At 37.0% G+C, this 121,896-nt stretch overlaps 2 protein-coding genes and 1 pseudogene across 3 annotated transcripts; 1 reads left to right on the forward strand and 2 right to left on the reverse strand.

Moving 5' to 3' along the window:
* Nucleotides 1-9,322: 9,322 nt before the first annotated feature.
* On the reverse strand, nt 9,323-32,830 carry slc35a5 (solute carrier family 35 member A5). 2 transcript variants are annotated; one of them, XM_039745163.1, is made up of 8 exons: nt 32,676-32,830; nt 30,097-30,184; nt 28,102-28,261; nt 26,840-26,938; nt 24,969-25,099; nt 17,075-17,142; nt 13,624-14,395; nt 9,323-10,569 (listed from the first exon to the last, which is right to left on the reverse strand). In XM_039745163.1, the coding sequence occupies exons 3-8, from the start codon at nt 28,229-28,231 to the stop codon at nt 10,507-10,509; spliced, it is 1,263 nt and encodes a 420-aa protein (XP_039601097.1). In that variant the 5' UTR covers nt 28,232-28,261; nt 30,097-30,184; nt 32,676-32,830; the 3' UTR covers nt 9,323-10,506. The 2 variants fall into 2 exon arrangements, with proteins under 2 accessions (XP_039601097.1, XP_039601096.1); XM_039745162.1 differs by having other exon boundaries at nt 24,969-25,102.
* Nucleotides 29,713-29,879, reverse strand: LOC120524723 (annotated as a pseudogene).
* A 16,382-nt stretch (nt 32,831-49,212) lies between the features above and the next one.
* Nucleotides 49,213-104,573, forward strand: atg3 (autophagy related 3). Its single transcript, XM_039745164.1, has 12 exons — nt 49,213-49,449; nt 61,994-62,035; nt 71,479-71,528; nt 71,760-71,830; nt 83,382-83,489; nt 88,622-88,671; nt 91,938-92,016; nt 92,631-92,665; nt 94,456-94,611; nt 94,993-95,120; nt 100,983-101,051; nt 102,774-104,573. The coding sequence occupies exons 1-12, from the start codon at nt 49,378-49,380 to the stop codon at nt 102,853-102,855; spliced, it is 942 nt and encodes a 313-aa protein (XP_039601098.1). The 5' UTR covers nt 49,213-49,377; the 3' UTR covers nt 102,856-104,573.
* Nucleotides 104,574-121,896: the final 17,323 nt, after the last annotated feature.

The raw sequence follows: 121,896 nt of genomic DNA on the forward strand, positions 1-121,896 counted from the left end.
GGATTCTGAATAAACGCACGATGCTTCACTCCCACCGGAGATGGATGAGGCTTCTTCAGGTGCTGTTGTCCTAGAGGTATGATGGTAAAGATGGCTCCCTCGGACGACCCAGAGTGTTTCCTAGAAAGTCTTCATGATTATGACTTACTGAAGCATCAGATCCTCCTCCATACAGCTATGTGCCCCTTGGTCAATGGACATCAGTTTCGGCTGTGGCTGATTGCCCCAGATCACCTCATCATAGGTCCAGGTCTTAGTAGACCTGATTCATTGCTGGTTTTGTGAAGCCACCTTCGAGCATATTATGGAAAATCTCGCTATTGATGCAGTCTTGTAAGGGATAAACAAAAGACCTTTGTGATGAAATGCTCCAGAACAATGTCCACTCACTGCTAGACCTGACCCGCAATCTTCAGGTTGTCCAAGCCACCTGGAAACAGGGGGACTATCCTAATGCACTTTAAAACACTGCTGAAAACACATTACTTTAACATGACCTTCTCATAACTTCACTTTAACTTAATACTGATACTCTGTATGTTCAATTCATCACAATAACTATTCATAGTGGCTCTAAAATCCGTACTGACCCCTACTCTCTCTTCTGTTTCTTTTTCCGGTTTCTTTGTGGTGGCGGCCTGCGCCACCACCACCTACTCAAAGCATCATGATGCTCCAACATTGATGGACTGAAAGCCAGAAGTCTACGTGACCATCATCATCAAGTCCTTCCATGAAAACCCTAAATACAAAGAGGACTGTTTCATTTATGTTAGGTAGATTGCCCAGAGGGGACTGGGCGGTCTCGTGGTCTGGAACCCCTACAGATTTTATTTTTTTTCTCCAGCTTTTGGAGTTTTTTTTTGTTTTTTCTGTCCACCCTGGCCATCGGACCTTACTTATTCTATGTTAATTAATGTTGACTTATGTTTATTTTTTATTGTGTCTTCTATTTTTCTATTCATTTTGTAAAGCACTTTGAGCTACATTTTTTTGTATGAATATGTGCTATATAAATAAATGTTGATTGATTGATTGATTGAATTTGGCAGTGACTTCTACCCAAACCAATGCATCCCTGGCTGATGTCCAATCACTAAAGTTATGGGTCAGAGCCTCCACCTCATCCTTGCCTTTCCTCAGAACAACGTCTTCTGCCACTCCCTGCCTTAGTTTCTCCTGCTCAGACCCAGGCTTCTAGAGTCACTGATGCCACTGCTGGAGGCACATGGAGTGACGCTGCAGGTAGAAGGCACTATCATAGGAACTCCTCAGCTGAGATCTAATGCAGCTGCTTTTGCTGTGATCAACTGGGGTATCAGGCTTGTTAGTGCCACCTCCCACCTGCACTGTCCATGGACTTTGGTCTGGTCCAGGTATGCATGTCACAGTCAAGGGTGTTGAAGAAAGACAATTTTAAGGTCTTTATTAAAATGCCCAGACATGAAATCCTGGCCCTGTTGGACTCTGGTAGAGTCCTCTGCATTGTCTTTAGTGACTTGCTCCGGCCAATTCCCCACACAAAGATGGACCGGGTGAATATTTGTCCACGGAGATGTTAAAGAATATGAGATTATCTTACGCCCTCTGAAATTTAAGGGAGGGACTTTAAAGTTTGGACTGCCATATCAGATACATCAACCTGGCCTCTTTTAGTAATAAAGAGGAATGTCCTCTTCCCACATATCCTAGCCACCTGCAGAGTGCTTCTTTCTGTAGTAGTGGGGCTCACCGCTGACAAGTTCGGTCAAGAAATTAGCTTAGGGATTGAACCTGATTTGTCCATTGAGGTAGGGGATGACCCCTCACCTGAGAGTCTGGGACAATTGGAGAGCTCTTCATATCAGGCGATCACACCTTCATCCTCCACAAGCCAGAGAGTAGCTATGGGCCATGGAGAAACAATGGCTAGAGAAGAGCAGGGTGCTACTTTGGGCCCCGGGAAAGTGAGGACTGACACCCCAAAAGAGTTTGCACACCTACAATGGAAGACAGCAGCCTAGACTTTGCATTTAAACAAGCACAAGTTGCAAACAATGCTCACTATAAGGAATGGAAGGGCCCAAATTTCAAAACACCACACTTTTTGATTAAGAATGGTTTCATATATTGGGGTAAATTCTGATTGCATAGTTAAAGGGCTGATTGAACAGTTGGTGGTCCCAAGTGGGCATAGAGAGACAGTTTTAAAAATTGCTCACACCCATGTCATGGGGGGGTCACCTCGACACAGAGAAGACAAGACTTCATATTTTGAAATACTATTATTGGCTGAATATGGGCCAAGATGTAGAGCAGTTTTGTAGAGCCTGCCCTGACTGTCAAATTATTCCCGCTCATTGACCCTCTAGGGCTCTCCTCTCACCAATGCCTATTTTGGCTGCCCCTTTCAAGAGGTTGGGGTTAGATATTGTTGGCCCACTTCCCAAGAGTAAGAATAGTTATCAGTACATGCTCGTGTTGGTTGATTGTGCAAACAAGGTACCCCAAGGTGGCCGCTCTCCGGAGGCCAATGCCCAAGCTGTTGCTTTATCAGAAGTATTCACGCATATTGGCATTCCTCACATGATTTTAACTGACCAGGGTATGCCCTTCACTTCTCACATCATTAAACAATTGTGTGAGAACCTTGCAATTAAACAGCTTAGCACCACTGTTTATAACTTGCAGACGAATGGCCTGAGTGATTTAAAAGGACTTTAAAACAGATAATTCGGTGGGTTAGGGTTTGGGTTGACAGCCCAACCTCCTGGGACACTATGTTGCCCTTGCTCCCGTTTGCTGTTTGGGAGTTGTCTACCCAATGCCACATATTGATGACTTTTTGGAGATACTCCGGCAAGCCTCGTATGTTTCCATGCTGACTCTTACAAAGGGGTACTGGCAGGTGCCCCTAGAGGAGGCTGCATTCACCACTCTGGCTAGGTTGTTCAAATTCACCAGGCTTCATGGCTCATTGATTTCCACCTTGGAGGAGTGGTTTTTTGGTTGCAACATTTCCATGAAGACCACTTCTGATAAGAAGAACAGAAGATTGATGTACTGATGTACCAGGGTCCCATTGATTTCTGACAGTACTTGGCCAGCAGCAGTGCTGAGGCTTTTCCAGTTTCAAAGGGGAGTAATCTCGATGTATTTCTTATTTGATGCATTCTGTTTCTATGGCATACTACTGCATGTCTGGTCGTTATCCTTGCCTGTTTATACTTCTGCAAAAGAGCATGGACAGCATATTTTGCAACATATGACTAAAGTAAAATTTTGGTTGGGAGAGGCCCTGAGGATGCAGAATGACCACCTTGTATCTTGTCCCCATTCCCACTTTTTCCATGGTGTAAAATATACAGATTACTTTGCAGCATCTACTGCAACCTCATCTATTTTAGTATGGCTGTCTCTTATCCAGAAATATTTCCTCTATATAGCTGTTTTCTGTGTCAGTTAATCACTTTGTTTTAACCTACACATTATATCATTGATCATAGGCACGTGTTTTGTATATCAGCTTAATCAAACAATGGGCTATATGATTTCACATTTTTTTAACATAAAAATAGTCTATTACAATGTTTGTTTATTTCAAGGACATTCAAATATCTTTTTGTATTGCTTCACTTTTTGCAAAAAGAATGCCTGGAACTACTACTTGATACACTAATAGAGGAGAATTTTGCATAACACAATCTATATGTGCTTGTGTATTTAACTTAATGGCTCCTAATGGTATACAGTGTTGTAAACTGCACCATACCATATTTTTTAGGTCTGCTTAATCCTGTAAATTGTGTTCTATTTGTTTTAGTTTTTTTGGGGTACAGTTGATATATTTAGTAATCATGGCACCAGTGACTGGCTGCATGCTACATGTTGTTTAGGACATCGAAGTACAAATTTCACTGTTCTCTGTACATGTGATGAGAGGGATACTATAGAATTATACATTATGTTGTTTTTAACAAATATTTTTAAGCAGTATAATTAGAAACACCTATGAAGATTTAAAATTTCACAAAAGGAGATCTCTAGAATTTTAAAATTGTACAATTTAAGCTTTGGACTGGCCTAGTCAACTCCTAAAACCAGTAGAGATGCTGTAACAGGACTTGAAGAGAGTAGTTCATTTCCACAAACCTGCCAGATGTTCCAAATAAAAGCAGTTTTGCAGTAAAAGGTGAGCTAAAATTTCTCCAAGTTGATGTGAAAAACTGATACTGAATACAGAAAGTGTTTTGTTGTAGTCACTGCAACAATTTTTTTTTGCAGTGAAAGCAGTTAAATTTAAGTAGCAAATAACATGCATTTATATAGCATAATTTAATACAAAACAAAGAATTTGATTAAAAAATAAATAACAATGGAATGAAAATAAGCATAACTTAAATTATTATTAAATATACAAAGTTTTAAGTATCTAAGTTATAATTGTAAATTTCAGAGTATGGTACTATGGTGCGAGGATGTTGGGGAAAAATATACTTCTAGTGGTTGCAAGGCCAAAAGACTGTCCAGGCTTTCCTTTGGGAAATTTGTAGGACATATGCATCATAAGTACTTTTTCACATACTGACAGTTGGTATTGGTTAATGTTTTTTATTAGATAAGTTTATTTCAGAAATAGGTGTAAAAATGTTTTATTTGTTCACTTAAGTGCCCCTTATGCAATAATCTGATTTTGTGTATAAGACCTACAAATATTTAGTGTCAAACATTTGCCGTAACAGAGGAAATCAGGAAGGTGCAAATACTTTTCATGCTAATATAGCACTTAAAAAATGTGATGATCAAGATAACACTAGGACAAAAATAGCATATAAAAATGTAAACATGGAATAAATACAGTGGTGTGAAAAACTATTTGCCCCCTTCCTGATTTCTTATTCTTTTGCATGTTTGTCACACAAAATGTTTCTGATCTTCTGATCCCAAAGCTTTAGAAATGGCTTTATAACCTTTACCAGACTGATAGATCTCAATTACTTCTGTTCTCATTTGTTCCTGAATTTCTTTGGATCTTGGCATGATGTCTAGCTTTTGAGGTGCTTTTGGTCTACTTCTCTGTGTCAGGCAGCTCCTATTTAACTGATTACTTGATTGAAACAGGTGTGGCAGTAATCAGGCCTGGGGGTGGCTACGGAAATTGAACTCAGGTGTGATACACCACAGTTAGGTTATTTTTAACAAGGGGCAATTACTTTTCACACAGGGCCATGTAGGTTTAGATTTTTTCTCCTAAATAATAAAACCATCATTTAAAAACTGCATTTTGTGTTTACTTGTGTTATATTTGACTAATGGTTAAATGTGTTTGATGATCAGAAACATTTTGTGTGACAAACATGCAAAAGAATAAGAAATCAGGAAGGTGGCAAATAGTTTTTCACACCACTGTATATTGTGCTACATGGTCACAGTCTTGGGTAAATTTACTCATTTCACACTGCTGACTGATCATTCCATGACAACATCTTACATTATCATGGAATAGGTAAGTATACCCAACGATTGCCTACTGTTGGAAACAAAAAGGTGGTAAAGATGGAGTGGGCTAAGCAATAAAAACACCAGAACCACTGAATGAGGAGAAAGATTGTCAAATCACATAAATCCAATGTAACTTCCAAGATAAGACAAAAATTAATTGATATATGGGGACTATCCTAATGCTTGGTGGTACCGGAGAGGGTGTGTGTAGTGATATAACAGAGCATATTTAAAATTCAGAGCAAGAATAAATGTCTTGCAAGACAGACTTGGAAAATACAAAGGCGAACTTCTATTAATACCAGAAAGCACAAAATTAAGTTCAAGTCTATTGTCATATGTACAGAGCACAGTGAAATCACTGCATGTCTAATGTATGGCAAGTCAAATTAAACAGACACTTTTTTTTTTTTTTTTTAACACTAGAGATATATTTAAGATATGTTAAAAATACAAATATCTGAAAATGGGTCTATTTGAGTTTAAGTTATCTCAAATACATTTTGAGGGAGTCTTAAAATAGTCTGGTGGCATTTTGAGATATCTGAAATCCAACTCAAGATATCTCAAAATGACTTTTTCTAAAATGCCTATGTTTTCAATGTGACTAGCTTGAGATGGTCTACTTTGAGATATCCTAAAATGCATCTTATAGATCTCAAAATGGTCAGAATATTATTTTAAGATATCTAGAAAAATGATCAAGATATCTTAAAATCTATACAGATACCGTCAGATTGACTTGTGCTTCAGATAACTTTTTCAGATACCTCAAGTTCATTTTATGATATCTTAAGGGGATTCTCTGCTTCATTTCAAGACATCTCAAAAATATTTTAAAATGTCCTTAGAAAAGACATTAACTTATTTCTAGATATGTGAATATTACTTTCAGATATTTACAACGTAATTAAACATATTTCAAAAACAGCTTTGTGTGCATTTTCAGATTATCAGAAATGTGTTTTAAGATATCTTTAAAACAGACAGGAAGTCCCATTAAAATAATAGAGAATTTTACAAGAAGTGATTTGGAAACATTTCAAAAATAATTTCAGATACCTTAAAATATGAGTTTTAGATACTGTATATGAAAATGTATCTGAGCTATTTGAAATGTATTTGAGATGCATATATCAAAATGTGTTACAGGTATCTGATAAAGTAAAGGGACATTGCGGCACTTCCTGTGTGATTTTGGGCTATACAAAAATAAACTGTATTGTATTGTATATTCAAGAGAGCTGGATATGTGTTTCACATATCTTAAAAGGTGAACTGTATTTTAAGATATCTAAAATTCACTTTGAGATGTAATGGTAATTCAACTTGCCATACTAACCAACATGCATCATGTTGCCACATTCCAGCATCATGAGCTCTGTACCTGACACTGACAGAATTTGTTCATTAACAGAGGATTATGAATAAGCAATTCTAATCCAAGCCTGCATTATTAACTAAAATTCATTATTCAACAATCAAGTTTTTTCCTTCTGGTGTTATGTAAGCCGACACTATCCAGGGAGCCAGAACCAGGCTACTGATATGTGCCCATTTCAAGAAAGAATAATACAGGGTGGACAGTGTTTACATACTTGTGCATATTGATGAATATAGAACACATAAAGGACTTAACTACTGTATCCATTGTTCTTTTTTGTTTCATTTTTATACCCGTTTTTTTGTTTTGCCTCATTTAAACACTCCATATGACATCCAGTTTTCTAGCTTTTTGATACATCTATAAGTGCAATGTTATATACTAAAGTTTCCTAGTTGCATTTAACATTATTGTTAATGAATAATGAAATTAAATGCTTGCACAATATCAGCAGTCCAGTACACACCTATGATGCCATTTTGCTAAATACATTGCATCCGGAAAGTATTCACAGCGCATCACTTTTTCCACATTTTGTTATGTTACAGCCTTATTCCAAAATGGATTAAATTCATTTTTTTCCTCAAAATTCTACACACAACACCCCATAATGACAATGTGAAAAAAGTTTACTTGAGATTTTTGCAAATTTTATTAAAAATAAAAAAACTGAGAAATCACATGTACATAAGTATTCACAGCCTTTGCTCAATACTTTGTCGATGCACCTTTGGCAGCAATTACAGCCTTAAGTCTTTGTGAATATGATGCCACAAGCTTGGCACACCTATCCTTTGGCAGTTTCGCCCATTCCTCTTTGCAGCACCTCTCAAGCTCCATCAGGTTGGATGGGAAGCGTCGGTGCACAGCCATTTTAAGATCTCTCCAGAGGTGTTCAATCGGATTCAAATCTTGGCTCTGGCTGGGCCACTCAAGGACATTCACAGAGTTGTCCTGAAGCCACTCCTTTGATATCTTGGCTGTGTGCTTAGGGTCGTTCTCATGCTGAAAAATGAACCGTCGCCCCAGTCTGAGGTCAAGAGTGCTCTGGAACAGGTTTTCATCCAGGATGTCTCTGTACATTGCTGCAGTCATCTTTCCCTTTATTCTGACTAGTCTCTCAGTTCCTGCCACTGAAAAACATCCCCACAGCATGATGCTGCCACCACCATTCTTCACTGGAGGGATGGTATTGGCCTGGTGATGAGCGGTGCCATATTTCCTCCAAACGTGACGCCTGGCATTCACACACAAGAGTTTAATCTTTGTCTCATTAGACCAGAGAATTTTGTTTCTCGTGGTCTGAGAGTCCTTCAGGTGCCTTATGGCAAACTCCAGGCGGGCTGCCATGTGCCTTTTACTAAGGAGTGGCTTCAGTCTGGCCACTCTACCATACAGGCCTGATTGGTGGATTGTTCCAGAGATGGTTGTCCTTCTGGAAGGTTCTCATCTCTCCACAGAGGACCTCTGACAGAGTGACCATCGGGTTCTTGGTCACCTCCCTGACTAAGGCCCTTCTCCCCCGATCGCTCAGTTTAGATGGCCAGCCAGCTCTAGGAAGAATCCTGGTGGTTTTGAACTTCTTCCACTTACGGATGATGGCGGCCACTGTGCTCATTGAGACATTCAAAGCAGCAGAAATTTTCAGTAGCGTTCCCCAGATTTGTGCCTCGAGACAATCCTGTCTCGGAGGTCTACAGACAATTCCTTTGAGTTCATGCTTGGTTTGTGCTCTGACATGAACTGTCAACTTTGGGACCTTATATAGACAGGTGTGTGCCTTTCCAAATCATGTCCAATCAACTGAATTTACCACATGTGGACTCCAATTAAGCTGCAGAAACATCTCAAGGATGATCAGGGGAAACAGGATGCACCTGAGGTCAATTTTGAGCTTCATGGCAAAGGCTGTGCATACTTATGTGCATGTGCTTTCTCAATTTTTTTATTTTTAATAAATTTGCAAAAATCTCAAGTAAACTTTTTTCACGTTGTTTTTATGGGGTGTTGTGTGTAGAATTCTGAGGAAAAAAATGAATTTAATTCATTTTGGAATAAGGCTGTAACATAACAAAATGTGGAAAAAGTGATGCGCTGTGAATACTTTCCGGATGCACCGTATAATGCTAATGTAACTGTTTAAAGCAAGTATTTAAAAAACAGCATGCAGATGACAATTGTTTTTCAAATATAGTTTAACCAGCTTTCTGATGCAACAATGACCACAACTAGTGTGGACACAAAATACAAAACAGGATATAAATGAGCTGTGAAATTTCACAGAAGGCTCAAGAATCAAATATAATGGAACAAATATAATGGAAACTGAGTAGAAAGCCTGGTTTCAGGTGGTAATGAAAAATCAACAAAAATGTATATTATGAATTGCTTTAGTTACTATTCTGAAGGAAAAACGCTTTTATAAAAACCTGTAGACAAAATGACAAAAAAAAAGAATGCTGATACAACTATTTACTTAAGTCTCATCATGTTATTTAAAACACGGCTCTAGGAATTCCCTAAAAAGACTTCAAATATAACAGAAACAAACAAAAGAAAAACAGTCTGATATGACAAATAGCTTGATTAAATAAAATATATTTTCCAGAAAACTTAATGGACATTATGTTTATATTGTGCTGCAAATCTTGTACACTTTTCAAGAAGAAGAAACAATTTTGAACTTCCAATAGTTTATCCAGTCAGGAATCACATACTGCAGTTAAAACAAACATGATCTTGTAATACAGAATGTCAGTGGAAAATGTGTAAACTGTTTTACAAATATTACAGTATTTGCCAAATGTATTTGATTCCAAATTAAAGTTATAGCATAGCTGCTACAGTATGCATCTGAAGTCTATAAAATAAGTTATCTTCTTTCTTACTCTAAATTGTGCTTTATTTATGGAGTCTAAACAGATAGCTTAAAACAAGTTTACATATCCAGTAATTGGCCCAAAATAATCTATCGTAACTTGATAGTGGATTAACGAAAATGCAAGATAAGGCAACTTTGGTCAATAATCTCTGCACTATAATTTCCGATTTAAAAGATTACTTTTCTTTCAGAATCATAATGAATGATGGTGATGGGTGCTTCCAAAGCAGTGAGAAAACTGAAGGGTTTACCTTGTCAGTAACATCCTTCTATATGTGCCTAACACTTTACCATGGTAAATTCTATACAGAAAAATATGTAATACCTTGGAAGTAACCATATAATAATGTGCACCAAGTTTGACAGACTATGAAGCAAGTATTTTGTGCTTTTTTGGTTGTAGTGCTTGAACACATAGGTATAAATATTAACCAACGATTAAATTAAAAAATACCTTTGGAAATAATTTAAGCAATAGAGAGTGGAAAAAATTGCTTTTTTCCCCCCAATGTTATACACAACAGGCAAAATATACAAAAGCCTTTTATATACATTTCCTCTGAAAAGTTTCCAGTTTGATTTAACCAGCCATTGGTCTTTACCTGAGTGAGCCAAGGTGTCCTAAACATAATGCCAACATGGCAATCTTTGAATATCAAGTTACCCAAAAACATTATTTTTTTTGTTTTGCTTGGACTGTTAATTGTATTTCTGGTTCACAGAAATCAGTGTTCATATAACAATAGAAAAATTTATTATGCTAAATGGAGTCTTCATCAGTGTCAGTGTCTGTCTTGGTCAGCAGTTCCAGGTCCTCTCCATCCTACAAAAACAAGGATAAAAAAACAAAACCTTTCAAACAGTTTTGACAAACAAAAACAAAACTGGACAACAAACATTTTCATTCCTAAAAACTTTCGGGTATATCTTATGGATATTAGTCTGCTGATTGCAAAAATTGCCTTTATATTCTCATATCACATACAGTTTTACTGTAATCGCCTATTTTTGTGATTTCCTTTCATATTATAAATATGATGACTACAACTGGAACACCTACTGTATGGTGGTCTTATAAGTAATGGCACTTCTACTAGGAATGTATATCACGTATACCAAGTACTGTGGGACAGAGTCCAAAGAGTCTCATTACATTAAAATGAACTCACCGCTCCAAAAGCAGAAAAGGGAAGCACATAAAACACGTGTCAACCCAACAAAGTAATTTTTCCATCCTCTTCATATAACACTTAAGACTGATGAAAAAATTTGTGAAAGCAATGGAAAAGGGAAGGATTTCGATATTTGAGCCATGTGCATCAGTTATTTGTGGAAGCAATGTTTAACAAAGGCATTTTTGTTGGTCCCCAAGTCAGTTACAAGTGATTTGCGTATCTGCCAGTGGGGCGAGAGGAAATCGCGATAGTTATTGAAGAGTGTTGTTTAGAATTTTCTTGTCAACTGCACAGCACCAAACTGTGTCCAGCTGGTTAACAACATGCTTCAACCATGCGAAACCATAAAGTGAAACATGTCGCAAAAGATTCATGTTTTGCATTCTTACTTGGATGACTTCTCTGCTAATCCTGGTGCACTTATTTTTAGGTCATCTGAAATAATGCATTTTGTCAGCATCATTAAAACAAGCTAAATTCAATAAAAGTTAATTTGATTTGTTTCACCAAATCCCTTTGTGATAACAGTTAATCTGAAATTAAACTTGTATTCATCTTGAAGCTGTCTATAAAAGATTTTTCAGGAAGCAAAACTTTTTTGTCCAGTGGAACAAAAGGTAATCAGTTTTCAGAGCATCTTCTTGTTATTGCTCCAAATTCTGCCATTTTTACACATTAACACATGAGTCAATTTGATATTGTCAGTTAGCCTAACCTGCTTATCTTTGATGTGGGATTTAAACCCAGGATACAGGAACGGGTAAGGCAGGCAGTAAGCTAATCACTATACCACAAAATTATATTTATTATATATTTTTAGGAGGTGAATTTATAATATCTAAAATTATACTACTCAACAAGCATTATAGTGTCAGAAAGGCTAAATTCTACTTACAAAGAACTTCTAAAACAAGTCATTAGTTAGAAATTAGTGACTGCTGTACATTAGGAAAACTTAAATCACAAAAGTCTGATTAATGAAGATTAATGAGCTATGTTGTGCGGAATGACTTTTTATTCTTATGTTTATATAAATGGTTAGAAATCACATATAACACCATGAGTTTGCTAAAGAGTTTAAAAATGCCCATGAAATGTGTAATTAACATGTTTAAATAATAATTGTCTTTGAAGCAGCTACAACACCATTTGACCTTAACATATCATATGCCATGTCAAACCAAAGTATTGTGACACAACACTGTGGTAGTTATTTAATTAATTATGTTATGAATCCAGATTTATCTGCTCTCTCCCTGGATGTGAACCATGTGCTCCTAGCTGAATGAACTGGTGTAAACAATGTAAAACTGGCCTATTCAAAAGGTTTCCACCAGAAACACAGTGGAAAAAAAAAAAACCAAAAATGCACATGTTGCAAGTCTTTAGAAATTCCTACATTAACTCTTCTTTTTTTCTTTTTTGTGGCATTACCTTGGCTGCAAATGCTGGTCGTGGCAACAACTTCATATTAAACAATTCTGTAATCAATTGTGTGCCGTGTCTTAGCTGTATTCCATTTTCATCACGTCAGTGCAAACATGGGTTTTCGCAAATGAATCTAATTGTTACTCCAATGGGAGCTGCACTTCTTTTCATACAAATGGTTGCCACTACACTCACATGCTTTGATCCTGCAGATTCATGGCTGTTATGAGGACGACGATCAGCCATTGACACTAAAGCAAAAAATTAATTAGGAACATACAAAATGTTTGGAATTTTCTTTAAACTCAAGCAAACTAAGCACTGATTGCTTTGCAGGACTACATTATAACTTTTTTGTACAATGTATAGCTTGTTATTAACCTGTGGTTGATATTCTTCAATTTCTGAATTTCTGTGTTTATAATTATAAACTATTTCAAGTCCAACATTGTATACTACAGTACACCTATGCAGTTGGCGCAGTAGTAGCACCACTGCCTCACAGTACGAAGACCATGGGCTCACATCCCGGGTACTCTCTGGAGTTTGCAAAGTGCTTTGAGTAGTGAGTAAAGTGCTATTATAAATGTAAATGATTATTATTTATAAACATTTAAATATTTACTGTTTTGTCACCAAATAAACAAAACAAACTTGATCCAAACACAACATACCATCACCTGCTTGTTTACAAAAAAGACACTGCTAATCTCACAGTTAATGTTAACAGTTAACATTTTTTTTTATTTTGAAATCTTTAATAAACCTGGCTCATATTTTACACTCGGATCAGATTTAATTTATTTAGTTTATAATAGATTATACTAAATGTATTTTATTCTTGATAATATATTAATAGAAATGTTGTAAAAAGCAAAATATGAATTATGCATATCTATGTGTTAATGTAGTGTAATGTAGTCTAAACTTAGCCTACTATTGAATACTTATGGAAAATGACATTATTCAAGTACACTGCACTAAAAAACATGTTAAAAAGAATTACATCTACAGAAACTTCCGACTTTTGCTTGAAACTTTTTCAAATATCTAAATTATTTGGGGAAAGAAAATCAAATTCAACATTGCCCTCTGCTGGGCACTTGCTAGACTTTTCCAAAATCCTTTAAAAAAAAATCACATTTTGTTTTACCTAATTTACTACTCATTACTATTCCATATTACATATAAATAATTTGTACCTTTTCCATGTATATAAAATGAAAATGAAGCACATATCTAACACTACAAACCCTTAACATACTTATACTTACCCCCCTGGATCGTTCATATATTTCACCATTGATGACCTTTAGCTTCTCTTGTTGTAATACAGAGTCTGGGTCTTCTGCCTTGCTTACACTGTATATAAAAATTGCCAGCAACACAATTGGAGCCTGTAAAAAGAAGTCTATGGAGGGCTTAAAGTCAAAGACGAAAAGAGATGCTGCAGTAATGAGGACAGTTGTTATCTGTCCTGTAAGAACATGGAACATATTATCCCTGAACTTCAAGATGAAGGCCACAGAAAGTCCCATTGCAGCTGTTACAAAAATGAGGCATAATGAAAATGCATTATGCCCATAGAAGAAACCACATTGCTGTATTTGCAGTCTGGAGTTTAAATGAAGTGCCAAGGTCAGGGCATTAAAAAGTACTCCAAAAATATAAAGCTTGCTGTTCTGAATAAAGATGCTCTCCAAAAGCTGATCACCTTCCTTCAAAATCTTCTCATTGTAGATGTTGGCTAAAGAAGAGATAAAGCACTGCAACAATATAAGAAAATGCCCCAGTCCTAAATTTCCCACTTTTACAGCAGCCTCATTCCAAGAGACACTTGAAAACAATTTAAAATTAAAGCCTTTGTCATTCAAGGCAGCATTTTCTTGAGGTGTAAAAGCAAGACAACTGTTGGAGGGTAGAATAATGGAAATATTCTGAGCAGGATGGACAAAATTGTGTTGGCCTCCTCCAGTTCTAGTTAAAGCCACAATGGAGAGAAAAAGGATGAATAGCGCTGCCCACTGCACCCGAGATAAGCGCCTCCTGCAATGACAGTAACTTAGGTTACAAGGCTGTTTAATATCATACCATGTATACAAGGTCCTACATTATCTCTATCAGGAGTGTCTTAACAATATTCATAAAATATGTACTGTTTTCCCTTACATAAGATCAAAATATTGTGTCTATAATGGCTATATTTCTCTGGTAATGCTATCTATACCCTATAGATTCACAAAGAATTGAATATCTTCATTAAGACTCCCTAACCCTACATCTATAACCATCACCTTGTTTTTTTTTTGCATTTACCTTGAGTCCTCTGCTTCCAAACTAGCACTGCACTTCTTCTCTTTCAATTGCATTTCACTTCTTAGTCCCCAGTGCAGGATCATCATTATATAAAAATTCTTGCCAATCCTTCAATCACTTCTCTGGTTAGTCTATACATCACTACCATGAAAAGTAATAGACTAAGAGCACAGATCCCAAGTGTAGCCCAACGTTCACCTCAGATCTTCTACTATACCATTCATGATTCCTTATACACTGGCATTTAAGCATAAACAACCTATTCCTTAACAGCTAACTTTCTAAATGTTCACCTCATTACCAACAACTTCCTCAACCTCTCATGACACACTGTTAAACAATTTCTCTAGACCTACAAATACATAATACAACTTACTTCTCTTGGCCTGATGCTTTACTTGCATTCACCTGACAGTAAAGACAACATCCGATATTTTCTTCCCACGCATAAAACCAATTTACATTTTGTTAATTTCACCTTTTCACCAGTTCTTTTGTCTAGCTCTTTCTCAACCACCTTCATTATTTACTCATGTAGCACAGGTCTGCCTACTATTCAGTTCCATGACCTTCTGCTACCTTCATTGTTGAGCCTGATGCTTTAGTTGTGTTTATTTTTTTGTAGTGCTTATGTGATCACTGCTTTCAAAAGCTTAAAGGTTGATTCTTCTATTTTCTCACAATGAACATCATTACCACATTTGTTCTCCTTATTCAGCAACTTCTTCAGGTATTTCTGCCAGATATCCTTAATATATTTTTATAAATAACAGTGTTTACAACAGAACTTTTTGAATAATTCACAACTTCCATTTGCCACCTGCTTTGACATACTGAACAAATCCCTCTTTTATTTCTCATTTTGCGGCTCACTAACAAACTCCAAACTCTTATTTCTTGTGCTCACGCAATTCATTTTCTGCCATATCACTTTGATTTCTGATAGATTCTGCATTTGAACTACTGTGGATGTCAGATTAATTGACATCCTGAGGAAGACCGAGATGCCTGTGTCACGCTGGATAATATAGCCAGAGACAACAGTTAGGTAGGATGTGACTAAAGTGAGTAGAATTTGGGATAGTGTTCTTTTATCTTAATAAGTAAAGGGGAAAATGTTTTGGATCCGAGTGTTCCTTTCTCAGTGTTCAAAAATAAGAGTTCTATTGTAGTTTGGTAGTCCATACATTACGTTTATGCATTTTTCACCTACAGTGAAACTTACATACTCAGAAGCAGCTCTATAAAGCATACTGTATTAATTCATTAAATTTTTTAAGACATCCTGAATAACGTTTCTCACATTGCATATAAAATAATATTAATACTAATTATATTTAATTTAAAACCATACAAATGGTACCAGTTGCTGCCTTTATGAAACCAAAAATGAAAATACATTGCAAACTTTTTTGCTGCAAACTTGTATCATAAATACATTTGGGAATGCCCTTTCAGGATTCACTTGTATGTGAGAATGCATATATCAAGTGAATGACATCTCAGTGATTGTTGCTTATATGTACAAATACATGGAATTTAAAGTTCACAAGACACGTTTCCACACTATTAAAAACAGAACAATGCAACTGCCTTCCTCAAACACATGTATACTCACAACTTTACAAATATCCACTGACAAATGTCTTTATAAAAATATTTTGAAAATGCATTTAAGCCTTCTATAATTAAAAGTATGTATGCATCTACCATGGGGAAAGATATAAATATTTTACAAGCCTTGTCTGTGACTTCACTTGCAGCACAAGTGTGAGTGGGACTGTTCCATTGTAAATATGTAAATACTTAAAAGAACATGATGTCAGAAATTTGTTTGAAAGGACATTTCCAATCTTCTCTGTAAACATCTTACAATTACAGCCACACATGCCCCACATAAACATTTGGGTCTGTCCAAAAATTACAACTCAACAAACATACATCTTCATCCCTATGTGGCCTATTACAATATATTATCATTACGCAATGAGATAAAGCTGTTCACACTCAGTCCATAATGCATTGCATTGAAGACTCCCTTTTAGATATGGTTTGGTTATAGTGGATTTGCAAGAATCTTCATGCATTCATATTATGCCCCACTCCTCTTCACACATCACTTTTTATGTGAAAACAAGCAAGAATAGATCCATCACAAAAGCGATGTCCCTCTTAACACTTCTTTCAGCCTAATGTTTTTAGCAGTTAAAGAAACATTTTATTTAAGCTAACAGTATTATTACTGATTACAAGTAAACTGAAGAATTTGGCCAAAAAACACTTATATTAACAATATATCAACCAATAACCCATAAAGATATTTTTGAGCTTCCAATGTAAATAAATTAGACTTTCCAATGATGCACTTTTGTTTGTATTTATTCAAGAAAAATAAGTCATTGTACTTACTTTAGAACAACTCGGAAGAGGACTGCTGTTGTAATGATGACAAAATTCGAAAACAACACAGCCATAGCCTGTTAAAAATTAACATATGCATTAATTGCTATAAAATATGATACATGTCAAATTTCTAACTCATAGTTATGTCAAGTCAAGTTGGGGAGCATGCACTAGTACAGTGCGTTGCCACACCCACTACACAACGAAACAACTTGGGATCACGGTTTGCAACCCCCTAGGCAGACATGCGGTCCAATCCCACCCTCGGGAAATGACCCTCTATCTGCTGCAGCCAGGCGTTACGTGGGCAACCCCTTGGCTTGTCCAGCCACTTGGTTCCCCAACAATGAGGATCTAACAAGCTGGATCACCCTCTGGGAAATGTGCCACATGGCCGTAAGTGCCGTAACTGATGCTCCTTCACAATGCAGGTAATGTGACTCATTCGGGACTCCATGAGCAACCGCTCATTTGACACAAAGTCAAACCAACGGTACCCAAGGATTTTCCAGAGAGACACAGTACCAAAGGAATTCAGTCTTCGTCTCAATTCACTGGATAGCAACCATATAGCAAGACAGGAAGCACCAGGACTCTTTAAGAGCTTGTTCCTTTTGCATAGATATCGGGAGCGTCACACACCCCTTTCCAGCAACCTCACGAACCCCCATGCTCTCTCAATCTGTGTACTGACTTCATAGGTAGAGTCACCAGAGACATGAATGTCACTTTCAAGGTAAGTGAAATGAACAAATCAACAAAACTATAAATAAATTATTCAAAAACAAAAATCACAGGATATATTCTGAACAACATCACATTGATTAGTTCAGATAGCTTTGTGCTTTTGCCATGAGCGGCTTCCCAACCATGATGAAAGGAAGAAAGATTTCCAAAGAACAGAGCTCTGCAACCAACAGGCTAGCCACAAAGCAGCTCCAGATCCACAATATTAAAGTTAATCCCAACCACTAGAATTGACTTCACAGATGGTATGTGTGCCTAGGTTTATATATAATTGAAGAAAATGAAGTTAGCAGACAATGGTATTTTCTGTTTGAAATTCAGCAAAAGTACATATGCTTGCATTTATAAGATTATAAAAATATAACAGCAGAAGTGCCAGAAAAGGTCTCACTTTCTAGTTTTAAGGAAAATTGGAGTAACCAAATAAATCTGCCAACCATACCACTGCTGCTTCTGCTCCTTCAAACAAAAAAATCTTTTTACAATAACTATTAAAGCTCCTCTTTATACAATAATTAACTTCATACACAAACCATAGGTAAATCAAGTTATTCATTGTTATCCATCCGTTTTATTTCATATTCTAAATAATTATGGGAGCTAAACAGGAGTATAGTGATAAGCACTGTTTTCTCACAACTCCAGAAGAATGGTTTCAAATGCTAGTTTTCTTTCTACGGATATTTCATGCTCACATGACACCTCACTCCACTCTCACATTAAAAAGATCTGTGTTTAAGTTAGCTGGCAACTTGAAACTGGCCAGGTGCGAGGCAAGAATGGATTATTGGAGAGAATATGTCTTATGATGAAGTATCAGTACAGGATGCGGCCAGGATTGCCATTAGATTTTGCAAAGGTTACACAGAGGATGGATAAAGTAATTACGACACTCAAAAGGCAAATGACATACATTCTGCTTTAAATGAGACATCACTTAATTCTTTCCTCATAAAGCACATAAAAAAATGACAGAATTACTACTGGAATATCAAGGATGTTTGCAACAGAGCTCCCATATTTAGACATTTCTGGTTATTTTTAAATTTGGATTACAAACAGTATATTTAAATTGCACAATGCAATTATAGCTTCAGAAGCCATTCATTTCAATCATCCATGCATCCATTAATTTACCACTACAGGGATATTTATTTTAAACATAACTTTCCTTAAAAAAAAAAAAAAAAAGATCCTTTTTTGCAATGGTCAGATGCCATATTGGCCAACAATTCTAAATTCATTATTTCCTGTCTGCACCATAAAAGATCAAAGAATAAAGTTGCTGAATTATATGACAATAAATAATCATGTGATGAACCTGCATATTTTAATTTACTGTACACCATTATCATAGGTTAAAAAATAATTAAAGGTAACTGGAGTGAATTCCAATGAGAAAGATATTTATTTAAATGCAAGTAAACTTGCATTTTGTAAAGTGTTGCACTAACCATAGCTTCACAGCACAGCAAAGTGCACCTTCAGACAGCAAGTACTTGTTATTGTGCATATTACAGTTTCCTCTTAACAGGAGTAACAGTAGTGTGCGATGTCCAAGACTACATTAGTCTAGAACAGAGGTACCCACATTGTTTCGGCTTGCAAGCTACTTTTAAAATGACCAAGTCAAAATTACCTACCTACATTAAAAATGCTATATATATATAAAAAAAAGGAGGAAACCCAGCATCTGGTGATGTCCATGAGTTCAAGACTTCAGGCTGTCATTGCCAGCAAAGGGTTTTCAATCAAGTATTAGAAATGAACATTTTATTTCTAGTTATTTAATTTGTCCAATTACTTTTGAGCCCCTGAAATGAAGGGATTGTGTTAAAAAAATGCTTTAGTTGCTTCACATTTTTGTGCAATCATTTTGTTCACCCCACTAAATTAAAGCTGAAAGTCTGCACTTCAACTGCATCTGAGTTGTTTCATTTAAAATTCATTGTGGTAATGTACAGAACCAAAATTAGAAAAAAGTTGTCTCTGTCCAGATATTTATGGACCTAACTGTACCTTCTAGGGACTCCCTCGTACTGCTGGGAGACTTCAATATTCACATGGGCAATGACAGCGAGACCTGGAAGGGCGTGATTGGGAGGAATGACCTCCCCTATCTGAACCTGAGCGGTGTTTTGTTATTGGACTTCTGTGCTTGTCACGGATTGCCCATAACGAACACCATGTTCAAGCATAGGAGTGTTCATATGTGCACTTGACACAAGGACACCCTAGGCCTCAGTTCGATAATCGACTTTGTGGTCGTGTCATCGGACTTGCGGCCACATGTCTTGGACACTCAGGTGAAAAGAGGGGCGGAGCTGTCAATTGATCACCACCATGTGTTGAGTTGGCTTCGATAGTGGGGAAGGATGCTGGTCAGGCCCGGTAGGCCCAAATGTGTTGTGAGGGTCTGCTGGGAATGTCTAGCAGAGTCTCCTGTCAGAAGCAGCTTCAGTTCCCACCTCTGACAGAACTTCGACCATGTCCTGAGGGAGGTGGGGGACATTGAGTCCGAATGGACCATGTTCCGTGTCTCTATTGTTGAGGCGGCTGACCAGAGCTGTGGTCATAAAGTGGTCGGTGCCTGACGTGGCAGCAATTCCAGAACCTGTTGGTGGACACTGGCAGTGAGGGATGCCGTCAAGCTGAAGAAGGAGTCCTACCAGACCTTGTCCTGTGGGACTCTGGAGGCAGCTAATAGGTACCGACAGGCCAAGCGGAATGCGGCTTCGGTGGTTGCTGAGTGTGAAGCGGCTGGGATGGGAATCAGCACCTCCAAATCCGAGACCATGGTCCTCAGCTGGAAAAGGGTGAAGTGCCCTCTCAGAGCTGGAGGCGAGATCCTGCCTCAAGTGTAGGAGTTCAAGTATCTCGGGGAAGAATGGCGCGTGAGATTGACAGGCGGATTGGTGTGGCGTCCGCAGTGATGCGGGCTCTGCATCTGTTTGTCGTGATGAAAAAGGAGCTAAACCGTAAGGCAAAGCTCTCAATTTACCAGTTGATCTACGTTCCTACTCTCACCGATGGTCATGAGCTATGGGTAGTGACCGAAAGAACGAGATCGTGAATACAAGCGGCTGAAATTAGTTTCCTCCGCAGGGTGTCTGGGCTTTCCCTTAAAGATAGGGTGAGAAGCTCAGTCATCTGGGAGGGGCTCAGAGTAGAGCCGCTGCTTCTCCGCATCGAGAGGAGTCAGATGAGATGGCTCTGGCATCTGATCAGGATGCCTCGTGGATGCCTCCCTGGTGAGGTGTTCCGGACACATCCAACCGGGAGGAGGCCCTGGGGAAGACCCAGGACACGCTGGAGGGACTATGTCTCCAGGCTGGCCTGGGAACTCCTTGGGATTCTTCCAGAAGAGCTAGAAGAAGTGGCTGGGGAGAGGGAAGTCTGGGCATCTCTGCTCAAGCTGCTGCCCCCGCGACCCGACCTCGGATAAGTGGAAGAGGATGGATATACATATACATTTACGCCATTACATTTACTTGAGTAACTTTTAAAAAAAATTATACTTCTAAGAGTAGTTTTACTGCACCATAGTTTTTACTTTTACTTCAGTACATTTGTGAAGAAGAAACGCTACTCTTACTCCGCTACATTGGGCAACACTCGAATCGTTACTTTTTTCCATTAGATAAAGTCTGACAGACAATTTTCAATCTGCTCTGTGTGGCATATGCTGTCAAGTTGCGCACACGCCTTCCATTGTGTCTCCAGCTCTGACGCGAGGTTTTGGATGTTCCCCAAATCAAGGCGCTGCAGCTTTGAGGACAGATGTTGCAGTTTTCGTTTGAAAGCTTTTACTGAGCTAATCATATTGACCATGGTTTTCTCTTTTCCTTACAGCTGTAAATTAAGCTCATTCAACATGTTGGTCAGATCAGAAAAAAATGGCAAGTCAGGTGGCCATTGATCGTTATTAAGTAGTTTGCATTTTACTTGTTTAATGACAAGGAGAAACTCCTTTTTCTCCGGCCAGGGGTCTTGAAATCTCACAGGAATCTCTCCCTAGCCATCTGCCTCAACAAAGGCATCTTTTATCATCTCTCCATCTTGGAAGGACTTCTTATGCTTAATGATCGAGTAACTCATCCGGAACAATGCTTCGGTGTGTCTGCCATTGCTTTTGAATTCAGCAAAGTGAAAAATGACGGCTGTCAGATTAACTGCAATTTTAGTTCCTTCTCCTTTCTCTTTCTCAGATCGCTTTTCGGAAGGAAGTCAGTTTTGTAGTTTTTATGAACAGTTCGAAAGTGCCTTTCCACATTTTCCTTCTTTGGAATAGGAATGATAGATTGACAGATCAGACAAACGTACTTCGATTGTGATATTGTGAGAAAAAAAAAATCCTCTTCCAATTCCACATCCAGCCCATAAGCAACAATTTTTTTTTAATCCCTTCTTTAGTCAATATAAATTGGAAGGATAACTAGATAACTTAGATAGCCGGAGTTTTGCAGTAGCTTGCGTGTTTGATCGTGTGTGCGGGATGACCAATGTGTTAAAAGAAAAGACATCTCACACTGGCCGCCCTGTATGTCAATCAAGTGGCAAATGCCATAGGGAGGATATATGATAGACTAACATTTAAAAATTTTTTTTTTAATGCAATGCGATCTACCTGCACTACCTTTCCGATCTACCGGTCGATCGCGATCAACGTATTTGGCACCCCTGGTCTAGAAGGAGAAGCATTTGGTGCAAAGCTTATGCTAGCGAGTGGGACATTAAAACAAGGAGAAATTATTCATTGCCTTCATATCTGAACCACTCATACATTTTCCTAGCCTGCTTCTTCAGAGCAGGGTCACAAAGCTGCTGGAGCCTATAATACCATATTTGTGAAAAATCAAGAATTCACAACATAACAAAATTTGTAAAAATAGTGGAAACGTTACTCTTTGACTAACTGATAAAATATAGATCTCACATGTTAGAACAAACAATGCAAAACAATTTTTTCATATGCATTACCTACCTTAAAGAAAGAAGTCCAAACAACATATAAATACTACAAGTATATAAATAAAAATAATGAAATCAATGGATATATACAACCAGCAGCTGAATGGAGCTACTCAAATGGCCATATTTCAGTATTATTTTGGAAAGTAATAAAGGGAAAAAATGGCATTTATACAGTTGGACAATACCACAATGGTGCAATATTTAAACTGACAGAAAGGCATAAAATCCATTGTCATTATAACTTCTCACACTATACACATGGGTATGATGAAAATCACTAATAATTAGCTAGATTATGGTGTATATACTATAGTTTGGATATAAAACAAAGCAACATCGACATTGTTAGATTCAGCATATATTTTGCCAAGTATGCTATGAAGAGCTTAGACAACCAAGATGCAACTGGGTCTTATAAAAATGGCTACCAAAGGTTACTTTATGTTAGGAACACACCCCCACTGTAACATAGCTAAAAAGGGGATAATGATAATCATGCTAGCATATGTAGAAATTGGCAGAAGGGAAGTATTAACATTATGGGATGAGAAAAAAACATTTCTGCAAACATGATAATCTTCTTCTTTTTTGTATTTGCATGCACATTATCTTATGATTCTGTGTGTCACCTGTAAATTTTTTCTCTCTTTCTCTTTAATGCATACTACCTCTTAACTGTCCTTCATTTACACTTTCTGACCACTGCAGTACACAACAGGATGTTTAAATGTGTAAATCAGTGAAAAACACCCAGCAAAAAAATAGTAATAGTAAAATAATAATAAAGTGTTAAAAAGAAAAAGACAATTGTGAAGGTCACACATTCGAGTTTTATAGTCCACAGGCTGATAATTACTAAAAGAAAATAATGGAAAAAGAATCTGACACACTCGAAGATGCCACTCAATATCTCAAAGCACTGCCAAACTTCCACAAATCAACAACAAAAAAAAAATTACATATCAGTATATAAGAAAAAAGCTTGATAAAAAAATGTTTGTGACGGTTAAACTATGCAAATACAGTAAAACTGCTGCACTGTAAGATGTCTTTGCACTCACAAATGTCAACAACACTTAAAATACAATACACAGTAAATGGTGTCACATATGTGCGCATGGGAAGCAGCTAAAGGGCTTGAATGTGGGTAATTCCATGCCAGATGAGAGGAGGGCAGTGTGCATTAACCCTTTCTCTTTTTCTCCTGCAGATTAGTCATGGAAAATCCCACCTGGCCCAGACGACATTACCTCCGGTTCTGGCATCAATGACCTCATTTCCTCTTACTAACTATAAAGCCGCCATTTTGTCACCAGTTCCATTCTGAACTTGGTTAAAATTTGTTTTCTTTGCCTGAACAGGAGCAAACCACAATATACGGGGTGGCTATCTCAAACCTTTTTTGTTTTTCTCATCCCTTTTGTTCTGACTATGGCTAGACAGAAAATCCACATGCAACAGTGCCTCCAATGTTATCGCCCATCAGACTGAGTTTCTGAAGCCCACCAAAATAGGTTTGTTTCAAATTTATTTTATTTAAGATTTCTACAGGCTGTGTTTTAGCAAACCTTCAATGATTAAGGGATTTTTTTGTAGCCTTCCCCAGATCTGTGGCTCAACACAATTCTGTCTCTAAGCTCTGTAGACAATTCCTTCAATCTCATGAATTGATGAATTGGATATTTCTCTGATACAGACTGTCAACTGTGGAATCTTATGTGGACCGGTGTTTGCCTTTCCTAATTATTTCCAATTAACCACAGGTGGATTCTAAACAATTTGTTGAGACCCCTCAATGATGATCGATATAATAGGATGCATAACAGTCAAATATCAAGTGTCACAGCAAAGGGTCTGAATACTTGTGTCTGTATGATATTTCAATATTTTAATTTTAATAAATTTGCAAAAAATTCTAAAATCCGGTTTTTGCTTTGTCATTCTGGAGTCTTCGGTTTTGATTGATGTTGGGGGTTCATTTAAATGATTTTAGCACAAGGCTGAATATAAAGTGGCAAGATGAGAAAAAAGAGAAGGTATATGAATACTTTCTGAATCCACTTTACATTATTTTAATATGCTACATTTGGCCAAAAGTTTAATGTATAAATATTTTAACCATTTCTGTTTCTAAACTTTCAGCTATTTTTATATTAGAAAAAAGAAAAGGGACACTTACCGGCTGGAGGTAGGTGATTACATAAAAGATGATTAAATTATCCAAGAAGTACAGGAATGCAGGAACAGACCATTTCATAAAATGTATCACATCTTTCCAGGAAGAGAAGCATAAATCTCTATAGGAGCGTTCTTCTGAAATAAAGATATATCAAAAATTAACAGACTTTTTAATCAAAAGAAATATCTATATCTATCTATCTATATCTATATCTATATATATATATATATATATATACATACATACTGTATATATACAGTATATAAAATTCTTTTTGCGTTTGAAATGGAAATTGCATATGACCACAGAACATATGATAATGCACTTGCGTTTGAAATGGAAATTACATATGCCCACAAGAGTCAGGTTACACAGAGAAAGTGCGACAGAAGCAGAGAGAGAAGGCTCGCTGATCAACGTATACAACAATCACAATTGAGGGCCTCACAAACACCCAAACAACGTGCTGAACAGAATCAAATTCGACGTATGCAGTATTCATAGGCTACCACGTCACACAGGCATCAGGGTCTGTATATCGAGGGATTCAATTATAACATTGAAAAAGATTATTGCCTACATCTAAAAGTTACAATAGGAGAAATGGACATCATGTGTGAGTACTGCCAAGCAAAGAAGTTTAAATTTGAATAATGTGTGATGTGTTGTTCAGACGGGAGGGTGAAATTAACACCTTTAAACCATCCACCTGAACTGCTGTTGTCTCTTACTTCTGGCGCAAATCCACATTCAACTCATTTTCTACAGAACAATAAGAAATACAATTCGTGTTTTCAGATGACATTGTTTGGCACCACGGCTGCTACCGAGAAGTCTGGCTTTATGCCGACATTTAAAATATGGGGGCAAATCTATCACAGAATTGAATCATTAATGCCATTGCCTGATGAGAGCCACAAATTCCTCCAGATACTGCATTTTATTTTTTTCCCTTGTGCTCAGTGAGCGAAGCCACTGGGTAATCTGTTAGTAAATTCTCCAAAAAAAAAAAAAACCCACACACACACGCCCCAGCAACTATGAAATCTTGATGTCAGGTTATTTAGTACATAAGTATCAAAACCAACAAGCAGGTACAATATTCATTTTCTCATCCAGTTTTTGGACCAGAATGAATATTGTCACTTTTTGAGGGTAGGAAAATATATATAATTTTTATTATTGTTTTAAAGCAGTACTATCTTAACCTAATACACACACATTTGAGTTGGCAAAAAACATACATAGACACACACACATACATACATACAGGTACCCCAGCAGATGTTGAATAAATATTTTGAAGTTGTGGTCTCAAAGCAACAAATTATTTGAGATAATGCAACATTATAACTGATCAAAACCTTCATTATATCTTTGTGTAAAAAAATAAACAAAAGCTCTACTGATCATCTAATTTACAGTATTTAGGCATAATTTGTTAATATGTAGTGAGCTACAGAAAAGTAAATTAACTGATTGTATTTGAAGATGACATACAAAAAAAAGTTCTGTTAAATGCAAGACATTAACTATTGATATGAGATGTATTTAACATCTGCAAAAACCCTGAACATACTGTAGCTCTTTATCTAGAGATACAGTAATTTAAAAAAATATGGTTCTCCACCACATCCAGATTCAGCACTACATGCTAGCTGCAATGCCTTGCCTAGTCTTGAGGGTGTGTTAACAGTTACCACATGTATTCACAAACTGGTTCCATGGTTAGTCTATTCCAGGTGGGAGTACCCAGAGTATTTAAGCAATTGTATAAATAATATAATTATTTACTTAATTAAAATATACCAGTCACATTCTTTCTAATAAGTAACAGCTCAGGTAGTGCCAATTAATTTATTTAAAATTACCTTGTACTATCACTCTCACTGACATCAACAAGCAAAATAACAGTTTGAGGCCTTCTGCACATATGTTCACAGTTGCAGGTATGTAGTCATACCTATCTTCTACAGTAGGAGGAGGGAAAAATGAGAATTTTATTTGTAACAGGTCAAGAGTTTAAATAAAAAATTTGATGTTAATTATCAATATATTTTAAACATCGGTTTATATTTAACAAAATAATTCACTGGGCCAGAAATTTTTCACTATTTAATTTCCAGTAAACACTTTCAAACATTACCCAAGATATTACAGATTACACAATCAAAACATATAACCACAGGTAAATATTAACCATTCATTGGTGTTAAATAAGAACAAAAAAGCGTAGGTTACACAGATAATAAAATATATGCGAAAAAAATTACAAATGTGAAAATGCAATTCATATTATTGGAATAATGCTTCTTTCTATACAGCCCCAAAAGCATGGAAAAAAATCAGGTCCAGAATAGATATTTAATTATCTGTTTAATGTATCTGCTTTGTCTTGTTTAGTTCTTTAATCATAATGTCATATTTACTTCACGTTAGTTTTAGCAACTTTATTTCATCCCACCAAAGAACCAAAAACATATATATAATGAAATGTTCCTTTTAAAATCAACCTATGACATTTTTTAGTTGCCGATTTCAGGTGCAGGTTACCAAAGTTATACATTATGCTCACTCCTAAAGTGGCCGAATGAAAGGGGTTTAGCAAAACCCATTAAAAGAAAAAAAATGCTCATAAGCAACATCTCTCCCTTGTAAATTTGCTCATTAGCATCAAACAGACATTGATTTCAAAATTACCCAAAACCATTTCAGCACATAAAATTTCATACCTGTTTATTTACATTCTAGTAATGTACCTTTTCAAAGAGGAATTATTAAAATCGGTTTATTTGTTTTAGATTTATGTTTTCAAAAACACTAAATTGAACCAAATTTATATACATTTACAGGTTACATAACAGTCCTTCAAATGGAATATTTAAGTCGGAGGCAATTAGATATGTTCTAGTAATGTGAACCAAGTTAAGTCTTTTGTTTTATAAGATGTTTGGGTGAGTATTTGGACACAACATAAACAATACCTGACACTTTTCTATTAAAGGCTATATCTTTTCACACTAAAACAAGCAAAACTTAAAATAAACTTTGCTTATTCATGTGCTTGTTTAAAGCAGATAATAACTGATAGCATGCTGGAAAGAATTCACTGGTTTCCAGTACCACAACATACCTGAATTTTCAGAAAATTTGACCAAAAGGATTCGGCTGCTGCCCAGTGTCACAAATCCACAACCCAGCACTAGTGTACACATGGTAGACCGTGAACAATGCCAAGTGCGTCGACAACAGTAAATGGCCATGGCTGAATGTTTTGCCAGGAAACTTGTCACCTGTAACAAAAGCATATTAAATTCATAAAATAATCAAAATATTTTCTAAAGGAAGAAATATACCTTTAAGACAGCAGCTAAATTCTTATAAAATGAAGACAGGCTACTCCATTTAAGTTTACCCAAACCATTTAGCATTGATCTTCTTCTTCTTCTGATCGTCACTTCATTCTTTTTCTAATGCTCATTACCAACAGGTGATATGGGTAGAGTTAACACAGTCACACTTAAAAAGGGAAGTGTAGACTTTGCAGATTTTATTTAATTTTAAAAATAAAAACAATATTGGTGTTTTTATTTTAATGTCTCTTAAATACCGAATCAAATATTCGATATCTTGTCCAAACATAAATACAAGTGGTTGTCAAAACCTTCTACTGTGCCAGGTTTGGAAAAGGCCAAAGAATAGCCATATCGTACTAGAATATGTAAAAGAAAAGTTTCTGTTATTTTTGTTTTATATGGTCCCATTTCTTGTTTAACAACCAAGTCAACACAGATGCTAAAAATAATTAAATCAAGTATGTTATCAATGAATTTCTAATGCTAGAGGTTATTAAACCATTTATTATGCAGTGTTGCCTAGTCAATGTGCACCAGGACCAGTCCTCTTCATTTGCCAAACCCACGGTATCGATTAAGAAGTTTCATCATAGCAAGACATTTCTCAAAGATGACCCGAAGTATGATCTTTAACTTTAACGGTTACAAAAAAAAAACCTTGCCACCTTGGGGTTAACTGTAATGAAGAACCAAAGAAGTCTATAGGACACTATAGGAATTAGTCTGGGGTTAGATAAATCCATTCTTCATGAACAACTAATATGTGCTAGGTCCATGCAAGCGGAGTGCCCAGAAGGTTGACTCCTGAAATGAAGCATCATTTCATCCATTGTTCCAAGGAAAGTCTTGAGCTAATAATTTCAGACTTGGAAAAATTCAAAAAGCATTTCAGAAATGGGGATGAATCTCATGTGCATCATTAAGACTCAGAATACAAACAATTAAAACAGAATAAACTTGGCATGTCTCCAATTCCAAAGAAATTCAAGGTCCAAATCACTTCCAGTAAGACTGTGAGTGTTGCAGTCGATAAGAGAAAACAAAAATTGACAAGGAATGCTTACGACCCATTCATCTTTTGCTTCACAACAATGCCTGTGTTCAAGTTGCATAGGTTTTAAAGGCTGCTGTGTGAAACTTTACACTAAAGGGATACCACGCCCACTTAATTCTCCAGAACATGTACAACTACTATTTGTTCTCCAATCTGAGGGCTACAACTTTATCCCAATGATAAAGATATAAAGTTAGTTACATAAGAATGGTTGCATAGGCAATACAAATCATTTTGAGTGTCCTAGGACATATTAGAGAATGGAATAACCACTGTATTAGTGTTGATGGAAATAATGCTAAAAAAAATAAAGCTTATTTGATCTAACTACTATTTCTCTTTTTTTTTTTAAAAAATAAAAATAAAAGAGCAAGCCCCTATTCCATCTCACTGTTCCATAAATCAATTTAATATATGGTCCCCAGATAGGGGACGTATCAGATATTAAACTGAAAAGAACAGATACTACACTTGATCTTAGCCAAAAGGCCGAGAAGCGATACTATTTCTCTTAACTGGCCAGTCTCAAACCTACTAGAGCACCAATATAAAAAGTTAACAAATAATACACAAGGTTTTTTTTCAATGGACAGTATTAAATATTGAAAACAAAATGTGGTGGGGAAGGAAGACTTATCACTTACATTTTTTCTCATTGCTATATAAAAGTGACTAACCAAGAGTGTAAAAGAAATGCTGTTCAATTTCACGAACCTACCTTAAAGCACAAAGACTGTAGATGTCAGCTTGTTCAACTGTTAATGCCACCAGAGCAGCTAGATTGTATCTTCAAATGACATTAAGACCTGCAATTGAGAGACTCTTTAAAGACCAGGAAAATTACATAGTATAATCTCCATCAGACATGTTCAGGATCTACTTTAAAAGTCAATCAAAGCAGTCTCAAGTATATGAAAAAAAAAACCAACTCTGAACAGCATTCTGGACCAGTGGTGCATGCACCCATATGGCATACATAAACCCTTTTCTGCATTATTTTAGCAATTGTGTTATTATCATTTACTATTACTACCCACTGTGTTTGTCAGGAATATATATTCTAATGCTAGAAGGGAAAATTAGCTGGTAATTAAATTTCATATTGAGAAGGTTCAGTAAAACAGTCACTTTTCTCCTTTCATTAATAGTTGAAGGGGCAGTTTGTAAGATCTGTCTATTAAAGATATACAAACATGTGTAGTGGGTACCTAGGAAGGTGCTAGTAAAATCCAGTGGTTTATTCAAGCTTCAAATGAAGGAAATTTATTTTTTCCACATTTTGTCTCCTGGCTGTGGTTACCAATTATTATCAGTTTGTTATTTACATTTACTAAGTTATTCTTTATATAGTGACCAACTAATATTGAAACTGCCAGATAAGGAAAATGGATGAACAGACAGTACGTACCATCAGTGCCTTGAGTATCCAAAGTCACTATTTTAGTATTCAGCTCAAGGTTTCAGGGATAGTGGCACATTGCACAACATCAAATGATCTTTACTTTATATACAGTGGTGTCTTTATATCCGATAATGTTTAACAGTTAAAGAGGCAAGGTAAAATTGTTTTAATTCTTTTATGTTGATGGTCAATGTCACACATTCCCATTTTTGAGATGCCTAAGATACAGATTACTGTAATTTTCTCTCCCTTAAATTGTTTGCCTTTTTGTCATTTAGGGACATGCTTTTACATATGAAGTGTGATCACCCTAATGTGTTGGGGAAATATTGTAAAAAATCTTATACAAACATGTTGTTGCGGGTCATTTTCACCCAGACAGTTTAATGTACAGGGAAGGGTGCAGAGACCCAAAACAAAAACATTTGCCTGGGTTGTTGACATGTGCGGAGGAGAGATGCTGGGTATATTGGGAGAAGGATGCTAAGGATAGAGCCGCCAGAGAAGAGGAAAAGAGGAAGGCCTAAGAGAAGGTTTATGGACGTGGTGAGGGAAGACATGAAGGTGGTGGGTGTAACAAAACAAGATATAGAGGACAGAAAGATATGGAAAAAGATGATCCATTGTGGCAACCCCAAACGGGAGCAGATGAAAGAAGAAGAAGTTGACAGTGGCATATTATCATCTGACGCATGTGAAAAGAATTTTGAATTGTTATGATAAGTAGGAGAATGGCTGATTAGTCTGTATGGTACATAGCAGTCAGGGATGGTGACATAATCCACTCCCTTGGTTTAGAGATGTGTGTTTTTTCCACTGCACCAAGTCACCACCTTTTGCTAACTTACAATACATAATTTAACCAAAGAATGTTCTTAGAATAATCACAATACATAAAGATGCAAGTCTGAGTTAAAGAGTGGGCATGAAGCCACAAATAATCCTAAACTACCACTGCAGTAGAGGAGGGGTTGACAACTTGGAAAGTTACAGCTACAAGCAGCTGCCAGTGCATGATTGCCTATTGTCTTTGGTTTATGTTTCAATATTTTGGATATGTCTGCTTACAATGCACAAATCATGCGGACTGAGACCAACCAGCAGAGACATATAGGCAAACTGCACTGATGCTGGGTCTTCCTGGATCAGCTAGGCAAAGCATTTATCAGTACAATGATCCGCCGGAGAAACATGCCATTTTGATCCCCTGAAGCTGCAGCTGTTGTGATGAAAGTACAAGCTTGTATTTCCAAACTCACAAGGAATCAAAAACAAATGGATTCAGTGGATTCACGCAACGGCAATACACAAAGACGTCAGGTCTGCCCCTCTCAAAAAGACAGCATCATTTGTGTACAGTGCAATAAGTTTATCTGCAAAATTCACACCATGAACATTGTGTCATTATGTGGGGAGTAATGTAAATGTCATTGCATTACATCAACTAAACAGCGTTATCAAAATTAGTAATAATTGAGTGTTTTCCACATTATATTTAATCTTTCTGAATGTTCTAAAAATCTGTAATAAAGGGTTTGTTGTTTTAATGCGATTCCTTTATAAAAACTGTGCGAGTCAATTTTTTCAGCATAACAGGAGAGTTAAGTATACTTATATATACACACACACACACATATAAGGCACGGTCGAATTGCATTACTAAATAATTATTATTCCTGTTTCATAAATACACAAAACAACACCATTTGTTTTAGTACATACTGCTACAAAAGAATATAAATCAATGATACAACACCAGTGACACCATTGCATTCAGATTCGGGCGTACATATGAAGGCATGAAAAACATAAACTTGCCATATGTTCAAAAACACAAAAAACAAATTAAAAAGTGGTGACACCTTCTGAAGCTGAAGTCTTAAATTACACCTTACCTTTTGTGCCAACGCATTCCAGGGAAAGTCATTTAATCTAAATCTCTTTGTATTGCATACTTAAACTACTTTTAGATCTCAAAAGGAGACAAAGTTTATCTGTTGAAAAAGATGCTCGAATGCATTCCCCACAACTGTAGTGCCGAAGCACAGCGTACTTCCGGCATTAATGACAGGCCCACTTTTGATTGGTCAGACGAGTGAGGATTCACAGAAAAATATGCCCTCGTGACTTACGTGTGATTGGTCAAACAAAAACGTCGTCATGAAATATGTGCTCGCGACAATTGCGCGAAGGGCTGTAATTGTGTGGCGAAAAATAGAAAATTTAAAGATTTTTTTTTCTCTCAATAACAAAATCAGAAAACCTGTGTTTAAAATATTGCACAGATGTTTTAATAAGACACGTTTTAAGTCCCATGATCGAAATGATGCCTGTGTGTTCTGTAAAGGAAATATTGAATATATATTTTTCATTGTAGATTTGTCGGCTCCTTTTGGTTAGATCTCTTCTTAGACTTCAAGAAAAGAATTGGTTGAAAGATATCAATTTAAAGATGCTATATACTTTTATGTTTTGATAAAACTTCCTTTAGCTCAGATAAATACAATATAATGAACACACTTATTAAACTGTCCAAATGTGTGTATACAAAGACGATACTCTCTAAAAGGTTGACCTCATTTACTATTTGTGTACGCACTGATTTATTGAAGAATACAACTACATAAGCTTGCAGTCTCAATAGAGATATCTTCTTGGACCGCTCAACAACAACAGGGTGCATTAGTCTTAACGTGATTCTGACGGAATGCCGCAAAAGTACGCAGCCTGTAAGAACTTGAGAAATCTGCAGGGGGTTAAGATGTGCAAATTGTCGTGCTGTCTTTATTTTCATGGCGTATGGCAACTGTACATCAAAAATATGTACTTATTATAAGGGTACAAATATCGCAGCCATGCCGCTGGTACAGTTGCAATACCCCCTAAGAGAACAGAAACTATGCCACGCTGATGTATATAATTCGTGCTTCCAATTAAAGAAAACAACATTTTGAATTTGTAAGCATGTCTTTTATGATACTGTGAAATGTTAATGCTTAGGTACATTTTTTTACATATTTTTGGACATAGCATATGTACAAGCTGTGCACTAGTTATTTGACACTGTTCCAAGGAATTTGATAGGCTTAGTTAACTGTCCTTAATAAATAACCAGCAGTTGTTCTAGTGCTATGAAGAAATTGAGTATGTCATAAAGTATTTTGTAAACTTATATCCATCAGTAAACATACTTGGAGGTTATTTCAGTGAAGTTTAGATATGTCTCAAGACCCAATGTTACCATATAGATTTCCAGCCCTTAGTGTAAATCATAATTTAACTGACATTTGCTGAGATGATAATCCACAATGCAAACAGTTTAGTTGGAGGAAAAAATGTCTTCATTCACTGCAGAACTGACATATGGTTAATGTTAAAGGACCTCCTGTCTTACTAGGGAGTCCACATTTTACAAGTTATTTTAAAACCACAAAAATAATTACAATTAAATTAAACTTAGACAGCAAAGGACAAGTAACAGAAAATGTTTATATTCAAAGCTAAATCACAGTCTTAGAAAGTGATGTACTGAAGGTTATAATTAATAAGAGTTTTGAAAAATATGGGAAATTAGATAATGATAATGGAGAATTGCAAAACACATTTCCACAAATATAATATCCTTTGATCAATTGTGACTTTGATAAGATTTACTGAATGTTGCTAAAGTTAAGCTAGGATACCTGGAGAAAAAGCTTTTTGTCACTATGCACCAAACCTGTGGAATAGCTTGAGAAGTTAGCACTGTTGATATTTTTATATGGCAGTTAAAATATACTTGTTTGATCCTTTCTTTTAATTGATTTTTTATAGTATAAACATGGATGGATGGATGGATGGATGGATTTTTATAGTTTAAATAATGTTTTCTATTGTTTTTAATTTGCATTTAATATGTTTCTTTAACTTGTTTTCTGTTATTCAATTTAGTAATTTGTTATTATTTTTCCTTCTGCTTTATTGTTAAAATTCTAAATTTAATTAAAAGTGTTCAATATTTATTTTGTTTTTTAACTGTTGGATTATTTTTATTCTTTTTTCCTAATAAGCACCTGTGAGAGGTAAAAATAAATAAATAAATACATTTAATTAAATTAAATAAAATAAATCTTTCCTGGCCTGGGAGTGTTAAGTGATTCTCAATATGTGCATAGTATATAGTGTGTTCTGGTTGCCACGTTAATAGCATGTTGCTACCATAAGCATCATCGGAACAGGCAGAATCAAAATGAAGAGAAGCAAAGTGGAAAGTGTGATACACGACAATTTGTTTAACTAGATGATTTGAATAATTAGTCATATTATACCTTGGGGAATTGATGTAAAAGTGAGTAAAATAGTATTGTAACTCTGACAAATAGCTAGAAGTATATGCAATATGCTTCTTGTTACACTTTCAAGAAGGAATACTAAATATATTTACGCTTGCAACCTAGGTCATTAATAAGTTAACAGACCCAGCAATTATTTAAATTTGCTTATTCACACTTCACAATAGTGATACAATGTATTTGTAATCTGCACTTGGATGGTGTTACTAGAGAAAGGTGTTATACAACAGTTGAAAGTAAGAGTCCTGAATTTCCTGAACCATTATTTATAATTTTGAATAAATAGGCCTGGTTCTGTGATTTTATTTCTGCATTGTATTTGTTAATCTGAACCTTCAGTAATTTTCCAAAAAACAAATAACCACATCCCTTATTGCTACATTCTCATCCTGTAACTGTGTCTCTCACACAAGTTAACTGCAAGAACTTCCTCATTCAGAAGTATGAATCAGAATTGACCCTTTTCTCATATTATTTACTACCTGTTCTAACATATGCAATCTTCTCCTTTGACATAGCATGCCATTTGTTTGGCCATTACCCTGAGATTGAGAAACAAATTCTTGAAAAGGATAGACTGAATAAAAACAACAAATCTTATTGCATTCATCCTCCCATCAGTTTTTCTTACTCATTTACTATTTCAGTGCAACTTAAATACAGAGGTAATGTTTTCAGTTTTGTAGTTAGGAACAAACATTTTAATATACACTCACCATTCATTAGACAGGCAGCTATTGTGGTGGCTAAATCTATTGACTTTCAGCTCACTGTGTGACTCTGAGCAAGTAACTTAACTGCCTGTGCTCCGACTGTCTGCAGTTGTAATATATCCTCACCTAACATAAATGTATAAGTCAGCTTTGATAAAATTTTGAGCAAAATAAAACCTATTGTTATTGTTGTTGCTATTATTTTTAACAAATGTTGGCTTTAGTTGTTTTCCCAGCTTACTGCATTCCCATAATTCGATGAAGTGGGTTTGGGAAAAATAGATAACCAAAGTGTATTACACAGAGACTAACAGAAATAATATTTATCCATACATCCTTTAATTTTCTTACTCACTTAAGCCAAATTTTTATGGTTATAGAAGGTCGGAGTCCTACCTAGTAACACTAGGGGTAAGGTAGGAGCCAGTCTTCAACATGGTGCAAGTCCACTGAAATTTGAATAAATCATCCCTTTAATAAAATGTTGGTAATAAAAATAAACAAAATTAGAGACCATGAGGGAAATCTTGTTGAATAAAAGACTGCAACAGAGTGGAAAGCTGGATAGAATATTACCTTAAAAAGGCCAAGAAAGATGCAGTAGTCGAATGGGACTTTCTGGAAATAGGAATAGTAAAAAAGGCAGACTCAGTGGCTGCATAATTAAAAAACTTCACTACATTGTTAATCGAATTCCCCCATTGAGTCACTATCTAACACTAAACAAGCCGCCTGATCTACATGTTCTGAAACTGTAAAAAAAAAAAGGGTTTCTGCATTTTGTTTGAAACAAAAGATAAAAAATTAATAAAAACAATCAGAAGTTCTAATTAAATTGTGCTATGTATATAAAACATGGTAAAATCTTGTTGACTGTAAATGGTTCCAACCATAAAAATAGGTGGAGTTTAACAATGACATTTAAAAATCTCTTAATTGAAATAACAATTTAGAGGAAGTTATGCAAGAAACAAACATATAATAGTAGCAAAACGCTCCGTGGATTTAAAAATGCAGAAATAAAAGATTTGCTTACATCCTGTTTAGGCAGACAGTGTTAATGTGGTGCAAGAATCTGTATTCCCATTTATAAGGCTAGAAGGCCATTTCATACCAAAGACCCACAGTGGGACTGTAAGAATGTCAACTATGTGCTCTATGTAAATGGTGATATAATGTATTTGTAATCTGCGCTGGAATGGTGTTAGGTGTTATACAACATGTTTATTTGTAAATCCCATTAATCACTACTTATGCAGCACCCTTAAACAGTTTTTCACGCACACAAAGGTTAATTTTACGGGAATAACTACAGAATATACAATATAAATTAATTATATTTTTCATTTTGAAATGTAGATTATTAAAAGTCAAGTCTACAGCAAATATACTTGCTACAAAAGTGCCAATAAATTACAGTGTTCTGCCGTGTTCTTCTGTATTTCCCTGAGCATATCTCCTTCATAGCATAAATTCATGTATATGGATTCAGAACTAGAGATAGGTTAGAAAATGCACAGATGGAAATACTTGATTTTCCAAACGCACTTCTTTTAATACCGAGAGGGCATGGGAAAGCATTTGATAGTGTTGACTAGAGGGCAGAAATCATCTCTAGACAGGATGACAGCCTATATCTCAGGAAACCAGAGATGGAAAGTAACGAAATACATTTACTTTCATTTTTTTAATCTAAATACCTTTACTGCCTAAAAATTATATTTAGTACCAATTGTACTTCGTTACATTTTCAAGTCAGGTTCATTACAAATAACAATTATCTGGCTACATGCAAAAACTACAGACAAAAATTTTGTGGGTCGTAGGTCCTGATTTGCAAACTCGAAGAACTTTAGTCGATATTATAATCATGCAGTTAACTCGTTTCTTCCAGCAGAGTAACATATTTCAGTATGTCACGGTGTAATAGAGCAGTTTATTGGGCACCGTTGCCCCATCATGCCTCTCGTCAGCTGTGACTATAGTTTTTTTCTTCATGTGGAGATTTGTAGTGGCAGCAGCGACAATCTTCTTTAGAAAAGAAAGAAAGAAAGAAAGAAAGAAAGAAAGAAAGAAAGAAAGACGGTACAGGTTTGGTCATATTTAGAAGTGCTGTTCGGTCCCAAGTGCATAAAACCTAACAGCTTCATTGTGCGGTGTAAACTGCACCCCAAAAACTGTGAAGTTACCTCTCTATGCAAATTTCTTCCTCACATTTACAAAAACCTGATTTTGAAACATAGGGGGCGCCTAAAATGCAGTATAAATGATTACAAAAGCATAGTTAGTTGCACTGAATATTGCTGCGAATATTGTAAATTTCTGATAACCACTTATTGTTACGAATGAAGCAGTGACCACTGACCAAAAGAATAAGCAAAATGACAGGCGGCATCATTTTAAAAAAGATGTTCCCCTTCTGTGCGTAATTGTAGGTGCACTTAGCACATATGCAAATGATTAAACATGCGTAGTGTGCATTAGTTAGTTTGTAATATTTAGCAGTAATTTCTGTATAATAATAAGGGGGCTTGAATCGTCAAAACGAGTCCGTAGTGCCTACCTTTCACGGTGCATACTACACCTAAAATTGGTCAAACGAAAGGCTTAGCAAAAAACTCCTTTGATGTGTTATTCTGACGACACACTCATTCTGTATTTGTCTAAGCACATTTCAGCTGAACAGCTGAAATATGAATAGTACTTTTCATCGCCCAATAACTTCTGCAACACCTCCCTACACGTTTGTTCAACAGTACTTAAGACTGTGCATCACAACCGCAACAGTTTTACTGTAGCTGGTTTATTGATGTATTGACGCCCTACTTTGATAATTAGAGATAACATATTAAGCATGGTTTGAGTTTTTAAAAATGAATTCTTTATGCTGGTTATATACAGATTGCACTTCATTCAAAAGCATTTTGTCTGCTAATGCACTTCATTTGCAAAACTGTTTTTCTTTACTGGAGGCCTTGTTTCAAATTATACTTTATAATGATAAGTACATTTTGCATTGTGAGCTACAGTATTTAGAGATGATTTTGATTGTGTGCATTATCGAGGGATTTTACCTTAATATAGCTGCTTTATAGCACCCCACGTGTACAGTCTTACCTGCACATGGACAGCTGCTTTAAGCAAAGAGACTTGCTAGCTTAGCATAAGTAGACCAAACGGTTCAGCTACACCTGTGCCAATCACCAAAGCAGGTGCCCCTTCACCACGTTGCTTTGTATTGAAGATGTGTCTTCTCATCTGCTAATATAGGAATATGACAATCACCCACACCAGGTGCTCTTAACAATATACCTTGACCCAATCAAACAGTATATAATTAATATTATTATAAAGCAACAGTAATAAAAGCAACAGTAAAACTGATGGTAGCAAAAGTAGGAAATATATTTAAAAGGAGACTTTAAAGGTTAAGACCCACTACACTCAGGTCCCGCTTCACATGGTTTGTCATGTGGTGGGTGTGACAATGTGCTATAAGCACATGCTCCCAGCCTTGCTCTTTGTTCTTCTCTGCTCTTATTGCTTTTTCTTCTCCTTCTCTGCTCTTCTTGCTTTTCCTTCTCCTGCTCTGCTCTCCATACCTTCCTTCCTTCTCTGCCCAGCATGAACAAAAACTTAAAGGCCTAACTTCACTTCGATTTTGAAAGTAACAGTGATTACAAGAATAATCAAGCAGTGTTTGCCTTTCTCAGGCTGCTTGTACATTCCAATCCTAATTACTCCAGGTCTAATAAATTAACAATCTGTTTAAGATTCAAAAAGAATGATCTAAAAGATACAAGGTTCATGTCAGTAAAGATCTTCTTCTTTTGGCTGCTCCTGTTAGGGTTCACCATAACAGATAATCTTTCCCCATATTCCTGTCCTCTGCTTTTGTGAAAGATACAAAATTTAAAATCAATATATAGCAGTTGATTAAAATAAATATAAATTTTGTTTAACATAGAATAAATGAGTCCAAGGAGTCTCCAATCAAAAAAGTCAAAAGGTACAAGTTTTCCAATCTTATTTTATAAACTGATTCAGTTTTGAACATTAGAATTGCTTACTTTTATACCAATTAAACATGTCATTGTTTGGATATTTTAGTATTTCAAATATACTGTTTACTTCATTGATGTTCATTTTATTGTAATAGGCTGAGATGAGTGTGGTCAATAACTTTTTAATAACAAACTAAATAATGTAGCAGCCTTATTGATTTCAAATTGCAATTAGTATAGTACACATATAATAATAAAAATATGTTGACTTGTTTTCATAAGAGAGTATGCGGCACTTTGCAGTTGTTAAATGACTCAGTTTGCTAGAAGTAGACGAAGACTGTTTGAAATCAATGCTGTGTCACTGCTGTGCGGATTATTTAGATTCTGGGCAAATGATGAAAATTTCGATATGTTGAAATCTAGTAGAAAGTCACAAAGAAACAGATAACACTGGATCCTTTAATCGTATTTGGTCTTTGTTTGGAATTTCATTTCTTAATCAGTCAATTTTTGACATTTAATAGAAAAATTGGCAGTTGAAGTTCAACTCACACTTTACCTGACCTCCTTGGTCCCTCCCATAGGTGGTGAGCCCATGAGAAAGGGGGACCCATGTTGCCTCTTCAGGCTGTGCCCGGCCAAGCCCCATGGGTTCAGGCCCGGCCACCAGGCGCTCGCCATCGAGCCACACCTCCAGGCCTGGCTCCAGAGGGGGGCCCCGGTGACCCGCGTCCGGGCGAGGGAAAACGCCGTCCAAATTTTTTATTCGTCATAGAAGGTCTATTGAACCGCTCTTTGTCTCATCCCTCACCTAGGATCAGTTTGTCTTGGGTGGCCCTACCAGGGGCATAAAGCCCCAGACAACAGAGCTCCTAGGATCATTGGGACACGCAAACCCCTCCACCATGATAAGGTGGCGGTTCAAGGAGGTGCGCTGCAGACCTCGACTCAGGACGTTGTGGGTCGGTGGGGTGAGTACTTCGAAGACCTCCTCAATCCCACTAACATGCCTTCCAATGAGGAGGCAGAGCCTGGGTAGTCGGAGGTGGGCTCCCCCATCTCTGGGGCTGAGGTCACAGAGGTGGTCAAAAAACTCCTTGGTGGCAGGGCCCTGGGGGTGGATGAGATATGCCCGGAGTTCCTCAAGGCTCTGGATGTTGTAGGACTGTCTTGGTTGACATGTCTCTGCAACATCGCATGGACATCGGGGACAATGCCTCTGGATTGGCAGACCGGGGTGGTGGTCCCCCTCTTCAAAAAGGGGGACCGGAGGATGTGTTCCAACTACAGAGGGATCACACTCCTCAGCCTCCTTGGAATAATCTGATCGGGGGTTCTGGAGAGGAGGGTCCGTCAGATAGTTGAAACTCGGATTCAAGAGGAACAGTGTGGTTTTCGTCCTGGTTGCAGTAGAGTGGACCAGCTCTACACCCTTAGCAGAATCCTGGAGGGTGCATGGGAGTTTGCCCAACCAGTCTACATGTGTTTTGTGGACTTGGAAAAGGTGTTCGACCATGTCCGTCGGGGAATCCTGTGGGGGGTGCTCTGGGAGTATGGGGTACCGGGCCCCCTGATATTAGCTGTTCGGTCCCTGTACAACCGGTGTCAGAGCTTGGTCCGCATTGCCGGCAGTAAGTTGAGCCTGTTTCCAGTGAGAGTTGGACTCCGCCAGGGCTGCCCTTTGTCAACGATTCTGTTCATAACTTTTATGGACAGAATTTTTAGGCGCAGCCTGGGTATTGAGGGGCCCCAGTTTGGTGGACTTAGGATTGGGTCACTGCTTTTTGCAGATGATGTTGTCCTGTTTGCTTCATCAGGCCGTGATCTTCAGCTCTCTCTGAATCGGTTCGCAGCTGAGTGTGAATGTGAAGCGGCTGGGATAGGAATCAGAACCTCCAAATCCGAGACCATGGTCATCAGCCGAAAAAGGGTGGAGTGCCCTCTCAGGGTTGGGGGAGAGATCCTGCCTCAAGTGGAGGAGTTCAAGTATCTTGGGGTCTTGTTCACGAGTGAGGGAAGAATGGAGAGTGAGATCGACAGGCGGATCGTTGTGGCGTCCGCAGTGATGCAGGCTCTGTATTGGTCTGTCATGGTGAAAAAGGAGCTGAGCCGTAAGGCAAGGCTCTCAATTTACCAGTCGTTTAAAGTTCCTACCTTCACCTATAGTCATGAGCTATGGGTAGTGACCGAAAGAACAAGATCGCAAATACAAGCGGCTGAAATGAGTTTCCTCTGCAGGGTGTCTGGGCTTTCCCTTAAAGATAGGGTGAGAAGCTCAGTCATCTGGGAGGGGCTCAGAGTAGAGCTGCTGCTCCTCCGCATCGAGAGGAGGCAGATGAGGTGGCTCGGGCATCTGATCAGGACACATCCTGGACGCCTCCCTGGTAAGGTGTTCCGGGCACGTCCAACTGGGTGGAGGCCCCGGGGAAGACCCAGGACACGCTCGAGGGACTATGTCTCCCGGCTGGCCTGGGAACGCCTCGGGATTCTCCCAGAAGAGCTAGAAGAGGTGGCCGGGGAGAGGGAAATCTGGGCATCTTTGCTCAAGCTGCTACCCCCGAGACCCGACCCGACCTGACCTTTCTTATGGGTTTGTCTAAAGTACATTAAAACATTTTTAAATACTAAATTATAATAAAGGCATTGAAATATGTTTTAATTATTATTGTGAACTACTAGAAATAAAAATAAGTGGTCAGCTTCCAAATCTTTAAATTGTATTCCAGTGAAGGGTAGAATGATGTGCTTTGTAATTGATAATGAGCTCATTTTTATAGAAGCTTACAATAAAAAACTAACTAAATCAAGAAGGTTGCTGTTTGTTTTGTTTAGACTATATATATATATATATATATTTCATATATACTGCTCAAAAGAATTAAAGGAACACTTTTTAATCAGAGTATAGCATAAAGTCAATGAAACTTATGGGATATTAATCTGGTCAGTTAAGTAGCAGAGGGGGTTGTTAATCAGTTTCAGCTGCTGTGGTGTTAATGAAATTAACAACAGATGCACTAGAGGGGCAACAATGAGATGACCCCCAAAACAGGAATGGTTTAACAGGTGGAGGCCACTGACATTTTTCCCTCCTCATCTTTTCTGACTGTTTCTTCACTAGTTTTGCATTTGGCTACAGTCAGTGTCACTACTGGTAGCATGAGGCGATACCTGACCCTACAGAGGTTGCACAGGTAGTCCAACTTCTCCAGGATGGCACATCAATACGTGTCATTGCCAGAAGGTTTGCTGTGTCTCCCTGCACAGTCTCAAGGGCATGGAGGAGATTCTAGGAGACAAGCAGTTACTCTAGGAGAGCTGGAGAGGGCCATAGAAGGTCCATAACCCATCAGCAGGACCAGTATCTGCTCCTTTGGGCAAGGAGGAACAGGATGAGCACTGCCAGAGCCCTACAAAATGACCTCCAGCAGGCCACTGGTGTGAATGTCTCTGACCAAACAACCAGAAAGACTTCATGAGGGTGACCCAAGGGCCCCATGTCCTCTAATGGGCCCTGAGCTCACTGCCCAGCAGCATGCAGCTCGATTGGCATTCGCCATAGAATACCATAATTGGCAGATGCACCACTGGTGCCCTGTGCTTTTACAGATGAGAGCAGGTTCACCCTGAGCACGTGACAGAAGTGAAAGGGTCTGGAGAAGCCATGGAGAACATTATGCTGCCTGTAACATCATTCAGCATGAGCAGTTTGGTGGTGGGTTAATGATTGTCTGGGGAGGCATATCCATGGAGGGTCACACAGACCACTACAGGCTTGACAAAGGCACCTTGGCTGCCATTAGGTATCAGGATGAAATCCTTTGACCCATTGTCAGACCCTATGCTGGTACAGTGGCTCCTGGTACACGACAATTCCTGGCCTCATGTGGTGAGAGTATGCAGGCAGTTCCTGGAGGATGAAGGATTTGATACCATTGACTGGCCACCACACTTTCCTGACCTAAATCCAATAGAACACCTCTGGGACATTATGTTTTGGTCCATCCAATGCCACCAGGTTGCACCTCAGACTGTTCAGGAGCTCAGTGATGCCCTGGTCCAGATCTGGGAGGAGATCCCCCACAACACCCTCTGTCATCTCATTAGAAGCATGCACCGATGTTGTCAGGCATGTATACAAGAACACAGGGGCCATACAAAGTGCTGCGTACAATTTTGAGTTGCTGCAATTAAATTTTGGCAAAATGTACTAGCCTGCCACATAATTTTTTCACTCTGATTTTTGGGGTGTGTTTTAATTCAGGGCTCTGTAGGTTGATCATTTTCATTTCCATCAAACGATGTGGCATCCTTTCGTTCCTAACACATTACCCAGTCTATATCAGTATAGATATCCAGGAGGATTTCTTTTTCCCATTGAGATCTGATGTGTTTTCAAAGTGTTCCTTTAATTTTTTTGAGCAGTTTATGTATATACACAGTCTAAATTTGTTTGAAATGTACTTGCTCTATCACAGTACACCATTTACTATACAATATCTATATACTGAACAGTATCTAACTGCTATGTACTCTATATTCTGTTCACAGTTTCCAATGCACAGCTTAGATATTTGAGGATACTTATTAATTTATAGTAATTTTTTTTTTCTAAAGTAATTTAATTGTACTACTACTTGAGTAAATTTTATAAGCCTACCTTTTTTACTTTTACTTGAGTATAGTTTCCATATCAGATACTTTTACTTGAGGAAATTTTTATCTATGTAATAATACCTCTAGATTTGTTGTTTACTTTCTCCAACTCTGCAGGGGACACTTACTCAAGCACATACCCACACTTATTGATACCTAGATAATTTGGCATTGCCACTCAACCCAATATAGTCTTTAGCATGTAGGATGAAATCATACTATTCAGGTTAGAATCTCACACAGACTTATAGGGACTGAGCAAAATTCCCAGGGTCAGCACACTAGCCAAGATTTGGATTCAGGACTATATGGCTGTGAATGCAGTGATTTTATATACAGGGTAATGCCTCTACTTCTGCAGCAAATCTAGATGTCCCTATCTATTCTTAATCACTAACTTCATAGGTGCACAGTAGAGTCTAGTCTATATTCCCTGACTCTACAATATTCTGGAATGGCACCTTCTCAGGCCTGGATTACAAAGCATCCCAAGAGTTCTGAAGATGGCACACAGCTTCTTTCTGTTAAGTACATGCAACATATAACACATGATGACTTAGCACAAACAGTATTATTATATATCTTAGTTATGCTGCACATTCACATTTTTCCCCCACCGTTGTTTCAAACAGCAGATAACAACTAGCATTCATGCTACTGTGTTTCAAGAATAGTTCTCATTCTCGTGTGACTACTCAGCTTCCATCTCCTTGAAAACTGCACAAGCATTTCTGATGTGTGTTTTTGATATTTGTAGTCCGATGTTGCATTCAATGTACAGTGTTGTATTCATTGTCAATTGTTTGTGTAATAATTGTGTTACTAGTCAGTGAGAGGCAAGCAGGTAAACCAAGTTAATTCCATTAGTGTACTCCTAACCAAAAGGTACATCATACATATTAGATATAGGCAACCCCTCACAGAATGTCAGTCTGTTTATAACTGGTGACATGTTAAAATTAAGACTGAACCCAACAGACAGGCTTAGCAAATGGTTGAGATTAACCGATAAATGAAACTGTCTTCTAAACTGCCTTATGGACAGCAGATCACAAGTGAAAAGAATGTCAGATTACATGTCAGCTTTGAAGAAATTAAGAAATCTATATTGAAAACAAAAATTTTCTTTGATTTACTGATAGAGAGATTCACTAAAAACACTACATACTTGAACAGAATGTTGTTGACAAATCATATATAGTTTGAAAAAACCATTTGACAATGAATCGATATGCAATTATCATATCATATCAATGATCATGCAATTACTAGATGTATCTGTGCTGAACAGCAGGTAAAGTTCATTGGTGGCTTGACAAAAGAGTCTGCAAAGTGGCAAAAAAACTATGCCTGCTGATGTATTTTTATTTTTAATTTATTTCATTTATTTTTATTTTTGAATTTAATTTTTTTCTTAGTTTTACTATAATAGCTGAAAATACTTCATATTGTGAAAATAATTGCTGCCAGAATAATGTTTTTAAAATGTTCCTTCCATTTTCCAGACTATTTGCTGTTTTTGTGGTTTGTGCTTTGACAAGTTTTTCTGTGGTTCCCTCAAAACAACTTTGGGCATATGATGGTTCAAGTCTGGGGCCCCTGTCTCCCAAAACCCATCCCTGGTTATTGTTCCTATAGTGTTGTGGAACCTCCAAGTGTTCCTTAGCAAACCTGAATAATACACAACATCCAGGTGGTCTTTAGCAAGCCTGTGATAGAAGACAATGTTTTTATGTAGAGAGCAATGTTTTTCTACATGGTAAATTCCCATGAACTCTGTTCTTTTTGTGCTTTTTCTCATGGATGAAGATTTCAATAAGTATTAAAATGCCGGAAGATTACTAGCCAATACCCTTTTTTGTCACCTGTTTGAGCATTATACAGTGTGCTCTTGCAATGATCTTTGCAGGATACCAAATTCGGAAGGTAGCAATCCTACTTAATATAATACATTTGTAAAGTGTTTTTCTAACTGTGCACTGATGCTGGTATAGAGTTCTTTAAAAATTATTTTTATGGCTCCTTTAAACTTCATTGCCGTCAACATCTTTTCTCCAGAAGTTCTTATAGATTTGAAGTTCAGGCCTCAAATCTCAGCCTCATCACTGTTGTCTTTGCAACCTTTCTGTTTATTAACATGAGTTTTACCTTGGGTTCTCTGATTTTGCTCTCACATCCCAAATTCATCAGAATTAGTAGTTGACTTTAAATTGTGTATCAGAGGCTATATTTACACTAGAGCTTAGCTTAATTCTCATTTTTCTACTAAAATGTGACAAAGATTGGATGTGACCTGTGTTTGAACATTTACTGTACTTTAACTTGGCTGATTTTAGGACCTTCGTCCTAATTCTGCATTGAAAATCAGTTTTGCATTACATTATAGTGCTGAGGCAGCATGCAATTGAAAAGAAAAAGATGTGGCGGACTAAGAATTGTGCACCTTAAACACAGAATTTCTGAGAAAGTTTTGCAGACAGAAACTGTCTAGGGCAACCAAATGGCCCTGTAGAAATTCTAAAACTGTCAAACCACTATTTTTCATATAAACTATTTTTGTTTATTGTTCCCACCAGGCCTGATTTTTCTCACATGTCCAATGGTTACTACAAACTGATACAAAAGTTGTAACTGCAATTCAGCTAGGCAATCTTTATGATTCATCATTTTTATTTGTTTTTTATGCCACCATGAGCTGACAAATTCACAGACATCCTACACTGCAAACTTTGTGAAAGGACAGCAGCAGCTGTCATGCTGATCAGATTCAGGGTGCTCTTCTATCAGTCTCGCCTTTGTCTGATTAATTTGTTTTTATTAAACTTGCACAAAAAGAGAACATTCAGATATATTTTTTTCACACTTATATTAGATTCTTAAACTTAATTTGAATAGTGAAACAAAAAATCAAATGTGAGCCACACACTGGAATTAAGTCACTTGCAGCTGCAGCATGAGACAGGTGTTCTATCAATCTGGACTACATGTGTTGCCTTGTGCCTGGCACTGCTGTGGCTCTCACCATCAGTAATATAGGAAATAGATTGGGAAAGTGAAGCTTAAATAATATGAAAGCAAAACAACAAAGGTGAAAAAGTATTTTAATTTGCTGTTAAGGTTTATTCTATATGAAAAATATTGTGCAAGAAAAATAAAAAATGCAAAAAAAAAACAACAACAAATAATTACAGCAGAAATGGATTTATGTCCATCCTGTCAATTTCATACTCCTATTTTTTATATTCCACCTCTCTAGATAGATAGATAGATAGATAGATAGATAGATAGATAGATAGATAGATAGATAGATAGATAGATAGATACTTTATTAATCCCAAGGGGAAATTCATATAATCCAGCAGCAGCATACTGATACAAAAAACAGTATTAGAGTAATAAAAATGCAGGTAAAAACAGACAATAACTTTGAATAATGTTAGTGTTTACCCCGCACGGGTGGAATTAAAGAGTCGCATAGTGTGGGGGAGGAACGATCTCCTCAGTCTGTCAGTGGAGCAGGATAGTGACAGCAGTCTGTCACTGAAGCTGCTCCTTTGCCTGGAGATGACACTGTTCAGTGGATGCAGTGGATTCTCCATGATTGACAGGAGCTTGCTCTATATCAAGTATATTTGAAGCTCTATATTGGATGTATAACCCGGTGTTTTTCTCACAATGGACCACTACATCATTATATAATTTATTCATGCACCGTCTTCTGTTGAAGCTTTGTCTTTATATGGCTGTTTATACTCACAATCACAAAAATATACTGTAGATAAGATGTGATTAAAAGCTGTGGACCTCGAACTCTAGGGTTGTGCGGTATCTTGCTACTGACACCATGTACTGTAATCCAATTGGAAAAAAATACAATCCACTAAAATAAGTATATTGTGAACTAGTCATGCCCTAATAAACGACTTTAAAGACGGTTACCGTTCTTGTGCTAACAATTGACCATATGCTCTTTCTTTGGATATACTTGTTTTGCTTAAACTTTTGCAGTGGTGTACTCTCAGTATTCCGGAAAACTACGGTAAAGTCTAAAATAAAATTTTCATTAGATGCCAAGTTATTACAGTTAAGAACGCGGGCAGCGTGTTCTTTTTTAGTAGCATTTAGCAATATTATACTTTGTTATTGTTTTCTTTGTGTTGTTTTTTCTCCTTGTAATTTTCTTTGTGATTACTTTGATATTAAACAACAAAGATTAGTTGATTTGCAGTAACCTATGCAGTGAATATGCGTACAGTGCACGCACACGCCTCACTAAGCAAGTTTAACTTTAAGGGCTGTTAAACAAATACAGTATGACTCTGAATTTTACAGACACCTGTTTGTTAGTATTATGTTTTTTTTTACACCCTGCCGCTCTAAATTTGGAGAGTGCTGTTTTGAGTAACGGAAAAGATGATGTTACTTTCTTAGCAATTCGAAAGTACGAACACTCCTGCAGAACACACGTACACAGATAAGCAAATGTTAAAGTAGGAATTATCCATTTCTTTTCGGCCTAGAACGGCAAGACGCAAGAATGGAAAGTGATTTTCCGCTCGACAACAGATTGACAAGTGACTCTAGCAACTGAATGAATGGTTGGCATAAACTGATTAGCATATGCCCCACCCAAATCCACGTTTATTTGCCCTGCGCGAAGCACTTCGACAACGACGAACGGATGAGGCGGGGTGCGCAAGCGCTTGTCTAAACTAGAAATCAGGTGGCTTATGTCATGTGACCCACTGGTAGTGTCGTAAGAGGGTAGTCTCTGCGGGTGAGAGGTGAAGAAGAAACGTTGTACCTTCTGTTCGTTAGGGTTGGGTGTAACAGGAAAATTAATCATCACTGCCGGGTTGGTTTGAAGAGTCTTCGGTTCAGGAAAGCACGATGCAGAATGTCATTAACTCCGTGAAAGGGACTGCTCTAGGGGTGGCCGAGTTTCTCACTCCAGTGCTCAGGGTAAGTGGAAACACGCTGAAAAGAACGATGTTGAAATAAGGCTAGTTGGTGGATCGCTGTCCAGAAATGTCACAAATGTACTTTTACCCGTTTTGCACCATGGTTCCTACACCACAAGTTTTGTCCAGACATTTAGTCATAGGACGTATTATCAAATTGGCAAATTCTTGGACATGTCTTCAGTAATATTTTTTATAAATACATATACTGCATATTTGTGTATATAGTATGTGCATGTACAGACTAGTGTGTGGAGTAAAATTGTGATCTTTGTTGTTATATCAGAATGAAATTAACATTGTCATGATTCTTTAGCTAATGTCTGTGGGTCATTGTATATTCAGAAACTTTTACAATACTCTGCTGTGGTTGCTGAAAATACAGAGTCGAGTATAGCAGCGTTCCGTTGTTAGATTGTCTAACACGTTGAATCGGAGGCATGTTTCACCGGTATACAGTTTTGACACATATGTTGGGTTAGCTGGTGCTTCAAAATCGACTTTCCCTAGAGTTTGTCCAAAAGTATGCAATGGAATGGCTTGGCACCAGGTCCAGCATTGAATACCTCATAGGCTGCGGTTGATTTAAAGGTGAATAGATGGGCAATCATGATGTTGTCATTTATAACATTGAACTTAATCTTCAAACCGTTTACATTTTAAATATATGCACGATAATATTCTATTTATTATACCATGTGCTAGAACAAAAAATACTATACAATAAACAGAATACGTTTGCCTGTATTATGTTTGAATTCTGCAATTAGACTATTACACTATTACAGCTACCTTTTCAGCTATTAACATGTTTCAACGTGGTAAATCAATGTAGTTTTTTTGTTTGTTTATTGTGTTTAAGGAGTAAGCATTTATATTTCCCTTTTAGGTTGGCCAATTAATATTTTGATAGCATTGACTATTAAGCCTTGATCAGGTCTAATAAGCAATCTATCACTGTGTTTTTGCTATGTTTCAGTTAATTAAAACATCATGGTGTGGTTATTTGTCTTTATTACAGGAGCACAGATGCAGATGTGTATGAGAATAGCCAGGCTTGCAAGTTTTGAGATCAATCATTAGATCAGCACTATTTTTAAGTGTGTGAGCTGAGCAGTTTGTTATAGGCTACATTTAGCTGCTTTCACTGCTGCTCTCCTCCCCTCCCCAGTCTACCTGACATCATTTAAAAAAATATATATTTATATGTATTGTTTTCTGTGAAAAAAGCATGACATTTAAACATGCACGTAGAAGTAGAAGAGCACAGTGAAATTCTTACTTGCATCCCTGACCAACATGCCACACCACCCTCCAGTAATAATAAAAAAGAAACTGAAGAAAGTAGAGTATAGCAAACAGCTTAATATTCTTCACCTGCTAATGTTTTAATCAATAAACTTGAAGGTGCTTTTTTAACCTTTTTAAATAACATTTCTTTATGCAGTTACATTAATCAGTGCAGTCGTGTACACTATGTGGATGCATAATTTCTTGGATATTTTGAGATGTCCATTATGAATCTGCCACTTGTGGAGAAGAAATTACACTGCAATATCCTGTTTTCTAAATTTACTACTAATAATTGCTGCTTTATGCACCTTATGAGTTGCCATTATATTTTTCCTCTTCCATCCATCCATTATCCAACCCGCTATATCCTAACTACAGGATCACAGGGGTCTGCTGGAGCCAATCCCAGCCAACACAGGGTGCAAGGCAGCAAACAAACCCCTGCAGGGCACACACACCAAGCACACACCAGGGACAATTTAGAATTGCCAATCCACCTAACCTGCATGTCTTTGGATTGTGGGAGGAAACCGGAGTACCCGGAGGAAGCCCATGCAGATACGAGGAGAACATGCAAACTCCACGCAGGGTGGACTCGGGAAGCGAACCCAGGTTTTCTAATTGCGAGGCAGCAGCACTATCCACTGTGCCACCATAAAACCATTTTTCCTCTTGCTTATGGAAATTAATTGATCTCATTTTCATCTGAAATGACCAACTCTTAATTGTGATGTGTCATCTTTTGGAATGACAGAGCCACAGCAACAGGACTGACATGCATACACTTTAATTTTAAAGTTTAGTTGTCTGATTAATGTGCAATAAGGAAACAATGCATTAATCATTTTCAGAGAAATCTTTTTTGTTGATGGTGTACACAATATTTAGAAGTAGCAGAAAAACATATAAATTGTATTGTAATTTGGTGTTTTGGGCAGTGAAGCCAGATTATTAAGGAGATGGTCACACCTTTCTGACTTGAGGAGCATTATACTTGTCATTGAATAGCTTCTACTATAAAGGTGTATGGACAGTGATTGTTTATATATAGTGGTTTTAATTTGTTCTTGAATATGTAGTATACATGCTTTAAATGTATTTTGCTCTAAATGCTGTAAAGTATTTTTCCAGTATTCTTAATTACAATTTTTGCCTCAGTTTCATATTCAAATAATTAAAAAATTTTCATATCTCCTCTTTTTACCCATTTTATCATATAGTGTTTATGGCGTTATTCACTTAGAAAGGCATCTTATTTAAAAATATCATTGATTAATTTTCCTTAATTTTTTACTTCACTGTTAGAAAAATGGTGAAGTTATTTTAACAAAACCATTTTCATAAACATAATGTAACCTTCCTGTTTTGTCTCTCGGGATTAGTTACAAAGTGGTTAGTGTTGTTGCTTTTATCATCATAATGGGCTAAAATAACAGACCTAGTTTTTGTCTGTGTTGAGTTTCAGTGTTTTCCCTGTGTCTGTGTGTCATGGCCTCTGGATATTTTGTCTTTTTCGATCTTAAAAATATACAGGTTAGTATAATTGGTTCAAGTGCCGGTGAGTGTGGGTATGCCCTGTCTATGGTTGTTTCATGCCTCGTGCCCAGTGCTTCCAGAATAGTTTGAAATAGGGCTGTGAAATGGATTAAACAAGTTTGAGTCCTTACTCTCAATGGTAACCAAAAAGCTTCCTTTACCCCCAGTGGCAACCAAGAGGCTTTTTTGCACTCTTCTTCTTAAAAGCTGCTTTGCGGGTAGCAAGGGTGTAAACCCACCTCTTTCAGACAGTGTTAAATTAATTATTAATCAACAGCATCCATCAGCTTGTTGACACACCAGTCAGCCACAAAATTAAAACCACCTGCTTAAAATTGTGTAGGTCCCCATTGTGCTGCCAAAACAGCTTTAACCCATTGAGGCATGGGCGCCACAAGACCTGTGAAGGTGTCCTCTATCTGGCACCAAAATGTTAGCTGCAGATCCTTTAAGTCCTACTAGTTGCATGGCAGGACCTCCATAGATCTGACTTATTTTTCCAGCACATCCCACACTTGCCCAATTGGATTGAGATATGTGGCATTTGGAGGCGAAATGAACACCTTTAACATTTTGTCATGTTCCTCAGATCATTCCTGAACAATTTTTGCAGTGTCCTACCGGACACATTATCCTGCTGAAAGAGACCTTTGCCATGAAGGGGTGTACGTGATCTACAACAAACTTTCAGTAGGTGGTATGTGTCAAATTAACATAATGGGTGGCAGGATCCAAGATTTCCCAGCCCAACATTGCCCCTAGCATTACACACTGCCTCCACTTGCTTGCCTTCTCCCCATATTTCATCCTGCTGCCATCTCTAACCTAAGTAAAATACGCAGAAACATCCAGCTGGTCACATGGCCCAAAAAAAAAAAAAAAGTCATTCATCTTTTTCCTTTGCTCCATGGTCCAGCTCTGGCACTCACATGCCCCTTGTAGGTGCTTTTGGTGGCGGGCAATCATGGGCCTGTTTTGTGGCTATGCAGACCTATTTTCAGCAAGCTGTGATCCACTTTGCTTTCTGACACCTTTCTCTCATGGCCAGCAGTAAGTTTTGTCAGCAGTTTTTGCTACAGTACCTCTTCTGTGGGATCAGACCAGACAGGCTAGCCTATCACCAGTGCACCAGTTGTCCTTCCTTGGACCATTTTTGGTAGGTACTATCCACTGCATGCTGGGAACATGCCACAAGATCTGTTGTTTTGGAGAGTCTTTGACCATTGTCTATCCATCAAAATTTGTCCCTTGGTCAAATATGGTCGTTCAGATCCTTAACCTTGCCTAGTTTTTCCTGCTTCTAACACAACAGGTGCCATTATAACTAAATGATCAATGTTATTCACTTCACCTGTCAGCTGCTTTAATGTTGTGGCTGGTTAGTGTATATTATATGTGCCAGGTAAAGGAAATGTTCTATGCCTGGTGACCTCCCAAAAATATAGAAACCATTTGAAAACATCTGCATTAAATTGTTAAGTATTGCAGTTTTCTTTTCCCAAACCCCAACCTTGCATCTACCATAAAGTTATTGTATTTAGTGAGGCAAAGCACTTCCTATAGCAACATTTAAAGGGGAACTCTATCACAACAAGCTGTATAATTCAAAATAGTACAATTTTAAGCAGCATTATAAAATAATTTGTTAGATTATAAATTTCAAAAAGCAAGCATTCAATAATGTATAAATAAGCATGAAGTGAACATAGGAGTAAACTGACACAGCTCCACTGCACTCTGTACATGTGACAATAGTGACACAAAAAACCTCCAGCATTATCTGAATCATTACAGAGGAGTCAGATTGGAGAATATGGGTATGGCTGATTAAAAGGAGAGAGGAAGTTTTTAAGTATAATTTGATTGTAACTTCTTAAGCTTCATAAAAAGCCATAGGAGGAGTGATTCTAAGCCAGGAAATTATGTAACAAGTCTTTTAAATACGAGCAGCCTTAAAATCGTCTCCATTGGTGAGAGGTGGGCAACAATGGCAGATGATATGAGCTTTTGGACTGTGTTTTGTTAATCAAATAATAGAGTTGAAAAAACAGTATTGTAATGTCTGATTTGGTCATTACGTTTGATCCATGGAAGATATCTAGCAGTATCATTTTGAAAATATAACCTGATGATTAAGAGAGGGAATCTATTTCTTTTCACTTCAGGACTGTAGTAGTGGCCAAAGTAAATGATGGTGAAATTTTTACAGGTAGCAAGATCTAAAGTGAAGAGATAATGAGTTGATTTGAGCTGCATAGTCCCAAAGAACCAGTTTAGTTTTTCTTGTTTAACTTTATTAAGTTGGCAGATATTTGAAATATAACCTGAATGTACTATTGTATAGAGCTGGGTATCGTCTGCATGCATGTACAGCATGAGGTGGTGCTTGCAAATAAATTCTCTCCATAGCAAAATTTAGTAAATGTGGACCAAGCACTGATGCTGGAGCAATGCCACAAAAAGAAGGTCACGGAGGTCTCAAATCGTCTCTAAGCAAAATGGAGTTTGTGTCTAAATAATCATCAAGAGCTTGTCTCGAAGTAGTACAGTAGTTTACTTTTCAGTCTAGTTTAGCACTTCAGACACTTTAGATTATTTTCAAAAACAATAGTTAGATCAAAAAGTATTAACACATAAAGAAGAAGATCATAGTGAAAAAGGACCAAGGTCCTGATTGTAGATGGCAGTTCATTTGGCGCCAGGTTAGTTGACTGTTATGAGTTTTTGACCAAAAAAAGTGACTGGAAATTGAAGGGAATTTCATTAAAATAAAGTTAAGAATAGGCTTATTTAGAACAGGGGCAGTCTGTGCAATCCATGAGAATAAGGAACAGAATGGATCATTTGCAATGTGCATTCAGCACAGGATAGTCTCAATATGATTTCATTCTGTTACGTATTTACGGTTAAATAAGACTTTCTGCTATTACAATGTGCATCATGGAGCTGGCGAAGAAGAACAAAGTTGCATAGTGTAACCAACGTAGTATGGTGAGTAATATTATAAAGTGATTACCCACATACATATATAAACTTTTACGAGTATGAAAAAACACAAACACATTTTTCCATAACTACAAGAGCAGTAAACCATAAAATGCATATATACAGTATCTGCCCTGATTTGGACTGAAGTATCTAACGATAATGAATCAAGATATTTACTATTAATTGATTCAACATTTTACCCTAAAGAGAAGAAAAGAATTACCTTTTACTGTATCTGTTATTTTTAAATATATACAATGCCTTTAGTAAAGGGCTAATCCAAAAATGATGGGATTCTTCTATGCTGCATTATTTTAAAGTACAGTGGACCCTTGACTTACGAACTCAATTCGTTCGCGAGGGCTGGTTTTAAGTTGGTTGTAAGTCAAGACTATTTTTCCCATAAGAAATAATGGAAATACCCATAATGCACTCCGAAACTCCCACAGCAACACTTACTTAACCTTTTCATAATAAAAAAGGATTGTATAATGCGCATAATTTACCAAAACACCAATAATTTTTCTAATGTACTAACCAAAATGTTATAAAAAGTACCTAGCCTACCAGAAACAACAATTTCATACTGTACTCACCATTTAATTTGACATCTTTGGGCTGCAGGAAGGGAGGAGGAGGAGAATGAAATGGAAGGTGGTTATTGTTTAGAAGGAGCCTCCTTATGCAAATCTTTTCTTTGTAAAATTGTCGAGATGGTGGATTTCGACATGCTGTACATATTAGCGAGATCGGTCACGAACGCCACTCTCATATTTCTGCACAATTTCCTTCTTCGTTTCGACTGTGATCGCTGTTTCTCAAGTTAATAATGACAGTAGTTGAGCACTCAGTTCAAAGCTGGCCGTGTTGTGAACTGCTGTAATAATACACTCCAAAGCAAGCCGGTGTTACATATGCGTTCAGCATTTCTTGCCTCGAATTTCCTTTCATCCTACACTTCTACAAATCTTTGTAGACACGGAACACGCAATGAATGCATGTGTTCCAAATAATGATATATTATTTACCTTATAGAACTCCAGGCACCTCGCATCACAATAAAGAGACTTGAGCTGGGAGAAGTTTGCAACTGACTTTAGCCCCATTGGGTTTCTCGGGCTGCTTGTGCTGATCAAAACATTTACAAAACAAAAGACGCTAATGGAGAGGTGCAAAGTAATTTAAAGTGACCTGGGATCAATGTTCCCTCTAAGCTGAGCGCGTGAGCGATCGCTCACACGAATTCAGAGCGTCGCTCATACTTCCTGGACGATCGCTCATTCCGACGTTGTTGCTTGTACTTAACGCGAAAATTGGTGCTCATAAATTTTTGGCTTAAACAAAATGTCGCTCATAAACAATGTTTTTTGCTCACTATATGCTACTCCTTAGAGGGAACATTGCCTGGGATTACAAGTTTTTTCACTTTTTTACAAGTTTTTCATATGGACTATACTGTTCATTGTAACATCGATAATGTCATTACGTGTGCCAGGTGATATTGGCTACTTGTATAGATGGTGGTGGCTTATGAGTGCAGAGGAAAGGCACTACATTGCCTTGCATGATCTTATGGGCTCAGTTGCAGAGTGCAGCATAGGACTGTACAGGTATGTGTCAGGAAGGAAATCACTGTTCTTGCTAATGAAGTTCTGCAGCATTGTTGTTTCATGTGAATGAAGTTGTCAACCATATGTGGTTGTTTGTGGGTGGCAGCCAGGCAGGGTTTGAGGCATGCTTCTTTTTTTGTTTTTTTGTATACATATATTCTAACGCAGCATCAATGCAAAATTTTAGAAATGAGACCTGTGCTCGTGTCAAATTTTTGTTAATGTTCTAATGTTTAAAAATTAAAATTCAAAATCATCCTACATTATGCTTTATGCCCCAAAAACTGTCAGGTATTCAAGTTCTATCCAGTGAGATGAGACATAGTGTAGTTCATGTTAATTATGATCTTTAAAACTGTCTGGGAAGTATGATTTTTAAATTATCTCTCTATTATATTAAAAAATCCTGAGATGAGACAAGACTTTTGCCATGAGATTTTTTTCAAGTCACGTCCTCCTCTCAACCATTTCCAAACAAGACCACGGTCCTCTCACTTCTCATTTGTGTAAATGCTTTTGTCAGACACACTTCCTGCTCTTATAAATTTTAACTTTTTTCCTCATTTTAAGTCATTTATGAAAAGTCCACAGTTTCATCCTTTAAAAAGCTTTTCTGGATATTATTTTTGTACACACAATCTCTTTGATACATTCAATGAAGTCCTTTTCTGTACAATAATTTTATATGTTCTATATGACACATCAACGACTAAGTGAAAAAGAAAGGTTTGCGTGTCGAAAATAAAAAATATTACTTGGTGAAATAACGGAACAGCGAAAAGAGATCAAATATATGGACACAAGCGATATGACAGAAGTATGTAGATATTGTTCGGCTTTAAAGTTTAAGTCGGAGACTTCTAGATCGTCTAATTCTTGTTACCATCAGGGAAAAGTAGTGTTTCTTCTCAATGAAGAGGTGTACCCACAAGAATTAAGATTTGTTGTTTGGTGAAAGTGAAATCCACAAACACTACAGGCAAAATATCCGAAACAACAATAATCTGTTCACGTTTGCCTCATTCAATGCTCAAAACGTAGATTTACACAATTCTGGACCATACGCTATGAGAGTCTGTGGTCCCGCAACAATTAAAGCTACAGCAAGTTGAATTTTGAAGAAACCACAATTCGGTTGGGTGTATATTTATGATCATGGAGAAGCGATGCAACATAGAATCGAAAGAGTTAAACGATCAGAAGTATTAGAAATTATACGGCCAATAATAGATACAAATCCATACGTCCAAAAGTATCACACTTTACATGAAATCTGCAAAACATGGACAAAATTTTCTTGGATTGCTGTATGAATCCGAAAGATCAGGGTCGCATTTATAATAAACCAACATGTGACGAATTGTCAGCAATAATAATTTTGAAAGATGGTGATATCAAAGACAGAGTTGATATTCGTGTTTATCAAAAAGCAAAGCACGATTACTCATTTCTGTCTAATAAATCACCTCATTCCAATCCTTTACTCTTTCCTTTGCTGTTCCCTGATGGCGAAGCAGGATGGTCGTATAATATGAAATACATGAATTCTGATAAAAGAATAACACCCACACAATATTTCGGGGAGTTGATGAGGTGATTGGGGCGAGTCGCACCCGATCGTTCTCTATTGCTTCATCGGCTTACTGTGGCATGTAAATAAGGCACTGCACCCACAGATATGTATATTTATGGGCTGGCAGGATAGAGGGAAGCAAAAAAGAAAAGAGAGAACAGAAGGAGGTTAAAGAAGGGAAAAGGCAGTCATGGGAGACGATGCAGACACCAGGAACGTGAAGGCAGCACGAGCTGGGGCTCCGTGAGGGAGCGCTGGCTAAGGCGATCTAGGGGCTGGTTCATCCCACTGACTAAGCGTGTAGAGTGGGGTGAGCGAAATGTAAGTCCTCCCAATGGATCTGAGGAGCGACTGAGTGAGCGTGAAGGAAGACGGGAGGTTTGCCGACCTCCGATGGTCTGGCTGCGCAGTGTGGCGGCAGCCAAGACAGGAGTTGGCAGGAAGCAGTTTATGCTGCAAACGCTGTGCCAGCAGCGACCGTAAAGGATGAGCCATGAAGACAGAAGGTGGTGTGCTGCGATTGGGCGAGGAGAGAGACTGCATTTTAACCTCTATTATAACGGATTTATTTATTATGGACTTTATCCCCACATTTCACTGGTTTTATGGATTTGCTATTTATTTGGGGCAGCACGTGGCGCAGTGTAGTGCTGCTGCCTCGCAATTAGGAGACCCAGGTTTGCTTCCCAGGTCCTCCCCGCGTGGAGTTTGCATGTTCTCCCCGTGTCTGCATGGGTTTCCTCCCACAGTCCAAAGACATGTAGGTTAGGTGGATTGGTGATTCTAAATTGGCCCTAGTGTGTGCTTGGTGTGTTTGTGTGTGTCCTGCGGTGGGTTGGCACCCTTCCTGGGATTGGTTCCTGCCTTGTGCCCTGTGTTGGCTGGGATTGGCTCCAGCAGACCACCGTGACCCTGTGTTCGGATTCAGCGGGTTAGAAAATGAATGGATGGATGCTATTTATTTGGGTATTGTATTTTTCTGAACACTGCACAGTGGACACTTTTGGTTTTACTTTTGACTGTTTTTAACAAAAGCACTTGAGCACTTTCCACCATCCCCTGGCTTCAATGAGATTTCTCAGCTCATCTCGGTCATAACTATTGACGGTGTTGGTTCAACAGACTCCCATGTGGGAAGAGGAGTTTGTAGCGGACCGGCATCATCACACTATTACACAGTAACCAGGTACATTACACAGTATTGAAAAAAAAAATAAAACAAGTACAACTTGACTTGCAGTATTATCCAGTAGTATAGAAACAGTATTCACACATTTGAACATAATGGTCCACATCCGAACTTTTAAAACCAAAGTATCTTCAGACAACAGACACGGCACCTTTTTTCATCAAAAGTTCTTCTGTGTCATCATGTTCAACTTTATCGTCTGCTACAGTTTCCGTTTAGGAATGTTCTCTGTCCATTTTCACTGCTTAATACCTCCACTAACGCATGTACTCATTCGCATGCCTGTTTAGCGGTGCAGCAATGAAAAAGGTCCCCCCTTTAAACAGTGTCCTGCTACACCATGTTCCAAACGTTGTTTAGGCTATTTAAATCGGTGTTCCAGTATAAGAAAAATCCATATCATAAAAAAAATAAAAAACGGTTTTTGGTATGAACCGGTATACCGTCCAGCACTACTTACAATGACTTGCAATCCACAGTGACCAGAAATTTGTTGATTCTTGAGAACAATGCTACCGGCTACATCAGCTCTGGATATTCCAACTTTCATAAGTAGATTGTTTTATTAAAGTCTTAGCTTTATTGAGAGAACTCAGTGTTCGGTCAAATCAGAGCATACATTTACACCATCCAATTTCAAAAACGGGGTTTCCCTTACCTGCATTTATTGGTTACTTTACAAAATAAATTATTAAAAGTTGATGATGTTGATTGGTTTGTCTGTACTGAAATTCCAAACAGAGAAACCTATCCTGAATTATGGTACAACTAGCAAAATACCTGCACTTCGCAGCGGAGAAGTAGTGTGTTAAAGAAGTTATGAAAAAGAAAAGGAAACATTTTAAAAATAACGTAACATGATTGTCAGCGTAATTGTTTTGTCACTGTTATGAGTGCTGTCTTTGCTGTCAACAAGGATTTGATTATCATTATTTCTTTCAATCAGGTTTGTATTTGGAGGATGTGTTGTGTTCAAGTTATATTCCGTGTTTGTCAACCGCTGTAAAGATAACAGGTTTCATTCATCGAAGTGTTCACTACCCAAATCGGCACTCGTGAATCTAAGATATTTTAACAGGCATTCCCGGTATTATGTTGTGGATTTTCCTGTGAATATTTAGCGGTAGCGTGTCTATGAACTTAATTTAAACTTAAGCTTTACACCTTGCTTTCCTATAGATATGTCTACAAAGGCTTGTTCAGATTCAGAGGGTTGTTCCTTTCTTACTGCATCAATAAACAGCTCGTCCTCCTCTTTATCTGAGACATCACACACTGCATGCACGGGTTTACCTTTCCCAGTCTTGCAAAGGCAGTTCACGTGAGCCGCTCGGAGTACATGCATCGAAGCTTCTCAGCTGTGCTTGGAAGATTGGTCATGCAGTGGGAGTCCAAAAAAGGGGTCAATACAATACACAGAACACAAGTAATTCTCAATACAATATAATAGTACAATAGAAATATTACAAGTACAGAGCAGAATTCAACAGTAGATGGTATTATATAATATGATTTGGATTTGTTCAGAGTCCTGGAGTCTATTCAGTCAAGCCATCTCATGGCTGGATTTTTGACTGCCAATAGCCTACTAGTAAAGAACTAGAGTGAATTCCTTAAATTGTAATGGCCGACCATCACAATCGATATATATATACAGTATACAAATGTACAACTGTCCTGAATGCAGATGACTGGTCAACTGATAAGAGATCCATCCGTTTGTATTCCCTGGAATAAATGGAGCAACCTCACCGTGAATCCTCAGCTTGTGGTGGATGATGTAATCAGACCCTGGGGTCTCTGGTGATAAGGGAATTGGAAGTCAGTACACCGGAATGAAAACAAACTGGTTGCAATGGCGCGATGTGGTAAACAGCAGGTAAGTTGATATGTCGTGGTGAAATATGACATATGACAATCATGACATAGGCTGTCTAGGGAAGAGCAGTATAATACCTTTCTACAGGGTAACTGATTCTTATTGAAACTCCGTTTTAATTTAAAATGTTGACAGGAAATATGGCCAAAATTCTTAAATGGAATGATGATAAAGATCTTCAATTCATCATTTTAGTGATCTTACATAGCATCAACAGATTAATTTAATAAAAAGCAGAAGTTTTAATCTCAATGGGTAACTAGAGATTATCAAAATTATACATTTAGGAAATGTTTTATTTGAGCATAACTGGAATTACTTGGAAAATCTGAGATCCTTCTTCCAGTGTTTAATTGATGTTTTTTGCATTGTAGCCTTTTATTGTTTTTCATTAATTGCCTTTACCTTAAACACAGAGGTTAAAACATAAGAATGTAAGATCATAGAAATATTATTCCTTCTTTGTTGTCCTTCTAGGAATCCAAGTTTAAAGAAACAGGTGTCATAACCCCAGAAGAGGTAAGAATTTTTGAGTATATGAGCTTTAAATAGCAGCAACTATTGGAGGGGAGAAGAATAATGTGTACTGTCAAAGATTGTATAAGAAGTGGAAACAGTTCTAAATGGGTCTGTTTTTATTTCTAAGTGTTAGTAATAACACTTCTCAGATACTAAGTTTTGTTTATCCCTTATGTTAAGTGAGCATTCAATAACAATTTAGCAAAAAGGCATATACATTGCATCCCGAAAGTATTCACAGCGCATCACTTTTTCCACATTTTTGTTACAGCCTTATTCCAAAATGGATTAAATTCATTTTTTTCCTCAGAATTCTACACACAACACCCCATAATGACAACGTGAACAAATTTTACTTGAGGTTTTGGCAAATTTATTAAAAATAAAAAAACTGAGAAATCACATGTACATACACATGTGGACAAAATTGTTGGTACCCTTCAGTCAATGAAAGAAAAACTCAAAATGGTCACAGAAATAACTTTAATCTGACAAAAGAAATAATAAATAAAAATTCTATGAAATTTAACCAATGAAAGTCAGACATTGATTTTCAACCATGCTTCAACAGAATTATTTAAAAAATAAACTCACCAAACAGGCCTGGACAAAAATGATGGTACCCTAGAAAAGACTGAAAATAATGTGACCAAAGGGACATGTTAATCCAAGGTGTGTCCACTAATTAGCATCACAGGTGTCTACAATCTTGTAATCAGTCAGTGGACCTATATATAGGGCTCCAGGTAGTCACTGTGTTGTTTGGTGACATGGTGTGTACCACACTCAACATGGACCAGAGGAAGCGAAGGAAAGAGTTGTCTCAGGAGATTAGAAAGAAAATTATAGACAAGCATGTCAAAGGTAAAGGCTATAAGACCATCTCGAAGCAGCTTGATGTTCCTGTGACTACAGTTGCACATATTATTCAGAAATTTAAGATCCATGGGACTGTAGCCAACCTCCTGGACGTGGCGAGGAGGAAAATTGATGACAAATCAAAGAGACGGATAATACGAATGGTAACAAAAGAGCCCAGAAAAACTTCTAAAGAGATCCAAGGTGAACTTCAAGCTCAAGGAACATCAGTGTCAGATCGCACCATCCGTTGTTGTTTGAGCCAAAGTGGACTTCATGGGAGACGACCAAGGAGGACACCATTGTTGAAAACAAATCATAAAAAGCCAGACTGGAATTTGCCAAACTACATGTGGACAAGCCACAAAGATTCTGGGAGAATGTCCTATGGACAGATGAGACAAAATTGAACTTTTGCCAAGGCACATCAGCTCTATGTTCACAGACGGAAAAATGAAGCATATCAAGAAAAGAACACTGTCCCTTCTGTGAAACATGGAGGAGGCTCTGTTATGTTCTGGGGCTGCTTTGCTGCATCTGGCACAGGGTGTCTTGAATCTGTGCAGGGTACAATGAAATCTCAAGACTATCAAGGGATTCTAGAGAGAAATGTGCTGGCCAGTGTCAGAAAGCTTGGTCTCAGTCGCAGGTCATGGGTCTTGCAACAGGACAATGACCCAAAACACACAGCTAAAAACACCCAAGAATGGCTAAGAGGAAAACATTGGACTATTCTAAAGTGGCCTTCTATGAGCCCTGACCTCAATCCTATTGAGCATCTTTGGAAAGAGCTGAAACATGCCGTCTGGAAAAGGCACCCTTCAAACCTGAGACAACTGGAGCAGTTTGCTCATGAGGAGTGGGCCAAAATACCTGCTGAGAAGTGCAGAAGTCTCATTGACAGTTACAGGAATCGTTTGATTGCAGTGATTGCCTCAAAAGGTTGTGCAACAAAATATTAAGTTAGGGGTACCATCATTTTTGTCCAGGCCTGTTTCATGAGTTTATTTTTTAAATAATTCTGTTGAAGCATGGTTGAAAATCAATGTCTGACTTTCATTGGTTAAATTTCATAGAATTTTTATTTATTATTACTTTTGTCAGATTAAAGTTATTTCTGTGACCATTTTGAGTTTTTCTTTCATTGACTGAAGGGTACCAACAATTTTGTCCTCAGCCTTTGCTCAATACTTTGTTGATGCACATTTGGCAGCAATTACAGCCTCAAGTCTTTTTGAATATGATGCCACAAGCTTGGCACACCTATCCTTGGCCAGTTTCGCCCATTCCTCTTTGCAGCACCTCTCGTGCTCCATCAGGTTGGATGGGAAGCGTCGGTGCACAGCCATTTTAAGATCTCTCCAGAGATGTTCAATCAGCTTCAAGTCTGGGCTCTTGCTGGGCCACTCAAGGACATTCACAGAGTTGTCCTGAAGCCACTTCTTTGATATCTTGGCTGTGTGCTTAGGGTTGTTGTCCTGCTGAAAGATGAACCGTTGCCCCAGTCTGAGGTCAAGAGGGCTCTGGAGCAGGTTTTCATCCAGGATGTCTCTGTACATTGCTGCAGTCATCTTTCCCTTTGTCCTGACTAGTCTCCCAGTTCCTGCCGCTGAAAAACATCCCCACAGCATGATGCTGCCACCACCATGCTTCACTGTAGGGATGGTATTGGCCTGGTGATGAGCGGTGCCTGGTTTCCTCCAAACGTGACGCCCAACATTCACACCAAAGAGTTTAATCTTTGTCTCATCAGATCAGAGAATTTTGTTTCTCATGGTCTGAGAGTCCTTCAGGTGCCTTTTGGCAAACTCAGGCGGGCTGCCATGTGCCTTTTACTAAGGAGTGGCTTCCGTCTGGCCACTCTACCATACAGGCCTGACTGGTGGATTGCTGCAGAGATGGTTGTCCTTCTGGAAGGTTCTCCTCTCTCCACAGAGGACCTCTGGAGCTCTGACAGAGTGACCAACGGGTTCTTGGTCACCTCCCTGACTAAGGCCCTTTTCCCCTGATCGCTCAGTTTAGATGGCCAGCCAGCTCTAGGAAGAGTCCTGGTGGTTTCGAACTTCTTCCACTTATGGATGATGGAGGCCACTGTGCTCATTGGGACCTTCAAAGCAGCAGAAATTTTTCTGTAAACCTTCCCCAGATTTGTGCCTCAAGACAATTCCTTTGACTTCATGCTTGGTTTGTGCTCTGACATGAACTGTCAACTGTGGGACCTTTTTATATAGACAGGTGTGTGCCTTTCCAAATCATGTCCAATCAACTGAATTTACCACAGGTGGACTCCAATTAAGCTGCAGAAACATCTCAAGGATGATCAGGGGAAACAGGATGCACCTGAGCTCAATTTTGAGCTTCATGGCAAAAGCTGTGAATACTTATGTACATGTGCTTTCTCAATTTTTTTATTTTTAATAAGTTTGCAAAAATCTCAAGTATTCTTTTTTCACATTGTCATTATGGGGTGTTGTGTGTAGAATTCTGAGGAAAAAAATGAATTTAATCCATTTTGGACTAAGGCTGTAAAATAACAAAATGTGGGAAAAGTGATGCGCTGTGAATACTTTCCGGATGCACTGTAGGGTATTTGAGTACAATCAAAGAAATGTTTATGGTCAGTGAATACAGTTTGCATATGAAATTGACAAAATTTGATTAGCAGCTCAACCTATGCAATTCAATTCTATCAAACATCAAAGAATTAAAGAAACAGATATTCTTAATAACCACATACTTCCTTAAGCCAAACGTTCAGAAAGGTGTTTGCAGTTTGCCATAGCTGTGCATGTTTTATACACCTGGCAATCTACTTATTCAAAAATCACAACTAGTGCTGCCTTGTTTTGTTGCTTGCACCATAGTTCCGCAACGGGGAACATAACGCTTTCATTTTAATGGTGTGTTTTCACCATTGTAAAGAAAGTGTCATAAACTTAGGAAAATAGGAAGGGCACTTGTTCACAAACCTGATACTACAAAAACAGTTTTAATGTGTTTTTGTAAATGAAGTGCTGTCAATGAAAACATCCTGAATATGTTTATTATTTATGATTTCATGTGCTGCTGTTATATCATAACTATACTTGAATTTGATTTTGTTAGCTTTGATTTAAGCAGTATGTGTTATTTACCAAGCAGAAGATGCCAGTAAGAAATATTTGCACATAAGATAAAATCGATGGTCCACAATGATCATGTAATTCTTTATAAAGTGAATTCAGGTTCAATTTGGACAATATTGATTTTATTGTAGCTTAATGGAGCCCAAGAACCTGAAAAATAACTTTGAACTCTTTTTCAAGACTGATCATTTTTCTTCCTTGGTGATTTTCAGGATTGTGTATTTGTTTTTAGTACAGTGCACCTATATTAATATATTTTATTTGTAGCAAAAGACAGAAAGAGGAAAATTAAAGATTGTCATCCTGTAACATGCTGTGTTGATTATTTTAACTTATACTTTAGATTTTTAGTAAGATTTATAAATGTAATCATGCCTGTTGAAGGAATATTCTTTAAGATATTTAAAGTGGTGAAAGTAACTCTTTTATGCAGTTGGGTGCTTTACGTCAGCGTTATAAGTAAGGATATTAATTGGGAATGATGTGTAGAAATATGCAGCAGTTATAAAGGAATTTCCAGATTTTGAGCTCTGCAGAAGGATAAAATGTATCTTTTGGTTGTTAGTTGCTGTTTTGGAGAACTCTGGTTTCATTAGATAAAGAGGAAGTGTATTTCAAATGGCATTGTAGGACTCAAAACTATCAAGACCTTCTGGAATTAAAAATACTGCCCAGTGTCAGAAAAGCTCTGTATGAGTTATAAGTCATGGATCCTCCAACAGGATAATGACACAAAATGCACAGCTAAAATCACCCAAGAATGGGTAAGAACAAAATATTTGACTATTCTGAAGTGGCCTTCTATGAGCCCTGATTTGAATCCTATCGAACATGTATGGAAAGAACTGAAACATGCAGCCTGGAGAAGGCTCCCTTCAAACCTAACAAAGCTGGTGTAGTTTGCTCAGGAATGATGGGCCAAACTATCAGTTGATGGGTGTAGAAGTCTCATCAAGAGGCACAGGAATCACTTGTTTGCAGTAATTGCCTCTAAAGGGTGTGCAACAGAATATTAGGTTAAGAGTTTGTCATTTTTGTCCATGCTTTTCCATTTGTGTTACTCTTTTGAATCAAAACTCTAAACCAAAGCCTTTTTTTTTTTTCTTTTGAATACGGAATATCCAATTGTGGATGTCAATTACTTTTGTGAGTTTCAAGTTATTTCAGAGACTGTTGTATTTTTTTTTTTCCATGGAAAGGTAACAACAAATGTGTCCACTGTTGTGTTCTTCATATATGAAGAATGTGTAAGATTGCCTATATCCAGTATTTCATTAAGCATCTTGCTGTCTAGATTGAATTTAAACTTTTTCTACTTCAATAATGTATGTTATTTGCTGTGAATATGGTCAGATGTAATTAAAGTTTTAGTACACCATATGTTATGATGAAAATGTATAATTAAATTTCCAAAATTAATAACACAAATGATTAAAGAACTAAGCCAAAATTAATACAATATGTAAAGACCTTTGTCTTCATTTTGAATCGCAACAGTCCAATTCAAATAAATCATTTTCTAAGCAAATGTAATATTCCAAAACACTAAAATGATTTTATAATCCCTTCGGATTAAGTAGTAACAGTTAATGAAATTGCTTATTATAAAATTAATACACTGTTGAAAATTATCATATGCTGGTAGCAGTGTGGAACAATTTTAATTTAAAAAAGGGCCTCTAAATTATCAAAAGCAATCATTGTTCCACATTTCTTTATGCTTATCCTAAACACCTTTATAATAAAGTTGCATAAAACACATCGTCAGTGTGCATTTTCCCTAAACAGAACAGTCTTTGTCTGTTGTTAATATTATGCATACTATAGGACTCAATTTTTTCTTACGTGAGTGCTGCTTAGGTATTTCATGTGTATCATTGTTAATATGTTTATATTTTTGTAAAAAAATAAACATAATTTTCCCAGCATGTCAGAAAAATCTAAATCAATGAAAGCTGGTGAAATGAAATGCCACAGCATATCAATCTTTGAAAGGAGTTGGTGCAAAAGGTAGAAAAGGGGTGTGTAGAGTGCTGAAATCCTTTGACTTGGATGAAGGGCTGTGATAAGTCGTCTTAAGTATTTGTTAACCCTGACCCCAAATGAGGTGCAGGAAATGGACAAAGCAGATGAGTCAATGTGGAGCCATTAAAGATAAGGGTGATAATAGCAGCATTGGAGGACATATCTCTAATTGTGTATTTGTGTATGATAATGTGCTTCTTGTAACAAACTAAAGTTCTACTAAAGTTTTTGTATACATCCGATTTTTTTTTTTTTTTTTAACTGAAGTATTAATATACCATTTTTATGTGGATACCAGTGTTTTGGCAAAGGTATTTGATTGCTGGGTACAAAGCTTAAATATCCTGTTTATTTCACATGACCAAAATAGTCTCAACAGGGACTGGAGCTTCTTTGACCCTGGACACCTTTTAATGTGATTTGTGCTTCAGCATTGTAAGAGTTAGAGATGGGTATCAAAAAACTGTATTAAATTGGTACCGTTTCCAGACTGGTCGCTACCAAAATATCAATAAGCTCCTGGAAATATGATGCCACTTTTGGTATTTTTGTAACATTAATTCATTCTAACATTAGCAATGTTTTTAATTTCTTAACCGTTCCCTAATGATAACGACAGTGTAGGCATCAGGCGATCACATTTTAGTCTAGTAGCTGTGTGTTTACATTCTGTGATCTCCCGTCATCATGACAGATAAGCTAAAGTGCTCAAAAAGTGTGGGCTCAGTTTAGTAAATATAATGATAATGCTGTTAAGTGTATTATGTTTAAAAAGGTAGTTGCATGTAAAGTGGGTAACACTACCAACCTAACACTACCTTCTATTTCAAATAGAAGTTTAATTAACAAAGAACTTATTCACGCACAGAGTTAACTGTCAGGAGAGAATATGTGGATTTGCTGGTGGTTGGACGTACTGTGTTGAGAACGGCAAACTGGTGAGATTCGGGGTGCCGTCCATGAAAGCCTGAACAAAGGAGATTTCAGTGGGCATTGGAGTTCGTCGTCACTGTTGTTGCAGCTGAACAACTATCACACTTGACTTGACGCTATCCATGACTGATTAGAGCAAGAGTTCCCAAACTTTTTTCGGTCACAGACCCCTTTACTAAAAACTTTTAAAACCGTCAACCCCCCTAGTCATTTACTTTACTTAATCAAATTAATAAATTTGTACAGTACTCAATATTAAATATTTCACTAGATATCAAACTTTTCATTTTAATCACTTGTAATTAATGATTGAAAAAGATAAAAGGACTACGGAATATGACATTATCTTGTGCAACATTTAATATCGAAACCTGCACTAAATGAAAATTAAAGCAAAAAAATACGAGCAGTTTTTTTTTTTTTACATTTTTGACATTTATGAAATAAATATGTAAATTCAAAATAAGTACAAATAGTCCAAGCTGTACTGTCTGCATTTCTTTTTTTGGTTCAGTCATATTATCTGAAGAAATAAAAACTTGTATTAACAACCAATTTCGACAGCCCCATGATAAAAAAAAAAAAAAAACAATAAAATATGTACTTACTTGAAACAGAAGATTTTTGTTCAAACTTGAATAAATAAACTGTGTCCTCTGATTTTCTTTTTCATAGTACTGCTCCTCAATAAATAATTATATTCAAAGTTCAAATCACAAATAGTACATGTCACATCAAACAAACCAATTTATAGTGTTTTATGAAAGCATGACCGTACCAGACTGATAGATTCTGCTAATATCGAATATCCATTGTCTCGTCCCACCACGAGCAAGTGCAGACATGCAACGGTTTTTCATGTCCGCACTTGCTTTGATACGTTCGATAAGACAATGCACAGACATGTTTGTGCTACATGTATTTTCATGCATTCTTACGTTTGACTCTTGTAATGACACATTTTACCTTTTCGTTTGCAAGTTTGGTATGTAATGTGTTTTTATCAAAAAAGTGTTTTTTTAAATTATTTTATTCTTAATTAGGTACCTATTGGAGTCATAGATATTTTGAAGTAACAAACAAATAGCAGTAGTAAGGAAGTCTATTTTTGCTGTCGTCGACCCCCAAATTTTTTTTATTGAAACTATCGACCCCTAGAAAGTTCAAATCGACCACTTTGGGAACTCTTGGATTAGAGTATTGGCTTACTTCTGCTGGGAACTAGCAGTTTCCGTTTGCTCTGTTAGAGCAAAGAAGTAATTTGCCAAGTAAAGCTGCAATTGCAAGCAAGTACCAAGGCAGGCAATGTGTATGTGTGGTACCATTTACATGACTTTTTTTTTTTGGCTGTCTTAGGTTTAATAAGGGGACTTTATTTTTTCTTTATGCTGTATTGAGTAAACACTAAAATTGTTTTTCTGGACTTAAATCTATTGAATTTATTATTTTCTATGAGTTGTGGGATGTACACTGTATATGTGAACAGTAGTAAACTAAACATGTTATTGTGTGTTTTGGATATTAACTGGCTTAGCCATAGAGGGAAAGAGAGGGCAGTGATTTAGCATGTGGCTAAAGTATTATTAAATGTGGTTTAGTAACATGGGGTGCAATTCATGGTAAAGTTAATGTTTTAACCAGTTAACTCAATAATTTACATAGTTTATCTTTTTGTCATAACATGAGTTGAGCAGATTATACTGTAAGATTTAAATTATTAATTAGTTCATTAGATTAATGACAAATCGGCAAGAGACCCATTATCTCACCACATTTTGGAGAGTAGTATTGATAAGAGTATTAATATCGGTATCGATAACATCCTAATGATACACATCCCTAGTGAGTGCACTCATTAGTTCTGTTATCCCTAGATGTAGGAAAGAATTTTGCAAGAATTTCCAAAGTTTGGATTCATCACCCAAAACATTGCTGCAATTAAACTACTATCATTGAGTTCTGAAACTTGAGTTAGTACAAATACCATTAACTGGGATATGTTTGTTCTTGTCTTATTAATCAAAAAAAGTTGCCATATCTGGCCTGTTCTGTTCACTGCTATTACTAAACTTCAGTTATTTGTCTGCTTATACAATATAGCTATCTTCTTCTTCTTTCGGCTACTCCCGTTAGGGATTGACAATATAGATATCTAAATAATACTTGGCTGTAGGACTTCATCCCATTATTTTTGCCTGCCATGATATATTAAGGCAGGTGCTGTAAAATGAATACTATAAGCCAACTATTGAAACAATTTTAATCATTTTTTTTTTCTCAAGACCAAAAAGTGTGAAAAAAAAAACTAGCAACACATGCAATTGTGGAATTAAATTAGCATGCACTTTTACCACAGCTTGAAGACATTGTGTTGTAGCTGAATTGTATCTTCACTTCTGGATGATAACACTTACCTGTTTATATGTCTATTATTCAACCCTTGTATGTTTTTATATTTAAGCAGAATGTTCTTATCAAAACATATTTTTTCCTCTCTTTCAGTTTGTAGCAGCTGGTGATCATATGGTTCATCACTGTCCTACATGGAAATGGTAAATTCTTTATTTAATGACAAGCTCTGAACTGTTAGGAGAAAGCCAAAAATTAGAAGTTATTATGGTTATTAATCCAGAAGTACTTGGTTCAATAAAATTATTTTCGTAAAATATACACCTTATTAGGAAACAATCCTGTTTTTAAAATTTCACTCGGTAAAGTGCACAATTTATATTGTGTTTGATTGAATCATGAATATTTTATAGACCTGGCACGTGTTATTGCAGGGCCACTGGTGAAGAAGCAAAAGTCAAGGCATATTTACCAAAGGATAAGCAGTTTTTGCTGACCCGCAATGGTAAGACAATTTATGTGTTGTCGTAGTTCATTTTTTATTTATGCATATACATGCACACTTCACATTTTACTTGTTTTCCATGTAAATCAGCGTAATACCATATGTTATTACTTTGTATTTTTAAGTACTTCCTGCCTGTTTTTCACACTGTATTCTTTTAAAAGTGTGAATTATAGGCAAAAACAGTATGAGAGATTAATTGTGCAGTCAGGGAAACTGGTGTCCGCTTCAAAAATGGATATACTGCTGAAGAGACCATAACTGTTTAGCTGAATACAATGGAATGCAAAAATGTAGTGCCTGATTATCCATCCATTATTTAACCTACATAGAGTATCCATGTCAGAGTCACAGGAAGCCTGTGCCAGTACTAGCACTGGGCACAAGGTAGAAACGATCCCAAGACTAAGTAGCATTCTTGTATCTCATAAATCAGTTGTTCTCAACCTTTATTCCTCCAGGGTACTCCAGTTGGACACACAAATATGCGAGGGCCCTCTACACATTTATCGTCATGTACTTTTGCTGCAGTCTTGATAAATGTTCTTGTTTTTGAACTTGCATTTATTAACAATAACATTTATTACTCCTCTGGCTGCCACAGGCATGTGTTGTTTATTAAGCATAATGGAAAAATGAATAGGACATTTCAAAAATAACCTATATGTTTTAATTTAATTATTATTCCTAATTGCAGAATTTCTTAATCATGTTATAAAACAAGTGGGCATTTATTAGGCATAAATAATAACTAGTAGTTACTAAAATATAAAATTTCTCACTGCAGATATTTTGATGACAATTAAAGCTGCTCACTACTCAGTTAGATTAAGTATTACTTTTTAAATTAATCATAATATAATTAAATATTTCTAAAAATAAAATCAAAAGTAAGTACAGAATTAGACCTTTGTTTTATAACTAAGTTAATAATGCTACTTAATTTTTTTTATTTTTTTTTTTGATTCCGCACTGGAGTATTTCCATCAGCAATAGTTACCTTTAACACAAGTGGAAACACAAATGCTTTTTCTATTCATATAGAACAGTCAAGTCAGCAGAAAAATATGAAAACGTTTTGTAGAATAGAAGCTGGGCTGAGAAATAAAAGTATCATGAGTTTCTGGGAATGGAGGAGGATAGTCATAATGATGATGATGATCAATACTTAAGATCATAGATTTAGCAAAAAAAAAAGACACCATTCAGACCACCATTCTTGTTTGATTCATTATAGTTTTAGTTGCTCCAATCTTTCTCTCTCTCTCTCTAATATTTTAGGCAGAAATTAAACCTTTTAATGTATGTACTGTAAATCAGTAGCTTGTTCCATATTTGTGTGACCCCTTTTTGTTGTGTTAAAGTGATGTCTAGAGTCTGTTTTCAATGTACCTCCCTCAATTTTCTTATTTTACTTACTCTCCTACTCTTGTTTAGGAATATTTTACAGAACTGGATTGACTCCCATGTAGTAGAGGTGGGCAGTATATCAGTATGAACGTGAATATGACCTGGGATAAGCCTGGAAATGGTGAACCACAAATAACTTTTTCAAGACCATCAATAGTTGAACTTAAAGAAATCCTCTAAACACAAGGAAAAAAAAATATCACACACAACACTCAAGCCGCTGTTTTGAGTTGCCTATGTAGAACGGAACACTGCACAAGTTCCATAAACAAAAATGAGAGGCAACACTTTTTGAGTTTGGAGATTGCACTACCCTACTTAAACAGAAATCTACATTGAATGCCAATAATATACTGAAAGATTGTGGAGTTAAATTATATTGACAAAAGATTAATATAAAAAACACGTAAGGGAGGTGCCTTTAAAAAAGAAATCAAATAAACTACTATCCCACAGTGGCCTCGTATCCCAAACCCAAATATGCACCACTCATAGAGCTAACTTATAAATATATAATGTTTGTAGAAACTGCAACAACAAGTTAATTTCATGTTGCTGTAATGTATGCTTAATTGAAGGCACCAGCAACAATAGCAAATGCAAACAGTGCAGTAAATAACACATGAAATATCTTTACCAAGTCTGTGTCTTCCTTAATTTGGTGGTGTCCTGTTCTCAGGAATCCGAACTGGCTTGTTCCTTATTTTTTGGTCTTTCATGGCCCTGAACCAGAATCTAGCAGCCAGTTTTTTTCCATTAGTGAATCTGAATCAGATGCCTCTCCCGATCATCACTTTTTTGCTGCCTCCCATTTAATTGTCCCTTCAATCTTGTACATCATACCTCCCTCTCTCTTTTATAGTGCTTGATCACATTAGGATAAAGCTTAAAATACTAGGACAGTTGAACAGATTTTATATCTGCACTGAAATGTTACAGGTTTTGAATTGGTGAAATCATGTCAGGTTTGCAAATTTCATTATTTCAATAAACTGTTTTATCAGCAATAGAAACTATTAAAGTTAACTGATTGACATGCTTTTGCATCTGCATAAACACAGTTCGAAGTGCACTTTTTTCCTTTGAACATGTATAATACCACAGCCGAATGTGGCACACCAGTGAACAATAGAGCAAGTCCTTTCTTTGGCTAGAATAGCAAACAAAAGTAAAAAATAAAAAGCAGAACTGAGGCTATGAACAATGCAGAATTTGTTTTTTTTTTAAAAAGGCAAGATATATCTTCATAACAAGGGTCCTTGGTTATTTGGAGTTGGCTATGTTTCAGAGTTTCCAACTTTATCTTTGAAACAATATTTTTAAATTATGTTGTCATGCTGTGTTAGTTAAATGTCAAACCACCAGTACCCTTTTAAAACACGTGGAAACTGCTCATGTGCATGAATATAAAGAAGCTACTAAGCACATTACAGCTACCACAGAAGCAGTGCTAGGCTTAAAACATCAGAGTACAACCTACGAACATTTGTTGATCAAAGCATACTTTTTGGTACAACAGAATGTCTTGACAAGGTTATGATCAAAATAAGTAATGCGTTCTTTTCTCCATTGGCTGAATTATTTGTGAATCCAGACCATTTAGCCATGCCGTACATACAGTAAGTCTCACTATTTACTATTTTGACGACAACTGAAACCGAAAAGCAGAAGCTTTCAGAATTCTTACTTCACAGATGATCACATAGGGGAAATAATTGTTGAAGCGCTAAGGAAGGTTTTCCTGTCTTAAGGTTTGAAAGAATCGTGTCATATCTGTAAGACAATTGACAGTAGAATGAATGTCATCCGAATGTTTGAGCTGAACAGATGGAAAGTACTGGTCTGTTTTGGACGCAGATTACACATCACTATTGATAAATTTAATTGGTCAAAAACACAATGCTTGTTAGAAACCTAATCCAGTATTCTTTACAGCAGATATTTGAATCTGTTTAAACAAAATTTGTGTGCTAGCCTAACATCCAAATAGGACATGGTTTGAATTGCTTTATTTAAGTTTAATAAATTAGAATGTGGTTTCTGCTTATGTTCTACATTTCATTTTAAAATAAATTAGTTATTCTGCAAACATTTCAGCCTTAAAAAGAATATAGTTTATGTGAAAATATACAGCATGAATAATGTGTCAGTGCTGCATGTTGTAGTAAATTAATCATTTTGAAGTTGAGAATTCTTGTCACTATTGCACCCTCTGAAAGAACATTCTGCACTAGGGGAAATGCCATTGGACAGGACTAAAGCTAGATACTGGTAATGGGAGTTTTCTGGCAAAGAAATTGTGAAGAACATACTGGTGAATTTTAAGTGATTTAAAAAAAAAATTAAGTTCCAGCCTTCAGCAACCGTTTAGAATTAACAGTTCTGTATTCATTATAATTGGCAACACCATTTTTAAAAAGGGGTCTTTCGCACTTTTTATAATCAAGAAAAATTGTAGTTGTAATTATTTAGACTTTAACATCCCATGGACTTTAACATTTTAAGTTTTTTTTTAATTAATGTATGATTCATGCTTATACCATTCCACCTACTTTACTAGTGTATCATAAAAAGCATGTACACGGTAAAGAAAAACACACTGTTTTGCAGCTGAATCATGTTTATTTCTTTAATTAACTTTGAAGGGCTTGTTTGTTAATTTATTTTTTGATATTGTTATAGGTATCAGTATAATCAGAAGAAAATTTTATGATCTCAGTTTAAGTTCATATCACTCACCCTTCCATGTAGGCATATTTATTTGAAAAATGGAATTAAGTGGGCAAATATGTAGTACAGGCACTTTACTGTTTCTGCTTTCCAAACCAGAGCGTAGCATTACTTTGTGGTCTTGCCTCTAAGTGGACGGCGCAGGTCTTTGTAATATTTACATATATTTCACCACCCGTGCCCATTGTCTCCAACCCCGTTGTTTAAAGCATATTTGTATAAGCTCGCCTGACAGTCCAATCCAGCTTCAAATTGTATGTGTCTTTTCCCACATTTCCTTCACTTCACTTTTCTTATGGTACTGGAATTTATTTGCATAAAGCAGCAGCCCAGGCTTCTCTGCACAATTGCAGCCTCATCCTTGTAAGTGGCACTGTTGTGCTGGCAGCTTTTATTTGCATGAACAGCAAGCCACATTTCTCTGTAAAGAGATAGATAAAGGACACACTGCCTAAGAATACCCCACTTGCTACTACATTATTTCTAACAATTATCTACAAATAAAAAAACACTTGGCTAATTTTTCTGTAACTTCATCAAGTTTCAGTTAAATCTGTCAAAGCATTTTTAAGATTTTGTGGTCTTTAGTTTTTCTGTAGGGGAATGGGGGTTACCTCTGAATATTTTTACCCGTGGCAGTTTGCTATTGGATTGCCGCTGACGGACGGCCTTATATGGGTAGGCACTAAATTACAAACGCCAGCGGCAGCCTGTCTATGAACTTAATTTAAAGTTTAGGTTTACATCGTGCTTTGTTTCCGAAGTAGCAGAACTCATGAATATGGTTGTATATGTCACTTGCTCGCTTCTTATTGTTTCGCTGCCTTCTCAATTATATAATGCATGTTTTCTTCAGCGCTTTTTGGGCCTCTTCCTGGTTTTCTACATACTGCGTGATTACGTGGAAGGCGTGATGTCACACGAAACTCCGCCCCCACGGATTTCAAGCTCATCTCCATTACAGTAAATGGAGAAAAACAGCTTCCAGTTATGACCATTACGTGTAGAATTTCGATATGAAACCTGCCCAACTTTTGTAAGGAAGCTATAAGGAATAACCCTACCAAATTTCAGCCTTCTACCTACACGGGAAGTTGGAGAATTAGTGGTGAGTGAGTGAGTGAGTGAGTGAGTGAGTGAGTGAGTGAGTGAGTGAGTCAGTCAGTGAGGGCTTTGCCGTTTATTAGTATATATATATATATATATATATATATATATATATATATATATATATATATATATATATATATATATATATATATATATATATATATATATATATATATATATATATATATATATATATATATATATATATATATATATATATGTGTGTGTGTGTGTGTATATATATATATATATATATATATGTGTGTATATATATATGTGTGTATATATATATATGTGTATATAATTCACTAAGGCAAGAAAACCATGAAAAGCACGCCGGAAGGGGCGTGGATTCACTAAGCCGACTAGTGAGACACCTATGGCGCACGCAGGAAGGAGCCACGCCCACCAACTCCAAGACCATTGGATATGACGACAACTCGCAGGGCCACGCCCACCAAGTCGGACGCGAGGACACAGAAAAGTGGCGTCATTTATATTCGTCTGTCGTGGAGGCCACATGCGGTGCAGGTCAGGTTAATGCCATGTTCATGTCATGCACCTCCGAGCTACGTTGACTGTTCATAGAGGCATGTTTCTCGCGGAGGTGAATCGCCATATGCAGCGTGCGAAACGGTTTGCGAGGGGTATCCCATGGGATCCTTAAAACATTCCTTTACAACTGAGGTTAAAACACAATGAAGTAAGCAGTCTACGAGTTTTCGGTTACAACGCATGGCCGCTTGCACCATAGACAAACATGCGTCTTCTTAGATGCTCCTGCAGGAACACGGAAGACGTTTTCCTGCCCACCAACACTCCTTTCTCACCGGCCCGCGTCTACCCTCGCACTCTATGCATTCACACTGCCTACCCATGTGCCCTGACGCAAAAACTCACCGACCACCCAGTTAGCCCCTTTCGTCTGTGCAAGGAGTCCACATGCACATCTAAGCCACGATGACTTTTCATTATTCTTTTCGGTTTCGACACCAACCGCGTCCACCATGAAAAACCATGCGAAAGGAACAACGGCCCGCCCACAAACTCTACCCCTCCTCCCACGTGCTCAGGAACGCACCTCAGACCACTGCCCGCCAAATCAAACAGCTCATCAAACACATACTCTACCGCTTTGGTCTGTGCTGCGGTCCAAACCCAGCTGTGAGCCACGTTGACTATTCTTTTGCCCTCCATGGCTACCGCTTCAAATGTATTTCATGGAAACAACACTTTTTTTCAATGTTATAGAAATTCCTGCTTCAGGTAACTGTTTGTTTCTGTCAGTCGGGTTTTTTGGAGAAATGTCATTGACGAAACTGTTGCTCATAGCAAACTGTTTTACACGCTACATACAGCAATTCGCATCCGCGACAAACATGCGCCTCTTATGCTCCTGCACTTTGTACACACACCCCCCCGTGGTCGGGTGTCTTGGTGGATTATATATAGAAAGGCAGCCAAAACCGCTCAGTGTAATGAAAAGTATTCGTGAAGTCACAGGTAGGGTTACCACTTTTAATACAAACAAATAAGGGACGCATACTGCAGCGGGGGCCACATCCCTTGGGGCCAAGACCACGGAACGCAATTTCATTCTCAAATACGGACGATTCCAGATTTTAAACGACGGGTGGCAACCCTAGCCTCACAGGTGCATCTGCACTGTACAAAGACGACAACGCCTCGAGTGACGAGTTGGAGGTGGGCACTTGAGCAGGCGGTGTATACTGAACGAAATCAGCAGACTAGCATGACGGAGGGAGCGGAGTGGATGTCGTCGTCCTCCTCTCCTCCCTTTCCACCCTGTGCGCCGCACAGACGATTGTGTGTTGGTTCGTTCCGTGCATTGGTTAAAACCCAATGAAGTAGGCAGTCTTTAAAAACCAATAAGCCCTGTGCCTCTGTTTCATTACCGTCTCACCTGATTCACCAATGCAGGCCCCGCAACAGGCGATCCGGCGTCATTCCCATGACCCGCCGGGCAGCCAACCAGGTAACCAAAGTCTTTGGGTTCGGGGGGAGTATGGTTACAAAGCTGAAACTTAAAGGAATTGACGGAAGGGCACCACCAGATGTGGAGCCTTTCGCTTCATTTGACTCAACACAGGAAACCTCACCCAGCCCGGACAAGGAGTGGATTGACAGCTCTTTCTCGATTCTGTGGGTGGTTGGTGCATGGCAGTTCTTAGTGGAGCGATTTGGATGCTTACTTCCGAAAACGAACGAGACTCCCGCCTGCTAAATAGTTACACGACCCAACAGCGGTCGGTGTCCAAATTCTTATAGGGACAAGTGGCTTTCAGCCACGTGAGATTGAGCATTAACAGGTCTGTGATGCACTTGTATGTCCGGTACTGCACGCGCTACACTGAATGGATCAACGCGTCTACCCGGCGTGGGTAAGCCGTTGAACCCCATTCGTGATGCAGACCGTGGCTTGCAATTGTTCCCCACGAACGAAATTCCCAGTGCGTGCGGGTCATACGCTCGCACTGATTATGTTCCTGCCCTTTGTAAATCTCCCCCGGTCGGGTGACTTGGTGGATTATATATAAAAAAGCACCCAGAACCGCAAAGAACAATGAAAAGTCAACGTGGAAACCGACTGAGGCGATGTTTGGAAAATTAACAGTCAACGTGACTCACAGGTGCGTGTGGACTGTACACAGACGAAAGCGACTCAGGTAGGGAGTTGGGGCGGCACATAAGCGGCAGTGCGTACTGAACGAGCGCTGTTCAACCCCGTCCTTCGCTTTGGAAGGAGAAGGCGCACCTCCGGTTTTCAGTCACGGACAATTGTATGTTGCTTTGTAGCGTGCATTGTTGCAATGTTACTTTTGTTGGTGGTTTATTAAATTACGGATTTTTCAAATGTTTATTTTTTCCTCTTTGCTTAAAAAGCGGGCTGATTATGCGGCGGGTTGACTAGTGTATATATATATATATATATATATATATATATATATATATATATATATATATATATATATATATATATATATATATATATATATATATATATATATATATATATATATATATATTTTTTATATATGTATGTATATATATATATATATATATGTGTAAGTTGTCTTCGAGAAAGAAAAAAAATACACCATGTCCCCTCATCGTATGTGTGTGTAAACTGAACTGTAAAAATAAAGTACCGTGTTTCTCCGAAAATAAGACAGGTCCTTATATTAATTTTTGCTCCAAAAGATGCACTAGGGATAATTTTCAGGGGATATCATATTTATTCATGTACATCAAGATACATTTATCCAAATACAGTCATGTCATCTTCTTCTGGAATATCGTCATAACTCTCCACAGTCAAACCCTGAATTTCTGTCTGAATTTCTTGCTACTCCAGCCACTTTTAGGATCCTCCAGGATCAATGTGCGTGGTTTGATGTTTGATGAATGATTCGATGTGGTGAAGCAAAATGCCGACACACAAATGCATTCGTGGTGCTTTGATATTCAAATGTTTCATAATTCCCAAAGTAATGAGACGATACATTTTATCATCTTTATTCATCTTCTGTGCCGTCTTTTTTTTTTTTGTACTTTTACAATACCATCAGAATTTATGGCGGCATATTTGAGCCACAGAGTGAAAAAAAAGGGCATAATACAAATTATTTTATGATGAAATTTCGGCTTTATCCTCGTAGTTTATCATTAAAGCAGACCGTCATAAACGTCATCTTAAAACCGACCCAGTTGTTAAATTGCTTCCTCCTGACCTGACAGCAGTATCGCCACACAGAACACATTAAATTTATAATATTCCAGCTCTCTGCACATTTAGAATTCTTAGATTTATACTTGATATCACTTTCATGATGAATTGCATTAAAAAATATGTGTTACATTTTACAAATAAATCGTTAACTTTGTTTAAATAATGAATACTGCTAATAGTTACACATATGGGGTGGCACAGTAGGAGAGCGGTAGCACTGCTGTCTCACAGAGAGTCACGTCCCTTGTGATTCTTACCTGGAGTTTGCATGTTTTCCTGGTGGGTTTCCACAGTGTGCTCGGTTTTCCATTCAAAATCATGAAGGTTTGGGGATTTGGTGAAGCTACAATTACACCAGTGTATGTGTGCGCTTCTGTTCACCTTGTGATGAGCTGATGCCCCGTCCAGAGATTTTGTTTCTGTCTTGCGCCGATTCTGCTGGAATAGGTGCATCCCCAAATTGATGGATGTAATCATTAAACATCCTTTTCAGAGATATTGTGGCAAGGTGTCCTCGGAATTTAACGGATGTTTCGGGCACACACATCGCATCGTGCAAAGTATAAACCTGGCCTTAGGTGCCATACTTTTCAGCTGACGATCTTGACTAGGGCTTATTTTTGGGGTAGGGCCTATATTACAGAGCAGCCAGAAAATCATACTAGGGCTTATTTTCGGAGTAGGTCCAATTTTTGGGGAAACATGGTAAGTACCTAAATCATTTTATACTCCTTTAATAAATAAAAACCCACCCATTTTCTTTTTCTATCACTGCATTATAAGTAATGGAAGTGATGTCATACTGAAGCGTAATAGCCTTGGTAAATTCATAATTGGTAGCCCCAAAACACACTTGTAATTTTTTTTTTTTTTAATCTAACTTTATCTTGTGCGCAAATGAAAGTATCTTTACATATATGTAAAAGTATCCCTTATGTACATGAAAATATCTTGTGTATGTAAAAGGATTTCATTATACAAGACTAGCAAAATATCTGCGCTTCGCAGCGGAGAAGAAGTGTGTTAAAGAAGTTATGAAAAAGAAAAGGAAACATTTTAAAAATAACGTAACATTTGGTTTCTATTTGTTTGCATAAGCACAGTCCTTCACTTGTATCTTGCGAATATCGTATTCGTCTTAAGCATGACAAACACCAGCAGCAGCGTGTCTATGAACTTAATTTAAACTTAAGCTTTACACCTTGCTTTCCTATGCGTTTCCATAAGCACAGTCCTTCACCCGCAAGTTTAACTCCCTTACAAAGTGATCCAAAGTCTCATTTATACCCTGCATCTTCTTCTTAAACTTGTATCTCGCGAATATCGTATTCGTCGTAGGCATGACAAACGCCAGCGGCAGCGTGTCTATAAACTTAATTTAAAACCTTGCTTTATTTCCGCAGTAGCTGCACTCATGATTATGCTTGTATGCGTCACTTGGTTCATATTCTTTTGCTGCCTTCTCAATTGTGTAATGTGTTTTTTGTTCAGCGCTCTTTGGAGCTCTTCCTTGTTCTCTACATACTGCGTTCACAGTCAGTTCATGTGAGCCGCTCTCTTGTGCGATTTTGCGATGTCCACGGCTTTACCTGACCATCTCATCTTCGTTTGCATAAGCACAGTCCTTCACCCGTGAATATTTAGCGGCAGCGTGTCTATTGGATTGCCGCTGACGGATGGCCTTATATGGGCAGGCACTCAATTACATGGGAAGCGTGACGATGAGGGACGCAAATCCGCCTCACACGGCGACCGAGCTGCAGGCTATGGCCATATATATGTACATAAGTAGGTTCCAGTTATGACCGTTACGCATAGAATCTCAAAATGAAACCTGCCTAACTTTTGTAAGTAAGCAGTAAGGAATGAGCCTGCCAAATTTCAGCCTTCTACCTACATGGGAAGTTGGAGAATTAGTGATGAGTCAGTCAGTCAGTGAGTGAGTGAGTCAGTCAGTGAGGGCTTTGCCTTTTATTAGTATAGATAAGAGTTATCACATATTTTTTTCACTGTTTGGGTCAGAGCTTCCGTACTTCACTGATTTTACAGTGATGTTCTTTCCTAATGATGTTTTGGGGCTTGTGAGCGTTCCGGGCTGTAGTAGAAAATGTGCATCTAGATGCCTGTCAGCTTTTTCTGTCATGAAATACATATAGCAGCTGATGAGTTGATATCTCCACATCTTTTACCCAAAAGAAAGGGATTTTTTGTTTCTTTCAAATCTAAAACAAGTTATACCTAAGTGACACAACCTAATATGCCTGTTTGCCATTTTAATTCTCATACTAGTTTAATTGTACATTAATTGTAATAATGCAAATATAAATACTACAAAGCAATTGTATGGGAAGCAACCATACATCTACATTTTTGAAGTAATTGGTAAAGATTGTGCCAACATCTTTAAACTAATTCTGACTTACTTATTTCCTTATTGTGTCATGCATTATTTTCTCTGGACACTGTAAATGATATGTAGTTTACAAAATATATCCACTACCCTATTACTGATGTTTGAAAGAATATCCTATTTATTTTATCTCTTTAAAGTTCCGTGTTATAAACGTTGTAAACAAATGGAATACTCAGATGAGCAAGAAGCTATTATAGAAGAAGATGATGGAGATGGGGGCTGGGTGGACACCTTCCATAATGCAGGTGACATTTTTTTTCTCTAATATATATTTGATATTATTGTGAAAATAGATTTTATAGCTATGCATATAATCATATTCAATTTGTATGAATGACTTTTAAATCATTTTTACAGTAAGTTTTATTTTTGTTTAAATGGTGCATGAGGGTTAAAGGATTTTACACTGCATATTCATACACTCAGTGGCCACTTTATTACGTATGCCTCCAGAGCACACTGATTACAACAACCACATTTATTTATATAGCAGATTTTCATGCAACTTTGTAGGTCAAACTGCCTCACAAGAAGTTACAAGAAAACAAAAACAATTAAGATAAGGCAATAATATTAATGCATGCCCATTGCATCGCATACATTGCAAACTTACAATACCAATCAACAGTCAACTTTATGTGCTTTTTGCAGCATGTTGTTTGCATACATAAGGAAAGGGAAAATATACCTTTCTATAGCAAAACCACAACCAAACACAAAGGAGTACAATTTTTTTTTCTATAGAGCATGTTGAGTTACTGTTTATATTTAGAAAATGGTAAACGGAGAACAACTGAGGATGCAGTGTGTTTCGAGAGAATATAAGTAATTTCTAACTTCTAAAAAAAAAAAAGCTTCTAGTTTCCTGTTGTAGACATTGGTTCAAATCAATTAGGGTTATGATGGAGATCAAATTTTAGAGTTTTTTTGCCAATATGGCATTGTCATTTGTTGCATTTTTAAACAAACCTGTAATAAATCACCTTTAAATCATCATAATAATATTGACAAATGCTGCAACATGTGCTTAGTTGCAGCCATATGTGAAACAATGTGAACTTCAAAAATATTGCACATCCCTAAATGGCAGGCATATGTATAGCCTTCAGTTAATATTAAGATGCCTAAAATACATTCCCCATTATAATACCACCATCAGCCTTTGCCACTGACAGAAGGCAGGGTGGGTTATTGCTGTTTGTACTGGATTCTGACACAGTTGCTTGCATATTGCAGTATTTTGATGACCATGTTTGTTCTGGCAGTCCTGAGACTTCTTGCTCCCAGAACTGCCAATAACATGACCAGGATGAGTTGTGCAGTCAGGGCACTTAACAGACAATGGTTGATGCAAAGTGCATTTGTGCTTTTATTAAAAAAATAGTTAAACAAAAACACCAGGGGTTCAAATTCTTAAAGTGTAGACATGCTGTTTCCCATCCTTCATAATTAAATAAATAACCAAGTGAAAACAGATTTTCTCATGGAGGTTAGGTCACAGTAAAAACAAGGTTAAAATCCCAGGCAGAGTCTTACTAATCATTAAAAACATATGTGAGCCTCCATGATTCTCTCTAAATCAGATGTCTTCTCGGCTCACTGTCTCCCATTATCACAGCATGAGGGGTCGTCCACTGCCAAAAATAGTCCATCTTTAAATCAGGCTCAGGTTATCGCCACCAGTCCTTCGACATCTATGAGGCATTGCACCAAGTCTTAGTCTTTTCTCCCATAAGCCACGGTCCAACAGACTTCTGTGTGGAGCCACTTGGAGTGGTAGGTCGCTCCCACTCTCTGCCCTCTCAAGCACTGGCCACATACTCATCTGCATGGCACACATCCCTGACTGCCTGCCTTCTCTCCACAATTGCACTGGCTCCCTTCTCATCCTGCCATTATTTTGTTTTCGTTTTAACCTCTGATTGCTTTTTCTTTCCTCCATATTTTCTGCTTTGGCTCATCTCTTGTACTTCAGTCGGGTGCAGTTGCTGCCTTCTTGATCTTCTGAGCACTAACAAGCAAATTGGCCACAGCACATTTGTCAGTTGAATGCCTGTCTTCCCAATCTCCCCATCAAAACTCTGTAGCCTCTCCGCCACGCTACCACATACACCAGTGCCAGTCTGTAGCCTGAGCACTATCTAATTATTAAAAATTGCACACACCACAGTCGTCTTCACTCACTGTATCACAAGGATACATAAGGGGTTTGTCTGACCAGGTCACATTTGTCCGATCTTCAGCTGCCCAGTTTTTGTGATCACAAGTCCACTGTGGCCTTATCTTTCTGAATGTATCTGACTTACGTGGTGGTCTTCTGCTGTAGTCCTCCATTTCAGAGTCGTGAACTTTGTATGTTTTGTTCAGAGTTACCCTATTTACACCAGTGTCAAAGTACTGTTGTTTGAGTTTTTTTTATTCTCCTGTGTTATCTCTCATTACCATGGAGCTTTGTCCACCAAACACTAACAATGTGTTTTGTATGTTGCACTATTCTGTAGGGTAGTTTGTGAAAAATCCTAGGAGATTATCTGCTTCTGAGATGCTCCAACTATGACATTTAGCATCAGCAATCTTACTATGTTTTTTACATTCTAATATTTGTTTGAATTATCACTAAACCTCTAGAACATGCTTGCATTTTTATATAATATATAATAAATATATTATTGTTATAGTTATTATATATAACAGTAGTGAGCTTTATTTGTATGACACCTTTCAATAAAATACGCAGTGTTTCACAGTTTAAAACAGGAAGAAAAACTAACAATAAAAAATAGAGCAGTAAACAAATGGTAAAACAAAAAAGAACAGCAAACAGAAGGCTGAAAATAAAATGAAAAATATAAAATGATTAACGTGATTTAAAATCGGCAACCTTGAAAGATAATTTGGAGCTAAGCCATTTAAAGGCTTGTGTGTAATTAAGAACATCGTAAAAATTGATTCTGCCATTGTCAAATAGGTAAAGAGACAATAGATTTGTCTTAGTAAGAATTCTAGCAGCTGAATTGAACCAGCTGAAGTCAAGTCCAAGTTCTAATTTAGACAGGCACAATCATATAACCTCATTTGTAATCTTGTGTGTGTGCCCAAAAGAGAGAACCATAGATCTGTTGTAAGATGATAAAAAGACTGCCAGTTGGTTGTTTTTTTTCCCTCACACTGATCAAAATTTACATCTAAATCAAAAATTCCCCAAAATCTTCTAGCTTTCTGAAATTATTAGTCAGAAAGGTATGACCGTAGAAATGCATATGATATGGAGGAATGACTGCATTCTGTATATAATGAAAACCAAATTGGCCCCAGAATAGAACCCTCAGGCATGACACCAGTGCTCAGTTGTAATGATGACTGAAGTAGTTCCCAATCACAACCAACCATTTTCTTTTTCACAGAGTAGGGATTAATCATTCCAGTGCCAATCCAGATATACCATCCCAGTGTATCTGTTAAATCAAAAGTTATACTTAAATCAAACAGTACTCTAACACAAAACAGTCACCAACATCTGCACTTAAAAGCATATCTCTCTGTTACTCCTTAGTAGTATGATTTCAGAACTGAGTTTGAAAATCTTTTTTTTTTTTTTTAATTCCCTCCCAGAAATTTTATTTTTCTCTACAACTGATAAAAGATTATTTGCTGTCACTTTTTTTTACAATAATCGGGGACACAGCCAGAAGTTGAACTATTAACCATATACTGTATTGAAATACAGCGACATGATTGGCTGTTTGGAAGAGGAAGCTTTTTGCATTATCATCCATATTTACCTAACAATATGACCACTGAGTGCATCTACTCTTTGTAAGCTCATCTTTTCAACCCTGTCCCTGCATTTTTGTAGGGTGTACAATTTCATTTTATTCTTTTTAGTGTGCATAGGTATTTTTTATAATATATTACAATTCATAAGGGAATGGGGCCATGTTTACCACAGTGTAGCAGCCCCTCTTGTTTTAAGAATAGTCCATAAACATCTGGGAACTGAGGAGACCAGTTGCTGGACTTTTGGGAGAGGAATATTGTCCCATTCTTGTCTGATATAGAATTCTAGCTGCTTAACAGTCCTGGATTGTGTTTGTCATATTTTTCATTTCATGATGCACCAGATGTTTTCAATAGGTGAAAGGTGTGGACTGCAGGCAGGTCAGTTCAGCACCTGGATTCTTCCTCCTACAAAGCTATGCTGTTGTCATAGATGCAATATGTGGCTTAGCATTGTCTTGCTGAAATATGTCTGGCCTTCCCTGAAAAGACATTGTCTTTATGGGAGCATATGTTGCTCCAAAACCTGTATTTGCCTTTCAGCATTGATTGTGCATTTCCAGATGTATAGGCTGCCAAATCCATAAGCACTAATGCACCCCTATAACATGAGATATGCAGGCTTTTGAACTGAGCACTGATACAATCTGGATGGTGCCCCGCCTCTTTAGTCTGGAGGATATAGCATCCATGTATTCCAAAAAAAAAATTCAAATGTTGATTCATCTGACCATAGAACAGTTTTCCACTTTGCCTCTGTCCATTTTAAATGAGCTTTGACCCAGGGAAGATGGCGACATTTCTGGATCATTTGTGGATAGCATGGTGAACTGTATTCACAGACTTTGATTTCTAGAAGTGTTCCTGTGTCTATGCTGTGATTTGCATGACAAAATAATTCCTATTTTTAATGTAGTGTCGCATGAGGACCCTAAGATCACGGGTATTCAATATTGATTTTTGGCCTTGTCCCTTTGAATCTTTTGATGATATTATAAGCTGTAGATAAGGAGATATTCAACGTCTTCACAACTTTATGTTAAGGAACATTATTCTGAAATTGTTCCACAATTTCTAGACAGTTTTTTGAAGATTGGTGAACCTCTGCCCATCTTTACCTCAAAGAGTCTTTCTGTCTAAGGTGCTCATTTTATACCCAGTCATGGCACTGATCTGTTACCAAGTTAGACTAATTAGTTGCAAAATGTTCTTCCAGATGTTTCTTTTAAGTACCGCTTACTTTTCCAGCCTTTTGTTACTCAGTTCCAACTTTTTTGAGATGTGTTGCTGCCGTTAAATCTAAAATGCGCTAATGTTTTTCATGAAATATTCTAGTTAAATGTCTCACTTTCAGCATTTAATGTTTTCTATGTTCAATTGTGAATATAAAAGTCATTGCTTTCTGTGTTTATTTACATTTTACACAGCATCCCAACTTTTTTGGAATTGGGGTTATATATTACATATTAACCAGTTTAATGCAGTTGTTCAGATATTTGAAGTAATGTGTATTTTAACAGAATTATTCCTGATTTTAGGATTTCACCGCTAAGTGCTCAGGTACAACGCATTATATTTAATTTGTTTGTTATTTTTTCAGGGGTGTCTGGAGTGACAGAAGCAGTGCGAGAGATAACACTGGACAGTAAAGTATGTTTAATATTTTGGTTATCTTTTATGATGTTCAGTACAATTCAGAGTACACAATGCAGTTTAGAACTGAGTGCCCATGATATTGGGTATAATGTAACTCTTAATAGGGGCTAGTTGACCACCCAGTTCTGTTGCTCATTGTGATTTGTTATACTGAATACGTTTACTTTCAAGCAAGCTGAAGAACCAGCCATTAGTTCAGTTCAGGGTGGGGGGGTCACTTTCAATCTCTAAAACGCAATAAAAAGTGTTTTTCTTTTCTGCTTTACCATGCCATGTGATAAGCTATAGTATTACATGATAGGCACATTTGTTTGAACACTTTAACTTTATCAAGACGTCACTGGCCATTTAAATAATCTCAAATAAACTCACTCATTTCTACTTTTCATGGTAATTACTGCTTTCTTATAAGGTCATATATGTGAACCTTTACTTTAAGTATAGTGTAATAGAAACCTGCACATTACAGAAGTAGTCCAATGAGCCCAGGTTTAATTGTTTGTGGCAAAGACTGGATGTAGAAATCATCATGGGCTACACCATTTCACTGATCTCGTTTGCACTTGCAATTTACTTGGTAATAAAATCAGTTGAACCAAAATCCGAATCCCAAAACCAAATCTGGGATGTGCCAACCCGACATCTGCACCTTCATGGAAGACCTTACTGTGACCATGGATATGGGAGCAGATCCATTGGAGATTGCAGCTAGGGCTCAAGCTCGGGCTTGATTACCCTCAACTGCATCACTTGAATGAGAGTGTCTGATGTTCGAAAGATCAGAAACGCTCAGTGATCCTAGGTGACATTACTGATGACGTTCACTAGCTTAGCAGCGGATGCATCATCAGCACAGTGCTGTAGGTGAAACTGAAGTTGGTTCTATGCAGCAGTGGATTGAAATCTTTTGAAACTGAGAAGCGAGATTAAAGAAAGTCTTCCACAGCCCTCTTCTTTGTTGGTTTCATATCTTAGATTTAGAGTAATGGTCTAATATTGGATCTTACAGGAAGGAGTGGGTGCAACCGTTGTTTTTTTTTCTTGCTTATAATGATACATGACTATAGCGTGTCCTGGTCCATTTTTTAAATTTATAATTGGGGTCTGGCAAACTGCTTTATGAGTGCATGCCATGAATGTTAACCCCTAGTATTTTAGAAAAATTACATGATCAAAAATACTGTAGAAATGTAATATGAAATGCCCTTGATTAGGACTTTATAAAGAAAAACAATCGGTTTAAAGAGTGTTTAAAGAATTTGTCAGTGCCAAAAATTTTGAAGTAGTACTAGTATAAGTTGACTGATATAGTATAGTCCTGCTGGATCAAGCAAGTTATGTGATTTTGAAAATCACAAGTAGTGTGTAAAATGGCAAACAATACAGATAAAAGAGGAAATTCAAGAATATGAGAAGCAGTGTTTTCTGTTACTTTGTTCTGCACATAAACCACATTACCTAGAGCTAGATCAATCTGTAAGTAACTGCATAGATCATGTATCTTCACTCCTTAACATGGAAGTACAACTTTTACTTTCAAATAAAATGAGACTATTAAAAAAAAAAATCCTTTATCTGCAGCTATAAAGGTACAGTTCCACATTTCATTTGTTTTTGTATGAGGATGCAAAGTGAATGGTGTATACTAGCCAAACCGCGGCGTACCATATGCCGCATAATCAGGCCGGTTTTTTAATGTTTTTAAGCACAGGGAGAATATTAACATTTGAAAAATCAGTAATGTAATAAATCAGCAAGAAAAGCAACATTGTAACAATGCACGGAACGAACCAACACACAATCGTCCGTGACTGAATTTCTCGTTCAGTATGCACTGCCCGCTCGTGTGCCCACCCTCAACTCGGCACTTGAGTCGTTGTCGTCTTTGCACAGGCCAGATGCACCTGTGATTCACGTAGACTTTTCATTGCTCTGTGCTGTTGTGGCTGCTTTTCTATATATAATCCACCAAGAAACCCAACCACAGTACTAGCGAGGTGGGGCTTAGTTGCTCCTTTCGCATGGTTTTTCATGGTGGATGCAGTCGGGTGTCGAAACCGAAAAGAATAATGAAAAGTCAATGTGGTTCAGACGTGCATGTGAACTTCAAGCACAGATGAAAGGGACTAACCGGGTGGTCGGTGAGTTTTTGCGTCCAGGCACATGGGCAGGCAGTGTGAATGCCTAGAGAGCGAGGGTAGACGTGGGCCGGTGAAAAAGGAGTATTGGTGGGCAGAGAAACGTCTTTCCTGTTCCTGCAGGAGCATCTAAGAAGACGCATGTTTGTCACGGATGCAAATTGTTGTATGTAGCGTGTAAAACAGTTTGCTATGGTGCACGCGGTCGTGCGTCGTAACCGAAAACTCGGTTTTTAAAGACTGCTTACTTCATTGTGTTTTAACCTCAGTTGTAAAGGATCGTTTTAAGGATCCCATGGGATACCCCTTGCAAACCGTTTTACACGCTGCATATGGAGATTCACCTCCGCGAGAAACATGCCTTTATGAACAGTCAACGTGGCTTGGAGGTGCATGTGACCTCTACGACAGACGGATATAAATGACGCCGGTTTTTTTGTTTTGTCGCGTCCGAGTTGGTGGGCGTGGCTGTGCGAGTTGTCGTATCCAATGGTCTTGGAGTTGGTGGGCGTGGCTCCTTCCTGCGTGCGCCATAATTGTCTTACTTGTCGGCGGCTTAGTGAATCCACGCCCCTTCTGCCGTGCTTTCCATGGGTGTCTTTGCCTTAGTGAATTATATATATAGATTCCTTACCTTTTTCCCTTCGTCTCATTCTCTCACTCTCTTTTTAGTTATTTATGAAGATGACTTTGGACAAACATTTAAGTAGTATTAAACATATTTGGTATCTCAAAATCAGTGAAAAATACTTATGATTTAAATTTGACAGAAATTTAAAGTAAAATATATTGCTTATTTACTTCTGGATTTCTTTATAAAGAAACTCTGAAGGTCTGTTTATAGTTATCCAAACCAATAACACGCTAAAGTTATTTAGTCCCAAGCTTTGCCCATTTATTTCTTTGCATTTAGTAATTATTAGTTTAATAACTGTTCTAGTTCACACATACATCAGTGCAATGTACATTCTCTCTGACTAGATATTTCAAAGCAGTCTTTTTCTTTTTCCTCTTGAAATCATTGTAATGCCAACGTAGAATAATTGATTTTTGCACTACATAATTTTATTCATCTAATGCAAGGATTATACTCTTATGCTGTTGCATTTTATTTATTTTCAGGATAATCTCAAAGTTGGTTCTACAGCTTGTGTAGATGATGAAGATGATGATGAGGAGGGTGAAGCAGCTGATATGGAAGGTAAGTGTTTGTATGTGTTAGATTTTTAGATTGTTGTTTACACACAACCTGTCATACTTGATTATTTTTGGCCTGCAGAGAGAGTTCATTTAAATGACACTTCATTAAATGGCAATTATCTCAATATTTTTATAGAACTGAATTAGCCAAGCAGTGCAATAGTTTTGTATTCTGCGGCAGTTTGCAATTTTCTCTTTTCAAAAACTATATATAGTGTATTTCATCCAAGGGAAAATTTTTTCCTTATAATGTAGTTATGTTTTGATTGTATCCTCTAAGTACAAAGAATAATGTATGATAGAATTTTTTGTAAGAATTTTACATAAATTTAACAAACAAGTTTCAGTTACTCTGTGTAGCAGTTTGTATTCATATGTAGAAATAAATCATATTCCATACAGATGGTACTGTGTGCCTGATAATAAAACAACAAATGAGCATACTTTTTACTGATGTAGTTATATCCATAGCATTAATATACAGTGGTTAACAGTTTCTAATGTTCAGTACTGGTTAGACATTTAGGCATTAATGATCCAGACTTCAATTACTGTATGTTTAATAAGAGCAGGAATCATACCTATTGAGTTTTTTCAAATTATTATTTTTTTCAGAATATGAAGAGAGTGGGCTATTGGAAGTTGATGAGGTATGTTAATTTTTGAGGTAGTCTGTTGTGTATGACATATTATTGTGACTGTTTACCAACAAAAGAAAAGATACACTTTTGTTACAATTTACAAATTTAAGAGTTTCTTGTTTATTTTTTTTATTCAGTCATTTTTACAAAAGGATTCTTGTAATTTTATGTTCTCAACTCTATCCATATAGACATTTACATTTATAAAGGAAAACAAATTTACATAATTTTGAAACAGTCCTTTGATAAATACTTTTAAAGTAATTGCTTTGATCTTATCCATCAATATAGTGTCATTAGCATAGTTAACAACCAAACACTAGACACTGATCATCTCTGGTATACAATGTAATGCTCTATTTACATGCTGTGGGTCAGACAGAAAATATGAGGTTTATCAGTGGGAATTGTCATGTGAAATGGTAGTTACTAGAGTGACAATTCCAAGAAAACCAAGAGAAGCATTATGCATTTAGATATTTAGTTTTTGTGTGTTGTTTCTTTTTTTAATGGGTTAGACTTAGTAACAATTTCACGGTGATCTTGTGTTTCTCCTAAAATTTACATGAACACACTAAAGCGAACTTGACTGAATTGTTTTTTAAAAACTGTTAATTACTGCAAATATCTGCAAGCAGTTTAAAAGAAAACAGTGAATTCAGAATTCATAAAAATCTTTTTTTTTTGTAATAATAGTGATTCTTTACATTTATATAGCGCTTTTCTCAATACTCAAAGTGCATCAGTGAGTGGGGAACCACTTCAGCCACCACTAATATATAGCATCCACCTGGATGATGCAATGGCAGCCATTTTTGTGTCATTAGTCTCACCACATATTAGCTTTTTGGCGGTAAGAGAGAGATGTAATTAGTGACGGGTGATGATTAGTGGGCCAGAATGACTAGGCCATGGTGGACAGTTTAGCATGGACTTTGGGATACACCCTACTCTTTAACAAGGATGCCCAGGGATCTTTTAAGACCACAGAGAGACAGGACCTAACTTGGAATCTAATTTAGTACAGCTCTAGTAAATGCTTCAGGAGCAGCAGTAGGAGGAGTCACCCAGGAGTATCCTTACGGAATGCCGAAAGCACCTCCTGTGGCTCCTGTCATTCTGAAGGACCAGCAACTCTACTCTGAGGCTCTCACGAATCGCTTAGCTTATCACCATATCGCAGAGCATCAGCCCAACTTACCGACAGCTCATGACCATAGTTGAGGACAGGGATGTAGATCAACATGCAAAGTGAGAATTGTGTCTTTAGAAAAATGAGTTCATTTTTATTCTGTGCTTAGATTATAAGTCTGCTATTATGAATTAAATAATTCAAAGTATTTTTATCTAGGGATTTTTTTAAAGATTGTCTTTTCTAAAATTTTATTTTCTAAAATTTAATTTCTAAATTGCACTATATATGGCATTCATTACACAACAAATTTAGTGTATTTAAGACCTTGTTCTTTTGGGTACAGCAAATCTTTATCTTCACATCTTTTTAAAATGTGTAGTGTTTGGATAATGAAATTCATGCTATTGGCATTTTATTTCTGATAATATAAATTAGTGTATTATGTTCTAAAATGCCCATTGCAAAAAATAAGAGAGTAGACATTTTTAAACCAGAAAATAAAGAGAGCTTGTTGTTAGTAAATACTTTACTAAGAATTTTCAGTATCTACATATGATTTATTAATACTAAGAACTTTTTGCATATGTTATATCAACTGGAATTAAAAATTTGAATTTAGGAAATATCAATTACACTGTAAAACAGTAAATTCTTGTTATTTCAGGATGCAGTAGACACAAGTAAAATTGTAGAGGCCTGCAAACCTAAAGCAGATACTGGAGGAGAAGATGCCATTTTGCAAACTCGAACTTATGACTTGTACATTACCTATGACAAGTATTATCAAACTCCACGGCTTTGGTTATTTGGCTATGATGAGGTAAATGCATGGAAATCGGTTTGCTTCTAATTGCTGAAATTATTCTAATGTTTAATGTTAGATTATTAACTTTGTTCAGTACTCTTAAAAAGCAGTGACATTTCAAACAAGTACAGATGATGTTTTCTCTTTAAGAAAAAGTATCCTGACATTGTTTTGGATTATTTTATTGTATATATTTATAGTTTGTTTGCAACTATAAAATGTTTACACTATATACTATTAATTGTTAATTTTTATTTAGCACAATATCCAAAAGTTTTACTTAAGAAAGAAACTGCACATTGTTGATAAAAATGATACTTTAAATTTGAATGTACAGTTAATGTAATTTCATTGTCAGGTTTTTTTTTGGCAATTTTTTTTATTATTCTTTTTCAGAATAGACATCCTCTGACAGTAGATCAGATGTATGAAGATATTAGCCAGGACCACGTCAAAAAAACTGTGACAATTGAAAACCACCCTCATCTTCCACCTCCAGCTATGTGTTCAGTGCATCCATGCAGGTATCCCAATACTGAGTTCAATTTAACTCCAAATTTTAAATTAATTTATAAAATCAGACAGTTCAGTCTAGGATGTTGCAGGGTAGTCCTCATTTTCAGGAATATTTTTTTCTGTGCTCTGCCCACTTCCCATTTAAATGTATAATCATCTGACTACTTTAAAGTATAAAAATATAAATATTTTCTGTGGTAATTACATTTTTCTTTAATTACATTGGTATGCAAAAGTTTGGACACCCTTGCTTAAAATGTCTGTTACTTTGAATAGTTCAGTGAGCAGAAGATGAACTGATCACCAAAAGGCAAAGTTAAAGATGACACATTTTTAATATTTTAAGCAAGATTACATGTTTTTATACTAACCTTGCATAAAATGCTGAAAAGAATTGTTTTATTTAACTTTATGCCTTTTTGGTGATCAGTTCATCTTCTGCTCACTCAGCTATTCACAGTAACAGACATTTTAAGCTATGGTGCCCAAACTTTTTCATGCCACTGTACCTGATCCGGATTCATCACTTCATCTTAATTTATTGGATAATTTCCATAAAATCTCTCACCATAATTTTAGCTTTGCATAGGCATAATGTACCCTGTTAGCCCACCCCATGTAAGTTCAAAATTTGTAGGTCTTTTTAATTCATATAATTAAATTGAATGTCTTTACCATATTTTTATGTCTGTTTCAGGATATCAACTGTTATATGAATAAATCTTTCTTTAAAAAACTTAGTATTACTGTTTATATTATGTGAAATAGGAGATCATCAAAGTTATTAATTCAGAGACCTAAAGCTCATGTTTAACTTTTATCTGATATTTAGATGTTTATTGGGATTGGTGAACTCATTTTGAAATGAGTATAACTCAGAATCTGTTCACTGTGGATGGAAGCGCTAATATTTTGTCATGTTTATATTCACTATTCACTACAAACCAATCCTCCTTATCTTAGCTAGATTGTTTTTTCCTAGTGTGCCATTTGCTTTAATCTGACAGAGATAAATGTTTTTGCCTTATTGTCAAGTACTGCAATTATTGCTTTATTATTATTATTATTATTTTTTTTTTTAATATAAACTACAGGGCTTTGTTCGCCAAACCCCGTTTTTTGTTTTTCTGGATACCCCTATTAAGATTTTTTTTTTTTCTCTGAATTGTTGCTATTTCATTAGTTTCACTTTTATTTCAAAACTTCTGTAAAAACACAATATTTGGAATCTTTCGAGTCTCAATGTGCTAAATCTTTTTAATGAGGTCAATGAGACATGTGTTTAATTACTTTGTACCATAATTCAGGATAGGTTTCTCTGTTTGGAATTTCAGCACAGACAAAACGATCTACATCATCAGCAGTTAATAATTTTTTTTTGCAAAGTAACCAATAAAATGCATGCGTGGTAAACTCCGTTTTTGAAATTCTCTTGAATTAAATTTCAAAACCTGACAATATTTACATACTTCTGACATATCCATATATCCATGTCCATATATTCGATCTCTATTCACCTTTTCGTTATTTCTCCGAGTAATAATTTCTCTTTCTTTGCGCTAATGCGATGTTTACTTTCTTTTTTTTTTGACACTGTCATTTTTTTTTCTGCTTTCATATTCTGTATCTTGATCTGCATGTGTTTCACACCTACTTTTTTTTTTGATTTCCAGTTTTCATTATCTGTAACCTGCTGTGCATGTGTTTGGCCCCCTTGTTTTTTAACCTTTTTATGACATTTTACTTTGTTTTCTACCTGTCTTTATTTCTGACCTTGCTTTATCCTGCTCTTTTTTTTTTTTTTAATGACACCTGGTCTGTGGTGATTATTTTCCCTTTTTCAAGTAATAATTTCCATTTCTTTGCGCTCTTGCATTCTTTACTTTTTTTTATACTTTCTGATTTTCCTACTTTCATTTTAACTTTCTCCACATGTGTATTGTGCCAACTTTTGGTTTTTATTTTATTTTATTTTTTTTTTTTGAGCCTTTCGAATTCCACTGCTTTCATAATGTCTAACTTGCTCTGCATGTGTATAGCGCCAATGTCCCGATTGGACATGCTTTTTTTTCCAATTCCACCTGTTCCGGGCTGATAATTACTGTCCTTATTTTCTGAATTTGCACCGAGATTCTTCTTTTTCTTTTTTGCGTCTCTTTTCTCTGCGCTGCTTTCTTCTTCGCTTAGTCATCTGCATTTCATTTATAACTTATTGTCCTTATATGCTTTATATGCGCTGAGAGCCCTGGATCTGTGTGTGCTCAAAGCCACATAAAATGTGTTTCTGGCAGCCCTTGCTCTTATTTATGTTTAAGTAGGGTGTGTCTTTCAAGAACCTCATGTTCTACGTCCTCGCGAGACGGTCCTGGGCCAATCTCTTGGCACAAAGTCTCATGTTTAAGGTCCCCGCGAGACACTCTGTGGCCAATCTCTCTAGTCTCACGGGTCTTTTAAGTGTCTTCCGTGATCTTAACATGAAGATCATGTATCATCGCCCTACTGTTTCTCTCCAGGATTTTTTTTTTTATAATAGAGAGAATGGCCTTTTTGGACTACAGTAATTCTTGACGTTGCACCATGGAGGCATGAGCAATATACCATGTTGACCTTTGCTCCACTACCTTGCTGTTTCATTGTGCTTAGCTGGAGTAATCCTAGCCTGGAAAATACCGTATGTTACAGAGGGAAATGTATAGTTTGCTAATTAAAATTAGAAAACAAGTTAATTCAACAGGGAACAACTTTTTTGGTATTCAGTCTGTTGTCATCAGTATCCTTACTAGCACTGCATCAGTGTTTGGGACCTACAGTATTTCAATTTAAAAATTCCTGTAGAAGCAACCTGATATTTTAAAAAAAAAAAACAAAAAAAAAACAATTGTTAATGGTGCATATTATCTACCTATGTAATAAATTGATAACTTTCCAACAGTTACTGGGACTATTAAAGAACTGCTGCTTAAATTAAAAAGTCTGAAATCAAGCAAATTGAATGGACCATATAGCATTTATCCAAGACAGTTTAAGGAGGTTACTAAGTGGATATTATATATAAACCCTTTAAAATATATTTTTCTAAAAGCGCTGTACACTGTGTACAGTCATACAGAATTGGAAGCTAGTATTTGTTGTCCCATTGTATTTTAAAGGCGATCTGGCTGATCCAAGTAACTATACTGTAGTACGGATAACATGAATCAAATGTAAATCAATCAAAGCAATTGTTATGGAAAAGATTACTTGGCAAGAACGAGATATTGGTTGGTTTGGACAAAGGATCTGTATTTTATTAATATGCTGGAATTACATGAGGAAGGAATGAGAAGTATATGATCAGAAAAGTGTGTGTGGCTGGTGAGGAGCTTTGTAAGATTGGCATTGCTTCTGACTGCTGTAACTGGTTCGCTTACAGAAACAATGGAGAGTTGGCTTTGATAGTTTTGCCCTTGATTTAAACATTTCCTTGAATTTTATATGGAAACAACAAAAGCAATTAAAGTTATTTATTTTCAGCTTTTAAGAAGGTCTGACATAAGAAGTTACTGATTAAACTAAAAGAAGTGGAAATTCATGATGTAGTGTGTAAATGGGTACAAAATCAGCCTGAATACCAGGAAGGGTTATGGTGAGAATATTTTCAGAATTAGGTGATGTTAAAAATGTTGACCCTCGGTTATCAATGTTGGGTCCGTTTCTCATTTTAATGTACATACAGTAAATGATCTTAATAAATACTGTAATAGTGTAGCAGAAGATAAACTAATTGGAATTTCAGATTACCTAGAAACAGAATTGTTTCAGATTGATCTGGGCAGAACATAGACCTAGGAAGATTTTTTGAAAGATGAAATTTAGTGGAGGTAAATGTAAACAGTTACACATAGGAACTAAAAGTGTTAGTATTTCAATATATAATGAAATGTTTGAAACATAAAGTATGCATTATGAGAAGAACCTGGGAGTCTCTGTGGCGTCTTCACTATCTACTGGTAATCCTGGCAGTGAACAGAAGTGATTTAATAAGGCAAATAGGATGCTGGGTTAAATACCCAGATGTGTGGATTGTGAATGAAGGGAGGTTATGCTTAATTAAGCTGTGTAACACACTTGTGAAACATTTTCTATAATACTGTTTGCAGTTCTGATCTCTCCCTATTACAAAGTAGACGTAACAGCATTAAAGAGCTAGAGAAGATCAACCAGAACATTCCAGGAATGTAATATGTAAGCTGTGTGCAAAGTCTGATGCAATTTAACCTTTTCATTTTAAGCATACTGTGGCTGTACGAGTTGGATCCGTGCTATCCAACTGTCCTGGGAGCCTCTTGAACCTACCACCATCTGTACTGTAACCAAGATGACCCAGGCAGATGGGGAAACCCCACCTCCCCCTTTTCTTTTCCAAAGTCAAATCCATTTCCTTGTATTGCTGTTAGGTCTTTAGGGGGCTCTGCAGCTCCTGACACGCAGGCTAAGGCACAAGTTCGCTATAAAGAAAGAAGGTCTTTATTGTAGGAAACACAATGTTTTGCATACCAAAACCACTACTCCAACTCTCAGCAATTCTCTGTTGCTGAAAATAACTCTGTCATCTCTTCCTCCACTCCTCTCAGCAAGCTTTTTCCTCCTACTTCCGACTTTGGCTCCCTGAGCTGAGGCAGGCTACTCCTTTTATCCAAAACCCAGAAATTGTTCTGGTATCTGGAGACGCTAGTCTCCTAAGCATCCCTGGCGGCATCTACGGAACCCATCCGGGCTGAGCCAATGAACACCAGTTCCCAACTGCCCTGTGGGAATCAGTGGTGGTACTGTAACCTAGGAGTGCTGCCACCAACCATTGTTGGCAATCACAGCACCTGGTGGCAATGCTCCACGCAAATTGTCTTCCCCTGTCGTTCCAGGCCATAGGTGCCCCGGGCAGGTAAGGATCTCATAGCTATGGCTGAGGTGCCAGTCCTCATGTGGCATCCCTCACAGATGTTAAGTGTAAATCTATTCAGACTGCTAGACTGTTGCTCTAGCTCCTCTGCCCATGGTTTCACATCAGGTTTTTTCCATTTTGCTGGAATGATTAAGCTTTATCCTGAGGCAGGAACATGCCTCCTCCTGGGCTATGTTGTTAAAGAAAATCAGAATTGATAATAGCAATTAGTTATTTTTGATACACAACATACTTTTCATTATTTTTATCTGTTACCAATGTGATTGTTCCTTCTGTTCCATATTTTGATTTACCCTGGAAGAACTTGCCTCTGTTTCCAACAGGCAAATGTATCGTTGATTCAGAATAAGGCTGCTTTTTTAGATACTTGATGTGCATTCCTTGGAATTGCAGAAAAACAATATTTTAAGCGGTCTTTTCAAGAGGAAGGTTACTGCATTCATGTTTAACCCGTTGTAGAAGTCATGTTGGGATTGACTTGACAGATAACTAGCAATTTTAGATTTATAGAAAGTATTTTAAAACAGATGCATCCATCCATCCATTATCCAGCCCGCTATATCCTAACTACAGGGTCACGGGGGCCTGCTGGAGCCAATCCAAGCTAACACAGGGTGCAAGGCAGGAAACAAACCCTGGGCAGAACGCCAGCCCACCGCTGTTTAAAATGGATAACTTACTAAATATTATATAGTGTAACAATTACAAGGCTTTAAATGATTTTAGTAATTCCAGAGTGTGTTTAGTGCTAAAAGAGAATTTGAAAAATGACTTGCAGGTTAGTGAAAGATTGGCTGTCTTACTAGTTAAGTACTGTAGTGTGTTTTTTTTTTAGTCTGTATTCAAAAAAATTACTAATGTCTTTCTTTGCATAAGCAGTTTTCTTTTTCTGTCAATTGTTTGGTCATTTTTTTCTTTGTATTTGCAGACATGCTGAAGTAATGAAAAAGATAATTGAAACTGTAGCAGAAGGTGGTGGAGAACTGGGAGTTCACATGTATCCTTTACAAAACATACTTTAAAATTCAAAAAAATTACTTGATTTGTGGCAGTCTGTCATGAAATACACAAATTGTGCTTACCTGAAACCTGCATTCTTGTGTTCTCTTTAACATGGAAAAATCAAAGCTGTATATTTCCTGAAAAGGCTTACATTGCGTGCAGGACAGAGAAGGGTTGATGAATCGTTTCTAAGATGATAATTGCAGAGTGTGCTGTAACAAATTAATTTAATTTAAACTAGTGTGTGTTAGAAAAAAATCTGCAATTTGTTTCTCTATAGATCATACTTTCTTTGATGTTTGATAAGATTTGTGTCCCAGGTAAAAGTTTAGACACCACTAGTCATATTACGTATTATGTTGACATTTGAATTAAAATAGTAAATACAACTTCAACAAATACTTTATATACAAATTTATGTTTCTGTATTGGCCACAACATCCTTGTTAAATCTTTTTCTGCTCCTCCCTAGTAGAGAAATGCACATCAAAACACAGTATTACCAGTTGCAAAGACTTAAGACGATGGCAAAATAACACAATCATAACACGAAATAACACGGTGTTACTAAGCTTCTACAGAGCTTAGAGGGGAAAAAAGTCCAATATTTACAATAAGGCTTCCGTGTTTGTTTAACATAATCTTGAGCAGGGTGGTATAGTGGTTATCTCTGTTGCCTTACGGATCCAGGAGCCTGGGTTTGTATCTGATACTTGGTTGTTCTGTATTGAGTTTGCACATTCTCCTCATATCTGCATGGGATTTTCTCTGGGTTTGTCTTACATCCCCAAAGCCACAAGTGTTAGGTTAATTGGCATTTCCAAATTGGACTCCAGAGTGCATGAAAGGCTAAGAGCTTAAGTGGGTACTGTTCTTGACAGGATGCCTGTCGCAGTGCTACCTGGTTAGCCTCCAGCCTCTGCTATGAATTAAACGGCTTTAAAATCCAAAAAAAAAAGAAAGTTGTATTACAGTATTCACCATTTTCTTGAATATATCCAATGTAACATTAACTGATTGATGTGAAACACAAAAAACTGCAAGTTAATATAAATTATTTTTCAAGTGTATTACTTGCTACTGTACATAATCCTTGTTTTTATTAACCATTGTTTTATAAATGCAATGGTTAATAATTATTGGACATACCCAAATAATGTTGTTTATTAAGAATAAAAAAAAAAACGAGAACATACTCCTGTGTAGTAGAATCCACTATATCTTTTAAATATGTTTCAGACTACAAGTATTTAAAATCTACTGTATTTCTGGCTTTATAAAACAACATTCTATCTTATTATGCAAAATGTTCATTTGCTCCTGTTCTTCAGTGTAAAAGCAATTACCACAGTTTAAAAAATAAAAAACAAAAAAGAAAACCCCTCTTTCACTGTTCCAGTGTGGTGCTGAGGTGTCGCCCATTGCACAGCTGCACTCGGGTCCCAATTTAGGCGCTTTGTTGTGTGGTGGGTGCAGCAACCCACTGTATGCACAACCCACTGTATGCACAACCCACTGTATGCACAACCCACTGTATCAGCATATGTTCCCAACCCCCTCCTCCTCCTACAGCATAATGTTTAATGTATTCTACTTGTAGTATTGTTAGGAGCCTTTTTCAAGATTATAGTTGCCTAGTATTGTTTCATATGTTTAAGACATACATTTTACATTCTTCTATAATAATCAATAAATTTTCCTTAATTTTTACTTTCAGGTACCTTCTTATTTTCTTGAAATTTGTGCAGGCTGTCATTCCAACTATAGAATATGACTATACAAGGCACTTCACCATGTAATTTTAAGTGACTACACAGGGTACAAAACCCCCTTTAAGACTTTTACTGAGCTGGAAATTCGTGGAATATTCATAGCTGGCTGGCTGGCTGCGTGGTGTATTATTGTGGTCAGGACTTCTATTCTATCTCATTCAGTAAATAAGACTTCACTAACAAACTCATCTATAAATAATCCAAGTATCTGCACAACTGTTTGTTTTCTTATTTCATTTCCCAGGACAGGCTTACCTGTACTGCAGCTTCAACACTTGCAAAGAATTATTAGATGTTTATTAAATCTTCTTTGTCCCTAAAACAAGAGGATAATCAGGTTAAAAACATGGAATGACCAGTTAATGTTCTAGGTAAAGAACCATACTTCATCATAATTGATGAACGTGAATTAAAAGCCATTTATACTTTTTCCAAACTGTGTAACTGTCAGTTGCCTTTGCTTTATTACAATTGTTTTGTTTAAACATTCATTGAATTGAAAGACTGTTCTTAATCAAGTTTTTTACTCAGTAATATCCCTAATTATATAATGTATAAAATATGCAAATCTGAAAATTGTTCAATGGAGCATTTTGTTTAATGTAAGTATCTTTAATTTATACATGTGCTTACCAGTGTTGAACTTGACCTGTTTGATGGTCAAATCCAAACCTTTGGCCACTCTTTTTAATGCTATGTTCATATTCTGGATTAAGCTGGCTGGGTGAATATGTTCAAGATACAGTTATTTTGACAGTTCAAGATTTACCCCTATAAGAATTTTAGCCATCAATTACAAATTTAAGTGTTAATGGAAAGGACTTGGAGACAGATGTAAATTATAGTCCATCAGCAAGTCGGGACTGTTTTCATACAGTTTAGCAAAAGCAAGAGGCTAAGCAATAAGTTCATTTGTAAGCCTCTCAATAGAAATAATATGAAAGATACCTGCTGAAACCAGCACTCCTCTAGACTTCTCAGGCAGATGAAATATGGATTCTATTAAAATGATTGGAGAAAACTGTGAACTGTTGGTTTTTGCATGGTTGTTTATTTGTCCATTTTGTTAACATATCTATAAAGTAAAATGCTATTTTTGTGTTTTAAACACTTTGAATTGAGCCATTTTAAAATACTGTACAGTTTCAGATCTAAAGTATCTTTTTAATCAGTGACAGTAACAGCACTAATAATGTTTGGTACACAATAAGTAAGTGTTATAAAACTAATTTATGATAGATATAGTACAAAACCTGATTTGAAATGTGATCTCATTACTTTCAAGGTAGGGTTTAGCCAGCTTTTAAATCTGTTCTAGGCTTTCTAGCACTTGGGTACAGCACATGAGTTCCTGTAATTGGTGATATCTACCACTGACTTTATCACCAGTTAAAACCAAAGAAAAATTGAATTTATTGGAACAGAGAAATCTGCTTCATAGCTTGAGAATGTATTATTTTGGGTATCATACAACACAACATCTTACATAGTGCATTTGATGAAAATTGGAGTGAAACAGTTTTTTGTGGTGCTGATTATATCATCCAAGCCATCTTTGAAATTAAAGAGGAACAGTTTCCATATTCATCTAGCTGTCAAAAGGTAATCTGCAGTTCTGGTTTTAACAAATCAATTTTTACCTAATACATCACTATTACTTTGCCAGAATCTGTAACATTGTCTTAAATTTTGAATGTGTTTAAACATCACAATAAAAATAAAAATGTGTCTCCTTTTTTATTTCTCATTTTGATACACTTTATAGTTTCTGGTGCTGCTCTCTAGACATTGTGACATTTATCAAAGTCCTTTTCAGACACAAAAGACCTGCACTTAAGGAGGCAACTTGTCCGGGTCACTGACATGAGTGGTGATTCTGTAATTACTAAGGAAGAAGTCCATCAATTTAGTGGATGCAGTTTGTTGTGCTCTACCATGCTGATATTAAATAAAGTGAAATGTTATTTAAGAGGTTTGTCAAATAAGATTATGGGGATTTTCAACTTTTCAATCAGTGATTGGGAAACCTCTTTGTGGTGGAAAATGGATGAGAATGTTGAAAGGATGGCCATAGGAAATCTTAACCCATTTCACTCGAAGCCCAACAGAGGGCAACAAAAGAAGCAGATGGGATCACAGCATGGGTATGTTTGAAATCAAACCAAATACAAAGACTTACATGAATTACAGAAGAAGTACAATTTTTTTTTTGGGGGGGTGTGAAGAAATGTAAAATCTGAAGTGGCAAAATGAAAACAATGCAGTTATAAATGATAGATGCTATCACTTGATAGAAAAATAATTCTGTACTAAAACCAAAACAAATTCAGACTTGAAAGCATAGTTGTAAAAAAAAAAAACGAATGATAAAAGGAGAAAACTGAAAAAAGAATTGATACTGAAGCTTAGGCAGCTATTTACTCCAGTAAAACAGAAGTAAAAGAGTTCAGGGGCCTTGGAGGTAGAAGGAATAATCATCAAAAATGAGCTGCAGATAGCAAATGAATGAAACTATTTCACCAATGCATTTTTAAATTACAAATTAATTTGTAATTAAGAGTACTATTACTTTTATATTTAAGTGAATTATTGTTGAATTCTTACTATTTTTGATGTTTATTACTTTATATACTTGCTGTATTTCCTTCTAATTTTTTGTTTCATGCATTTTCTTTAACTTCTTATAAGTACTCTGAAATACATGCCTTGTATGAAAATTTGCTGTTCAAATATATATTGTTGCAATTGTAAAAAAAAAAAAAATGAATGGTAGGCCTTGGTGTTAAGCAAAAACAAGTTCAGACATTACATTTTTCAGAACAGAATGGTCAAATGTGTTTTATACTCTTCTCAATTAAACATTAATTAAACTTTTGCCCTGTCAGGATTTTAGCAGTAGTGTTGAAAGAAATAAGATATATAAATACCTGCTAAGCTCAGTCCAGATTACCACTTAAAATATGGAAGAAGTACTTCATGATGGAATGTAGTGAGTACATACAATCTTTACTTGTGTCATATGTAATATTGTGCCATCTATAAGCTAAAATAGATAATGAAACCACTTGTAAGAAAACATGCAGTAAATAACTTTGTGAACCTGCATTATTCTTGGATTTGCATGAATCTCAAAATGTTGGAACCCCTGACCCACCCCACCTCTTTGATCCAACGTTGATGTTCAACTTATGTGAAACCAGAAATGGGATGGCCAGTAATCACTCTTTGGTCTGACATCCATGTGTGACTGCTGTGAAACCCCGAGGGGTGAACCTACTCTTCATTCTGATATCTGTGTTGAAACCCCCAAATGTGAATACCACCCCATCCTTCACTTTTACCTAGGGCAGAAAAAAAAGCTAGAGCCAACCCTGGGGAAGAAGTCATTAGTAGAGTTCTTTTGGGGTTTATCCTTTTACGACTATTCTTCATATTAATTATACAGGTCCTGGAATAATTAGTAAATTATAAAATTTGCAAACAGTACCAAAAACTGGAGAGTGAAATACTAAGTGGATAGTGAAAAGAATAAAAAAAACTACAAAATGGGTCCAATCATTGGAAAAATACACTTTAAAGGTACAAAGCACTTCACAAAAGAAAAACGAACCCTAATATAAACACAAGATGGACCATGCTGTCCTACAGGTTACAGTTTCTGTAAAAGATATGGTTTTAAGTTGGCAGAACATTCAAAATGTCTATGCAGTGTGCTGAAGCAATTCAAAAGGCAAATAAAATGTCAAACTTAGCCATCTGCTTTGGTTTCCTAAGATTCCTGAGTGATGTGGCCATAGTGGAAACATTGACAAGTTATAAAATGTATCAGAACATCTCGGCTATTAGCTGAACAATTGGGTTGAGCTGTTGAGTATTCACATAGAACTATCATGAAAGTTGTTTTTTGAATTGTAGTGTGGACAACTCTTATCAAGACCACATATCTGCAAACATCCTAAAAGCTATGTTCCTGGTTAAAATTTTCATTTTACCTGGCCATCTACTGTACATAAAAAAGATAGCATGTACTGGATGAAATTCCTTTGAAGGGTTGTTGGTTTCACTTGCCGTGACAGGGTTAAGAAAGCAATACAGAAGGATTTTGGAGTACATCTGCTACTTCTGTGGTTTGGTTTTGATATGTACAGTTGTGCTTGTAATTTTGTGAACCCTTTAGAATTTTCTATATTTCTGCATAAATATGACCTAAAACATCAGATTTTCACTCAAGTCCTAAAAGTAGATAAAGAGAAACCAGTTAAACAAATGAGACAAAAATATTATACTCGGACATTTATTAAGGAAAATGATCGAATATTATATATTTGTAAGTGGCAAAGGTATGTGAACCTTTACTTTCAGTATTTGGTGTGACCAACCCCTCCCCCACACCCCAGCCCAACCACCGTTCCCACCTTGGCAGCAATAACTGCAACTAAACGTTTCCAGTAACTTTTGATCATTCCTGCTCATCGGCTTGGAGGAGTTTTAGCCCATTCCTCTGTACAGAACAGCTTCAACTCTGGGATGTTGGTGGGTTTCCTCACATTAACTGCTCACTTCAGGTCCTTCCACAACATTTCGATTGGATTAAGGTCAGGACTTTGACTTGGCCATTCCAAAACATTAACTTTATTCTTCTTTAACCATTCTTTGGTAGAAAGACTCGTTGTCTTGCTGCATGACCCACCTTCTCTTGAGATTCAGTTCATGGACAGATGTCCTGACATTTTCCTTTAGAATTCTCTGATATAATTCAGAATTCATTGTTCCATCAATGAAGGCAAGCCGCCTTGGCCCAGATGCAGCAAAACAGGCCCAAACCATGATACTACCACCGCCATGTTTCACAGATGGGATAAGGTTCTTATGCTGGAATGCAGTGTTTTCCTTTCTCCAAACATAACGCTTTTCATTTAAACCAAAAGTTCTATTTTGGTCTCATCCGTCCACAAAGCATTCTTCCAATAGCCTTCTGGTTTGTCCACGTGATCTTTAGCAAACTGCAGACGAGCAGCAGTGTTTTTTTTGGAGAGTAGTGGCTTTCTCCTTGCAACCCTGCCATGCACACCATTGTTAAGTGTCCTCCTCGTGGTGAACTCATGAACATGAACATTAGCCAATGTGAGAGAGGCCTTCAGTTGCTTAGAAGTTACCCTGGGGTCCTTTGTGACCTCCCCGACTATTACACGCTTTGCTCTTGGAGTGATCTTTGTTGGTCGACCACTCCAGGGGAGAGTAACAATGGTCTTGAATTTCCTCCATTTGTACACAATCTGTCTGACTGTGGATTGGTGGAGTCCAAACTCGTCGGAGATGGTTTTGTAACCTTTTCCAGCCTGATGAGCATCAACAACTCTTTTTCTGAGGTCCTCAGAAATCTCCTTTGTTCGTGCCATGATACACTTCCACAAACTTGTGTTGTGAAGAGCAGACTTTGATAGATCCCTGTTCTTTAAATAACACAGGGTGCCCACTCACACCTGATTGCCATCTCATTGATTGAAAACACCTGACTCTAATTTCACCTTCAAACTAACTGCTAATCCTAGAGGTTCACATACTCACAAATATGTAATATTCGATCATTTTCCTCAACAAATAAATGACCAAGTATAATATTTTTGTCTCATTTGTTTAACTGGTTTCTCCTTATCTACTTTTAGGACTTGAGTGAAAATCTGATAATGTTTTAGGTCATATTTATACAGAAATATAGAAAATTCTAAAGGGTTCACAAACTTTCAAGCACAAGTGTAACTGGTTTGCAGGATGTGCTGGAGAGTTTGGATCTCTGAACTTGAAATTCTGGAGCTTTAAAAAAACTTCTGAGGGTATGGTGACCTGGTCCACACTGTAAAGGATTGCTGTAAATTTACAGCAAGTTTCCTACAGTATTTTCCTGTATTTTGTTTACACAGTAACATGCTGTAATATTTTAAAGAATGGCTGTACATCTACAGCAAGGAGCTGTTTTCAAAACTTAATACAGTAATATATCAAAAATACAGTTAATATATTGTAAACTAGTTAAGATACAGTAACATACTGTACAAGCAAGGCATTCTGGGATTGGTTAGAACGAGGAAGTAAGAGCGGTGCAAGCTGAGCAGAGGTTTTGGTTCAGAAAACCACATTAGAACTTTTAGAACTTCTCTTACGTCCTGTTAATTATGTTATAGCTTATAATTATTTATCTTTTTATCAGTCTGCCTATTCAGTTCATTTATTTTTAAAATTTTTCGTTTTGCACTTTCCATTGTTGAGTGAGACCGGGAACAGCGTGTGAGGCGGGAGAATTGAAAGTTCCAGAAACAATTCATTACCGTTTTGACTTGGTAAGCCTCTCTTTTATTTTTTGTGCATTTTTTTTTTAGTTTTTTTTTGTCTATGTGAGTGAGTTCGTTAGTTATTCATTTGACAGTCGCTTCACATCCTCAGCATTTGTGTTTGTATGTGTGTATAAGTGCATAACTTTATTAGTTAGTTTGTACTTAAAGTATCGAATAGCCTGTATAGCCCACGCAACTATTTTGCCTTGCTTGTAGTGGAAAGCCATTTCGTCCAGTTAATGTTTAAACAATATCTTTATTTTTAAATTATCACAAAGTACTCTGCATATACGTTTTTGCTCAGTGCGTCATTAGACCACATACATTCATTCTAAAGTAAAATGTCAGTTAGACATCCTGGCATTATAAAATAACAGATGTTAACGTGTGCTATCATTTTACATATAAGGACAAAGTGATTTTGCACAAAGTACACAAGTTCCTAACTCTTTTAACTCAGTAAACTTTAAAGTTAGTCAAAGCAGTTGTGGCAGCTTAGCTATTTGTTACCAGTTAGTGTCAGCTAAGGAAGCTGCTTAAAGCAATGAGTTGTTACATATTTTTCTGACTTAAATAGATTAACCAACTGACCTAAAATGCTGCAGCATCAATTTTGTGATCATGATTTTGAAACAATATTGCCATTTTGTCAGCACATTAAAATTTATAGTTATGTTCCTGTTATTTTATAGATCATGTATCCATCTACCTTAGGAAAAATGAATCACGCAAGCAAAACTTTTCTCAGTACACTCCTATTAAACAAACTTTAGAAGCACTGTTTTATTATTCAGGAAACATAAGAAAACAAAAGCTGAAATCGGAACAAAATACTGTATATTCTCTGATTTTTCCAATGGCAGATACATTTATGAGAACAGTGTGTTAATACTGATTCAGAATCGTTAGGTTTAATCTTATATCAAGTTGCCTTTGAAGGTGCCAATTGACTTGGATCAAAAAAGAAAAAAACCTGAGATTCTTGTTGTTTGTGCCATGCGTGCAATCCCGTTATTTTTCTGTAGGTCAAGCATTGACCACATGCCGTTAGTTTAGTTGTGCAGGATTTTAAATACTTGGGTCAAGTGCCAGAGCAGGAGACAGTCTCAGCGCACACTACATTAGTGGATCTGTTGCAAATTTTAGTAGGAGTAGCAACTTTTGCAGATATTGTGACTGTCAAACATTCCAGTCAGGAAACACTTTACAAAAAGAACATGCATGTTGTTCTGGACAGAAATGACGAAGGTGTTGTATCTGGGAAAATGCAGTCGATTCTCATTCACAGCAATTCCAATGTACAGTACATGTTGTCACAAAGAAATAACTTTCTTGTAGACCAGGGAGTTCACTGATTGACATCACAAAATGTGGGTCACTTATGCATTAATCAAAATAATCTGCCTGCTTTGTGTAGTCTGACTGTAATGGTTCTTCCTCATTCTTTTCCATTACTAGAATGATGTCTGAGTTACAAAAAGAGATTAAGCAAACCTTAGAGTGAGTAATACCAAGCCTTCCTGACAAGCCACTCAATCAGTCAGTTGAGAAATGTGTAGGCTGAGGAGTAGAAGATTTAATGTACGTGAAAGAAGAGGACTTCTTAAGAGTTTAGTGCCAAACTGTTCAGCGCCTGGAAAGATCATGGTAAGTCAGACAATAAGCTAATTATGTTGTGCGCATTGTTTGTTGTGACAGTCTTGAACTGATATTTCATTACATTTTTCAGAACAAAGAAGCAGCATTTTGGTTCAGTAATTCCTTTGACCTAGGTCTCCTCAAAATTCACCACAAATGAGCTCCTCAGGCTCCTCAGTAAGAAAATGGATGGACTCACGCTTCAAGCAGATGTGAGTTAAATATTTTTTGAAAATCATATGTATGATTGCATGTGTGACTTATATGTCGTAATGTCTGCTTGAATGTTGTGTCAATTTTTTTTTTCTTTTACTTCAGGCATTTGCCACTTCAGCAGATGTCCAAGGAACACTCAACTTGCCTGACAGTCCTTGCATTATAATTCTTGGTATGTAGACATAATAGTGCAGATATCTAATTGTACCTGATAAAAGTTTCTCATGTTTCAGAGTACTCTTTAATGAATGTAATTTTGTAATTTTTATTTTCAGGTCAAACTCTAAGCAACCAGCAGTGGATGGTGAGCACTGAAGGTCACGTTGTATGTGAGGGAACACAACTCAGCTTTGTCTGTGGCCGTTCTGCTGTGTTTGCTTCATGGGTGGACACTTTTTCTTTGGTGTCGTTTCTTGTGACTGAAAACAGAGAAAGCAAAATTAAAGTTAGAAATATTCTTTATTCATACACACCAGGCAAAGGTTAAATGACAGAGAAACACAGCCCTAGGACACTGCCCTTCATCTGCACCGAGGGGCCCATGTCCCCCATTCGTATAGGGCTTTAAGACTTTAGTTACATAAGCATTATCAAATAATCTAAGGGTGGAGTACATCTGTTGGGGCCTGATGAGTCCACATCCGTTAGACGCCCAAGAAGTAGCACTTGTTTTCGTACGCTGTAAGCATGCAGGGTCTGCATGACTCCTACCACACACCCCATAGAACATGCTTTCTGTCACGTACATCAGATTTGTCAAGCACAAGTTATTGACCTGTATTTTTTATTTTTCCACACATGTTATAATTTCAACCTCCAATATAGGAAGAGACTGCAAGCACCCTTGATTTTGTTCAAAGGTAAAACATTGGCTTATTTTCCATACATACATTTTCATTAAAACTGACTTACACTTCCATCAGACTTTATTACACACTGCCTGTAAAATGTTTGCACACTCCTCTTAGACGCACAGTAAGCTTATTCTCCTTCTCATACCCTATAAAATTTTTGTGACACACTATTAACCTCCCTGACACACACCATGATACTTTTTTCTATAAATTAAATCGGTTAAAAGTAAATATTGGCAAATTCAGTTATGTACTTGAATCTTTTTAAGAGAATGCAAATTGTTGAGAGTGCAGGAACTAAGGAACCGTTTTGAAGATGTGTTATGGGTTCACTTTCCCACGTGAACCTGAAGAGGAATCATTGTAGTCATGATTTTTTTTATTTTATAAATAATTAAGTACATGTGTTTTTCTTTCTTTTTGTCATTTCGATGATATATTGACATCAACCCTGAACACATGTTCAAGGCCAATCAAGGAAAAGCTACATCCAAGAAGACTAGCCAAGCAGTCCATGACAAGAAGAATGCAGTAAACCCTCATTTTTTCTATCCACTTTGTAAGATAATGGACTTTGAACGGAATTCATCCAAGACCACTTTGTTCACTTTTAATTTTGACAGTTTAGGCAATTTTTGTCTAACATGGTGTTCTTATTCTATTTTAATGTGAAGGTCAACATTGGTGTTATACTTTTAAATTTAGTATTGAATGCTGCACTATGTTTATTGCCAGTGTTTCCCACCTCTGTTGCAACCATCTGTGTTTATCTGAAATAATGAAAGACTGCTAACAATTAAAAAAACTGGTAATGTAAAAAGCTAATCAAGACCATAAAAATAAATGTTTATTGGAACGTTTCAAATGAAAGAAGCATTATTTGTTTAAATTAATCTGTCAGTAAATATTGCAATATAATGTCCTTATCAATGCTGTAGTGACACTATAAAATGGTATTCACAGCATGACCAATGTAAAAATACAATGCATAACTATAGAAAATACAGTTCTAGCATTTTCTCATGTAATTTTACAGTAAAAATGTCCTTGTAATTTTACAGTAAAATACTGACAGCAGAGTTGCCAGCCACTTACTGTATGTTTACAGAGAAGCTGCTATAATTAACATTTACAGTATAACAATTTCATAATACAGTATTGTACAATCATATTACAGTATCATACTGTTTTATGACATTACAGTGTAATACTGTAAATGTTAACTACAGCAGCTTCTCTGTAAACATACAGTAAGTGGCTGGCAACTCTGCTGCCAGTATTTTACTGTAAAATTACAACGAAAACTTTTACAGTGCAGGATCAAACTGGGACGCTATATTGTACCAGTAATTTAAGCATTCTGGTGGACTCCTAGCATATTCTAAGATGCATGGGCAGAAGTCGATATTATGTGTCCATTTAACATGACACACAAACAGTCCACATGTATGGAGGAATATTTCGGACAAAATGAAATAAATTAAATGCTTAAATAAATAAAAGTACTGTGAAATGTGAGTATAAATAAATAAATATGTCATGAAATGAGAGCATAAATAAATAAATGTGTCACGAAATATGTTTTTCGTTGCTTATTTATTTATTTCATTTTATCGTAACATTCCTGCAAACCGTCATGAAATACGGCTTGAAATAAAACTGTCACTTTCACTCGTCAAAGTTGAGAGGGTGGGCTCTAACACGCCCTCTAGTTACTGATTGGTGAATCGATAGCACAAGAATGAATTAGAAAAATGCTTACTACTGCCGATTAAATGGATTCTGCCGAAGATATTATGTATTTCAGAGAGAGAATTGAAGATTTATCGGAAGAAATGTTTCTTCAAGGTGTTCTATTGACTCAGCTGGAATGTCAAAGGATGGACGTCCAGAGCAGGGTACTGCATCACCTGAACTGGAGTGTAGTAGAGTCTGTTCCACCTGTTCTTCGATAATTTCAAAAATAGTTTCATCTATATCGGAGTCTAAAAGGGCTGCCAACATTGTAATTTCTTCCGATAAATCTTCAATTCTCTCTCTGAAATACGTAATATCTTCGGCAGAATCCATTTCATCGGCAGTAGTAAGCATTTTTCTAATTAACTCTTGTGCTATCGATTCACCAATCAGTAACTAGAGGGCGTGTTAGAGCCCACCCTCTCAACTTTGGCGAGTGAAAGTGACAGTTTTATTTCAAGCCGTATTTCATGACGGTTTGCAGGAATGTTACGGACAAAATGAAATAAATAAATAAGCAATGAAAAACATATTTCGTGACACATTTATTTATTTATGCTCTCATTTCATGACACATTTATTTATTTATGCTCACATTTCACAGTACTTTTATTTATTTACGCATTTATTTATTTATTTCATTTTGTCCGAAATATTCCTCCATACACATGGACAACATGTTAGACAAACCAAATACCATGAGAACTCATAAATGTGGTGAGAAGCAAATTCACACACCTGGTGACATAATTTCAGCCATACACATTACAACTAAACGGTTCAATGAGTAAAAATTAAAGAAAAGAAAATATATATACTTCTATAGGCCTGATGACAATATGCAGCCCAAATAAAAACTGCTACCGTGTGCATAATCGCACAGTTTACAGCGAATGCAGCCTTCACTTGGGAAAATCCCACCTGTTCCGATGGGAAATCCAAGCGTGACCAGACCTGTCCAGTTCACAGGTAACAAAAAGACTTCAACAACTTGATGGATATCAGTCACGGTGTTAGCAAAGATATGTTATAAAATATTAGGATAGATAGCAGGACTTCAAGGACCTTCAAAAAGTGACGGAATTTTACTTTGGAGAGGTGAGGTGTATACGATTGTTGAGCTGAATGGCCTGTGCTTCTTAAAATTGCTCTCGTGTTATAACACTCACCAGGAAAGCCAGAATTAAACTGAAACCGTATGATGGTACAGGAAAGGGTAGTCAGACAGTTTTTAGCAAATGTTGATTATTACTGGGGATATTGCTGAGTGGAGGAAAGAGCACTTTCAGGAACACTTAAACCAGGGAGAAAAGCCCATTTCACAAAATTCAGAAATGATGTATTAAAGAATAAACCTACTTCCAGTTAGCCAGCAATAGACTGTGTTTATTCCATCTCTTTTCTTTCACTTCCAAAATTAATTTCAGCGATGTAAGAAGTGTAGCTGAAAAGCATCAAAACTGGACAAAGGCTATACAAGTTTACATGGAGGAATTTCTTCTTAATTACCAAAGTAAGTTTCACTTTCTTGTTCCAGTATGGTAATAGTTTCAGCTGACCAGTTTGTTGTAATTCATGTTGGCCCCCTTGGTTTTCTCAGATCTTAATAAGTTATAATACGTTTGCTGTAATTTTAGAAATTGACTGTGTATCATGTAAATGTTTTCCTAATGACGATTTAGCTTGTCGATATAATTCGATGTTAAATGTGGTCAATGGCAAAATGTTTGTGAGAGATAAAAGTTGAAGAGTAATGAGGAAGAATGTGAAACCACATAAAGTTAATGCTACTCTTTAAAAAAAACTGCCTTAACAGTTTGGGAAATGACATGCTTTTAAGGTTAGAGATTTATAGGCATCCTGTAAATGTAAATGCGGTCACTGTAAACATGAAGGAATTATTAATTTCCTAGGTTTCAGGGTTGAAACATGTGAACATGCACAGATTTATGTGAATATTAATAGTCTGTCAAAAGCTTAAATCTCATCACAGTTGTGGTAAGTTGCGTATAATATTGTCATATTCCATTGAGAGGGGACCTGGCCTGCCTGTTCTCCATCAGTCACACATCTGCCCTACCGAAAGCTGACTCCTGTGTCTATAAGCTCACCAAAGTTGTTCAAGCCTACATCTTCCTCACTGTGGTTCATCAGCGGGAAAGCCGTGAAAACCCGAGGTGAAGATGTTTCTGTTTAGGATTTGAACACAGAAGGAAGCTTTTGTCTTGAGATTCTGCCATTGTTTTGGACAACTGGTACAGCATTTATTACTGAACCAAACATCCCAAGAGAAGAAACATGAAAGTGTGTTAGGGCTTATTTGTGGTGACGGACAGCCGGGACACCTCCACGCTGGAAGGACCAGGGGACCAAGTGTGCTCAGAACATTACCTCCCCCGAAACGCTAGATGGCAGCCCCCCTGGGTTGCAGTGGTGCCTCTGACTCCCACAGGGCTTCATGGGAGTTAGTTATCTACATCCCTGTTGGGATCTGGGGGTGCCGCCATGGGGTGCTGCACCAGCTGCTGAGCCCTCTTGGGTGGGTTTTCCGCCACGCCCGGAAGTAGGTCAGCTAGCAACTGGAGCAGTTCCGGGGGCATTATACAAGGAGACAGCAGTCATTACTCCGGGAGTCGGGAGGAGGAGGATGAAGCTTCCTGAGGTGGAGTGGAGGAAAAAAGAAAAGGACTGATAGATGAAGAAAGAGAATAAGAAAGTGCAGTAAAGAAAGGAAAATGTGTGACTGGGCTGTTGGGGACACTGTATAGAAATTAATTCACGTGTGCTTTTTGGACTTGTGCCTCTAGCGTCTGTCAATGTTGGGTTAGCATGTTATAGCGCCATCTATCTTCCACACTTGTCATGCAAATGGAGACAAGAGGAAGAGGATGCATTTCAGTTAATCAAGGATTCAGAGATTATATGGAGCCATATCTCAGGATCTGATAACTCCAAATTTGACTGTTTTTCCTTGAGTGCTGAATGCAATATAACCCTGAGGCACAATGACACATTGTTGGAGCTGCGTCACCACAGATCTAGAGTGCAGAGTATGAATCCCAAAAGCACATTCTTTCCATGTTTTCTCGGGTTTTCTTCCTACATCTCAAAGAAATGTGCTAACATTAATTTTCTCTAATTTGGCCATATGTTAAAGTAATTATATATGTAAGTGTGCTTTGCTGCTGTAAAAGGCAATTTCTCTGAAAATGTTAGATAAGGGTGTACTCACACTAGGCACGTTTGTTCTGTACGATGCCAAAGTTCCCCCCTTCCCTACTCCCTCATTGGCCTGCACTCACACTGTGCTTAACGTTCTGGGCCCAGGAAAGCTTTCATCATGACCGTGTGACTTTGTGTAAAGCCAAAACATGATCCGAACATGGTGTGAGAACATACATATCAAAATGATTTTACTTATTTTGTGGTTGTTTTGGAGTCGTGTAGGGCAGAATAATGCTGTACCCTCTTACAGATTGATTGAGTGTACAGCACAACATTTTGCTGTTAATTGTGCTGCACATAGGAGAAGATTCTTACGAAGACAAATGATGTTAAGGGAGGACTTTGCAGCTTTTCTTTGCAAATACAATTCACATTCATGTGTAAGGTGAGAATAAAAACCCATTTTTAACAGAAATAGTATTGAATGAAATGAGAATTGCACTATCTATCTTGTCACATATTGACGTCATGTCTGTTTTCCATGCTTGGGCACGTTTAACAATCACGCTGTTCATGAATGTTCGGGCCCACCTGTTCTAAGCGGGCCAGGGCGCGGTTTGGTTGGCGTGGCACAGAGTGATCACACTAGTCAAACAAACTACACTTTGTGGGGTTACATACAGACAAATATGCTTAGGCATGGAACGAATTGCCAGTGTGAATACACCCTGAAAGACTGATGCAAAACGATAAGGACAAAAAAGAAACACAACCCTGCTAATGAAAATCAGTTATGTGAGGTTGGACTCTGCCGGTAGACAGTTAACTGCAGTGACATGCCCGTTATTAATGTAAACATTTTTGATGCTTTAAGTTAATCGAAGTACCCTGCATTGGTAAAATTTAATAAAGCTGTAGCAATTAAAATGTTAATTTCAAAGATGATCAGGATGTAAAGAATTCAAACACTAAAACACTAACCAACCCAATAGCATCAACTGGAACTACTTGGATGGAGCAATCAGGACGAACAATGTTGTGTGCTGCCACTCTGCAAGCTTTCCAAAGCTGTGAAAATTAATGTTTGGATATTGTATTGAGACTTGTTTGCTCTGGATTGCCTTTAAGGCAACTCTTTTTGTTTGAGTCTTTCTTTGTATTTGTGCTTTTTTAAATAAATCATTTATTCATAAAGATTCTTCATTTGCTCTTTTTAATACAAGCCAAGGACCTATTGTTGGGCGTTTGTTAAGTTTTTGTGATATTCATCATTGTTCTGCCAACTTCCAATATTTGGGCCTGTTGCCGCTAAAGCCAGCTGGTGTATTTGGGCCCTGGCTGAGATCAAGTGAGCCTCTGCTGGGCAGATCAGTTAGGATTATGGCCTACTTACTTCCTTGCTTGCTTGCTTTAGGAGACTTCCCCACCATTTTGCTTTGGGGGAAACTCCATTCAATAACACTTTGAGGTTTGATATTATTTCAGACTCAAGCATAACTTCTACAATTTAGACTCATTTTGATTTCAACCTACATGATTAAGGAGAGTCAGAAAACTTGTAGGAGACAATTAGCAAGGCATTGTTTCAAACGGTAGTTGTTTAATTCTCAGTTATAAGCTGTTTGTGGACACACTTATAGGCTACTCCTGGAAGTGAAATGATATCAAAATAGCACTGTTTATTTTTATTGAATACCATGCTTTTTTTTAATAAAAACATATTGAAGCCTCATGGATAAATTTTTAAGATCAATCACAACAATATACCTTATTAACCCCAACCCACCACCACAATGGCCATATAACTATCTAGTCTGTTTTTTATTATTATTGTTTAGTTATTTAAATAAAATAAATGGTCCCATTTAAGATTCCTACGCTATCACTGATACTTGCAGTATAAAATGACACACTCACAAAGGTAACACAGTGGCTCCATTGTGTAGCTCCATGAAAACTAAGTTCAAATCCTGACCTGGCCTCTTTTTGTTTAGAGTTTGAGCTCATATATTATTCTCATATCTCTGTAGACTTTTTACAAGTACACATTATGATGTGCAGTCTTCCCCACGGCAAAGGGTGCAAGACTTTTAACAATAAGATAGGGATCAGGCCAGAATCCTACCTAGTCTGTCTAGCAGAGGCTCACCTAATTTCAATAACAAAAACTTCACAAGAGGAGAGATAACTGTAAGCACTCAGCCTGTGGTAAATTTTAGACAGAAATATCTTTTAGAAATCGAGGATTTTGTTTGCAAAAAATAGAAAACATAAGTAAAAGCTCAAAAATGCAAAGAGAGGCACAATGGCTCAAGAGCGGTGATGTCTGAGTGGCCCTGCCCTCTGTGGCTCAACACACAAAAACAAGGAAAAGCTGTACATTTAAAGAGACAGGACATTTTTATAGAATTACAAATTAAATCATAAGAAATAAAAAAGACTTGAAAAGTAATAACTTGAACAAAAATAATAACATAATATAAAATACATGCAAATTTACACTGATTACATAACAGGGCAGTCATGCGCCAATTTACAGCCAACCGAGCTGAGGCAATTTGTAATTATGGCTGTGGGTCATAGGAAAACAATAGGGGAAAAATTTTTTAGAAGTTGACAAAACCTGCCAAAGTAATCAATCTTTTATTATTATTTCACAGAGTCTCATATGTTTTCTGATTCTTGGAAGGCCAGTTAAGGTTTGATTTGATTGTGCTGCTCCATATGGCTAATTGTTATGCATTTGGCTTGCACTGCCTTCTGTAGGAGCAACATGGGATGGATAGGCATCCTGGCAATAGGTCGGGAAGGTCCCTTACCTGGACAAGAGGGCCCGAATAAACAGAAAGGCATCGGGCCAAGATTATCCTAAGGGATGGATGGACATTCCAGCTGAAGAAGATTCCCTATCTGGGTGGGAAGCTCCAAACAAGTGGACAGGCGTCCCGACCGGATATGTACATAATACCTTCCTGGCCGGGAGAGAGACAGGGGAGGATTGTTGCAGATGTGTATTTAATTCCCCAAGCGTTAGATGGCAGTAGCCTTTTATATCTCCGCCCATTCAGGAACCAGCATGAGTGCCACAAGGAGGCGCTGCAGGGAGATACACTCCCCAATTCATTGGACTTCTGTATGATCTGAAAGTACTTCCATTGGGCAGTGGCCCTGGCACTGGTAGTACTCCTGGATCCTCAATAAAAGGGACCTCACTCCTTTACCCAGGTAAGTCGGAGCTGGGAGGACATGGAGCAACACTCAGCTGGAGGAGGGTAGTGGGGTAGTGAGAGGATTTATAGAGAGAGAGAGAGAAATTATTGTGCTTTTGTTAATTTTGGAGGCATTGTGTTGAATAAAAACTCAGCATTTGAACCTGAGACTCTGTGTCTGTTCGTGTTAGGGGTTTGGGGCTCACTGATGCCCTAGTTTCTATCACATTTCTTTACACCAGTGTTTCTCAAGCTTTGTGGTCCGTCACCCCAGTTTTGCCATTTTAAATTCTTTGATGATCCACTAGCAAAAATTGCTAACTACCTTCTTGGAGTATGACTGAGAATCTCTCTCTTGGTGAATCAAGTACACATAGATACGGGGAATCATATTGTGCAGTGCTACAGACCACTTAGGTGACCAACATGTGAACCAATAATGGCCACCCTTGACCCGCCAGTGGCAACCTGAGTCACAGACCTGTGGTTGAGAAACACTGGCTTAGGCGACCCAACAATGGCAACCTGTTACCCACAGGCAGCATTTGGTTTGTTAACATACTGTAGCTTTACACAGACCAGACATGCAGTCACCTAAGTTGTGAAGATCAGATTGTGCTATTCTGTATCAGTATGTGTACAAATAACTTACAACACATCTACACAGCTTCAATTTCGAGGACCTGTACACATTGTAACTGACATACATGGCCGTTTCCAAATGTGTTGGCCAATGACTGTACAAGCTTTTTCACATCCCAAATACATGTTAACCTCCTTAGCATTATTTTTATCCTTTGAAAAACTTTTATCCTTTGAACTGTTATGTATCACAGAAACATATAAATAACAAAATATCAACATAAATACAGTAGTAAAGGTATGTCCAGTGTCCACTGCTGGACTCCTGCAGATTTAGAACACGTCCTTCATGTGATATGTTTTGAAAGAATCACCAACACACAGCCCAGTGTTGCAAATGGAATAGTAGAAGTGGGTATCTTTGTGAACTTTTCTTACAATATTTTTTCTGTTACTTGCACATGAGAGAGTAGAATATACAGTAAGTGTGTCGTTCGCACGAGTGACAAACCCATTGTGTTTTTATAGGCTACCACAATGGAAAGCTTAGTGACTTTCACATGTCTTCTGACATGACCATTGACATTTGCTGCGTTATGAACAGTGCCTAAAAGGTTAACGTCTTTCTTGTCTTTTCCATCATAATCATTTTCCATTTTTGCCAAACACCTTCTTGCACCCTGTTGTAGCTTTATGAGACTGAATTCACCAGGCATATCACGGCAGTTCAGTCATAAAGTGCCATATGCATCAGTTTCACTATCCTTGTCAACGTCCGATGACCAATTCACATTGTCATGACTCTTGATTCAGATAATGGCTTTGTTTCAGTTTGTTCCAAAACTGGCTTTACAGATTTTTGTTTACAGAGCATTGTGTGTTATGGTTGAAGTTTCCACCACACTCATAAATACAGAATGGCAAAACACATAGAAATATCCATGATTTGTTGCAGCATTAATGTTATTTCATCCACAAGATGGCTGCAGAACGCTGCCCCAAGCGCTACTTGGGCTTAACACTGCATGTTGGGTCTTAACAGGTAAACCCAAAAGATACTCAGGGTTAACTTTTTTTACATAGAATTCCAAGCCCAAGAGACACCCAGGACTAACATAACAAGTGTAAATTGGCTCAGTGTGCGATTGATGCTCAGTGCATAATTTGTTCTGACTTCTGTCTGATGCTGTATCAGTGGGCTTCTTGTAAACCTTTTGTTGAAATGATCAGGTTCAGAAAATAAACAAATCTACATTAGATGGTGTAGATTCAATCAATATCCTAAAAACAAAAACTTGCACCTTAACAGGGCAAAGACCAATGAGAGCAGGGTGT

The sequence above is a fragment of the Polypterus senegalus genome, chromosome 2 (assembly GCF_016835505.1).
Source record: "Polypterus senegalus isolate Bchr_013 chromosome 2, ASM1683550v1, whole genome shotgun sequence".
Lineage (NCBI taxonomy): Eukaryota > Metazoa > Chordata > Cladistia > Polypteriformes > Polypteridae > Polypterus > Polypterus senegalus.

Coding starts and splice junctions, on each gene's coding strand:
- slc35a5 (XM_039745162.1), bottom strand. CDS start 28,231: ATGGCCATTTACTGTTGTCGACGCACTTGGCATTGTTCACGGTCTACC. Junction 25,103..26,839: donor AGTGAGAGTGATAGTACAAG/GTAATTTTAAAT, acceptor TCTTTATTTCAG/AAGAACGCTCCTATAGAGAT. Junction 14,396..17,074: donor CTCTTCCGAGTTGTTCTAAA/GTAAGTACAATG, acceptor CTGTCATTGCAG/GAGGCGCTTATCTCGGGTGC.
- atg3 (XM_039745164.1), top strand. CDS start 49,378: ATGCAGAATGTCATTAACTCCGTGAAAGGGACTGCTCTAGGGGTGGCC. Junction 49,450..61,993: donor TTCTCACTCCAGTGCTCAGG/GTAAGTGGAAAC, acceptor TTGTCCTTCTAG/GAATCCAAGTTTAAAGAAAC. Junction 94,612..94,992: donor GGTTATTTGGCTATGATGAG/GTAAATGCATGG, acceptor ATTCTTTTTCAG/AATAGACATCCTCTGACAGT.